Genomic DNA, 144,179 nt, shown 5'->3' on the forward strand with positions numbered 1-144,179 from the left:
ATTTATAGGAGTGGCTTATTAATACATATATATACTATATATAGTATTAGATATACAAGTAATGATAAAAACACTTATATATCACTCTGTGGAAACACTTATGTGAAGAAACCAATTAATATAATTTGGTTGTAGGTACACACAATGAACGTGGTTTAATTGCATGGACAGTTCTTTCTTATCTCTTTAACAAACTAAAACTAATTTGTTTCAATCTTCTAGAAGTTTTTAGATTTTTAAAAAAACAATAACATTTCACTGTAATATTTTAAATCCCAAAATATATATCCTATTATTTAGTGGCATATTATTTAAAAAATAATGATAATTTCTTGCAATCAGTTTTAATTGTAAATTTTTTTTTACTGTTAAAACATATATTTTAAAATACAATTTATTGAATAATTTTTATTTTATATAAAATGCATTATTAAAAAATGTATGAAAAATTTACAACATATTAAATAAATCTGTACAAAAGTTTTATTTTCAAATATAAAAACATTAGTTACAAAATACAAAAATATATTTAAAAAATAAGATAACTTATTACATATAATTACAGATAAAAAATATAAAAATAATTCACTACGCTTTATAATAGAATATATTATACTCTTTAATTTTATTTTACTTTTTTTTTCAATCGGTTTTTGGCAACAATTTCTATTGAAAATAATTTTTAGTAAAGGCCATGCAATTAATCACAACTCGTAACCAGATTTGTTTTATAATGTCGAGGAAAAACTTCCAGTAAAAGAGCAAGGTTTATATAAAGAGGAGGTGGAAATATACACCTCAAACTTTTGGCTGACTTCCAAAGTTCGATTCTGGTAGGGTGATAAATGAACGAAAGAGTTTAATAGTAATTTAGTAAGTTCTTTCTTTGACAATGTACAAAAGTTACCAAGCAATTGTCTGAGAAAAAGTATTTTTCATACATTCCAATTAAATTGATAAAATTTATTTTTATTTACCAAATGCGCAAAAATCTCTAGATAGTACTTTTTTGTTTTAAAAATATCTAATGAAATTTTCAATCAATATATCGGTTAGTAACAATAGATGACGTATTGCATATTTCCACTAGTTTTAGTCACGCAAATGGTGTTATATGTTTTTAACAACATAACAATATATTAATCAACATATTTAATTAATAGTTAACTATTTAAATAAAAGTTATATTAAAAAAATATATTCATTAATTTTTATAACCTCTTTTTAGGTTATTTTTCAAAAATACTTTATATTTGAGCATATAATTGTATATGATTTTTTTATTTACAAGTCATGGCACGCGACAACTGAATTATCCTATAAATGGATATCCACCATACGGTATGAAATTAGGGAATTGAGCTATCGTAGGTTGAACGGCAACAGACTGAGTCAAATATGAAGTTACCTGAGTGGGAAAAACAGAACTAGAGTACAATGTAGTATAAGCAGTTTTAGCACCAAATGTAAGCTTGAGTACTCTACTATCAGTTTGAGTGACCATTGATTCGGTAATAACTGGTGTGGACATTACGGTAAACGATGGCTGTTGTGGGAAAAGAGTAGGCTGTGGAGGAAATAGGGTTGGTTGTTGTGGAAATTGGGAAGGCTGAGGAAATAAAGAAGGTTGTGGTTGTAAAATTGATTGTTGGGGAAATAGAGCAGAAGGTTGAGGTATAGCTAGGGTGGTCGTGAAAAGTTCAAAATCTGTTCGTGTAACTGTTCCAATCGGCCTAGATAGAGTAGTATAATATGTACTACCACCATTCACTATAGGAAGGGCGTGTGTTTCATACAATGTTTCCAATTTTAAAACTGGTCTAGAAGTTGTAATAACTGGAGCAGGCACTGGAGCATTTGGATTAAGTAGTCTATAGAGAGCCAGTTGTTGAAGTTGTTCAGGACTCATAGTTGGAGGGGCTGAACTGGAGAAATTATTATTGTTATTAGTAGCATTGGGGAATTTATGTGCTTTCTTTAAACGTAAACCATTTGTTTTATCCATTTGTGAAACATCAAAATTTGATCCAACATTAGCTAGATCTAAACTGTCCAGAAACGCTTTTGCTGCATTTGGATGAGAATCATCTTCATTATTATTGTCACCATACTCAAGCTCCAAATGAAGTTCAGATCCAGCCTCATCTAATCTTGTATTAAACTCATTCAATGTTTTACTTGGAACAAATTGATATACCTCCATGGGAGGTAGAGTTTTCACTGCTGTTATTAATCTGGTAACCTTGTAAGATTGGATTAAAGTATAGCTGCTTGTATCACTACCTCGAACTACTGGTAAAATGTGAGTTTTTAACATAAGTTCAGTCGTGCTGAAACTTTCTGTCATAGTTTCTAATGGTGGTGTAGCTTGGTCAGGAGATAAAGCTATTGGGGGCAAGGTAGCTATACTAGAATCAATTGGGTGTTCGCGACCATATAAGTTATTGACAGTGCTTGCAAGTATGTTTTCGGATAGTGGTTCTACTCTAGATGGCTGAGGACTTTCAGTTTGCTCGACAAGACTCTTTTGGAACGTAGATGTGACAGTTATAAATCTAGTGTTTTTCACAGATCCAACCTAGAAAAATAAGTTGTATATTTTTTATCTATGTATTAAATATTGAGAACTAATTTTTAAATATCATTTATATTTATATTTTATACTATTAACATTAAATATATAAACATTTTATATCATTTTTATAAAAGTTATATTTATATAGAATATATTATCTCTCTTCTAGTTGTAATTATATTTTGGTTCATAAAATATAGTGTTTAAGAAATAAATTATGTTGTTTCTGAAATGGATGATTCCATAATGTTAGTAAACGTTATTATATTAATATGATTTTGACTTAAATAGATTATATTTCTAACTTGTAAAAATACTAGAATAGATGGTTTATTATTTTATTATAGGTATTTATAATTGTAAAAGTTTCTACTTTTTTTTTATAATTTAGTATTTATATAATCTCGTAGATAATAAATTATATAAAATAGTTCTATTATATTAAAATGTACGAAAATTGAAATATACAACTAAAAGCATTGAAAAATTAATTGTGTTTACTTGAAAAGAATACGGTGATTTGATAGTTGCAATTTCATAGTAAATATCTTTAAATTCAGCAGGTGTTGATATCTCTACTCTAATAGTTTCAGCGGTTGCTGTTGGAGTAGATTCTTGAATAAGAACATCATTATCATCGTCATGTTGTAAAGCTGGTAATAAACCAGATCCTGCCAACGCTTGATCATTATTATCTACTTGTACGTCAGGCAAATGCGGTGTGACTGGAGTTGTATTATTTTCTTGGCCATGTCGCAGGTCATCTATCCGGCGAATGGTTACACGAGGTTTAGGAGATGTTTTATACTCCCATCGACCAGATGGTCGAACTAGTTTAGATTTGAATGTTATTGGTGGAGTTGGTATGGATTGATGGTTTGACTGTGATTGTAAAGGTTGCTGTTGCTCTTGTTGTTGAAAATGTTTTTTGAAAACTCTACGAGACGTTGTAGTAGGAGTTACAACTGCATTGTTTTCATTGCGTTTAGAACTAGGGACAAATCTTCTATGAGTGATAGATCCTTCAGTGATATCTTCTTGAGCTTCAGTGGTTGGTCTAATAAATCTATTTTGTTTAAAGTTTGACGATTTTTGTGTAGTTGTTGTACCTTTTGTTGAATATTTAGAACCTTTTCTATAACTGGGTGTTGTTGGTTCATTTTGAGTTTGAGAGTACTCATTAATTTCTTCATCTACTGCTGCTGGATAATCGTCTGACTCTCGAGGTTTATTTTTTGGTGTAGGTGTGTATTTATTTTTGTTTGTACTAATATTAATAACTGGTTTTCTAGATTGTCTAACTAAATTTGAACTTGGTTGAGATCCAACTAAATATTCTAATGATTCATCTTCTAAGTTAGAGGTTGACGGAGTAGGTTCAATACTTGGTGGTCTACTAGCTGATTTAGGAGCAACTGTTTTTAATATACGAATTCCAGATGAAGAAGGTGAAATTTTGACTGTAACTTTTTTTGGTGTTTTATTAGTAACCGGTTCTTCATCTATATTAAAATTTGATACACTACTAAATGCACGTGGTTTGCCTTTTTGGTTAACCACTAATCTTGATGCGCTTGGCCTTAAATCAATCACTTTAAATGTTTCATCTACCACTTCAGATGGCTGCCGAGAGAGGAAATCGTATTCAGGTGTAGGTGCTAAATGATTTATAGCAACCTCTTGGACAGGCTCACCAGAAATTACTTCTACTTTACTCGAAATAACTTTTTCTGGGATATCACTAGAAGAATGAGAACTAATACCTTCAATAACGTCTTCTTTTGTTATTATGTCATTGACAACTTTAGTACCTGTTAAAACAACTACTTTGGAACTTATGAAATCCTTTTTATTTTTTTCAACGGCCTCAGGAGAAACTCCCTCCATTGGAGGAATTGGCGTTGTCGATTTTACGACTAATTTTTTTTGAGTTGAAAAAGTTCCAGATTTTTTTTCTTGGTTATTTTTTTTATCTTCATCAATTGATGTTGGTTCATTAGTTGTTATTGTTGTAGGTTCAGGAGTTGTATTAAGTTCTTTGATTGTTATGACAGCTTCTTCATTTGGTAGTTGATCGTCTGGTTGATATAATGGTTTACTTGGAGTTATATCCACAAATTCAGTTTCCAACTGTTCTTTGGACACTGGTTTTTCTTCGATTGTTGTGAATGATTCTTCAGTAGTTGTTTGATCTACAGCTGTAATGACTAAAGAAACAGAATTATTAAAAATAATTGTAATTTTAAGTGCAATTTAATTAGTTAAATTAAATTATTATTTAATTATGACATTTACCCGGCAAAGGAGAGGCACTTTGAGGCATGAACACCATTTTAGTGTTTCCAATAGTTGTTGTAAAATCTAAAAATCCATAAACAGTTTGAGTGATTTGACTATCTGGTAATACCACAGAAGAGGCAAATGGTTCAGGACTGTCATATTGAGAGTTTGCGTCCACATAAACTGGTCCAGATTCACACTTGGCATATACTATGAACAACGCTAAAAATAAAATAAATGTTAAATGATATTTAATTTTATTTAATATTACATAAATTGATACAAATTATACACTAATGTTGGTGTGTATTATATTATTACTGATTGAATCAGTGGCGTATGTAGAATCTTAAGTCAATCCTGCCAACCTAGTAGTTTTTAATATTTTTATCATGGATATGTTAAATATTTCAGGATTTTTTATTATTTAGGATATTTCTGTCATTTAATGATATAAAGTAGATAAATTAAGAAATTTAGGGAAGATGCACAATAATAATAATAAATGAGCTAAAATTGTAACTTAAATATGGTTTCATAAAAATAAATGATATTTTATTAAAAAAAAAAAGATTTTATATTAAAATATTTCATTCTTCAAAATTAATTAACAGGCAAGACTGAAAATATCAATATTTGTTATTAAAAATTCCATCGTTTAAAATATTGAAATACTTAATACACATTTTAAGTAATGAAACTTTACTGAGCAACGCTTCAAGATTTAAATTAATGAATATTTTACTGGCTAATTAAACGGTTAAAATATTCTACCGCTATTGTCTTCGTTATAAATGATTCACCATTGTATATATATATATATATATATATATGAAAATCACCTGTTTAATAGTATGAAAAAAGTCTCACTTTAAAACGCTAATTAGTTTAATTAGCCTTGTCGACATAATTGCTGAAATTAATAGCATAAAATTTGTCTGGCTGAAATCGAAATGATTTAGTACAACCCAAATGAATAATTTTTAAAACAGCATGATGAGATTAAAACGTTTTAAAATAGGAAATTTAGAATAGGTTAATATATTATATTAACTTTATATTCGTTAATAAAGAATTACTTACAAAACTTTGTAATATGGTTTTTATAAAATATAATACATACACACATTATAATATTATAATATATGTAATTAAAAATTTATAGTACATATTTTAACCTATTATGTAATATTAACCAAAACATTATTAAATACTATTTTTTAATACAATTTTTAGAATTAAAAGAACTGTCGGAGCGTAATTTGTGTTAAACATATTAAACGTATTTGTCGAATAAATCATTTTATATACATTATTGTGATTTTATTGGAGATCTCACAAATATCATAAAATACAAAAATTGTTTTTTAGTCGTGCGTATAACGAAATGTTATAGTTTGATGAAAGCTATCATACTATGATAAAACACGAAAGAAAGTCGACATAATGTTACTCGTTTGTATACATCCATAAAAACATGCGAAAGAATTTTAAAAAGAGATAAACAGTTTCAATTTTGTTTGTGAGTGAAACTTCTAACACATCTTAAGTGAATCAATTTTAGAAATAAAATTATGTTTTTAGAGTATTTGGTTGATATAATATCAACCGAATTTTTTAAAACATATTGTTATAAATGATGGATGTAATGTGGTTTTACAATATATTAGGTATAAACAAATTTTTATTTTATCAAATAGTTTTAATTATATTATTTAGCTGATATTAGAATTAGATAGATACTTCAAGTTCAGACAACTTAACTTGAAGTTAAGAAGATTTCTTCTTAATACTCTGGCGTAAATAATTTATTACGGAAAAAACTTAAGGAACAAGCAACGACCATGAACTAATTTACTTGGCCCAAATGATATACGACTATAATTAAAGAAAATATTTGTTTCATCCAAGGATGAATAAACTACATGAGAAATGGACTTGTTAACATAAAAAAAAATTGTTTAGTACAATAAGAATGATGATAATTATTTTAATGTAGACGTTTGACTGATAAAGGTTACATGAAAATAGACTTCGTCTTAAGATTCTCTAGGGCCTTCATTTCTTGTTTTTGTAATAGATATTATGAGAATTATATATAAATTAAAATACAAAAAGATTATAGTTATATTTTAAAATGTCATTTATATAATGTCAAAATATACTTTTTAAACTTTATTTCTAAGGATTAACAATTGATATATTGTGTAAAACGTCAAATATAAATTAGATGTTTGTATCTAAGTTTTACTTACTTTGTAAAAAAAAACACAATAGTAACAATTTCATTTTGAAGAATTTCATTTCAAACAATACCCTAGTTAGCTTTTTACAATCCGTGAGTTGTATGTGTCGTATCTCTGTCGCTGAACACTATGTAAGGGGATACAGTTTGGTTGTCGAGCAATACCCACTGGTACACTCAATTGTATTAGTGTGTACTTATTGTCAGTGCAGTTTTCGCCTGGAAGTCATTGCAATACGCCGGCCGGGTGACAAAACCGGGTGATACGAAAACAGCGCCTGTAAGAAAAATAATAATAATATAAAAATAGGCATAATAAAATCGCTAAGGAAAATAAGACAAATGTCATAGTAGACTTTTTCATATAAATGAGTTTTTCCGAGGGATACCTAATAGGGTTGCTTTATGAACAATCATAAACATAATATAGATCGAGGATGTACTATAGCAAACAGGAGAAGTTATGTGCCGAGGAATTTACTTTTTAAATAAAATATTTCAAAGTTATAAACGTCTGTGAATTTATTTTATATTTTTGATAGAATGTTGAAGGTTTTTATTTTTTTATTCTCTAGCAATGCCCCGTAAGTAAAATTTTTTTTTCGGTTTAACCAAACCGAAAAAAAACAACAACTGTTGTGCACGTGGCCGATGTACCGTAAACACTCGCATATGCTTACATTGTTAAATATAACATCCCTACTGCCCTGTACCCACTTGTGGTTCTACACGAAAGTAGTATTGCAAAAGCACTTTATTAGTTTTCAGTTACGTGGGTTTTGTTTGTGTCGATATGCCCGATCGTATTTTCTCTTCGAGGACAAAAAGCGAAAAAGAAATATCAAGGTGTCTAACTTGGTAGTTTTTACACTTTGCTAACTACCAAGTGTTTGTTGTGTGTGTTTATATATTTAAAGTCACCCTTTAAATTTACGGTAAAACGAATAGGTACCACATAATTTATCTAGAATCAACAAGAACGGTCAAAGCAAACACTGCACACGATCAACGGACTTGAATTCAACTAAAAAAAAAAAGTTTATAAGGTAAACACAATTATCCTATATGATAAAAATTTAATTTGTTTAAATCAAATTATCTGCAATTTATTTTCAAACGGATGAACGAAACGGTTTGGCGGGTTAACCATAAATGATAATGTGCTGCTGCAGCCAAGTAGTAATAACTCGCTGGCTCCACAAAGTCTACGAGGTGAATGAATAATATCACGTATGAATTTCGTACTGCAGTATATTACAAGCTCACACTTCCTAGCACGTGTATGAAAAGTCTGAGCTGATTTTTGTCATCGTTCAAAACAATATTCGCTTTATTATAATCCGCCTTCTTCTGCGCCTGTGAGATTTAATTAGTGTAAATTAATTAATGTTTGTCCGTAACTGCCATACTGCCTTGTGCATACTAATTGGATTAAATGTTATTATTATTTAAATTAATTTCATATAAACAAAAATTTGATTTTAAATTGATAAAATTTGAATTTAAACAACAGATGATTGATTGACAAACAACAGATAAAACAATTTCCCAGAAGAATGTTAGATGTGTAGCCATTTAAAAATAATCAGGATTATTAATTAACACGTTAAAGAAAACATTTTCAAAACACAATTACGCAGTTTAAAACGTCCCTCAAGACCAACGTAAATATTGAAAATTTTGGAGTTAAAAACGTAACTTTCCTGAGGATAATAGTTAATTGAAAATTGATTTTTATTTCAATCATGAGGGTCGGTATAAATTTTTTTTGTCGTACACCGTTACCGGACCACTTATCAACGTAATGGAAAATGCCTTATCAGTTTTTGTTTGCTGCTTTTTATAAATATATCTGGTATTTAATAGAAATAAAATAAATATTGGAACGGATGAACGTTGAACAGACGGCAAGGCACGACGAATAAAAAAAAAACGTATCTTTGTATTACACAAAATTTATCTTGGAGATAAAATCCACAATGAATATTATGAATTCCACGATTACCTATCTATACTAAATTCGTAAACAATATTGGAATCCGTTGTACAATACAAGAGGTAGAAAGAGAAAAACGGATCAATTTTCGCAGCCGGATTTCGATTGAAATTCCATTGTTTGCCAAAAGCTTTTATTAAAAGGTACAACGATGAGAAATGCATCCAATTGATATTTGAGAACACAAAAAAAACATTTCTGACTGAGGAGAAAAAAACAAATTCGATTTTTATGGGCCTATTGTGAAATATCGTATGATCACGTCTAGTCGAAGTAATGAAATTAATAGCGTTTCAAGCATTTGTCATCAAAGCGAAGAGAAAAAAATCCTTCGAGTCGCTCGACTAAATGAATTTCAATCGAAAAAATGTTTCTCATATTATTATTCAGAGGTGTGTTTTCGACGAACTTTCTTATTTTCGTCAATAAAAACATTTGACATCGAGACTTCTCTTACATCAAAGTAAAGACATTTGCTATTGGTACGATATTTTTTGTTGTGGTTATTAAATTAAAATTTCACAACACAAATGACATCTAAAATAATTTGACATCCTGAGGATAACACAAACAATTATTGCAATATTCGTCCGAAATTTCTGTTGATTAACAAAATTTATTGGACTGGTTCTTGTTGAATGGACCGTACAGTTGACTACCCGTTGACAATTGCGCCATTAATATGTAGAGTTGGTGTATTTGAACGACAAATCAGTTGAGGTGGCAAACATCAAACGATAAATTTTATATTGAAACCCGTGTAAACACTTGTAAAAACTACATAAATCGTAAATTAAGCAGACCGGTACGTAACAGGTGGTCTTGGGCTTTTATGTTTTTCATTAAATTGCCGAATAAAATCATTCCTTTTAAATGTTTATATTATGCGTTCGTACGGTTGTAATAACATTTATTATATGTATAAATAAACAACGGTATTATATGAGCATGCTACCGCATATTACAGCCGTTAGTCCTTCGAGAGAAAAAAATATACATACATGTGTAATATCAAAACGATTTTGCAGCCAGAAACTGTACTTTGCCGGTGTCGTAAAATTAAAAAACTCGGTACAAACTCGCAGTTTAACGACCGTGTTAACGAACAGTGACAAATAATTTATTGCTTGTTATTTTTTAACCATTATTATTTATTTTTATTGGCATTATCATTTTGGTCTCAACGTCGACGGCTGCACGCGATCACGCCAAATGGTGAAACCAACACATTGTGTTTTATCGGTCACGATGTCGTCGAGTCTCTAACGTCTCGGTGCGTCGGCCCGGAGGGTCACCGATGAGACAATCGATGTAACAAAGTGCCGTCGCAACATTGATATGGGAAATGATAAAAACAAAACCGTTTGTCCGACATTTACCGGATCGTTAAGTCCATCCGACGCCGATGAAACGGCAACGCACTCCCAAGTCAAATGCCACTTGATTAAACACGGTCGAAAACGACTTACCAAGTGCCGAGTTTCGCGTTAAAGTCAAGCCGCATGTATAAGAAAAACTGAAAGTGGAACTTGCATTGTACGCGCGGCCAACAAAATGTAAAACTCATCGAAAAACCGCTCGGTCGGCAACGTTTGAACAATACACGTGTATCGAAACCGAAAGTATTTTTTATCGTTGTTCGACCCGCATTAACATGTGTATTAGTAGTTGAATAAAACATTCATGTTATACATGCCAGAAAAGAGTAATTAAATAATGATTATTGAATAATTTTAATAACATCAATCTCTACGCGTGACGTTAACACAATTTTTAAACTTTCTTTGTTGTCCGTGAACTCGTTAGTGCAATAGTTGTGGGCTTCGCACCCACTAAAACACATACTCCAACAACAACGTCATGAATGTGAAGTCATCTCGATTCGTTAGGGTTCGGCGTTGGACATGATCTCTAACAGCAGTCTCTTAAACACGATTTTATTGCGCGGCTTAAATGTTATAATGTTCTAAAGTGTACTTAAATTTGGGCAGCTAATAGACATTTTAACTATTACACATTTTTACCGCAGAACGCTTCCCGAAATATCCACCAAAGCGCTCACTTTAATTTAGTGAAAGAAACACAAAATGTCATCAAAAAACCAAATCACTTGCACTCTGCAAGTTTTCAGAAGAAAATCGACTAGCGAACAGACATTCCGACTTTTACGACTTTACAAAGGAGTCGTTTACTAGTAATTAATACCGTGAGTTTTTGTTGACCAACAGTTTTAAAGTTTTCGCGGTGTGTGACCACAATAATTAAAAATGATATTCGCTCCGTCTCTATGCTATTCAAAATTGACGGCTCAAGATTAATTGACAAAATTAAACATTAATATTGTCGGGTTGACGGAGCCGAAAACGTACAGTGTGACCTGTGGAACGTGTTCGACACGCCGTCGAGTTTTATGTTTTTTTTTGGCGAGGCCCGAGACAAAACGCTTGTCGAGATCTGCGTGTCACACGAGCCATCGTGAACTGTTACCTCAGCGATTGGAGGTGATCCCGCGGTAGGAAAGTAATTTTCACTTTTTATTAATCTTCTCACGGAATCGTGTCGCTTTATTGCATTAATTGGCCGTGACGTAGGCAATTTCTGTCGGGCGAATCATCCGCACGTGCGAACAACGCGCGTACATCTCGCACGTACGTGTGTCATTCCCTCGATCAGCGTCGGTCGTTAGGCGCTGACAACAAAGTGCGACTAGGCCTATTCGTCGAACGCCATTGTCCATCGATTAATAGCTGCCGCGCAGTACACACACTTCGACGCGTACGTCTGCCGGCTCACGGCGGATTACGTGTCGTGCGAAAAATAAATCCATTAATTGCGATCACGATTACACAGATGTGTGGGAAACGGTCGAATGGGACCCGGGCAGCCCATCTGTGAATTCACAATTGGTTTTCCGTTAAAAGCAACTAGTCTTGAATTGTAAATCCTATACATATGTACGCCGTCTGGGCTGCTTTGACACTCGCAACCCATCCGGACACTGACCCCGGCCGGCCGTTTCCACTGCTGCTGCACTTGCGGTGCGAACGACGTTAGGTGCGTACCAATCGATTGGTGTTGTCAATGACCTACGCGATCGACATATTTTAGAATTTAGCCAAAATCTACGGAAATTCGACGTTTATCTTATTCTCGTTGTTGATGAAAAAAAAAACTCATAAATTGTACGCCAATCTATTTCTTACTTCGTGTTACAAATAGTAGTTTCCTCTTATTCCTCTTAATCAAGTTTACGATTGTGACTAAACGAAAACTTTTTATAAGTGCCGGGTGTACAACAACGTTATAAACATATCCGTACATTCTTAATTTACATTTTCAAGTAATCTTTGTATGTTTTCTCGGTGAATTATCTTTAACGTTAATCTTAAGTTTGACAATTAATGTTTATTGACTATAATAAGTCCGGAGAAAGAATAGCTCAACAGATCATTTTTAATTCCCAACCATTTAGAAATCTGTCTTTAAGTTTTAAGTTAAATATATTATACTACTACTGTATTGGATCAACTCAAAGAGGCTTTTTTTGTAACGTGTAAAGGTGTCGAGGTAGTAAATTTAAACATTGATATTGTTATATTTTATATTGTTTGTACTTTTTTAACACTACAATAATACAATTTCACTAATTAGATCAACGAGCATAGTTACATAGATAAATCACTGAAGAATTATTCTCCGAGATACTTATGAAATAATATTAATACGCGTAGATTAAACGAGTGAAATATATAATGCCAGACGAGTGACTTTAATAATAATTCTACTGTAAGTATGCACGCAAGTTTTTGGAAATTCATGAGACAGTTAAATTATTTTCATAAAATAAAATAATTTACTTTCTAACGCTCTGGGATGAAATATTTAATACACTATATGAAATAATAAAAAACACTTTAGAAAATAAATCGGTAACAATTAATTTTTATGGAAATATTTAATAGTTTACCTACAATGTGTACAAAGAGCACACAATGAGGCCAGTTAATTTAAACTACAATAAATGTTTTACTCGATTGTTAAAAATTATTCAACAGTGATCTTTAAAGAGGTTCGATTTTGAAATGAGAAATATTTCTTAAGATTCGTCGACATCTTTCATCATGTTGAATTAGTTTAAGTATTCTTCGTCGGGTTAATGGATGCCTTCATTTACTCACCAACAGGTCTAATTAAAGATTTCACACGTTGATATGGATCCACTTGGAAATCTAAAACCTCATCACTTAGAAGAATTTAAATAGATTATACAAAAACAGTCTATGGCTCAGTGAATAGTATTCATAATAAATGCACAGTAGATGATAATTTTAATGTCTTAAGGTTTAATGCACTTTGCTGGCGTTGATGTTAACACAATGTATTTACCCAGAGAATTCAACTATTTTTAGTGACACGCATGCACGTGGACCAACAGCAGTCTAAAAATATACACAGTCAGTGTAACGACTAAATAAACTATTGTGCTACTGTTGTGTAATTCTAATGTGTTCGTTATGTAACAAATAAGTGTTTTTTGCTAAAAATATCTGCACGAAGTGATTCATTGTCGAGGTAATATTTGCTTCAATTTAGCGAAATATGAAATCTAACAACAGTTTTTTTCCTTTCAGAAAAATGATAAAACACATACGCATTTCATAATCATGTGCTTCGCCGAAAACAATAAAAATAAATTACTTTGAATATACAATAATAAAACGTTGAGTTACAAAAAAAAAGTTCCATTTCAAAACAACAAAATCGGTGTAGAGTTGACAGTAAAGTAATATCATTTTGAATCTGACTCTGTTTGCTATTTACCAATTTTATTGAGTTCGACGTTTAAAGTAAAATTATCCTCGTCTGATGGTAAGCAAAGTAAATTCGACTGGGATTCGAAATTCGTAACGGATATAATTAAAAAGAAAATATTTGCACTGCAATCGATCGTAGCCGGTTGAAAAATTCTCATCGAAACTTAGGTTATTGACTTTGTGGAATCGTTATAATAATAATAATAATACGCCGTGTTACGAATAATTGTAAAACAGACGTGACCACACTGACAATTGTGAATCGTTGCGTGTAATTTAGCCATATGACAACTCCATGAGATTTTTCAGTTCCGGCGCCGCACGTACTTGCGTGTCTTTGGTTTTTCAAGTATCACATGATTTTGCCACGTCAACATACGAAGTTCAATTATTTGATAAAATTCAACAGGACGGTAAATTTTCGTTCCTTTAAAACGCTGCAACATAGCGGTAGTTTTGAAACACAAATATAGTTCAGCACTCGGTAGTTAAACCTCTGACGTATTTTATTTTTTTGCTATTTCGTTGTAACGGACTGCTCACATACGTTACGCGGCCATAGGCTTTTCATTGACTGGATTTGAATGCGGCGCGTTCAACGAAAAACCCGACGAGTTCTTTATGAAAAAAGTCATAAAATACAATAACGGCAATAGCAGACAGCAAACATAAATCAAGCAGAATTGCCGATTATGTGTATACATAAATTTGTTTTACAAAAAGTTTCAAATCTCATTATTCTTTTTCTCCGTCCTTCAACATTACATCTTTCATGGCACCGCTTTCCAGCCGCCTCCGAAAATCGGCACCTCCACCTAATCGGCAAGTCTGCGGCGGAGTCAAAGCAATAATTAACGTTGCCAAAAAGTTTGACCGTTTAATGAATTTATGTAAGTCGAAACTAGACCCGCTCCGCGTATTAATGTATTCGTTTTGAGAATTTATGGTTTTCCGCGACAGATAATAACAATTATTATTCCCGTTCTCGTTGTGTTTTAAGCTTTGAATTGATGGTGCCCATTAAAACGAGGAAAAAACAACGAAAACACCGTTCCTTAGTCGACGAAAAAAAGGAAGACGGCGAATGTGAATAAAAGCAAACGGTTTTAAAGGGGAGGATCGGAAAAAAACAATTTCAGTAAAACGAAACCACCTCGGCAATTAAAAATGACTGAGACTAATAAATTTTTGGTACCAAACTAAACATTGCCTTTGAATACATCTCCGATGCAGTTGTTCCATTCAATTGATGTAACCGCTATAAAAATAACTAGTTTTGTTCAATTGTAAATACAATGAACAATTAAAAGAAAAAGTTGTTCGCAAATGTCAAATCGTAGTGAAACTATTAAGTCGTTGATACATTCATACTGGATGGTTTAATATTAATAGCTTATAAATCTATTAACTGTTGTTTGATCAGAAATTAAAAATTCATTTAATGTTTTTAGATATATCTTAAATTTCAAGCTAAAAGTTTTACTTTTTCTAAATCTTTTTTCGTTGTCCAAAAACGTTTCGTTATTTATTCAAGAAAAAAAACGTTATTTATGGCGCTGTATTACTAACTTATTAACTTATTAATACATTATATACTTTTGGTTTTGAAAACTATTTTTTTTTAAATCATTTTAATGTTATTCGGGTTAAAAAAATCACAAAGATATCTCAATTAAATGTGCCTTGGCATAATTTTTTAGTGCATAGATCGAAAAAAGAATCAAAAGATTAAACGAAAAACCGAAATGCCAAATATATTTTCTTTAAATACTAGAAGCCTTTTTTGTGGTATAAACTTAAAAGATGTAATAAAAACGTGATTTGCGGTTATTACAAAAATGTATATGACCCCAAATAGAAAAGATGACATTTAATGGACCACGTTTCTTATAATTTAATCCTGTTTTTCAAAATTCAATGCAGAAATTTAATCGCACTTATGTTTAAAATTATATAATGTTTTTCAACAATAAATTACTAATATATGTTTATAAAAATTGAAATTACAAAAAATTAACACGTGAATATAAATATAATTAATTAAAAGAAAAATAAATGTTTTTTAAAAATAATTATTTTTTTAGTAAACTATTTAATGATAACTGTATTTGTATGATCCTCGTAATACATAGTTTCAAAAATAAACTTGGTGGACATTTAAATCGATTGTGAAGAAAACTAACAAGATTAGTTTCGGATACGCACTATTTGAAATGTATTTAAAAATGAGCTTCTTAAAGGTATTTTGAATCCTTTGAAAATTGTAAAAATAAATGGACCAAATACTCTAGAAAAGACCACACGTCTGAAAAACGTGAGGGTTCGAGTTTTTGTGTGCTTGGTCAACCCCGTAAAGATTTATAGGCAATTTTTTTATTCGCCATAAGCAAACGTGTTTCAAATGTAAAAACGTTTTCTTTAAAAATACTTTCAGACGATATGCACGGAAAATAGACAATTAATTTTGAAACCGATTTAAAATTCGCTCAAAACCAACATGTAATTTAATAGACCACTCATATAGAAAATGTCCACAGTATTCATTTTGCCCGTGAAATTCATTCGTACGACTCAATTAACGGATGCTCGAGGGAATATCGTAGAAAATAATATTTGTTTCTTCTTTTCAGTCTTTGTTCGATATTAAACATTAACTTTTACGCTCGGACAGGTTTTCGGGGTACTACTGCAACTACCACTACTGATATTAATGGTTCAAAATAAACCTTAACTCGGTCGAAACTAATGAAGATAAATTGCAGTCAAGTATCGCCATTCCAAGGATGTGTAAGAAGAGGTGAAAAAAATAAATAAAAAATGCGTGTTATTATGAAAAATTAAGTGAACACGATAATTGACGACTAGAGTTACGTTGTATTTTTTTGTTTGTTTTAATTTTACTGTCCATCGTTTACATTTGACGGTTATTCAGATTAGGTCCTATTGATTAACGACGGCAGACGTTAATGGCCAACTTTGCAATACGAACAGTAACCGGAACGTGCTCTGATAGAGTTCGGTAGCACTCCAGCAAAGTCACATTATCCGCGCGGTGTTATTGCACGTCGTTTATATTTATTTTGGACGATTCCGTTTCACGTGCAGCCAAACAATGGTGTGTGCCTTTGGACGACTTTGCGGATCGCGTTGATCGCAATACTCGTTACAAAGGCGTGACCTTTTATATACACAATTAGAAATTTCATTGTTCCGTCCTAGTCCGCTCGTAAATTCGATTCCGGATATTCCGTTTGTTCTAATACACTAACTCCGAACGACCGCGAGTTGTCACCGTAGCAATGGATTTCCCTTTGGGGTCTCTGGCCGGTGGTGCGGATTTTCACAGTGCAATAGCCATGCCGAATATAAACGACTTCATTAATTGTTACGATGATACCGGTCGGGTACACGAACGACGCATTCGAACCACAGCGTCTCGTCAAAAATCGAGATTCCCCAACAAAAAAAAAAAACTAATGTCGATAACTCAACCGGAATTCGACACGTTTTACTGGACTTTTCGGACGCGAACGGACTGCAGAGGTCAGATCACGCGTCGTGATATCATGGCCAGTTATCTTGCACCGCTTACACGCACTACATGACCTCAACACGTCAATGAGGTATTGGAAAGAAGTGATTGATGTCCGTATTGTTCTTTAAATATTTATGCGATTCACTTCAATATTCAAAACCCACACGTTGTTGTTCCGGAAATGTTTTCGGGTATGGTTACCGTACATTACTGTTTGAGCTATCGGATACGCCATAAAGTGTACGCCGCATTTCTTCGCTCGTAGAAAAGTAGGTTTCTTCAGCCGTGTGCAGCACTGACCGAGAGGAAATCCTCAGAGTTCACAGTGATAACGGCTTTAAGTAAAAATATTATCTTTGCGCGTTCAACCGATACTACCATATTATATGAATGCAGACCGTCAATGCGATCAATAGTGCCGCGGTGTCAGCTTTTAATACGTATTGGCATTACCATAATAATTCGTTTACCGATCTGTACAATAATACGAGCACAATGGAAACTGTATCGCATTAAAAGCGCCCGTGAGTAATTGTAATTAACGCATTTCAATGGGACTTCCATTAATAACAAATTCGGTGAAACTTGCCTCTAAGGGGTTGTTTTTAAAATATTACCAAAGGGTTAAAATTGTTTTTACCATAACAAGTTTGAATAATGTTTAAAATAAGCATGTTAGCCCAGGTGGTCAATTGTAAAAACCATACATTTATTTGCTATTAAAAAATTCATTATAAAGAAAAAAACAGACACGATATATTGGTTTATTTTTTGTGTCGTTGTAAAATGTTAATTCTCATTTACTTGAACGATTCAGCGATCTTTTAGATCAAAAATAACGTTTTTACTATAATATTAATATGACTAGTTTATAAATTTTAGTTGGAAAGTTTTCAAACTTTTCTATGTGCGCAAGTAAAAATCACTTTTCGACAAACTGTTCATTTCATTTACTAAGCTAGTGTATATAAACGTTGAATACTGAAAATATAAATAATTTTTCTATAGGTAAAATATATAACTAATACTAATACCCTTTAGCCAAGTACATTTTTTAAAGTTAATAAAGTAATGAACTAAACGTTTACCTTCAAATGAAAAATGTTTTTCAATAGATACGTCTTCAGAACTAAACAAAACATATATCCAACAAAAATTGTCGTTAGATATTTATTTAAAATTCTCTCAGAACTGTACATTAAGCTATCTCATTTGCATATTCTGTCTTCATTATTTAATCATAGTTGTCAATGTTAAATCATTGGAACATTGCAAGAAAGGGTTAGCTACTACAGTGTATATTCTATTGGGAAACGACCTCAGTTGATGTTTTACCAGCGCCCAGTCATAGAAACTTCATCGCATAATCATATTCGCATCATAAATTGAGCACGCGGTTCAAATCGAATTAGTATTGTTACCCAAACTTAACGATTCATTGTGCACCACCAACTCAAATAAGGCAGCTAGGCATTGAATACAAACGTGTATTTTCTTATTTCTTTTTCATCTGATACATAACGCTATTACATACGGAGAAGACGAGACCATATAATTAAGTTAATAAATCGAACAGCCATTTCAATATTGCGCAATAATACTAATTTTTTAATTCATGGAAATAATTAGTAGGGAACATTCCGTATAGTCGTAGTATCAAAATAATCAACGAAACAACAAATATAGACTTGGTATGAATGCGACCGTTAAAAATTATTTGTATGCATAAACGATTTCGCAGCAAATATTTTATTCATATTACATTGCTCGCATAAATATAACGGAAAATAATTAACTAAATGCAAATATGGCCACGGGTGTAATGGATATATTTACACATGCCAAATACAAAACTATTGTTCTGAGCTCATTAGCCATTACAAATTGACTTTGAAAACGCTGTGTCTCAAAAAGAAAAATAGAATTTTTTCGTCAATAGCTGCGAAAGTATTTATTTTGAGTATATTTTAGTATATCGGTGGTAAATTAAGATATTTATGTTAACATTTACAATTTGTTAGTGCTAGCAACTTAAACTAAACGCACACATAAGAAACTGTCATGTCACGTCATCCCGCAATTATTATGTTTTCCTTTATAAAGTTTTTATTTTTTTACATAATGTAATGCAAATGTTGGCGAGTAAGGCAATCTAGTATATTTATGCCCCTGTAACAAAGCAAGAATAGGGCGTGGACGATCCGATAAAAGTTCTACGTGAATAATGCAAAACGCTACCCTTAATTTTAATTACAGAAATTTTAACGCTGTTCATTACCATTCGCTGGACTTGGAGTAAAAAACATTTCCGTGTTTTTATTTTCAATTCCGTGATACTCGCCGTTATAATTCAACACAATTATTCATATTTTCTTACGTGTAAAATATGTAGTACTTAAGTGACAAACCATGAATGTTTTAATAAACCTCAAGTTGAATTATTCAAATCTCAGGTATAATACACGACTTTATACGTCGGCAGCTTCAAAAAACAACAAAAAAACTTTATGAATTGCTATTACATAAACAAAGATAACAAATATCCGATATAACAACGATTATACTTGCGAGTATAAAATAAAATAGAACATAACCACGAGGGTTTGTCTTCCGCAAGTTTTTTAATTATCTAACTATTTCGTAAAAGAGTTTGCAATATCTTCTTTATCTCACCCACGCTAATTATATACAACACCATGTACCGACAGAGGAAAAACATAAATTAATTGTAAGAGTATTATAACAACACCATTTTATAATTCGTTATATAATTGAAAGCACTTGACCATATACAAATTATGTTGCCGGCCTACTTGTCAAGCTCCATTTCAATACTAATTAATTCAATATAGTACACATGTACGATGTACTTTCAATTTGTATATACATTGATGGTAAAAAGGAGAATTTCATTTAATGAAAATATTATTCTCAGAACATTATGAATATTTCATAAATTAGTTTATGTTTTAATTACTTTAGTTTTTAGAAAAACCTACCAAAAAAATGATTTTACCATTTTCTTCTTGCTAATTCTATATTTTTATTAAATTATTTTTTATTTTTCTTAATTTTATCAAATTCATTCAGTATGAACGGGTAGCAGTGGCCTGATAACGGTATGGCGAGTTACTAATAAAATTATATTCCTTAACCAATCTAATTACGATGAATTTTCGTTGAGATCAGCTAGGGGATACAAAAATCATCTCAAGGCGTAATTCTTTATCGGGTCTGCGCATTCTTGACTGTTGAATAAGTATTTTTTAATATTGTATAATACGAATGAAATTAATTTAGTAATTCCATAAAATAACTGAATATTTCAAGCTATCAATTTTTAATTTAACGATGCGGATTAACGCCATCAAATTTTTATAATGACACTACAAGCATAGGCCAAACTAGAGAAGAACAACTTGTTTTTATGCATAATTCAAGGAACCCTGAAACTATTTATTATTGAATAATAGGTGAAACTGTGACATCAATAAATGACTAACATACATTTCCTCTTAGATTTGTTTTATTTATTATTATACAATTAGCCAACAAATAGAAATGCGTTCGTAGATATTTATCGTTTATGTTCGCATCATATATATTTACATAATTAAATTCACGCATCGGTAATATCATAATTACCTGATGTAATCTATCGATATAATAATTATCATGTTCGGTACTTAATAACATTGTATGATTGCACGAGTTAAACAATATGATTAATGTAATCACTGTAATAGTAATTTTAAACAGGGTGGTTGAAAATTACAGGTTTAATAAATTTTTTAACGAAAAACATTCAAAATATATTAACCTGACAATTCGTCATATTGAATCTAACAATATGATAACGATTATCATTTATTATATCGAATAAGTAAGTATTTTTTCATATTTATTTATTTTAAAACGCTATTTATTTATTAAGAATTTCTACGGTATTTCTTTTACATTAAAAAACTATTACGGGCTTTTTTTATTAAACATTTTTCGAGATATAATCTTCGAATTAAGTTCAAGTATTCGGCATTACTTGGAAAGTTTTACTTACAGCTGCGTTTTTTACACACGCTAGGTTTTTTACGTAAAGAAAATAAATTAAAATAAGTTGTCCGTTTGCAATGGAAGGAGTAAATCAAGTTTTACCTCAAAATATTATTAAACTTCACGTATACCCATTATGAACGTTTCAGAACACTTTATAACATTTATTTCTGATAAAAAAAATTGTCATGATAGCAGTAGCATATTATATCTTATCTTATCTCTCCTAAATACTACATGATGACAAATCACCAATGAACCTGAATTTCACCATATGGTATTTATACTGTACTTGATACTCGAGAGTAAGTGATTAAAGATTGCTAACGATAAATACTATGCGTGGATCTTATGGCAAACATTCCTAAAATAATAAAACATCTTTGAGGAGGTTAAAAGAATAAATGTAATGTATCATTTCAATTTTTTTCACTAAAGAGAATATGATAAAGTTATTATTATTATTTACTTATTCCTCTAAAAATATAAGATTTATCTTGATAAAATTCAACCCCACTTGTTTTTAAAAGCTATTAAAAATAATTAATTGAAACTTTAATCCTATAAAAAGGTAAATGTATTAAAAAAATTGTTATTTTTACGGTGAAAAATATTCAATCATTACTAATTTTATACTAAAACTAATTTATATTTTACGATAAAAAATTTATGAGAATAATTAATTAATTAGATCCAAGTGGCTGACGAATTAACCGTATTTATGATAAAATTTTAATTATAAACCTATGTTTTTATTACTAGAGCTCAATTAATAAATAAACAGAAAAAGGGTGGATACTTATACTAATTTAAAAATCATTAAATTAATACAAAAAAAAAAATGATTAAACTCCATTTTGATAAATTAATTTCACGGGTAATTTATTCTAATTGCATATTCATGAGTTTCAATGTAATTAACAAATGAATTAATTTATAATGGAAAAAAGTTTTATCTAAAAATAAAGGACATAATTTACTTTTAACTAACGAAAAGTTACATATCAAAATACAACGTGCATGAAGTTCAGCGTTATTGTAAAAGAAACTGTCACATAAACTAAGTGTTGAGGGCCCATTTTTAATATTTCGTAACTGCAATGTAACTAATAATTCACACTTTATTTTATTTTAAGGGGTTATTTCACTGCATTCTGTAATAAACAATACACAGTTCCTTAAAATCGTTATTATTTGCTGTTCATTTGAGTAAATAAATTAAAGAAATACACACTCTAAAACTTGAAACAGCAATAGAATTATCTTCAGCGAACAAACCAAAATCACATCTTTAACGTTTGCTGAGTGGAATGAACGAACGTGTCTAGTGGTTAAAACTAAAAGATAATTTCGAGTGCGAAAAGTATTGAAGTACAAATACATTAGTAAACTGACATTTCAAAGAAAAATATCATTAGCGACTTGTACACAGAAACCCACACGTCGCAATCCTCAGGGAAGATTTGGAGGATAACGAGAGACACCACTTCCCGAAGGGGCGGAAAATGGAGGAAAATACTCGCAATGCAGACATGTGATGACAAAACATTTAATCTACTTCTGGAAATTATACATTGCGTGAATAGCGAACGCTCGACAGTAGTAAACTCATCAAAAACCAATGGTCTTGATCGTTGTGCGTGCGTGTTGCTTTTTAAATTATTTTTTGTGCTATTACGACGACACTCTGTAGGATCCCATGAGGGATTCAATATCATATTATTCACCATTTGTCATTTCAGTACATTTGTATGTTTTGCTTAATACATCGTTATTATTTTTACATAAATGTAAAATTAATAATGACCTTCATTTTTAAAAAAATTTAATTAAAATGTTTTTCATGGACGACGCTCTCATCGTTATTCTTAAAGGACAAAACGCCAATATTTCTTCAAGATATTAATGTACCTTAAAAATTAATGAACTGTAATTCTAATAACTTCTCAGCTCTTGGAGTTATGTTGTTATAAAATATAAACATGAACAACTACAGAAATACAGAGATGTGTTATATTTTAATTATTACACACGAGATTATCAGCTTTGTTTTTCTTGACGTCAGTCTACTTATACAACAAAACATAAATACTAAAACTTTTTGTAAACAAACTATTTTATGTTTGCCCCTTGAAACAAAACTAAATTTACTAGTCATAATAATTAGTATGCTACTATCTTTGTTTTTCTTTTTTTTTTTATGGCCGTCAAAAAAGTATTAACTTTTGCCATAAATCTTTTTATGAGTATAATGGGACAGCGTACTCTTACAAGGTTTATTACATTTACCTTTGTTGTAATGGATTTTAAATTACACATGCATTTTTACTTATAAAGAAAGACGTTTAGAAAACTGTACCATACTATACAATGTGAAGACGAAGATTCAGTGAATGTAAGCCTTAGAAGTTCATTAGTAAATAGACTGTGTGAGCTATTAATTAACACGTCCAGGTGAGTTTAATTTTAAGAATACTACTGTTAATTTTAATCAACAAATGTTACAAACATGAAAAGTTAAAACCAGCAATAAATTGAAAAATATAGTCTCATTAGTCACACATAAAATTTTTGAGAAAACTTTCCTTTTGAGTTATTTTTGTTTTGTACAATTTTTGAACGATATTGTGTATTATTAGTTTAATAAGAATATAAACACTAACATTAAAGCAAATTTCAAATTTCAAATTTGTGATAGTAATGGTAAATTTACAATATCTTAAAAAACTATTAAAAACTATCTTTAAATAAAAAACATATTTTGTAAAATCTATTATTCATTAGATTATACTCAATAATTTTACTGTGGACAATCAAACAATATGCTGAAGTATTGGATAGAGTTCATCTGAGTATAATTTTAATATTACATCCATCGTGTATTTTTTAATCTTTTGTTTTATTGTGAACAGTCCTTCACTATGACAGCAGCAATCGTCTTAAAATTTGCTTTCGTCAGCATTGGACACACCGTCATAGAATAATTCATTGAATATACTAATTGTTAGGATCATTACTATATGCACTGCCAGTGGTAAACTCAAATGAGCCGTTCGATAGTTGATTCGAAGGACATTGTAAATAGTAATAAAAATAACTAAACTATTACAGATGTATTTTGTAATTTATATATAAAAATATTTATACATTTCAAAAAAGTTTTAATCTTTGGGATATGAATTTTTATTTATACATTAAATGTATTAATTGTACTTATTCGAAATGATCTATTTAAATTTTAATAATTATAAAAATATTTTTAATGTTTGAAGTTGTTATTTTTTTTTAATTTGTGTATTTTTTTACATAAAAAAACAGTATTTTTAGACAACTTATAATAGTTAAGATACTGTACGATATGTTTGTAAAATATTTCCTATATGTTTTAATGTGTTAGCACAAATAACTTTGAAAGTAATATTCAAAAGTAGTATTCAACACAAAATACTAAAACTTTTTTTGGCACATTGATTATTATTTTTCATAAATTTTAAATAAGCTACCAAAGAATTAAATAATTTATTTTTTACACTACCAAATTACGAGACGAAAATGTTGTCCGTTTTTTTGTTTTCCGACTAACGTGAAGCATTTTTATTTATTTCTTTAACCACAAAATTTCAATTGTTACAAAAGATTTTTTCAATATAGATATACTAATAAATATCTTGGTGAATCCCAATCTCTATTCTGAACAACGAAGTTATTCGGATAATCACGTGACGTTTTATACATCAAGACGCCTCTTAAGTTATCACCCCGTGTAGAATATTTCCAATTTTCAATTATAGTGTTTGAACTGATATCATGTCGCAAGTTACTGGATAATTCAACGTGCCTCTTTAGATTATTTAAATTCAGACTACTTCATGCATGACACAGCCATGGAAGACAAATAAGTTTTGAGCATCGAAATGTTCTTTTCTCCATAATCCTATTCGATACACTATACAATGAAGATACTTACAAGAATTAAGCAATAATTGCACCATAATATCATTCATTAACACTTCTCTATCAAATAACGAAAGGGGTCTGAAGGAAGTTTCTGGCAAATAACTTTTGACCCAAATAAATTCATTAATCATATGATATCTTCAAATCAATATTGATCAAATGACATATTTTCTAATATAGCCAGTCTTTTGGATTTGTAGACACCCATTTTTATTTTTATTAAAGAAACGAATTTCCATTGGATTCTTAGCAAACAGTATACTTAATAGAACTTAGCTATAAAATATAACAGAAGCCTATTAATAAAATCTGCGTTATTTTTTATGAGTTAGTCTTTTTTCAAATTATATTAAAAAAAAACATATCAAATATATAACAATATTGAAATAAGAAAATTATTCTGACCATTTACTCTTAGCTGAGCTGAAATGAGTTCGAATATTGTCTGTTTCATATAACATCTTTACACTTTTTTCTTTAACACAAATCATACAAGAAAAGTATTGGCCACGGCGTATAAATATATTTTATTTTAACCTGTTAGTAAGTATCTTCAAAATAAATTTTACCTATTCCTTTAACTTTTTTAACTTTGTCTACAAAACCTGTTAGATAGTAAAATATTCACAATTAAGAGTAGTTATGAAATTAGATATAATTTCGTGATTTCAGTAGTAAACACTATAAAATTTAAAAATATTTAAAGGAAAACTTAACAACCAATCAAATCGTAGTTCTTTTTCATTTTTTTTTTTTATCTTAAGTGCAATACAACTAGGAATATTAAAAAACTAATTCTTAAAAAAATTAACACTTTAAAAATGTACTGTTTTGGGGAAATTATTTTTTTTTTTTATAACGTAATAATTATATTATAATATAAATATAATTTTACATAACTTTTACAAAAAAAATTCTTATTTTTTTCTTATTTTTGGTTAAAATAACGTGTGTTTTGAAACTCAATCGTTTCATTTCTGGTATTATGTGTTTATAATTTTCCTTTGCAAATTTAACCATTATTTTATGATCATATAACCGCAATCGTCATTGTAATAAGTATCTGGTGAATAGGATTATAACTTAATAGGAAGTATTCATTTTGATAAATTGATCAAGTGCTTAGTTTTCATTCACAACTGAGACAGATTCTCAGATAAATTTTATGATTTCTCTTTAAAGTATAAAGGTATTTAAATTTGCATAATTTTATTTAAATAGGTAAAAGTCTTTATTAAATAGGCTTATATAATCTTATTTCCGTGTGAGGTACCCAAGTAAAATTATAAAACCTCTTTAATTTTGTTTGGTGGAAAAATATATTGTATACTATTGCCAGATGTTTTATTTTTGCGACTAGAGTATTTATCGATCTATCTCCTGACTGTAAAATACAAACCTGTAACAAATAAAAAATAAACAATATATAAATATTTTATTTTGAAAAAAATTAATTTCAGTTAAAAACATTCAAGTTCTTTTCTTCTTTACATTCTATATGATTTGTTATTATAAAAAATGTCATTAGAAGAATAACACTAATAGTAATGCATAGATATTTTTTGATACACATAAATTTTATATTAAAAAATTGACAAATAATTGAGTAAAACGACATTTTTTATGATGAGATATCAATTACATTCGATATTAAATGAAACTCAATACTAAATTTTTTGTAAAATAAATTCTATTTAAATTAGTCTGTTTATTTATGTATTATATTACAAGTGTTATATATGGTAATGAATGAATGGGTTTTACGCAAACGGCAAAAAGTCAAAAACATTAAAATAAAAAAAAACTTAAATTTACAAAATTAAAAGTTCCTAAAAAAGTGTATAAGTCCTACAAACAAATATTGAAGGATATAAACTTAAATGTAACAAACAAAATATACATTGTCAACACACTTTAAGAAAGGTTAAGTTATTAATTTTTATAATTCTCTTTTCATGTTCAAACAGAGTCGATATACGTTAAATGATATTTCAAGTTTTGTTTAATAAAATAAGCTTAGGAGATAATTGTATTGACGCTGAATCCGAAATAATATTTTTGAAATGAGCTGTTTACTGCATACTGCTTTCATTGCATATTAATCTATCAAACTTATTTTTATTAATCATTATGATTCAAAGTAATCCCCAATAATTAAAGGCATATTACACCTTGGAATAAACCATTACAGAACTCGAGTACAGTGAATTATATGAGCATTAATCCGTGCGAATGTTATGCTAATAGTAAAACAATTCTATTATGCGATTTCCTTTGCTTTAGATTTTGGAGTATTAGCTCACTCGATTTCCCAGCTGATACGGTTCTCTATTGGGGAAATTAATTAAAATACTACCGGTGTAGTAATTTCTGGTAAAAACAGTAATCAATCAACTATACGAATTCATTTAGTCGACTTATAGACGGTTTCTAATCATACCTGTTCCTCACAAAGAATACGTGCTACGGGTTTGCAGGCGACACGTGTGTGGTTTTGTTTGTTCATCCAAATCTAAGGAATTCAGAAAATTCGTATAAGTGTATATAACCATCCCTTGTATTTATCTATAAAACGAATGCATCCCAAAAGGTAAAATTGGCAAGCAGAGGTGGGATAGGTAACGAAATCGAATTTCGGGAGAGGTCATTAGCAATGCCGAACGAGTTTGTGTAGGATTCGGTCACGGATTGCTTTTGAAAGAATTTTCCTATTCTACTAAAACACTCAGTGCTCCTTAAAAATGTGCGTGAAGCTTCATAAATGTTTTGGTATTCCGGTGGCGAAACAACGAAGTGGAAAAAGGGTCACAAAACACACACACACACAATACTAGATCGAATTATGATGTACTATAAAAAATAAATAAATAAGACAAAGTGAACATTGTGTATAGCAAAACACACTTTTTGTAGACAATTGGCCGACAGTCGATTTTACGGTTGTTAGACAACCGTATTAACAATCGCTCTGGAGTTGTATACTAATCTGTGCTGCGTTCATATTTGTGCAAGTAGTATCCGTATTTTTTGGAAGAATAGCATAATTGGGTTGTGTAACGATTTTGTAAAGTGTGTAACCGAATAAGTTTGTTAATACCGACATAATTTTACAATAACTCACCTAATCAACAAACATTTACACATATAGTATTTTCATAGAAAAATAATATGAGATTTTTTGGAAAAAATTTAAAAACATGCGTTTAACATCGTCAGTACAAAGTTTGTGTGCATAGATAATAATTATTTATTTAGCGAAACTGTGTCATGAAATAAATAATTTGTTGATCAATCAATATTATCTAATAATATTTCCTTAGTCTATGCATACTCATTAAATATAAAACAAACAGCGAATCATTAATGTTATACAACTTCAAAATGGCGTCGTTGATTGGTCGATCAGTGATTAATAAAATTCATATCTCTACCAAAGGAAAAAGAATAAACTATGCTATTCTTAATTTCAGGTCAAAGAATATCACTATTTTGTAACATTTCAACAATATTCTTCATAACATGATTGAAAAAATAGCTATTGACCTGGTAAACTTTTTAAAATAATACCATTATACTTTTAGAACAACAAATGGTCATCGCTACATTATTTTTTTGTTTACTTAATGTCTACTACATAATATTATTTTTAGACTATAGGTAAATTTTTCATGCGATCCACTGTATTTACGCTCTTAACAGGCTGATGAAAAAAACTACCTTTACTCGATATTATGTCAACCTCTATGTACTATCTGAATTTAATACAATCATAACAATCAATATTCTTCCTAGAAAGGTTAAACCCTCTGACCAATTCCTTTTTTTTCATTATAATTTTGCACAAAGGAAAATTGAAAAGCAAACTATATACTGCGGTGGTCCTTAAATTCGACTCTGTTTTTATTTCTTGTGCTACCTTTTAAAATTATTTTAATAATCATAAAAATGAGTTGAGCAAAATTTGAGTATGATATGATAAAGTAACCTCTAACGTTAAGTAAAATAGCTATTTTTAAAAAGTAATAGCTGCAATTTGTTTGATATCAATCTTACAGCTAAGGTATAAGTTAAATTATGTAAGTTGAACAAATAAAAACTGGCGCAATTTTTATAAATAGTGAAAAATATGTGCATATCTCAACATTTCATAAAATTCATACTTAATATTTTTATTATAATTTTAGTACACTAATAAATGTTTTACACACATAACTAAATCGTAGAATATTATAGATATTTTGATACAGTTAAAATTAAAAAAAATATATTAATCTAAGAACATTTTTTTGGTGATTTCAAATGTGTCTTTGGATTTTTTCTAGCTTTTTGTTTATAGAAATAAGCTCCGAAAATGATACTGGAGTAAAGTCATGCCAAATATATTTACCATTTTATTAATTAGTGCTTATCTCAAGTAAAGATATATTTTTGAAGTCCTTATACTATTTTCTATTAATAGGTCCGATAACTATAAGTTTAATATAAAAAAGTTCAAGGGAAAAGTCTGACTTTTACTTTTCGAAAATAACTATTTTATTAACTGTTTTATTCAACATCAAAGGACGGAATTATCAGGTCGACTTTATCGAATCGATCTCAAATTCTGCACAACTCATTTTCATAATCATTTAAGTAAATTTAGTGAAATACCGTAAAAGAAGAAAACAAAGTCTATTTCAAGGGCCAACTGCATAAACTCGATCGACATTTTTAAAAGTATTTTAAAACTTAAACTATGAATCCAAATACAATTTTGTATTCTAATAGCATTGAAAAGCAAATAACGATACAGACAAAAACAATATTGTTTAAAATTTATTTTAGTTTTTATATTTTCAATAGTATTCAAAATAATTAAACAAAGAAAAATTATAAATAGTAAAAGCGAATGGAATACCGACAAGAATATTATAAAAATATTCCGCTGAAAATTATGACAAGTCTAAAGAAACATAATCACAAAAGCTTCAACCAACGCCGCAATATACTAGACTCTTCATTATAACACTACGAACTTCCACAACTGCAGTGACCCGAAAACTCATCGTATAAAACTATATCATTTCGCAACGAATTCGCTTAATGATCACACTAAAGAACAGCTTCCCTATCGCAGAAATATAATGATGGTTTCTATTTGCTCGAGAAGCACATTTCACTAATTATTAGAGATATATAATTCTGGGTTCTTTTTTGAATTCATTAATTTCCAGTGAAACTACTGTCGTTATATTTTGGAACATTTTATGTTTGTATCTAAACACGGTGTAGAGTAATAGTATATGCTCAGATTAAATGCGCCTCGAAAGAGTTGTTTATATTAAGTGATGGATTAAACGTAATAAAATACTCCCGTGTTCGGTTTTGTCGTTAGTGCATAAGCCAGAAATAAACTTTTGTTGGTAAATCGTAGGACACATGACTGCTTCGAGTATTTTAGTTAAACTAAAAGGATATTACTGATCCGGCAGGAGACCACAATAATCTAATATTGTCTAGCTTTATCGTCAACTCAGCAATTTATATTTGTCAATAGAAAGCCTGTCTCCCTTACCGCACAAACGAAATTAAATTAAAAATCAAGAGATATCACAGTAATTACGAAGCGGTCAGATATAAACTTGATCAATAATCGTAAAAATATTATTGTCAGAAAAATATGTTATGAAAGAAGAATTCCATAAAAATGGATAACTGGTTTTTAAATGACTATTTTGTAATTTTTATAGTATTCCGTTCGAATTAAAAACAAATAACAGAAAATTAATAACTCCACAGGATTCTTTTAATGCAACTCCACAAGTCATTACTTAAGTATTTATGACTCGTGTTGCGTACACGTGTTTATAAATTACACGCGTATTGTTTTCTAGTCGTTGAAATTAAATCTCGTCCGTCTCTTGCCCAAATGGCATTTCAATTCGCATTTATAATTATTTTCTCGCCATGTGTCAGCGACACATCTCGACTCGGTGGAATTTGCACACGAGATTACCCGTAGAATATGATAAATTTGCCGTCAAACAAATTGTTTTCCCGGAACTGTTCGAAATAAACTCTGTTGTATCGACAGAGTTTGCGATGCACCGTGCGAGTAAAAACTTTATTATTTAGTCAAAACTTTGTTTAGATTTTATTTTACCGTCCAAGTCGACGTAATGAATTTACTCTGTCGGTTATTACGCTGTTGTTTACAAAATGGAAACGGGTCATTATACCGATCGGGTATAGTAAATAAGGTCCGCTGCGAAGCAATTTTAGAAAAGTTTTGCCGTAAGCAATTGGTCAGCTGTCGAATACTTTTCCAGTTTTATGGCCGATTTCCGTCAGGAAGTTTTTTCTCTAATTGCCGCCGAGCTCGGACATTGGGGAAAACGACAGCCCCGATCGGCAGTTTGCTTAAATTATTATACGAAACTTCAAAAACACCCTGTACGCCGTTCTGGGGAGTTTATTAAAGGGTACAGCCCATTTATCGTGTCGTCTTTCGGGCCACTTTTCATTTGTTTTCCATTCTGCCATGTTTTCCAATGTCGTGATCGTAAAAGTTTTTAAGAAAACGAATGTGCCCGGAGGAGTTAATATTGTGGGCGCCAGATGTGAACTAATCCCTTTCGTCTTCCGCCCCCTACCTCAAACCCTTGCGATTCAAAATACCGACAACTAACCGCCGTCGCTCGATTCTTTTGTCAGGACAAAACTCTAAGGTTCTGCTTTTTTCCACCGTCTCACTCTCTATTTACCGAGGCCGCCTTCTCGGAACTTTAATATTGACCGTTTTCTCTTTTTCTAATAGACACATCTTTCGAAAAATAAAAATAAAACGACCGTCGCAATAGCTTTACCTTCTGGCTAACACTCCGTCTTTATAAAACTTGTAATGCTATTCAGTGAAACCTCATACCGACCGGGTGTCGCTGCAACTATTATTATCACGTGTTAGTCCTCAGCATCCAGAATACACCGTTACACAGTGACAAAAATCTCACTTCATCTGTATCTGTTGCCCTTATATTGAACGTTTAGTAAACTGTGTAATATCTTTTTTGACGCGAGACATTTTCGATTCTAATAAGAAAAAATGTCTACACCGACTTTGCCTGTGAAGTTTACAACAAACAATAAAACCAAATAAGGTAATGTGTATTACCACAGTCGTGTTAAGTTCAAAGTCTGTGAATTTCAACGATACTCATTAACATAGGAATGTGAACGAGTTTCTTGCATGTACAAGATTTTAAACATTATAGAATTGTCTATGATATTTTATTTTCTGTAGGAAACGAAAAGCTTTGATATTTCGTTTTCTAAAGATCGTTGGAATCACAACGAGTCCGTGCATGTAACATTTTTATTGTGAACTGTTTTATCTATTGAAAATCTAGAACGATATGCTATGCGCATAATAATTTTCTACGCGTTGTTAACTAGATCATAGAACTACCATTACTGTCTTCGAGTGAAGGTGAAATGTATCAAACAGACGGATATTGTCAATCATTAAATCCAGTCGTCAAGTCGAGTAGGCCACTAAAAGTCAAATTATCCAATTAAATACGAGTTATTGACGGTTTTATCGGTTCCAGGGAAATATTGTGGCAAATTATCAAGGCCCACCGTCAGTTAAGTGTCAGCTGATTACGAACCCGACCTGACAATATCAGAATATCGTGCGTCACTACTATAACATTTACTAATAAATCATATCCGAAGAAAATAAAGTTTCGCATGGTTCGACCTAACCGATGATTATCCAACCGACGCATAGCAAGTTCGGTACACGTGTAATGAACATTTGGACATATTTCGCGGATTCGTGACAAGTCAAAAGTTTTGTTATTAGAAATCTCTACATCAGTCTACTCATCAACCGTCGTGCATTGTGCTACTGGGCTTTTTCATTACATAATTTAAAAACTTTTCAAAGAGAACACAACTGAAAACTTGTTAGATGACAAACGATATGAAGTGCGCAAACAAACTTAGTTCTGTCATACTTCCATCAAACGGGATGCTGAATATTAAAACTCTGTTTTAAAATCATCTTTCACGCATAATCTACTCTACAAAGTGTTTTAAATACAACATCTATCCCGCCAACTTGTTATGGGCTAGATATTGTATTTAATTAGTGCGCATCGTTAAAAATTTAATGTACGGATAACCCTTTGTGGTACTTAAACAGAACGCAATATCACCTTTGGTGTACAGTTCGTTTCACACTAGAGCAGTACGAATAATTGTGGATAAACATTTCACAGGTGGTAATGTTAATTTGCTACATTTTATTGTACTTGACTAACTATCTCCTAGCAACTAAATGGACATTTCAGTAGACATTCAAATTATGTGCTAAAGTACATAGGGTTATAATGTTGCAATGTTACCACATAATCTTTTTAGCTTTATATTACACCGGAATGTGAAGTTTACATAAAAATTGTGCATATAAATACATTTTTATCAAAGTTTTAAAAATAAATGCAAATTTAAGCTAAAAATTCAGTAGGTAAGCAGATAGATTAGTACAGAAAAGAAAAATTACTATAATACTTACTGAATAATTTCAGCAAATATTTAAGTGACACAAAAAATAATACATAAATATATACATAATATTAGGTAAAATTTAGAGATACGTTTTAGTGTGCAATTCAATTTTCCTAAAAACGGTATTTCCACGTATTAAGTTTTAAAAATTAATCATCATTAAAGTGATGTTTTCATTGGTTTTTATACAAGTCTTGACGCCCACATATTGTGCAAATTTTACATACGGTAGTTACGAATTTTAATAAAAACCCGTGCCATTATAATAACTGGTTTCGAGATGGACGTATAGCCGTCTGTACTAGTACAATAAAAACTAACATGTAAAATTATGCAAAACAAATAAATTACGGCGAAAAAAAAAGCGACTGAAGGATACTATTGGGTTTAATTAAAACAATCAAAAACTGTGAAATTTATAATCAATAATATTTGCAGATAAGTATTAAAATTAGTCCGTAAACGTAGCAGGTGAAGAGGTTTTTAATTACGACTGCTTATTGAAAATGATTAATTGGAAAAAAATAATTTTGAGTAAACATATCCGACGATATTGGAGTACTTCGAAACCAAGTTCACTTTTGTTTACACCAACTTAAAGCGTACTTGGAAATACTTAAAGGAATACCCACTTGAGAGAAGCCTTTGTTTATATCTCGAGGTAAACTGAATATCGAATAAACATGTTCCAACATAAACAAAAACTAATTATTTCAAATCAAAACTGTCTGTTTGTTTTTATCGCTGGAGAAGATGTATATTTTTTCTAGCGATCAGAGCAATAAGTGAATACCGTGTCGCCGACCAAACGAACTGGGATATTAAATCGTTAATGTTCATAGGCGAGTGGGTGTTTATGCGGATCACGTTTTGCAGACGAACAATGTCAGCGACACTTAGGCGGACGAGCAGTTTGATTAAGTTTCGTCTACGCAGTCTGTGATAATAACAAAATAGTAGTAAAACTAAACGCCGCAGAGACGGTTTGCGCTTTAATTACAGCGGCTCCGATTTGTTCCGGTCGAGCGGTGCACTTAATTGACTAGTGCCCGGAAAACGACGGGTGCGGACGAATAATGAAATTTATGAACGTCTCAACCGGTGGACGCCGTCGAAAACCTCGGCCGGTATCGACATGTACTCGGCACACGACGCATTACTCGTACACGGCGGCGGCTTACGGAAAATCCGTTGTCACGAACCGCCGCCGGACGTTAAATCCTAAGCCGGAACGCAAAAGATTTAACGCGCGCCGGACAAAGGCGGCGTGTACTTACGCAAAGCGTCGCACGTGGTAAACGTCCACACGGTAATGTCTTCCGGCCTGGTGACGTGTATTATCCGCTGTGCGTGTACACCACACGGTATAGACACCGCGCGGTGCGGTGTGGCTGCGGACACCGCGCGCAATCATCCGGTCGCCACAATTAATCCCAACGTCGTTTTCTCGGCAAGAAAAATCTAAGACATGACGAAATCCTTTGCCTCCGGTTGAGCTGCGGCGATTAAATTATCGTGCGCCGTCGTCGTTTTGAATTCGGATAATGTAAAACCGTTGGCCCGGAAACATCAATTGCCGGCGTTCGTTTAAATCTTTATTAGTCAGACCTCTCGCCTCGCACATCTCCTACACGTACCGGGAGCTCAACTATTTTTACGCAAATATCCGCCAAAACTTTTTTAAGAAATCCCGACGAACAACTGCAGTTCGTTTTTTTATACGCGCGCGCGTGTGTGTGTGTAAACAGACCGGATTTCAATTTCTGAAATCCTCTTCGGATCATGACTATGCGCGCCCGTAATGTATTTCCACCCTCGTGACTTTTTGTTTTTTTTTTCCTCGCATTTTATTAAATTAACGGGCGACCGACTATTGTTCGATCTCAGATATAAATAAATCGCTATTAAAAAAAATAAATAAACAGAATAAATTGTTTTTTTTTTATTCCGGTAAGTCGGCGGAACGGTTTTCGTCTTGCGGTGCGCTCTCGAAACGATAAAGAAAATTAAACGATATTTTGTTGATTTTCCAAAATCTAATCGTGTGGGAGTTGACTTGTGCGCTTGTTTGTTAAGTCACTAAGAGTTATGCGTTGACACAATGTGCGACGCCGGGAAATACAACAATGTTCTAAATCAATGTGACTTAAATAGGTCAGTCATTTCAATTTTGCGCTTTTCATCACAACTACGACGCACTACTAATGTGACTGACGGCGGTTTTTACTATAATTGTTGTTTCTCGAGTCCTCCGAGGGAAACGAGACGGGAAAACGCTAGGAAAATTAAAAATGCATAATCCAAGACGGTAATAACGAATCGTTAGGCCTTTGTGTCTATTACCGTCACGTCCCGCACAAAGGTCGATCGTACAAAAGAGTGGGGGAGGGGGCGCAACAACTACACAACGCATCAGTGCATTAATATTGCATGCACAATACGCCGTGTGTCTGTCGACGGCGGCGGTTTATGAGAAAATCTGAATATTATTATGTACGAGGAATATATAACGACCGTGTAATTTTTCTTGTTTGTAAACATAATATATTAACGACATTTCAACGTCAACTCACAAAATAAATATCAGACATTTTTTGTAACAACAATTTTTTTCCGCTTCCGTCTATTTCGTTATGAACGCATTCGATCGATTGTTTCGCTACGGAAATCATACAGTTGCACATAATAAACCTAGGCCGGTCTCAAAAAACGGATAATTTATATGGGCAGTATAAAAATACTGGATTTAATCTCGTACTTGGCACAAGCGACACGTTTTTAACATATTGTGTAAGGCTTACGCGGTAAGCCATTCGCAGTTTTTACTCAAACATTCAATTCAAATAATCTTATTAAACCGGCATTATGTTTTTTTTTTGAAATTTTTATATATTTTAACAACGCCACGTGTTATTTTTTTCAAGGCTACAAACGACAAAGAAAACATTTTTTTAGAATAGCCGCGCGCTGTGTGTTTTTCGAGTAACCCATACGAAGAGGAATGAATATTTATTATCACTTAAACGGAACTAAAAGCGATTTTTGACATAACACAAAATTCTACTTCTCCGGTAAAATATCAAGTAACAACAATGAAAAAAAAATGAGACAAACCTGTCATCCCAACCATTAGTGCGACGTTGTTCATATTCGTCCTACACCATACACTGTCATAAAACCATTTGACGTGACCCATTATTGTTTTTATCGCAGAAAATGTTGGTCGAGTCTTACTTACTAGGGTTTTTCGTTTCACCAGGGAGCAAAAAATTTCTAATAGAAAATATTTTTTACTAAAAGTTACTTTGCTCAACAATAGAAATCGCTAAAATAAACCACCAAATTCGAGTATTTAAATAATAGTTATTTACTTTTAAATTGAAGTCGGTATTTACTTATTTTATTTTTAGCGAAAATATTTCTGAGAAGTTCTACGATTTATAATGGCAATCTATTGTATTCACATTATAACTGTGCACAAAGTGTAAATTGTAACCGGATAACACAAATGGCACGATTTTATCGATTTCAGTCTTTCGAGAAGTATTTAATTTGAAAAACATCATTTCCCGAATGTTTATTGTACAAAATACTTTACAGATTTATATAAAATTGCATCAAAATTTTTTTTTTTTAATAAATAATTGTTAGGCAAATGTAATAAACGTGGGATTATAGTATTTAGTTGTATTTTTTTTTTTTATTTTCATTGTAAAATAATATTCAAATACTGTTGTATTCTCAAAACACGTATATTTCAAAGAAATGTTGAACGTGTATCAATTAAATGGCTGTGAAAAACATTTTTAAGGTTAAATTTCAGTAAATAATTTTATAATAATTGTGTGCAAACAGAAAATAATCCCTCGAACCTTGGCCGCATAATCTCTATGGGAAATTATAAAATAAAATGTCAGCTTTCATAATGTGAGTGCAACTCGAAGACAAATTATATAATTAAGTTTTGTTGACTACTTTTTAACCTTAATTAATTGTAAAATTAAACCATCAGGACAGTAAAGTAAAAACTAGAATAATAAAAAATGTAACGCACAATTAGTTTGTCGTGGAAGTTTAACGGTGTTTCGTGTCCATAGCTGTATGACAACACATTACCACTAAATTAAAAAAAAAGATGTTTTTTATTGCGTGAACTAAAATGAAACGTAGTAGTTCGTAACCTTAGAACTGATCACTAGTACAATATGATTTACGACAAATGAAAAAATGTTTATTCATATTAAAATCAAACTTTTGATAAAAAGTTTCTTTTTATTTCTTTGTTATTATTATTTTTGGTAGAATAGTTTATAATACACTACAAAAATGCAAATTATTGTTTTCAACAAAACTTTTATAAGTCAGATGCTCTTTTATCAACATTTTAACTTTCCAAATAAACATGCAGGCAGCGTGGGCCTAGCCCATCTTGCACTCAACACTCAACGGGGACGCTTAGATATTTTTAAATAAAAGGACACTTATTTTATGGAATCCCAACTTCAACACTTGGTGTAGAGGGGTAATGATTCTTCTGATATGTGTTTGCAAATAATTAAACAAATCCTACCTCCCCATGATCGATTCTTCAACACCGTATTAAGAGATAAAGTTATATACTTGAAGGCTGAACATGAGCCAGACCGTTTCAGGACTTTATCTGCCGAGTTTCTTAAAATTGTTAGCTTATCGGTAAATATTTTTATGTAGCCACATGAAGTTGTAAAACTCAATTGTATTGTCATTTTATTTTATTTTCAAATTTTGACTGTAACGATTTAAAAAACTTCACAAACAATAAAAACGTTAATAGCATTTTCAATTATCATAAAAACAAAGCAGATTTAAAATTATATTTGCTTATGAATTGAACCACGTAAAATTTGATCTTAGTTTAAATATCATATTTTTTTTAATTTATAAGTCATTTAAATTCATCAAATATATGTTTGTTGCGATAAAAATATTAACTACAATGAATTATGATTATATAAATTAACATTTCTTTTCCTTAATTACACAAAAAAGTTGTTAAGATAAAATTAAAAACAATTATAATTAAAATATGATCGAATTTGATTAAGCCGATTTCCTAAGATATATTTTTTGGACGATATAGTTTTATATTTGGATCAACTTCGTTTTTGCTAAAATTACCGCTATTTTTATTTATTTTATATATTCTGTTAAATGAAAAAGCTGAACATTTGGCGTTTTTTAATTCTTTTGGCAATCTTCTGAGATCCGAAGATTGTACATATGAATAAAAAGTGTTATTGTATAGTCTACAAATGCATTTATACTAATTGAACCATTATTTTTATTTAACTAATACATTTTTTGGTTTTATACCGAAAAATTGATTTTTATTGTTCTACTAATAATATAAATGGGGTCAGTAGTTTTCAATAATTTAGCCAATATCCTATGAGATGACTAACTCAACACTTAATGGCTGATATTATTTTTCAAAATTAATCTTTATAAATTAATTATATTTATTATTAAGTACGTGTCAAAAATTTACTCATTCGGAAACGTACAAATGCAAAAACCTCCCACAATTTGTTAAACCTGATTTGGCATTGACACGATACGCCTATAACCGCAAGATGTACTCACTACTCTACTGTAGTATTATGCAACGTGAAGATTACGCATCGCAATTATTGTTTAGAATATTGCTATCTCACCTAACACACACTAACTATACAAGAATGTACGGTTCGATTACAGAGTCTGAACGACAATGAGATACAGTTTTGGATAGCTCTAAACAATAGTGTATAATTTAATTACTATTCTGTTAAAATAATCTAAAAAGTGTTGCGCTCGTCCATTGTTATTAAGATTTTATTTAAATACATTTTAGATTATCGACTAAGAGCATGTGATCGTTTTATTGCACGTGCCTTATAAGTACAGTGCATTCGTAGATAGAAAATATAATAAATTAAATTACAATAGCTTACAGTCGACGCCAAAGTTTCTCCTCGAGATAGACTTATATAAGTGTCGTATGATTTACTAGTTTTGGAATTGTTTTAAGTTACATTTGAACTATGTCTTTAGGAAATCTGTCGGTCAGATGTGATGGAAAAAATCGGGCGAGTTGATAAATCAACGTTTGTACATCGTACGGTAATGCATTTGTCGAATACTCGGCGGTACATTCACATCCGAAATTCGTTGGTTTAAGGGCAATGATGAATCGATGTCAGAACGGCACCGAGACTAGTTCACCCCATTAGACGAGTAATTTTACCCTAAAGTTTGCACCGCCATTATTAATAGATGTTTGTCAAACGACTATCAACCGTATCAGCACACGGTTTATCTCATATTATTTTGTTTTACAACGCGTAATCAATCATTCGGTCGGTGGCGAAAATGTTTTAGCGTTGAGTTTTTATTTACCCTGAACACGGGTACATACACACCGACAAAAAATGTGTATGCCTATGAACTCGCTTGCCTCTCGATTTCTCTAAGCAAATATTTTATTAGAATTGCCTTTGTTTTTACACGGTAAAGTTAAATATTAACTATTAACAAGCTTCTTCATTAACATTTCAATCGCGTTTAGCGCAAAATTACTTATGAAAAAGCGAACATTTTAAGATGGCCGCCGAAAATCGTGTCGCGTTCGCTCGAGCGCCTTGTATGTTATTTTACGAACCGTTTCACAAAATTAACGATATTATGAAAAATGTCGAACCACGAAAATCCATCACAGGTCGACACTCTGGCTGAGCTAAATACGAAAACATCATCTCTTTTCAAACTTTGTGTTGTATTTCTTTTTTTTATATTTCATCAATACAAATTTTTATTTTCGTGCAGTGCCTATAATTTATTTTAAACGTTAAAGAGTGTACATGTCGCGCTCAATAGAAAACTGGTAAATAACGTCGTGTGTCCTCGAAACACGAGAGACACGCTAAAAAAGAGACCCGAGAATTTTTCATACGATGATGCTCCACTTTACGAGAAGATATTTTTTTTGACGAGGAAAATAACCAAAGTAATAACTCTTGGCGCTTTCAAGGCTTTTCATTTGCCTCATTACCGTTTACTGCATACGCACAGTTCTGTTTGTAATACGTATACATATATGCGTAAACATAGTCTTTTATTAAAAAATGTATGCACACAAAAAATACGAACGAAGAGACAGAAACTTTATTTATAAAACACAAGCCCTTGGTAGTGTACACACTAACAGGCAACACAAATTTTTAATGACTCCTTACACCTAACAGTTAACAATATTGTCTGTGTATTTATTTTTTTTTTCGACAACAACATATACAAACAAACATTACGCAATTACAAAAATCAAACGACCGTAAAACTGTTTGACTGGGCGGCGCTGAGTGCGTTTTACTGATGCGTGTACTGATTTTCGTAATGCTTCCTATGTTCCTGTAATGTTGTCGCTGTAAAAAAATGTATTTTGCATCACGATAATTTGTTATAAAAAAAAAAAAAACGATTACAACATCTGCGCAGATTAAAGAAAACAAAACACTGATAAGTCTCAGTTGTTGCTCAGTAAAATCATTTGGGATTCCAGACGTGTTCTCATCGAACCGTGTGATAATGTTGTGTTGTTTCACAAGCAAATGTTTATAATTATCAAATAATGGGCGACCGGCGTTACAGCTGTGCCATTTAAATTGGAACAATTGACGATTTAAAAAACACTAAGCGACTAGCCGTTCACACAACTCCGGGCTGATAAATGAATTTATTGCCCTTTGTTTCTGCGAGACGGAACAATTGGACTCGGTCACGTCTCCACAAATGTCTGTGGCGACCAAAGTTCCCAACGGTCGTGCAGCTCTCGTGTTGTGTAAACGAAAAGGACGTTTCCTGCACACTGCAACGCTGATTGCCGGCCCTTGTCCGACAATTAATTAATGGTCGGCGAAAGCAATAGATTTTCGGGCGAGACTAATGAGACCGATATGCGCTCGCATGCCATCACAAGGGTTATGGTAATTGTAAAATGCAACGTGGACTGCCATGTATTATGATAATAGCTTTGCTAACAGGATATTCGCTGCGAACTGTTACGCAAAACAGATCACGTAGGCAACTGTAGCTCTGTAATTTGATTAGGTCGTCTCGCGAACCCTATAATGTAGTAATTGATTTTTATTCCCTGTGTACAACACAATGGCTGCACATGAATAACATCGGTAGCACCTCGGACAGCTAATAAAACACATTAAAATGAGTTATTCCAGCATATGTTTGAATGTGTTTCCTTTGCCACACATCTCATTTGTTCAATTTATTACGAGCAAACGTCGACATTTATTGATCCGGCCTGACGACTACTAAGTGTATTTTGATTTATTAAAGGTACTATTTTTTATTCCAGAAGAGCACCACTGTATTATTATGTTTTGTTATTCTTGCAGAATTATTATTTTAAGAGCTTTAAAATACGCAGCACAAAAGAATTCAATAAATACAATCACAAAGACGGTCGTCATTCATTTCTTTCGACACATATGGTAAACATATTGACGAAAAAATCAATAGAGATATAAAAATATAAACTATTTTTTTACTAATCGCACACATTTTTGTCATCGTCGCGGTCGTTTGACAGTATGTGTGTTTTGTTGTGTCCCCATTGTTCGGGAAACGGTCATAAAATCGAATTGACAAAGCTTTTTACATTGAGATCGTTTAAAGGGTGTAAGCTATCTCGATAGCAGCAACCGATCTCGCTCAGAATTTGACTAATGGCCTGTGCTCGAACAATCGGAATTGCGGTGTTACCACTTGTTTTGTAGGTCATGTCACACATATTCGTCATCCAAACACTGAGGCTATCGAACATTGAACAAGGACAATTATACGAATACGTTCCGGATTTCAGTTGGAACGCGCAAAAACCAAATTCTGGCGTCCGACAAATAGTAAGAACGATTAAATTCGCCAGCACACAAAAACCGCCAAAGTTTGTTCAGCCGTTAAACTTTCACCTTTGACAATTACAACTTGCTGCGGTGGCACATGAAGAACCCCTTGTGCTTAGCTACCGCTCCGCACAAAACGTGTTTGCTACTATTTTCAGGTGTATTGTTAAATTGAATAGGAAACGGTCACACGATGCTGTTGGGAACCCATCAAAGCGATCGCATCAATCGTGCTCACTGTTAATGTTCTCAGGGTCTAAGTTAACACTTAACAATTGCGTGAATCCTAATAATGTATTATTATTTTACTATTATAAAACATTTTCTCCAACTACTCCAAACCGGAATCGTAACTTTATTGGTCGGATAATCTTCTGCGCTAGTTGTAAGCGGAATAAAAAATCGAACATGGCTCGTTGGTGAAAGTGAAAATGTGTTCAGCAATATAAATGTATTATTTGATTGCGGGCCGGTACGAAAACACGAATTTTCGCACTGTGTTAACATTCGGTCAATGTTTCTGTGATGTAATAATCATAACAACAAAAACCAATGGCGGCGGCAATGAAGTATACAGAAAAATTTGCGAAACTCACGAAAAACTTTTACCGTCCACATCGCCACCCCTCGTCACAATTCGACCCCCAAATGCGTTTTGGTCGTTAAACGAAGCCCGATGGCGGTATAAAGGTTTATGTGTTTATAGCTCTTTTATACACTTAATTGGTTCGGTATGTACAGCGACCGATCATTCTGCCGTTCGCAAATAACATTTTTTTTTTTTTACAGCGATCGCTGTACTTTTCAATACATAACGTTGCCGTTGCTTCCTGACTGTACAGCCGTCGCTTACGAAAATAACTTTTTATTCCGAATTAGTCAATACCAGTTATCTCTCGGTTACCGGAATTACGTCGGTGTTTACGTTATTGTTACTGCTTTCGTTATTTTCCCATATCCACGAGCCTATTCGATTGCTTGTCAACAAACATAGCAATTAAAAAACGTTTACTATTTATCTTTGGCTGTTATTATTCTGTGATCTGCGTCAAAAATGTTCATGAAATATTTTACTATAAAACAATGTTTCGTGTAAACCGCAATCGAAGTAAGAACGATTTACACGGATATCTATTGAGGTAGCTCGTGACCTACACGCTATCGTATGTATTTACACGCAATAAGTATAAAAAACAATCCAGTATAGGATCGATAGTATTATTTTTGACACTTTACTGATTAATTACACTCTCTGTTTTCCATAACTAGTTCTCTAATTGCGTCATGCAAATCTGATTATAGTCATTACTTGATTTACTTTCTGCTACAGCCACCTGTGCGTGTCAGCCTTTATGCTTTTGTAATAACTAATGAACGTCTTGTCCAAAACTAAAACGTATTTTACGTTAATTGATCTCTGCAATTATTCAGTTATGATTCATATAAGACCGTTATTTATATTGTTTAATCAAATCGTTAGAGTCACGTGTACGAATTGTATTTGTTCATTATCGCGACGCTCTCAAGGGTTTTATTGCGCGCAAAAGACACGATGCAATTTCAAGACGGTCTCGGCCCTTTTCGGTATCGTTAAAATAAGCGATTGAATTTAAATAGTAGAACGTTGTTCGCCGACATTAACAATTCTACAGACTCGGCGTCTATTCAACGACCGCTCGAGTTCCGGTCTGATAAGGTGAAGTTGTGATCATATCATTGTTGTAGTTCAAAAGTTTCCATCATTACAGCCGAACAATTGAAAATCATACATCGGCCACTAGATATACCTGTACTTATTACATTGCACACATAGATATTGTATTCACGCAAATATTGTTGGTATGCGCTTTGTAGTATTTATACTGTGCCTGTGTGTGCAAATGCAAATTAATCGGGTCATTATTTAATATTATCGAGTATTGTTGTAGTACGCCTCCGTGCAACCAAGAAAAATGAAATATTTGTTATCATTACCGGTGTACATACTATATATATATACTTTGAATAGTTTACAAACAATTTCGGATTACAATAACAATAATTACCTATTAGCACAACAATAGGATCGTTAAATAAAGCATTCGGATACCACAGATCTTGGACATAACCTGAGGTGGTATTTTAATGTGATTGGCTGCTATTAGACTGTCGGGTTTCTCGAGCGAATTTCATAACTGACTCTGAACTAGTGTTCTTATTTGGTTACAATTTTCAAATAATTTTTCTCTTTCTCTGACAACCCGTACTACTTACATAGAAGATCCTTCGTGGGCATAACATTTGTCCTCATGAACGCCACTTGGGTATTAGGCGCGATTTATATTCCAGTTTGACTACAACAGTTGTCATCGACGAAAAACGTTGCAAAAGCGGTGCCATTAAGATGACAGCAACCCAAATCTCACACAAGCAGACGTACCTTATTGATCAAAAACCACCGATGCAATGTTATGTCACCGCCTTATGTGGTCAAGTGTCTTTGAATCGTGTTGTTCAGGAAGTGTCGGTGTATATTTGAATAAAAAAAAAATCTACTTTACTCGAGTTCTGTAATACTATAAAAATGATATGACGTTTTCATGTATAACTTTCACTTTTGGAAGATTCATCGGTTATTTGCGCAAACACGAAACATTTCGCAACTGAAGAAGTTATTGTTTTGGCATTTGGACCTTCTAATTCACTCGTATAACTCGATATTGTCATTCTTATCAGCTATTGCGTACTATCAGAACCTATTCTTTCAATACGACGACTGTGACATATCGCCGCTAAAAATCGTTTAAGCGAAACACGCCACGAGTTCAGCTGTTTACTCTGAGAAATTAAACGTACAACGAAAACATTATCTGTTTGAAATATAAAACGTTTAGCTGAATTGGTACACTACCATCGTTTAGGTACCATGTGCAGGCAAATATGAGCACTTCGACAATGTGATATACAAATCCAGCCGTTACAAGAGAAATTATGAGTTAAGTGATTTTGTGCGTATCTACAATCTATCGATACGTAATCAAGTACTTACCCTGATGACTATCGGTAACACGTGTCACGTTATTAACGGATGTCTTGTGGATATGATTGCGACCAAGTGACATTGATGGATTGCACTTAAACTTTTCTGAAAGGACCGTTCAACGACAACTAGCTTTGCCGTGCGGTTTGAATACCGGTACAATGTCACCCTTTGCGTTCCAGCACAGACGTACACTCAAGTGCATTCTTATTGGACTGGCTGATGATTTATGATTACTTTGGAACTTTTGTGTGAAACGTCTAAGCTTTAGTGTATTTGTACGAATATACATATAAGATGGCGTTATATTTTCAACAGCCATTCATCTACTAGTGTTCGCCCGCAGAAGCCATCAAGGCCCTACAAAATTTCGTCCGACAAATTTGTCATTCCACAGCATTTAGGCACACGCGTCTCACGATTGTCCGCCGTTGAAATTGACTTTTTGTTTTCAGCACGTGAATAAGACCATTTCGGCTCCACGCCCGTTTTGTAATTTTGCCCCCGGCATTTCTTTTGTGCTTTTACTCTAACCGAGTTGCATTTCAGAGCCTTTACTAGCTATCCCAGTACCGTATTCGAGTGCAATTTAACGAGCCATTCATTGGCGATGGAAATTATTCAGTCACGTTGCGGTTTTTCATTGAAAATCGACACAATGAACTGTTTGATTGAACATCCCGTTCATATGCGGCTGCGATGTTACAACGCGTGCGGTCGTAACAATGTCGACAAAGAAGTATACGTTGATGTATTACTGTAATCGTTTTTCAATTCCATAATGAAATACAATAGTCCAAAGCACATTACAACATTACCAACTAAAAATGTCTTACTATTGCAAAATCGTTTGGCCTTCGATTTTTCCATCCAAATTTGTTTCCAAAACCCCATTCAAAAATTGTTTAGTCGATACAATTCTCCTTTTATTCGCTTTGATAACATTTACGTAAGCCGATTTTCTTCTCGGCATAAGTTCGTCTTCAAAAGAAATGATTTTGCACTTGTTATGCCATAAATCAAACACGTCAGAAGACATTTGCTTATTATTATTTTATTGTCCGTGAAAAAATAACAGTTTGAAGACGTGAGTAATGATTCCTACATGACTCAATCAGTACAACGGCGACGTGCATTACGCGAAATTGTTTATTACTTATAGGCTAATTAATATATTTACGTTATTTGGTCATCAGCATTTTTTTTACCATTGAAACCAAAACCTTGAGTTAGATATTATTTATTGTTTAATCGCCTACAGGTTTGCGATGTGAATTATTTAAACTTAATGAGATACAATCTCGTAACTGGTTTGTACTTTCTTCCCGTTACCGATCTCATTTCTTTCACCGGAGCCACTCGAGCATCTCAATCGCACGAAATAAATATTCGTGGTACAAAACTATACTAACGTGATAACAATGAGAAAGTCTAGTTTTTAACTAAATATATTTCTTCATCTTCGATTGTAATTTTAAGAGTACAATAATCGCATTTAACTATTATTTCATATCGCCGAATAAACGGAATAATATTATGCGATTTATTTGTTTGTCTACGATAAACATGCCGTCCTACAGTTGAGAATAAACCGAAATATAAAAGATCAAAGTGCTATAATGTAAAAATAATATACATTCGAGTTGCTGGAACATCAAAAAGTCGGTTGAAGTTAACAAAACTTCTAGGAAAAGTGTGATTCTCTGCAAAACTGACCGGACCGACATTCGTAATGAATAACAATTCTCAGGACTCGTTAATATTTCAATAAGTTAAAAAGTACCCAAAGTCATGCCATTAAACGTATGAAAAAGGAAACGTTCGTGACAGACGGAAACTACAATGAACACGTCGTATTCGTTAAAAAACATTCTACGGACTTGTAAAATCGTCATTTTGTTTGCGTTTGGCATTTCCATTTCCTATCCCTATGCTTTGTGTCGACTCGGTAAGATATTTTCACCATACTAGTCTACCAGTCAAATTTATTTTGCTCTGGCATATCTTTCCGACTTTTAATATTCAAAGGCACAATCGCCAATCGGATAGTTAAATCTTTTACACGGATATACTATCCGATTAATTCGAATAATAATAACACAAACGCTTGAATGATAGTAAATTAACGAAAATCCCCAAAGGTTTTTCGTTTTTGAAGATTATCAATTTAAACGCAAAAGCGAAAATATGGAAAAGTTTCAAGGTAATCCACACTGTGAAAGTCAAAAATGTTATTCTTTCTCTAGACGTTGTTATTATTCAAAAATTAAAATTTATTTATTCCCGTAATATGAATATTGTGATTTATGGACGAATTCATTATAGACGCATAAAGCGAGCGCTTCGGGAAAACGTCTGAAAGTTATGTCGGGTCGTCGTCTTGACGGTACTCGGGAAACCGTTTTTTCGTTTTTTTTTTGCGAAATTTTTCCTCCGCGGCAAATGTGCGCACGGTAAATCTCATCGAAGGCACAACTGAGTAATTTAATAACGTCGGCTACCATATCCATTGTGCGTCGTCGACGGTCGTTTGGCATTTATTGTTTTGTCCGGTGCGCGAAAAGAGTTTAATATCGTCGACAACTATACACAAAGCCGATTGTGTATAATGTATACAAATAAAACTCGTTCGGATCGTTTATAACTTTAATTTAAACGACAAAAAGCATATAAAAAAAAAAAAAAACTCGGTTCGAGGGATTTATGATGACATTATTCGCTCGTCCCTGCCGCGCCATCAACGGTTATTGTTTTTCGCATATTTTTACAAACAAACCATCCTGTCTGCTTTTTTACCTTTTTGAATTAGGCGACTCGTCGTGTGCTTATATAAATTCGCCTTTCTCGCGTCCATGTCCTCGGGGCAAAGACGCGCATAAATCGTGTCATCGCATGCAGTCGCTTTTTTATTTCTTAGTGGAAAAAAAAACTCAAGTTTATTACAGTCAGCGGTAGGAAATAAACTACTCTTGCGTGTATGTGTGCTAGTGTCGCTATTTATTGCACGGACAACTCTTTAGTTATCCAAGGGACGCCCGAACGACCCTAGGCCCGTCCCCGGAGACTCACAAACGCTTATTTCGTCCCATTTGTCGGCCGTTATGAATTTTATGCGCAGTCACGCGTTAATTCCTCGGCCATCCGAATGCATCGTTTGGCTACGTCAACGGTCAAACGAGTGGACAACAGCCCTTCATAATTTTCATATTATGTAACCGCTTCGGGTGATGCCGTTTATTGTACATTGTGTGCGGTATGTGCATGTCGCACTACCAGTGTCGTTTAAAAACAATTACGACAGAGTTGATTTTTTTTATCGACTGGACGAAATTAAAACGCCATTTTCTCGACATGTTTTTAAATCACATATGGCCGCCGGCGTGACGAAAATATGCATGACATACGCCAAACCATACGAAGGAACGCTTTTAATTAGACCGGAAAAACTGATTCTCGGCGAAAAGTTCAAATTATCTTTTAGGGGGTTCATTTGGAATGCAGAGATTTCATAAAAGCGTCCTTGTAGTCTTTAAAGTTTGATGATTAATTTTCTGGGATGTTTTCAGTTTTTTTTTTTTTTAATTAAATATTTTCTTTTTCGACATCGGAAGTGCTACTGTATACCGTTGAAATATTGAATCAAATAAGTATTATTTACACGATCGGAAAACTGAAAGTTTTCCCAATGGACGGTCAAATTAACTCGGCCAACGTTATAATCTCTGTCTGCAAGATCAAATACATAGCAAAATGAAGCCCGTGGGCTAATGTATATTACGTTTTCCCGGGTCAAATTCAAGTCACATTTATGTCCGTCCGTTCAATAAAAAAATGATATCACGAAGGCCATAACTTGTAATTTTTAAATGAATTTACTGACAAAATAATTTATGTTAAAATATTACTTAATTAGCTGTCTGTCGAGAACGGGCGATTGAAGTTTGCTATTGAATACAAAGTAAAAATAACTATTTAACGAGCAACAAACATTTTAATAGAAAACATTTACATTATTTTCTCCGCAACCAACACAATAGTGTTTAAGATCAACAGAGTTATTAAAACATGAGTTTGCTTTCTTCTGGAGGCGAATAATTGATGTTACAATTTGTTACTTTTTCATTGGAATCATTAAAACTCTGTGTAGTCTGTAATTTGTTTTCACTCGATGCATTCAATTATCTAAAAGCAACAGTAAAATATTTTCATGGTTTAGTCGAGTATTAAACACACAGGTGTACACTCGTCTGGCAAAGACGGGAAATCTGTTTGTATACAATTATCTGTAGAAGTCGTGTTTTGCGAACTTGTCCAGTAGCTCGGAAGGCGTATCGCGGAATTCAATGATACGTACATGTATATCGAAATGGAAAGTATACTCAGACAGCGGTATAATGTACTAAACAACCGGTCGGCTTCGGGTTACCGACATTGACATTGCACGGCTGGGTGAGAGTGCTATCTATGGAAACCGCGAGTAAACGCGGTATGGGTGAAACCTGTTTAACATACTCGCGTGGAACGGCAAGAAAAACGTCGATAAAAAAACGTTTTCCCCCAATCTGTAAAACATTCATCGCATCCTCGTTTGTCGTCGTATCCATCGCCGATAATGTCGTTGTACCGCTATATTAGCCGAGCTGAATGGTTTTTTTAATGCGATGGGAACTTTCGGCGAGAATAAAATAACGCCGAAACTAAACTAAGAACGGGTAATTATTTATAAGTGCAAACGATTTTTCGGGTTTTTTGTGGTCGCGCAAACAACAAACTAGACGGTTACTGCGACATGGATCGTTTACTACCCGTGTAGCTAATATATTTTCCTACACGAGGACACTATCGGATGTGCCGACGGGTTAACTGCAAGTCAACGATGACCCCAGGGCGACTTGCTTTCTCTGCTTCTGAGCGCAACGGTTTCATCGATTACACACCAACTTTGAGCAAACACGAGATTCCTCTTAAACCGAAAATGTTTGTTACGCAGAGACATCGTGTCTAATTACGATTAGAAGTGCATGTATTCTTTTTTACAGTAATTCTACTCTAGACAATGATACGCTTAATTTTTCTATAATATGCTCATCCAAACCTTGGGCAACCGTTAGGAGTTATGCAAGCTCATAAAAAGTAATTAAACTGATGAAAAAAATATCTGTTATCGAGATAAATAACTTATACATCCCATTTCGATTGATTGATTTCGGTTTTTTTTCCAGATTAATACGCTGTACTATGTAATTATTTTCTAGCCACAATACGCGTTCCATTCAAAAATCAACACAATTAATCGGTGATTCGTGTGAATTTTTTTCACGAGTTATTAACAAGATGACGTAAACACAAATTAAAATACAATTATTGATTTTTAAATTTGTTGCTCGGTGTTAATTTACCCACGTCGATGATCTAAAGTACAACGACCGCGTTAGGTACAAGAACACGTATAGAATGGAACTAATGAAAATAAAATCAAAGTGAAAAAAAAAAGTAAAATACCTAAAATTCAAATGTACGGAAGCATTACAATACTAGAGGGGTTAATGTGCACGACGTCCTTGAATGCGTTTTTTAATGGGACACATCGAACCCGGAGAAGAAGACTAGCGATGATCGAAATTTACGAGCGCATTTACACGAGATTGAAAGTAAATTTCTAATTATTACACACGGCAAGTGTGGATCGTTTAATTGTGAGGCGGTCAGCACGTGCAGCATACCACTACACGTTAATTCCTATTTGTTTCACTCTTAACATGTAAATCCAATGAGCGAAAGTCAATAAATGCGTACCATTTATACCGCAGTAATTATTACACGCTTGCGATAAGATGTGATAAAAAATAAACATGTATAACAACAACACGGTCGAAAACAATGCGCTGTCGTACGAAACGTATTATTTGATAACATAATATAATAATATGTTTTACTTTCTTTTCCTCTTCTCTGCGCGTTTTACACTCCTTACTTGTGTACACACGCGGATCCGCACAAGTACAATATTTCACACAGTCCTCTGGTTTGTTTTAACCACCTAGGGCTATTCATATGTATGAATATCTAATATTGATTTTAAAGCTGACTCATACGAAACACTTTTTTTTAAATACTTGTGTATTTATGTATTTAAAAAATCTGTACACTTTTTTTAAATAACTAGTACTAGTGGTATAATTGAGTTGACAAAAAAAGGAGTAACATAACATTTTCAAATGGCTTAATAGTGTAATAAATTACAAAAAAAATTGTTATTTTTTTAAAACATCACAGCAAATAAGATTATTTAACCATTAAAAACCGATTATCCAGCGTGTTATACCTCGTTGACATTGTGTCATATCCTTATCATTAATAGTAATACTACTATTAATAGTAAAGAATATCAAACAGTTTACAAACATGAGTTATATAAAATGATACTCCACAGATATGTAGTGTATTACTTAAAAATACACGTTACACATTATGCCGTTTACACAACAACATTTTCGGTATTATTATGTTTTACTATTTAACTAGTTATAATGTAATATTATTGCATTTACTTCTGGGAAATTGACACTACTAATAAAAACAAATAAACGTCTTGTTAGAAATAATTAACTCGAGTGAAAAAAATACATTACTCAATTGTTGTATAATACACGATACATTTTTTGAACCTTCTAATAATAATGCATTAACTTAATACTAAGTAAAAACAATTTGCAGAAAATGTGTAGAGATTTAATAATAATATTAAAATAATAATAATAATGGTGTTCTTTGACATTTTCCTTATAGATAAATTTTATTCTTATGAATTAAAAAAAAAATTTAATTTTTGTTTTTATTTAAAAAAATTATTATGTTTTAAACATAAATAAGTAATCTGACACCACATTATGAGAATTTTAAATGTAAGATTTTCCTGGTACAGAAATAATTTTATGATGTATTGTGTGCATCTTTTTTTAAAACTCCATACCTAGTTTGTCTCAAACGGTTTTCATCCCACGTTAACAAAAACGTTACTGAAAACCTACGCCGTTTGAATATCATAATAATAATAAACAAAAAAAAAAAAATCGTAAGCCATATACGCAGATCTTTACAATCGCATTAAGGGAATATATAATGATGCTTTTAAAACTAAATTGCTGTTTTTTTAATACATCGGAGTATTAATAACCTTTCAAGAAAAACATTTACTACGGTCATGCCGACCGTTCAAGTCTCCGAGTGCATTACTCCGCGATCATCAAGGTGTCGGTAACCCGCGTGGGTCTCAGACGAAAAATAGAAACAATATCCTTAAATAAATATTTGATCAATTTATTCGAGCAAAATTGGTGTGTTTTATAGCAATATTTTTAATTCCGAGATTATAGAACTACAAATTATTATATTGTGCGTTTTTCACGATTTTTCTTTCGTGAAGAAAAATTTCTAAAAAAAAATCAATTGTCAGAAAAACCGAATAAATTTAAATCGACCCAACAAACTTTGCTCGATATTAAAAAAAAAAAAACCAATTATTTATAGTCCTTATATTTCAAGTGACTTAATAATACAGACATTTTTTGTATTATTTGTGAATAAAATTTTTTCAAAAGAAAAGAACTTAACTGAAATAGACTAGAAAATCAGTTTCTTACCTGTGTAATTAAAATCCTCAAGTTCTTCGATGACTGATTGATTGATACTATCGGCAGATAAATGTCGTACAATAATTACAACGAGTTAAAATAAATGAGGAGATATGAAATAAATTGTGCGATGAACGTGCGGATATGGAGAAGTGTACACGCGCGGTAATGTCTAAATGGTGACTGCACAAGAAATTAAACCGCCGTCGTTGTCAGTGTACCGCACACACGTTCGTGGCCCTCGCCGACGTTCGCCTTGTTGCCTGAACAAGAACGCTTACTCTGTCCTCAGTCTCCTTACCCGCAGAAACACTCCAACGGTGCTGAGAAGTAGACGTAGGCCTACGTAGCTAATAATCACACTATTCATTTATTATTAGATATGTAAACATTTAATAAATAAATAAAGCCGCTCAGAATAGCAATTCACGGTTTAACTATCATTATTTTTTAACACTAGCAATCGCGCGTTCATATTTGTAGTAATCGCGAAAATTGCATTTTGTATGAATTCTTATTTGATTTTTTTTTAATACGCCTGATGGAATACAATCGACGACCTCCATGCACATAAACTATTATGGATTAAGCATATTAACTACTAAAATGTAGGGTTTATGCAATTCGAGTTTTATGCTAAAGCTTCACAGTATTCACAACACCCGTATCTTTGAGTGTGAATACCGTTTATGGAAAATTAAACAAGTAGACATAAACATTTTACATAACACTTTAATATACTATCATTTGTAACTAACATATTGCAAAGCATAAATGTTGAACTTTTCAGTTTATTTACTTATTTTAATTACCAAATAGGTCGTTTTAAAAGCACTTTACGTTGCATTACCTACTTTGTAAAAGAATATCTTGTTAAAATCCAATAACGATGTCCATTTTTATTTATCGCGATTTTATAATTCATTTTTTTACTTTCATTTTTTTACAAGAGCATTCTTATTTCTTTTCTCATAATCAAACACCTTTGTTGACATTTTTATTTTCAGTATTTACAATAATTGTCCACTGATTAGATCGTTATAAATACATTTTCATGTGATAATACCGAGAAAATGTATTAGTCAACGAATTAGAGTCATCGATGACAACTGCAATAAAAACTAAATCCCATGAGTAGTTTTCGAGGTTAACAAAACATTTTTAATAAATTTATCANTAGAGTCATCGATGACAACTGCAATAAAAACTAAATCCCATGAGTAGTTTTCGAGGTTAACAAAACATTTTTAATAAATTTATTTATTTATGAATAACAAGATATATTCTTGAGTATATATTTTTTATAAAAAAATCTGTTAAATTTCATGCTTAGAGATTCTAACAACTGTATAAACTTTAAAAGATTATACTTAACGCCTTCCAGTGTATATTTACGCACTTAGAATTTTGCTTGTTGTTAAATTCTCCCTCGGTTAAGATGAATTCATTTTCCACAAGAAAAATAACAAATAAAAAAAATAACATGCGAGTAAAGTCGTTTATATTGAATTATGGCGTAATAAATTTAAAATATCGTTATCGCAATATAGCACACTAAAGACATTTATATCAATACAGGTAAACTCATTAACCACACCGCAATACACTGGTTATCTTGCGAAAAACAAGTGGCCATACTCACTATCTGTATCACGATCGAAGTATATTCCAGAATCACAAGTAAGCAATCGATCAGAAATGTTTTTCTTATTTTTTTTTTTTATTTACACTATTCAGTGTTTTATTGAGCCGAAATAATTGAAAAGTGTCCGACGTTAATGGAGGGGAAAACATAATCGAGTAACGGGTTTTGGCAAATACTGGCAGTTTAACTTTTGGATGGATTCCAAAAGACGCAATAGAAAATCAAATCAGAAGGCGTGATGAACAAAAAATGCAACGATTGGACCCAATGCATCGATGCACTGTTGAAAAATAATTAAAACTTACCGACAAATTATTGATTTTTTTCTAATCTAGCTGTACATTTTTTATATTACGTTCGCGTAATAAAATAAAATTACATTATTTAAAATATAAAAACGATAATAAGAAGTGATATTTACTTAGGTTATAAATAAACCCTTCACCAGTATTCCATGATTTAACGAACCTATATCATTATCGAAACGTACCATTGCGATACTTTTGAGTTTATCTTCACAAAAACGTTTATATTAAAAGTATATTTTTACAATAAATAATACCAACATTTAAAAGGAGCATTTAATATTGTGTAGATATACACTAATTGTTCAAAAACCAATATTCATCATAAATAAATAAATAATTGAAATGGTAAAAAAACCATAGTCTTGACATTTAAGATAATAATACAAGTAGTTAAACGTTTATTTAAAAGTATCGACAACATCAGTTATTATTGTAGTTGTTATAGAAAAAAACTGTCATTAAAATTTACTTAGAAAACTGTATGAATTAATTTTAAAAAAAACATAGTTGTTTTTCTTCATTATTCGTTTACATAAATTTCACTCGTCTCTCGTAAAGTAAAATTTAATTTAAAAAATCATAATTCCATTGCAGTATATTACATCATAATATTTTTATACTAATAATAAAAAATATATATAAAATACCTACCGGCTACCAACACATTACATTTATTCGAGTTAAAAAAATATATTTAGTACCCAAAGCGCAATACCAGGAAAGCAGTTTTCAATTTAAACATTTTAATTTATTTACAGAAAATAATCATAATTAAATCATTCTTATATATATATATGTATATATTTCAGTATAAATAATATTTAGTGTTTGAATTTATAATTAAATAAAATATATAATCACGATGTATAATTAACTGGCACAGCATTATTTGAATAATAATTTTCTAAATAAAAGTGAAAACAATAAATGTTGAAAAACTTAATAAAATTTTTTTATTAAATTATAGCACTAGTATTCTCTTTAACTTTAAAAATGTTGACTTTCTACTTATAGTAATCAATAAAAATCGACTAATAACAAGTCTTGACGTCAGTTTAGCAATAATTTATTTGAAGTTTCTTAAAATTAGGAATGCATATTTTATCATTTTAATTTAAAAATTTAAGCATATTCAAACATAAAATATTCACATTATTGTTCTAAAATCTATGGCTTCTTAAATTTTAGTATTTCTATGGCTTCTTTAAATATTAAGAATTTCTATGGCTTCTTTAAATGTTAAGCATTTTTGTGGCTTCTTAAATTTTAGTATTTCAATGGCTTCTTTAAATATTAAGAATTTCTATGGCTTCTTTAAATATTAAGAATTTCTATGGCTTCTATAAATGTTAAGCATTTCTATGGCTTCTTAAATTTTAGTATTTCTATGGGTTCTTTAAATATTAAGAATTTCTATGGCTTCTTAAATTTTGTTATTTTTATGGATTATTTAAATTTTAAGCATTTCTAAGGCTTTTTAAATTTTGAGTATTTTTATGTTTTTTTAAGTTTTGATAATTAAAAAAATACTAAATTATTTGGCTTCTTAAATTTTGCCATCGAAAGTGATAAAATACTATAAAAATGTAACAAAAAGGTCTTTATTTTAGTTATTAAGACTTTAGTTGAAGTATTTAATGTCCTGCATTATCAGAAGCTGTATATTATATGCTAAATATCATATTAATTGTCTTTTCTTAATTTTTAATGACTCTAGTAATATTGAGTGCATTTTCACTCACAATAGCACATATTTTGTTTTCTATCCTAGTTCTGTTGTATTGACTTTATGTTATTTAAGATATTATTTGAAGTATGAAATTCTGCAACTTTAACAGCTTACAACACCCTTTATTTTTAAGACTTTCTGCACTTAAAAATGTCATATAAGACCTAAATTATATTGTTTCTTATACTCTAAAATTCCATGATAAGACATACATTAGAAATATTTTAAAATTTATAACTAAGATTAGATCGTTAAATGTCTGCCATCTAAGTCACATAATCTAATTAGTATTTTTTCNAATTTATAACTAAGATTAGATCGTTAAATGTCTGCCATCTAAGTCACATAATCTAATTAGTAACATTATACAAAAAAAATGCTTTCTACAAAAAATCCTACAAACCATTTAACTTAGATGAATAAGTTAAACTATCATACATATTTGATAATAAAGTTTATAGACTTTGGGTTGATTCCATGAGTAATTACAATTTTTGTTTTATTTTAACTTTTGACAAGTGAAATAATTTTTTAATGATAAAGAGAGCAAGTGATTTGAGCCTCATTGCAATTGTGCAAATTTGCAGTAAGATTCGTTTTGTTTCATGTAAAAACAGATACTATAAATCAAAATTTTTTTTGAGAGTTGCAATAACAACAATTATTAAAATAATAAAGTGCCTTTATCTTTGTTTTAAAAATAAAACTTTATATTAATAAATTTACAATTTTCTTTGGTCTCTACTCAACATTTCATAATATTACGAAAAATTTCGTATGGATTATCACGTAATTGTTATTGCTCTAATACTATACTATGCACATTTCATCTAATTAAAAATGAATTGCCAGAAGTGGTAAAATTCATTATTTTTACGATATATCACGGAGATATTAATAGGTTAGTGGATATCTTAAAAAATTCGACGATATTGAAGGCATTGAGGAATCCTAATTTTTATCGATTAAACGTTTTTTTTTCTATTAACAACTTTTTTAAATTGATTATTTATGGAATATTAGTTAACATAGTTAAATAGTTTATTAATATACAAATATAATATTTTAAACAAATACGATTTCCAAAGAAATAAGTTGTAAAATTAACTTGTATTTATCGTTTACATTACAAAACATGACATTCGTAACTTAAACATAATATATCGGCTTCGATAAAGAAATACTTAAGGACTTGTGTACTCAGATATGGATGTCCAAGTTCAGCCATAAATAATATTAATATAAACGGAAAAACATGTTATATTTCAAAAATGATACTCGAATGCGGTTCATGAGTATAAGTAAATCGTACAATCTATAATGCTCAATGATTTAATAATATTGTTCAATGGAAGAGACACTATCTCCATGGGTGATACTAATGAAAAATGTGATTCTTGTGCACAACGGGTATCTGAATGTGGTGGTCTTCCGCCGCCCGATTCATATAGTCTGACGTCACTTAGCAAAGATGTGTTTGGTTAAATTAAGAGAGTAAATTGAATAGGTTAAAATCAAACGATTGTGTTACACTTGTGGAATGCACAGAATAGTGTATTAAAGATACTATTTTAAATCGTAATTTTTTTATTTAAAGTTTAAACTAAAAACGGTATACACATTTTGTTGTAATTTAATTTTAACGGCGAATTCTTCTGTATTAATAATACGGCGAACTACAAGTTGATAAGTAAAAATATGTAGTCCTATAAAGATAATTTAAAATGCTCGTAATAATGGAAAATACTTTTCCAAGTATTATAACTGAAATAAAACTGTAACCATTAAAAAAGTTTTTTGCCTGGAAACTTTTAAAAATGTTTAAAACAAAAAAGATTCAAATATACTTTATTTCGCGTTTTAAATTATTTGTTACTACCGGATGCTCCGAATGTAAAGTATAACGGCATCACACACTTTCTAGTACATAAAAGACTTTCAGCGTATAATATCATACACGAAGTAACATCTTTATAGAGATGAATTAACCATACAATAAAAACATTTCGATTAGTTTTCGTATATTGATTGTTGGTGGTAAAAGAGCTTTTAGCTATTTTTAGCTTTTATACATTATTTATTAGTCAATTTTTTTGTTTTTTGTAGATCATGGTAGAATATTAATTATATATGGCCACTCGAAACATTAATACATTAATTATCCATGATTAGTTTTCATATGTTTCGAAAAAGCTTTTCTTAATTAACATTTAATGAATGTTTTAATGCGAATGTTATAAATTTTCGACAAGGTTCATGTACATGACACGCTGTGCGTTAAAATAGTCACCTTCTCTACGTTCTATGTATGTAATGGTGTTGAATATTGAATAATAATAATTATACAGACGTCAATCCGTTTTAAAACCTATAGGGACGTTTATGACGTCTAAGGCGTTGGTGACACCGGAAGTGTAAATAATATAATGTATAATTGTATTAAAACATTAGGGCACAGATTGCTCCGCGAGTTTGCCTGTATTTTGTGAATGCAAACAGATCGTGTGATTGAAATTAAATATAAATGTATGCTTAGATCAGATACAATGAAATCCAAAGTATACGTTGTGACATATCGGCCGTGCGTGTGCTGAGTTTAGTATCTAATGCGGACGGATCGACAATCGCACGGCGTCACCGACCGGGTGGTAATTAATTTATATCCTTAAGACAAAACATGATTAATGCATTTGGAGTGTCAAGTGTAATAGAACAAAAATTGTAATACCCGAAAAAAAGGACCCCGTCATCACATGCGGCCGTAACAATATGAAATGAATGACGAAGCCGCCACGTTATGACAGTCGGAAATGTTATAATCTTCGCAGACTTTATTAAATGTTGATCCCATCGTCCAAGTTCCCACTGGCTTTATTCGCTGTTTCAATGGAAAGCTTAGAGTTATGTTTCCACTGAGAAAACATGTTCAAACGAGCAATAACTGTGCAGTAATAAGTCTAGAAACTTAATCCCGATATAATAATGGCACGAAAAGGATTTGTCATGTACTAAATTATAATTTTGAACATCACAAGCAAAGCATTCTCTGCAATTTCACATTTGCGTTATTAAGATTTTTGTAATAATTCAACGTTCAAATGATGACCTCGAATTTTCATTATTTTATTTTAATTAAGGTTTTTTTTTTTTATAGTAATAATGACTAGAATAATTATTTGTTATCTAGTTCAATATAAAAGCAATATGTAATTAAAAAAAAATTAACTACTACATATATCTAAAAAGTTTGACGATAATTTTTTTTCTTTAAAAAGTAGTTAAATTGGGTATACCCGCCTACAACAGACATTTATAAAACAGTGTCGAAATTTAAACTAGACACGATTTTTGGTATACCGAACTAGACATTATTTAAGTTATTTGAAGAAATCCTTGAAAATAATCTCCTTCGGGCAATAATATACAAAAGTGAATATTTAAAACACAATGAACAACTTTGTTCCTGATTATAGGAAAATCTTAATTAATGACTATCACTAATTCTATTCAGACCTTAAAATAAAGTTTAATAATTAATATTATTGTGTATATTTATCAAGAATTTCAGACTTTTCTAGCACAAATATTATTTCAAAATATATTAATACTCTCTCAACTACTAAAATACTAACATTTAAGTAAATTTTTTTTATATTTCGTGCATCATCATTAACTATATTAATTGACCGTCTTTTACTCTTATTTTAAAGGTCGAATAACAATTAACCTTTCTTGATATTACGTGAAATAAATATTAACTTTGTACAATTTTTTAAATATTACACATTTCTTAAGAACTATAAAGGTCAAAAGGATTTTATTTTATGATATTAATAGGCCGTTAAGTGTTAGCCACCAGAAGAATTATTAAAAAATAAACGAAAATTATTAAGCTCANGGACAGCGAATGATGAGTCCGGCTCACTTACGCGCACCTATAGTTTTTCGTATATAAAATGTAAAAGATATAAAATAAAAAATACAGTCCATATTATAGAATAAAAATAAAGTGTTTTTATTCAAAGTTTAAAATATCGTAAGCTACCGATCAACTAATATTATATGTATTTTATAATCTTGTTTAATAATAACTTTAATAATTTCATTCTAGGGGATCGAGAAAGAAAATTTTGAGCGCTTCTCCTGGAAATAACAATAATTTATTATCGTCAACTACAATTTATAATAATAAAAATAAAAATTATCAATAAGAATACAATAGTTAACTTGCCATTTGATTAACTTGTTTAATCATTAATTCTCTAATCAAGATCGCAAATCAACAATGTCATACTTTATGATGGTTTAGTATCGGTAAGAAGATTATACATAAAGTTATTATCCGTAACATATTGAGACACACCATCTGTTAAGACTTCTCTACGTTATGTAAGTTAAAAAGTATTGTTTCATCAAAATGTCGTATTGGACAACATAATTAAGAACGGGAAATCCAGTTAAAAAACACTAAGAGTACACAAACAATGATCATATTACGATCTTTGTGTTTAAAATATATCTCATAGGTTATTTTAGACATTATTAAATGAGCTAATAAACACATTAGAAACAACAGCTTCTACTATAGAATTTATACATACATATATTGGAAGTTTTTAATGTATATAATATAAGAAAAAATTTGGATAATTAGTAATAAAAATGTTATATTTGTGAATGAATATTCGATATTTTTTGTCAAAATTAGAGTACTCATATGTAAAATTAACATGTTCATTAAAAATATGCTAATTTTTTTAGACGAATTCTTACAGTGCAGCTTACTGATACCCTTGTGTAGAACCAGTACTGGTTCACATAACATGTAAATTTTCATAGTTAAGTTTTATTATACTTATTCTCATCTAAGTTCTTATTAATATATATATATATATATCATTGTTTGAGGATTTCCTTAAATGTTCATTTAAGTTCATTAAAACTTCAAGAAACTTTTCTAAAGTAAATACTTTTCGCGAGAAAAATCATCTTGTAAATGCTTGCAAGTAATTATTTTTTATTCGCTTAACATGCTAAACACCTTTGAAACATGTGTCTTAAAAACTTACGTTTTTATAGTATTTATTTTCTTCTGACTTTGAACCCATTTTAAGTCTGAACTATACTTTCCCAACATTATTTTTTTTCCTTTATACTAAGATAATTTTTCATCAAAGACATCAAAGCACTCGTGTAAAATGTTTTGTGAATAATGATATTTTATGAAAATCGTGTTTAAACACTTAATTAAATAAAGCGCAACCAAATGTTTATAAAAATATTGCAGTGCTGTGTATATCAGTGTGTAAATAGGTGAAGGTAAAGGGAAAAGACCTACAAAAGGAAATGAGAATATAAATCTTCATTGATCGTGAAATGTCGATAAAACTTGGATTGCTTAGAACATGACCACAACATGTTAGAGATCAATAAGTTTTAAAGACGACCGGGTCAATATACACGAGACCTTGCAAGTTCACAAATATCATTCGATCAAATACGAGCAAAGCAATCCATTTATGAACTTTTCCAGTTCGGAAGGCCAGGTGTTTAATTAAACACAATTGTCTCGGCAAATGTCGGTGGTAATCTGGAATCTCATCAAAATGGTAATTATTATTATAATATTCACGATTTACATATAAGCAAACGCGACAGTTTAACAAGTACTTATCAGAGTGATATACTTAGATGCGTTGAACTGATACTGCATCTTTGAATTGTTCCTTTATTCTCCAACATACTACAACTTGTCGAGATAAGTTCTGACATATCGTTACTAGAGCGCAAACAGCGAAATCGATTATGTGCACCTGCTATTTTATTATAATTAAATTATGCTATAAACTTGACCTCGGTAATACGACAAATTTTCCGGACCTTGAATACTTATATTACATTTATTATGTGTAAAAATATAAGAATTATTTTAAAAATTTTATATATTTGTCAGCAATAATAAATTTGATTATCACTATTTTTTACATACAATTTTTAAATTATAGGAAAATCATCTTGACAAAGAGAGAAAAAAGTTTGTTTAATTCAATTTAGTATTAATAATTAGTTAAATCGTAAAACATATTTAACGCTTAAAGGACTTTAAATGAATTGTTCGGAGACATGAACCTATTTATTTATTGGTCAAATATTAAATGTCAAAAATGAATTCAAAGATAATTTTATCATTTAATTTATCAGCTGCTATTTCTTTATCGTTAAGTTAATAAATTAGTTGGCGACGTTCACTAATTCCTAATTTTTCTTTTTTGAAATTTTATACTACAGAGTTACAATTCAATTAAAACTAGTTTGACGTCTTTCTTCTGTATATGATATTTGATAGCTGTATATGGTCTATAAAAAGCTATGACAACTAGAAATTTATTATTTTATTTTATCAGCCAATTTAATAAATTGTACTATAAAATATACATGTAATGCAACTGCGTATAGAAATCGATTACTACAATTGAGCTACGGCAATTTTTCTAAATAATTCTCGAATAAAATGATAACAACATGCTGAGAATTGAGTATTTAAATAATATTTAATTAAATATTGTAATTAAAGTGATACTATGTTGTGTACTAAAAAATAATCAATTACAAAATAAATTATTTATTAAAATTCGTAAATTGTAAAAAATGTGTGTGTACGTGTAAAATGACAAGTTAGTTATATTTTTAACACTCAAAAAATGTTTAATTATTATTTTTATACAATTTTATTATTTATGTAATGTAAACATTTTCAATAATAATAAAATTCGCATATTTAAAATTCGGCTATCCGAGAGTTAAGTAACACATAAGCATATTTATAAATGAGAAAACTCAAAAATCAACTTAATCGATAAGTTTTTATTGTAACTCATATACACGTATCCATGACATCATAGATATTTATCGAGAGTACTTAAGTATTCATAGATCGAGCATTCTATTTATTGTATGTAGTTTTACAATTATTTCAGATGCCAAGGGTCATATATTTCACACATGTTCGACGGTTATCACTTAAACTTAACATGCTGCATGCGTATAAATATCAAGTCTAGTCTATAATTTGCTATTAAAATGAACCTCAACACTTATATCCTGTTGCTACTAGAAGACTTTTTATGGCCATAGATCACGATGAATAGGTAATTTAAAAGAAAACTGAATGTTATTTATGCGCTCAACACTTGTGAAGTTGAAGCACTTTTTATTTTCCTTGATTCAATTGACACGCACAAGAATCAACACACTTGTAGTGTTTAATCTATCAATAAAATTACACTGTTACAGAAGGTAAGTATAAAATTTCTGGAGGCCACAACAAATTTTTATACCATTTGTTGGTAAGAAATAAAACTAATTTTAATAGTTTTCTATTATTACATTATCATTACTTATCTTAGTAAAACAAAATTAACTTTCAGTACAAAAATAAAAATGAAATTTTCTTTTTTTTAAATAATTTTGGAGTAGGCCAACAAATTATTAGTAATTTTTATCGAACGTTTTAACAATTTATATATTTTGTTGTAAACGATTGAATCTGAATTTTAGACAAATAAATTTAGCAAACTTCATTTCGAAATTTAATAAGTAAACCCTTTATAAAATTATACTAATTTGCAAAAACCTAAATGAACTAAAATATAGATGTAGATTCGAAACAAAATTCAAAAAACCCTTAGTATTGTTAAGACAAAAAAATTTCCTTAGGTAAAAGGTAAAAATAAGATTTCCTACCTTCATAACATTATATTACCTATTGGCCGTAAAAAAGGGGGTTTTGTTTGTAGGCGATGCAAAAGAATAAACGTAAAAATAAATTTAAAGGTAGTAGACACGTACCAATAGATATGTGATTTATTTTTATTACTCACCGATCAAATAATCAAAAACTCCTGAGTCAAGAGAATTTTAGAGGAGCGTTTTTCTCACTTGTTACAAAGAGAATAACGTGAGAAAAAAGTAACGCTGATTCAGGATAAAAATATGTAAACTTCTCATAAAACTTCAAGATTCTATAGTATTAAATAAATTATGAAAATCGTTTAATTTATAAACATTATAATTCGGGCATTATTTAAAAAAGTAAAGTTTACTAAAAGCTTGGTTACATTTAAAAAAAATTTTCTATTACAATTCCAATAATCGCGTTAATGTTAAATTAATTATTATATTTTGTATTGATTATATTGTATTTTTTAATTATGATTAGACATAAAATAAAATTTCACTAAAATTCTGGATATTGTTAAAAAATCTACCTTTAATAAAATTGTAACTGAATTTCAAAACACACACACAATGTTGCATAATTGCCAAAATTTAATTTCCCATTTTAATCATAAACTTTAATGCTAAAACACTGTAATTTGTATTAATAGTACTTTATGAGGTGTTGCAATACAATAAAAATATTTATATGACACCTTAATTACTGTAAACAGGTTTTTAGTAGGCAAAAAATTATATTTTTATAGTTATCACTATGATATTTATCCATAATTGTGTTACTTAATAATAAAAAAATCAAAATGACAAGTTATAGTTTTGCAATAGCAGTTTTGCTTTCAATTTTTATTAAATATTTTGATGGGTACTTGTAAATTAAAAATGTAATTATTGATTTTTGAAATGTTAATTAATGACAGTAATTTTAAATTTTATTATTATTTTAAAAGGTAATTGTAATCATACACGTAAATATAAATATATGGAATTATCATTAAATTGATAATTAGCTACTATATTAATACTGTACAAATATTTATGCTTTTATACCAATATAACATAAAAAAATTGTTTTTTCAAGACAAGGAAAAAAAAATTAAATAATAGTCAATAACTAAAGATTAATGAAAATAAATTTTAGTCATTATCATACAAAAATGCAAACATAATAGCAAAACACAGGATTGTGTAATACATCATTCGATCAACAATGAATAACGAATACATTTTATGATTTATAACATTCTATATACAAGTTAAATTGTAATAATAGCTGCCTCAGTAAAAAAAAATTAATGATTAGTATTGTTCCAAAGAATAAATGTTTACTCGATTTTTCTAATTTATGTTTATACAACCACTCCAACTTGGTGTACTGGAGTGAATGGATGTTGAAGTACTATCCATTACGATTGTTTAATACTTATTTAAATTTTTGACAAGCTTTTACAATTAAAAAAAAAGATAGAGCGTATTGATACTTTTAAAACGTAACAGGCTGCACCATGGGGGTTCTCACGAAGGTTGGGATGGGGGCTAGAACCTGCTATGATGAAAATAAATATATGGTAAAGATGTATTTTGGAGGGAATAGTAAAAAATTGTTTATCTCCTCCCTTTATGAAACACTGAGAACGTCACTGCGCTGCACGAATATAAATTGTTTTAAGGTTCTATACTATTTTCATTGCCAAAAATCTTAACGCGTTTGGATATAAATTGTTTGCAATTGCTAAAAATGTGTTAGTAGGATAAGTAAATTAGAGCAGCAGTGTTAATAACTTAGTACTTCATACCGTAACGTAATCCACTAAATAATTTAAGTACAAGTTTTTTTTTATGTTACCTCCTACATTTTTGATAAAAAAAATTTAATGACCAAATTAAAACAGTTTCATATTTTATATTTCACAAAATTTTTTCGTACCATTTGATCATTTAGTTTTTTTTTTTTGTAAACTAAACAAGTCCAAAAAAATAGAATTGAACAGCTCAGTATCCTTGGACTTTGAATTGAATTAGTACTTCTAATGGAATCATTAAAGGCATTTTTACAATTACTAGTGTGTTCGTGCGCTCCTAATTTATAAATACAACATTAAATATCTAACCTTAATCGCAGTTACTTACGCAAAAAGGATTTACATTGTCATAAATGGCTATGAATACAATTGTCCATACATTTTTCGCGTGTCGGATTAGCGTGAAAAAACTCTTTGAGTAAAATATTATGCAAATAAAATACAAAATATATCTTTTATTTTCAACCAGCCATATAGTTTACTTTCATATAGATTTTTATTTTATTACTATTACTTAATTATTTGAAAACGAGTTGTCCTTTTCAATCGATGAAACCTGCAACAGGAAAATTATCCGAACGGCAACATGTTTTATGTTTAATCGGTTGGTTGTTGTGATTATTTTTTAATTTCTTTTGGACATTAGCCAAAGCTTCGTGCGAACTGTGCAAGAATATTTAGGAACACTATATAAGTCTCCGTGATTATTATCCCAAAATTTTATTCGGCCGCCTTCAAATAATGGGATTCCAATATTGTTACATTAAAACTAAAATGTTTTCTAATTATATAAATTATTTTAGGATGTAATTGCCAAACAGTATCTCTGAATAAATATAAAAAGAATATAATCAAAAAACAGAAAGTTGCATAATTTGATTATAAAAAAAGTTTTATATTAATTTTTTACTGTCATTTGAGTAATTTACAAAAAAATAATATTACCCAAATATTTGTTTAGTAAATATTTAAACATGTACATAATTTTTTTTAATACTTTTAAGTCTTAACCAAGACCCCATGTCGACTTGGTAACATTTATTTCGTTTCATAATAATAGACATTACATAGAATATTCTGGTTTTTACACATGTTTGTGGTCATTATTTTTATTTATTAAAGATTTGACACTGTCTTCTAAATTAAATAGCACAAAAATCCAATAAGTTACTTGGCTTATAAATTTCTTTTCAAAGATAGGTGTAATACACTGTTTACAGACCGATATTTAATATTATCTAAAACGAAAATTATACAAAGTATTAATTTACAATTATAACATTTTCTATGGTTAATTTCACACCTACAAACGTCAATAAAAATATTTATGTTCTATCTTATCGTACAAACAAATTTGTACTCAAAACGTAATTTTGAATACGTAATTTATATGTAACAATAAAACTATATTGTTATATTGAATAATAGATGTAATTACAGGCTAATTACAATATTTTTTTAAGCCTACAATAAATTAGACCTTCTTATTTACTCAAATAGACCCAATCATAAACGGTGACCTACTTTTATCATTTATTTATTTTTGGTGTCGAAGTTACTATTTAAGGATTATTGTTGGATTTTTCAAGGAAGTAAATACTTTTAATGAATTCAAGAATAGATATCAAGGTGAACAAAAAACTTAAAATAAATTTATAAGACGAAAATTCGATATGGTTTAACTAATTTGTACGATCTACGGACACTAATTAATTTAGATATTGAAAAAATTATAAAATAAAATAAATTCGTGATATATATTAAAAACGAATAAAGTGTTAATTAAATAATAGTTCAAAATAACTATTAAATTTTCAAAAATTCTTTTTTCAAAGCAAACTAGGATTATTCCTAATTTAAATTTTAATGTATGATTATTGAGAAATTATTCAAGCTATTTATTTTGGAGTACTAAAATTTCAAATGGTATTGCTTTATAGACATGTATGATTTGAAAAATTGAATTTTATTAGATTTGAATTTTAAAATTCAAAACCAAAATATTATATTTTGGTAATATTAAATACCATAAGTATTTAATTTTTAACAGTCAAAATAAACACTTGCCCTAGTTAACCATTATCAAGTTAAATACCATGAGTTGAATCGGTATTCTCCGTTACAAAGAGTTACTTAGGAGATATTAAAATATAAATAAAAAAATCTACAGCTTAAATAAAGTGCTCATAGCTAACATTTACAATGTGTCATAAGTAGAAAGAATTTTTTTATGTTGTTAAACATTAACAACAACGAATAAATGAAAAAAAAAATTAATATATCAATTCCAACAATATAATTAATATAAAAAACATACAAGTTTAACAGTAGACACGTTATCTAGATAATATGTCGACACTAATAATTTATAACTAGTAACTTTCATAGTAAGTTACTAGTTATGCTTACTATGCTTTTGTAAGTTGATACACAAGAACGAAATTAAATATTATTGCAATTAAATTTCTAATGCAATTAAAAAGTTCAATAATTTATTCATACTTTGTACACAAATTTTATTTTTACGTTCGTGTACAATTTTTTTTTTAATTTTTCTAAGTATAAATAAAAACTTTTAATGTAATTCATTGTTAACTTGAGTTAAAAATAAATTATTAAACGCGATGTAGATAAATATAAATATAGTTATATATAACAATAACAATACTCAAAGTGATTCTTTAATTATGACTCATGTTACATACTTAAAAATATAAAACATGTAATTTTTCATGTCAGACATTAATAGTATCCTACGTTTATAATTTTCCCGTTAAAACGTTGTTATCAACTTGTAATTTTTAATTGAAAACATATATGTTTTACCAACTTATAAACTAAAAATGATTTATCTATGAAAACTACTGGTCGATGACAACTTTTAAACTAGTATTTTAAAAGATATCAGTATTTTTATAACAAGACGGAAGAAGTAGTCCTTAGAGTAAAGTTATCGCTCTTATAACGTATTGATATATACTACATATATATATATTATAAATACTATATACTATATAATATTATAGTGTAATATAATGCAAGAATACTACTTCCAATTTTTCGTTAAATGATGATTTTTTCATAAAAATGTACTGATTAAATATCTACTTATTTTCATAAAGCATGGAACCAAGTTGATTGTTAGAAAAAATTATTTCTAACGATAGATTTTTATGGGTACTTTTAAAAACTAAACAGAAAGCTATTATTGCTCGTATTTTAGTACAACTAAATGAAGAATTGTCTAAATAAAACTATGACTGGTAAATAACTAATTTTGTATTATTACATTTGTTATAATATATAATATATATATTATAACCATATAATATACGAGTTATCATAATTTTTAGTTATAGGCGAGCGGATTCATAATGTTGAAGAATCTTTATCGGTGTATCGTGGTAAAAAATTAAACACTCCACCGCTCCTTGACTTTTCTAAATCATACTAATATCTCGCAAAGTAATATTACAGAAATTCTTATCGATCAATCAAAGTTTTATTTAGACTTTTCACTATTTATTAGCAAAAATAAATAGGTTCTCATTTAACTCTGAAAGTTACACCAAAAATATACCTTTTAGGAAGAATTATTTTTACAATAAACTAAATTCCTACAATGGTTTATACAAATAAGTAAACTTTAAATCAGTTTTTATGAAAATGTATTATTTATCAAAAATATAGGAATAGTATTCTTAATAAATCACACTGTATATCGTCGTTGCCACGTAAAAACCTCACACATACTACAACCTGATTTTTCACGAAACACAAAATACGTTTAAAAATCACATATTGTCAATGGTTAACGAAAATAAATTTAAAAACTGTAAAATCATATAACAAATTGTTTTTAAAAAACTTAATACGTATAGATTTATTGTATAAATTTTAAATATTTTGTGACAGGTTTTATTAGTTAAGATGTTTTGCTAAAATTACATAAGAGGTTTTTCAGTATTACATAGAAGGTTCTTAATAATATTAATATTAATACAATATTAAACACAATTATTATAAACGTTTAAAATTCTACTATGAACGAGATATCATAAAAAACTACAGCTACAGTTGTACACAATACCTCTTGAATAATTTTGTATTACATAGGATGTATTTTACAAACGATTCATATAGGAGATATAACTTTTATTTTTCATTAATTATTGAAGGTATCACAATGTATATATTATCATAATATTCTTATATTTTTTCTGAATTCAGAATTATATTTAAAAGGAAATGTCTAAGATAATTTTCTAATAATTTACCTCTGTAAAATATTTATAATAATTTACATTAAATTATAAAGTATATTATATTTAGTCTATTTATACTAATATTCAATCGTTAGGGAAAATAAGCATTTAAAAAAAAAACAATTATAACAAAGTAAATTAAAAATTTTTATTTTATTATTTACAATATAAACTTAAAGGAAACATGATTTTTTTGAGAGCACTTTGAAAAATTATTTATTTCAACTGAATAAAATTAAAATTGTTTGATCATTCAAAAAACTTTATTATGACGGGCCTTCTAAACTCTTGTTAAAAGTAATTTGTACAGTTAAAATAAATTAAATGTATAAAATAACCAAGCTACAACTTCTGTCTTAAAAAAAAGAACAAAAGCAAAAAAAATCAGAATTTAGTTTCAACTGGAAATGTAGTTCGTCATTTTGAGATTCCTGACGAAAGAACAAAAGTATTATTAAAAAACGTTTAAACAATTATCAAGTAACATCTTGAACTCAGCTCACAAAATGAATAATATACAGTTTCACTAAGAAATTTAAATAAAAACTGACATACGAATTTTTTTGGTGAATGTATTTTTAAAAATGAGTTCAAAAACTTACTTTTTATTATTTGAAATTTTCAAAAATTGCCACTATAAACTATTTTGATATTAATTCACTATTGTAAAATAAAATGAAGTATAATGAATTATTAAAATAAGAGTTTATACTATTTTCTCAAGAATTTTTAGATTTTTTTAAATTTATGTAAACGTATATAATTTTATATTAAATAATTTTAAAATCTGTACTTAATTTTTTTTTGTGAAGAATGAACAAAAAATTACCTTATGATAAATAAAAAATATTAAAATTAACAAATTATTTATATTTATACATATATTATATTGAATAATTACAACACACCCCACGCGATAATTATTTTTATAATATTATATTATTTTTATAAATTATCTATTGAAACTATTAATTAGTTTTTATTAAATAATATATTATTCAATCCAAAAGAGAAAGTATATTCTTTAGTATAGGGAAAATAATTAATTGATTAGATTAATAATTTGTATAAATAAAAATTGGTTAAAAATGAATTATTATTATTTATACTCTGAAAACAGTAAAATATAACTTAAATAGAAAAAATTTAATTTTTCAATTAAGTTTGCTATGAGTAAATTAATTTTGCGTTTACGTCTGAATTTATCTTGTATAATTGCATATTAAGATTAATTAAGTTTACATATTGTTTCATCTAATATATATAACAGAAAATCTAACTTCGAACGTAACAAGTATGAATCGTTCAAACTAAACAAACCAAAAAATACATCTGGTGGACAGCTTGTAGTAAAACCAAGCTCTATTTATTCAAAAAGCAAAGAAAAAGCAAGCGTTGAGTATAAAACCACTGCATTAAACTCACTAACAAATAAATGAGTGGCTGGGCAAAATTCAGTTAAATCGAATACAGATCATTCTAATGGAAAAAGAAACATTAGTGATGATGACAATGAATATCAAAGTGCTAAAAAAAACACGATAATTATAAATATCAATTTGTTAAATTATTTAGTTTTACAAAAAAAAAGAAAATTAAAAGTCAGCCAAAATTTTAATTTTAATTTTCAGCCAAATTAATTTTAATATTCATACTTCTTCTTTTTCCTTGTCTTCGTCCCAACTACTTAGGGTCGGCCATCCTTATCCTAAACTTCCACTTGACGTGATCATTTTTATAATCTACACACACATTAGCAGTTCTCATATGGTATTCAATAACATGCCTTCATCATTTTTTTAGTCTTCTTCTACCTCTTCTTCCTTCAACATTCATTTCTATGTTGATTATTATGTGATCCATTTCAAGATACTTTTTTATAAAGTTGACATAATTAATCGTCAATGACTCATCACGTTGTAAGAAACGCTCGACACTTAAAAATTGTGAAGTAGCTATTGTTAATGAGTTCTTAGATTTTCAAACAGTTTTTAAGTCATCCAAATGAATTAATCTATTGAATATATCTATACCATTTAAATTCATGACATCTTTGTTTAATTGAAAATTTTATTTATTAAAGATAGAAAATGATATTAGTTACAACTATTAGAATGTACAGGGTTTTAAAAAAAATATAGAAACAGTTCAATTGTCAATTACAGTCAACTAAACAGTAATACATCTAATGGAATAATTTAGACTGATGAACATCAAAGTAATTTAAAATAAAAGCTCAAAACATAGTTAGCTCTTCATCACTGTCAGAGTCTTGTACATAACGCTGATATGAATATCTCTCTTCACATTTTTTCTCGAACGCGCAGTAAACCAAAGTTGGCAAAACAAAAAAAAAAGCTAAAAAAAACTTTTCGTAAAGTTTTTTTTATAAATTACAAATGAGATGTATTACATATCTCACTGGTACAACTTTCAAAACCCTTTTATTTTAGTGACAGGATTACGTCTGGGTCAATTATAAAGTTACTTTGAGACATAGTTTACATAATAAATTTATTATGACGATGATTACACTTATTCTAAATTATTCAACTTATTTTAAAAAATTCAAATAAAAGTTTTGTCATTAAAAATGCACTATATTTTTAATTCCGTTTAAGTATAGTAGAAACCTTATCCTCATACAAAATTTACTAAAGTTTGAAATACATAATTAAACAATCAATTAAACAGTACAGTGTTCAATAATTGATTATGATTTAATCTATAGTGTACGATAGTTTATATTGATTACTAATTATATTATTTGTGTTTTGGTAAAAATTTGTTAAGATATTATAATTTACAACTAAAACAGTATGTTTTTGTTTCTTTAAAAAATGATTTCTATAATATAATCTATAATTATATTTATATATATTTTTTACATATAATTTATGTTAATTATGTCATTCGACGCAAAAAAATGCTTATATTACATTGATCTAACAACAATACGTCATCTTTACTCACGTATATTCAATTTAGCTTATATTTAATTAAACTTTGAAGTATGTCAACAGATGATGAGGAGGTAGTTAAACCAAATAGACATTAATTCAATACAATATCAATGCATCTATTGTTATGAATAATACTTTAGCATTAAACTAGATTACAGATTAGTTATACTTATTGCTCATCTATTATTTATTAAACCTCCATTCCTGTAATAAAATCTAATTAATGATTTGGTTTACTCAATGAATTTTAAATAAAACCGTTACTTGTTCTATAACCATAATGAAAATTAATAGTTTTGTATTCTTTAAATTATATTTATTTATTGATTTTTTTTTTCTAATTGATTGACCTTTTACCAAATTTAAAAGAATAGTTGTTATGTGTATAATTTACACAGAGTGATAAATGAAAGCAAAATAAATTATATGAACATATGATACATATTTTGTAATAATATTTAACATAAAGCCTTGAAACAATAATTTTGAAGCATTTCATTTCTAATCTAAACAATAACGCATGGTGCATAGTAATTATTGTTTTAAAACCCGACCATTACCTCTTGTGTTATTCGTTCGAAATTAATTGTTTGCAGTTATACGTTTACAATCCGTCAACCTTACGATCCCAAGAATTGGAATTGTCTTAAGATACGCCTAAAAGTGTGATGTGAATGTCTAAGGCGCAGGGCTAATGTTAAAAAACAAAGTACCTGTGTAAGTTAAATGTCTATGGTGTAATCGCCCCGAACGAGGATAAGTGTAGGTGGATAATTTTTGATAGCCTCGAGACTATAATGCAGCTCAGGAGGGCCACTCGACTGGAAAAACTCATTGGATTTGGTTTTATTTCGTTATTTGTTTCGCTCGTAAACCTAAATGCGTTTAGATTATATTATGGAGGTACATTTTTAAAACGATATCCATACTGAACAAGTATCTCGATAATGACTTCTATTAAAGCTTTTATCACGATTTTCTTCCGTTTAATTTTTTTGAATGATTACTGCTGAATCCGCTGCAAGGTCGCACTGTAACATTATAATAACAATCGATGTAATAACGTAGAAAATGAAAATCCATCCTTCGAATACGATGACTTTTTACCTTAACGGTTTTTCTTGACTCCAATTTACATACTCGACAGTTGGCATTGAGTCTAGTAAATAAACACCCGCATGAATTATTGCTTGCCCATTAGCCAGTTATTATTATTTTTATTATATTGACCTGCCCGTAATCGAATATAGTTTGACATCCACTCAAAATAATAGCACAAATGGTGTTATTATCATTAACAACACGCGTATTGAAAACGTGCATTTAGTCAGCACGAGGGTTGTTCAAATTAAAATTCGTCCAACAATAATGCAATGAAAAAAAAAAAAAGATTCATTGTTATATAATAAAAAATGTTTTAAGTGTGCAAATATGCGATACATTTATCGATGCCGCCGATTATCCGGTCGAGTGCATTATTACTCATACAAATCGTATTTGCCCATAACACTATACAATATGACTAATGCAATTTCAATTATCCCACGGCAATAGAACTAGTTCGAATTGTTGCACTCCAATAGTATTTACACGGTTGTTTACGTTCCCATAAATCTATTGGAAAATCGTGTTTGCAGTCGTTCCGATGAAATATTTGGATACAATACCTCAATTGCTTCAGCGGAATCGCCATAAATTTTAATACGAATAAGATAGAATTTTTTTGCTTTCGACATAAAACGTTTATCTTGTAGCCACGACTTCTTAATAATACTTGTATAAGACGGAAGAATTGTGTACAATACAAATGATTTATTATAAACTATTTTTTAAATATAATTAAATATGATAGATGAACTAATGTATACATAATATGTAAATAATTTTAAAATATTCTCTATAATTGACTAACACAAATTATTTGTGTTTATTTATCAATCAGTAATACAATTGAAAAAAGTGTTTTTGTTAAAGAAAATAGCTAAAAATAGTAATTTTCAAATTTTGACCAAATTTAAAATGAAAATAAAAATTATTTTTCTCAATAAAATACTTTTAACGTATTCCAAATCAGTAAAAACTACTCACAAAAAAATATAACAAAGTATTCAATAGATCTAAAGTGATTAAAACATCGTGGACCACTCTGAATACCTACATGAAAAATTTTTTTAAAAATTACAATACATTTTTCAGTGAACCATTATATATACAATATACTTGCAAGTTCAATTAACTATTTAATCTTTAGTGTTTGTTAAACTTTATTTTTAACTGTTTCAAAAATGTTATTATTGATTCATTTTATATTATTACTCTGGTAAAATGTTCAAAAATATTTAAAATTAAATATTAAAAGTTAAACATTTCATGAAACATTACAATTTAAATATATCAATTTTCTTAACAAAAAAAATGTTTACCCATATATTTTCTATTACAAATGCTGCGTGGGAGTATTGAAATTAGATCGCATTATTACTTAAATAATAGTTTGACAAATATTTCTAGACACATAAAAATAAATCCAAAAACTATTACGCAGGCGTATTTTGTTTTTCCAATAGTAAACTCGTGACAGCTCAATAAACTATAAGTATATTTAAAAAAAACAAAGCATCTCCATTATCAAAATGAAAACTTTGCGTTGAATAGAAATGCGTGTTTCAATGAATTACTTTTTATAAAATTCAATGTTTTTTTAGCACAAATATATTTGTTCATGGTGAACTGAAAAAACTTTGTCAGTAGTTTTACAATTATGTCATCTAACAATCAGTATTGATAAAAGCTTTTCATAATATGTGCGCAGTATTAAGCATAGGGCAATTTTATTCCACCAACTTGAAAAAAGTCTAACAAAGAAAACTATAATAATAAAATAATGCCCGCAAAACCTTCTTTTTAAATTAGCATTGCTACAATGTTCTTTTAAAATCAAACGAATAAAACTTTATGATTTTTCAAAATCTTTTTTTCAGACTAATTTAAATTTTATTTGTAAAAACAGCATCGTTTTAATAATAAAAATGAAATATAGTTGAAGTTAAAAAAAAATGGATTGTCCAAAACAAAAATCACTTTACAATACTTGCGCACTGATAATAAATTGTAAATTTTCCTTAAAATAAATTAAACAAACGATAAGTATAATAATTACTAAAAATAAATTAATACAGTCACACAAATATTAAAAATTAGTAAGATAAAAAATGTTTGAAATCGATACTTATTATAATTGAAACTATAAAATATATTGAATGGCAATATTCTGAACATCATATATATATATATATTTTTTTTTTTTGTGAGAAATTGAAAATTAATTTTATTTGCAACCGTTCAATTTTAAGTATAATTTCGTTAACAACTTATAATGACTGAATAATTTGATTTTTTTAACATATTTGCACATAAAAATCTTTTGAAAGGATATTGTAAATAGCTGCAAAAAAACAGATTTCATTGACAAACCAAAAAAAGTATAATTGAAATATTTGAGAAAAGAACTAGTATAATAAAATATTTTCACAGGAAATGTATTTACTGTGATAAAATCAAAATATGTTTTTATTTACAAGTGTTTTTCACTATAACAATCAGTTTTCTAATATATAAGAAGTCTAAAACGGAAGTTAATTTCAAAATAAATGTTGATCGATGAAAAGAAATAAACGAACATACAGGAAATTAAAACATAAAAATATAATACAAACATTTTACTTTAAAATTATTCATTTATTGACTACCGGTCGTTTTGTGTAACTGAATGTGCTTTTTGTGGAGGTATTTGAAGCTCGTTGGCTTATTTATTATTCGGTAACACGCCTCTTCAAGTCTAAACACAAATGTACATAGGCATAATCTTAAGAGTGGTCAACTGCCCCTCCAGATATTTGATCGAGGGGCAATAGTATAATTTTGCTTCCCTTTATTAAGTTATAATTAAATTTCATACTTTACCATACAAAGCAACAACACATTGTAAGATAACTAATAATAGATTTATCGTTTTGATAGCGCTAGTTTATTATTTATTAATAAAGTCATTACAAATCGAGAGCCCGTATCGTAATACAAGGATTTGCTGAGCGATGGTCAGTGATAGAGAGGTGTTACCACAATGGTTTTAAACAAAAGGGTCACTTTCATTGTAAACAACAACATTCAACCATGTTTGTTTTTTTGTGAAATGTATTATTATCTTAGGTTATATACGAGCCAGCAATATTATCATGTTAATTTTTACTAGTGTCATTGCAATATGTTGTGGGCATAATATTTTTTCTTTATTGCCTTCATCGTACTACCACCACCATAGTCCACGATAATAGAATTAATTATCGACTACAATCAAATTATATATTGATATACATAGCATAATTACGTCTAAGAATAATTCAATAAACCCCCCCAATAATTGACTACAAGTTACGCCATTGAAAATGTTAATGGTACGAATTTAGTTATAAAAATATAATTTTCATTTGAACAATTTTCCATCTCTTTGTAGACCTATTGTTTATGCGAAATTTGATTTTAAGAGTGTTTTGTTGCATTGCAATGGATTTCATTCAGTTAAGCTTTAGATTTTATGGAACAATTGAAGAGCTCGCTCGTAAAACAACTACAGTACAATTCAAGTCATAAATAAAACATTGTTTTGCACATGGCGTGAAATACTATAAATATTGTAGCTTGTTGAAAGCGCGAGTATTACACCATCAATATATATTTAACAGTTTGGGAATAACTCATCAGCTGTTTTGTATATTTCAATTCAAATACATGATATCGTTTCATTTGTTGACATTTCATATTTGATAACAATAACAAAAAATCATATTGAACGTCATTTTCAAGTACTTGACTTAATTAAATTAATTTAACTGTCATATTTCTATGTATATTTTTTTTTTTTTGTAATATAATATTTATGCATAAAAATATTTTACTTATATAGGCTTTGAATACAACAGTTGTCGGATAAGTTACCACATGTATTGACATGCGGTAACTTAATTTCAGCAACGGCAAACGACTCCTCGACAGACGGCAAATGGGAAGTACTTGTTACTATCTTAAGTTATACCAGTCCAGTCTTCAGAGTTAGCTAATGTTGACCAAGCAAACGGTTGAAAAAAAACGTTTAATTAATGTTAAATCATCAAAAACGACGAAAATGTACAAAATTAACAAGAATTACGAAATGTTCAAACCAAAATTATTGTATTTATTTATTTGACTTATGAAACAAAAAACAAGAAAATCATCATTTTTAAGGCATAAGAGATTGTGATGTGTTTTTAAGTTTCTATTATTTAAAAATAATATAATGTATTCAATAGCTTAGACTATTTAAATACTTTTACTGTAAGTATTAAGAAACATGTTGACAAAATTTTATGTCCAAATACTAAAACCCGTTTATAATTTAAATGAAAATATGTGTCTGTCATTTATATTAGTCATGGGGTACTTGACAGTACTAATTTGAAATCATTTGTCAAAATTGAAATTGCATAAATCAGAAGTAGAGCAAAGTTATTAAATGGTTATAACGATGCAATTAAAAACATATTACAAGTTTTCAAGGTGCTTATATGACCTGATCCTTTAAAGTTTCAATTTATGGTACAATTTTTTAATCAATTTATGTTAATGCTGTATTATGTATGCATAATATATTACTACCAGTTTCCACTACTATATTGAAAAGTTTCACTCTTCGATTTGTTTCTTTTTATTTTTATTATTTCGATTTTGCCTAACCTTTTATAAAAATTTCTTGAAGTCGTACCAAATGTTGTGGACACGGTAAGGAAAAATATCGAATGCTAAAAATTCTAAACATCTAAATGCCAAGTAAGGACGGTAACAAAAATTATTCTTACGTGCATTGGACAATTTATTACTTTTACCAACAATAACATAAGTTATCGCTCTAAGTACCGTTTGAATCGCGATGCATATATTCAATTTGAATAGATAAAACAGACGGCCGAACATGGCAAAAAACAGTCGGAATTAGCTACGTTTACATAATATTAGACGGACATTTATAGAATAATAATATGTGGTTCTTTTTTATTCAAACCTGTTTAAATAATATCTGCTAGCATAATCTATAGTAATTAGTATGTTACAAGCAAATTATAAATCAATCAACTACTGATAAACATCTTATTATTTTTTAATTTATCAGTTACTAGCAGGTTAAATTCAGTAGCGTACTAAGAAATTCTGTATGAGAGAATTTTATGTAAAATGTTGCCAACAGCTGAATATATGTTAGAAAATCTTTTTAATTTTGTGATCATCCCAAAAATTGTCACAATGAAAAAAAAATGATACTCTAAAGAGTGCATATCTTCTATCCTACTCCACGTAAAAAGTTTTGACACGAAGCATTTTTGAATATTTCTTCAACTGGCTCGACATAATTTCCAGTAGGATTTATACAATGATATGATAACGAAGTGTCGGTAACTGCTGTGTATTACAAGAGGTGCTCGTAATGAGTGTATTGTGTGCACTGAACACACACGATATAATAAAAAGTAATAACCGTATTCAGCTCGTGTAGCAATACCCATCGTTGGTACGATGGGACGACTTGGGGATAACGACGCGCAAAGTAAGATAATTACGATAGGCGAGTAAACGGATAATAATTAACAATAAAGTTGTTATGTTATTACAGTTGTAGGAGGTGCGTGCCCGAGTTTATACGGTGTCGTTGCGCAAAACTTGTCGGCGGAGGACGAGGCGCCTAACGTGGGGAGGTCAAAAAGTTTAGCCCGACTACCCGCCAGTGTTCCTTCAAGTTCGATGCGGGGAGTCCACACACGATAAATCCATTTGGCATAATTCCGCCCCCCCCCCCCCGGCCGACGACGACAGAAACGACAGCGGTGACGAAATGACGTCGGACGTATTTATTTGCGCGTGTTGTTGGGTTCAATAGTTCAACGGAATACCGGATCAAGGTCTCGGCGAGGGGAGGTTAACGATCTAAGCGCGTTTACGAAACTCTAATAATTTATAAATCGATCCAAATAGTCCAACTATGCACAGCGTAACCCCACGACTGTATAATAATAACCGTAGAAAGTGTGTGTGCCCGGTGTGCTATGTATAGCACTATATTTTTTATACTATTCCCATATAGGTACGCCGGGGGCCAACATCCGATTTTGTTTCAACTCAAAAATCCGGTTGTTACTCATTCTACTGCATCCAGTCCGCTTTCGTTGGCTCGTACGTATTATCCGATCTTATTTGTGCAATACGCTTTTTAGATTTTTTCATTCATTTTGTGCAATGTTATCGCGGTTCAAGGTCGTAAATAGGCACAATAACAATAATAACATGGTCCGATTATCGAAAGTCTTACTAGATAAAAATATAATAGTAATAATCGTGATTTGTTACCCACCTCTTTCTGCTTGTCTCCGTCGCTCTCAATCAACGACCGTACGCGCGTGTGAGTGAGAGTAAATGCGTACCAACGTTGTATTGTTGTATTAGTGTACTATGTTACACATTTGACAGGTTATTAGGAAAGAGAAATAATCATTGCACAGAAGGTATGTGATATTTGCGCGGGTGGCTGTGCATTGACAGTGCCCGAACACCTTGAAACACATACCTGGATCCCTCGGGTCCTGGTTAAATTGTATCGAGAGCATCGCCACCGGCCATCTTATACCCTGTCGCCATGTGTTATTAACTATAACGAGAAAATAAACGGCCCGTACAATATCACGTTGTCTTCAAGTCAAAGTAATTAGCGTGTTTACCAAAAGATTTTAGCAGTTCACGCAGAATTCGTACGAGGACGTTTAGAAAGATAACACGATTTTGTTCTTGAAAAATAAAAATTAGCGTTTCATACCTTTAATTATTGAAAACTAATAATAATGTTCAAAATGATACCACGCCCTCGGCCCTAAAACTCAGACCTCGACATTTTCGTGTTTGTGGTAAAAATTAACTATATCTTACCCATATAGTTTTTAAGCGAGACTTATTGTTTTGTTCAGTCGTTATCTTGTGAACTATTAAAAATTGATATTTAAAATTTTTGTTTTTTTAAACTGTAGCAATTTATTATCTAAGCTGATTAAAAAAAAATAAGATATAATTGCATAAAACAGTATCAATTTATAAAATCTAATTATTTTCGCAAAAGTTCATTATTCGAAAAATGTATTTTAAAAAACGTAATGTCCTGTAAAAATGTCAAAAAAACTTTTGTACGTATTACTTAAAATAAATACAATAATAATTTCAAAAATATTTTAAATGTCAAGTGTTTACTGGCTAGTACTTTGATTTGTACTTATAAAGAAAGTAATGTTCGTAAAACATTGTGTACAATTTTTTCTCGAAGTACAACTCTTGTTAATAAATTATTTTTTTAACGAAGCAAAACTCAAGCTTCTTTATAACCTATTAAATATTAATTGTTGCAAATGTTCTATTGTAATCAATTCAATAGATTCTGTCGATCAGTGAATAATAATGTACAGAATATTCGCTATTATACTCAATTACGATTGATTATATGAACAAGCTCAGAAAAAAAAATAATAGTATTTGTAAGAGTATTACTACAGATATATTAGTTAACAGTTCATATTAATTGCAGCGAAATAAAAAGTTACTATTATTGAAATTCACCATTAAAAATAACATTGCGCGGTGTTTCCACGCATATTTCTTAATGTTGAGCTCTAGTTGTGCAATTAAACAAATCATAATGAACAATAAAACGTAATAAATTATCGAGAATGTTTTAGATGTTTGACGAAATTTATCATACTTGAAATTCATCAGCTTATGAACTATAACCGTTTAGGCGAATTTAACCGGTGATATGTCATTAAAAAAAAACTGATACCGGAAAATAACTTTATTTCAAAACAAAGTGGTTTCTGGTGACCACAAGTGATAAATAATATAACATTCAAATAAACTAAAAAACACGATAGAAATTAGAATCAAATTAAGTTTTGAGTTAAAAGAAATAATAATAACAAGAAAAATATTATTCATAAAGATGGATGATATTGTACTAAAAATAAATTTAAATATATCCTTTTAAAATATTTATTTTTATAATTTATTATTATACATATAAGGTGTCCCATAAGTTTCTGACAAATCGTCATAAGAAAAATATATGGATTTGCCTGAACCTCGTGAAAGATTCTGTATATATATATTTTACCAGCGTTAAATTTAAAGTTATTTTTTAAACTCAGCAATAAAACGTTTTCTAGAAAGAACATTTTTTATTAGATACTATTATGTGGGAGTTTTCTCCCTTATTCTGATATCGTATAGGTCATTTGATCTTTTATGAGAATACTACAATTTTCAAGTAATAAAATACGACTTGTGATGTATTGAATGAACTTAAATTATATTATACCTACTCAAATAAAAGTTATTGGTCAATTAAAAGACCAATCTCGTTTTTTCCACATCGTAATAATAAAATTGTTTAGTGTAACACTTAACATGCACCGGAAATTAAAATAAGTAAATTATTTCTTATTCACAAGCCAAGTTGCACCAATTGTAAATCAAAGAGACCACATGTGTTCCTAGGCGTGAGTCTACACAAAATTAAATATTTTCTATCCAAAAAGAGATTGAACGTGCGATATTATTGAAATGGTTACCTATTATAAATTTACATGAGAGCTTAATACGATTGCAGCTTATGGCAATAATACAATCGTATTATCAAATATTATCAAAAGAAAAACACCATAAATCTCTTCCTACGATTAAGCGTCGCGGAGTGCGCGTAACAGATTACAAAATCATAATCGGCTCATATGGCACACGCGCCTATTGGATTTTGAAGAAATTTTTTTAAGAAAATCCAAAACCGCTTACGCAAATTCTAGACCACACACCTTTTTTACATTCACACGAAAAGGTAATCGGTCCAATACGCGGACACTGCTCGTATGAGGTGTCAAAACGTGAACCTATTACTTATGCAACACGGCCGGCACGCAGCTGTAAACAATGTCATGTACTAACCACGACAATATTGTGCATCATTACTTTTATTTTCATACGCGCTCATAAACAGCAAGCCACAACATAATACAATACACGAGCACCAGTATACGTTCCTTTATTCGTTTTTTATTGCATACAGTTCTACGGTACACACTATACCTAGGTAACATTAAAACCTGACTAATACATAAGATAATTATCGTGTAGTGGTTTCAAGATTTAGCTGTAGATTCAAACCGCCATTAGAACATTAAAAGGGCAACTATTCAAAGATGAAGACCTATAAAAAAGAAGTTGTATTATCATTAAATTCCCGTGAAGGTGTCATACACTTTTTAAGAATTTATTAGTTTTACTTGGAATTAAAATGTTTGGAGGCAACGACAAACTGGAATTGAACCTATTCTTAGGACAAATGATAAATACTTTTAATTTACTTTTTGTATAACTTTTCACCGGTTTATAAAACGAGCACAATTTTGTCGTAGCACAGATCAAAACAATACTTCGAATTTCAAATATTTTTAATCTTAATTACAGCTTTTACAAACGAAATTATTTCCAAGATCTTTTCGTGGTAAATGAAATCATACAATAGAATTCCGCGTACTCAGCACAACTCTTTCGAACGATTTTTCCGTGACTGTGTTGCAACTTTTAAAGATTCCGATAAAATTGAGAATAGCATAACTCTTAGTTTCCGACTTGAAGTTAAATAGAGTCGCTATTATGTCGGATAAGCGACGCAGTTGTTTCAAATAAGTACGATACAAACTTTTTAAAAAACTTTTAAAAGAAAGTGAATTCAGAAAATAACCAATTTTCTACACATTGACAATTCTATCTTGCTTATATACTAAATGTACCATGAACATCTCCAGCGTTTAAGTTGATTAAAATGATGATTATATTGACTGAACTCAAACATAAATTATATGAAATTAATGTTATTAATTCATTAAAATTACGAAACAGTGCACAAGTAAATAAATATAATTTGCTAATGGGCCCGTGTAACATATTAATGGACAAAATAAATCAAAGTTTGGTCAAAATGGTTAACCTTTTTACAGTTACAAAATAAATAATTATCACATAGATTTGTTCCATTAACACATAATATTTCTTTTAAAACCCAATTTGTTACACTAAACATTTAAAACGTACATCGATTATAATTATAATATTCTCATGCATTAACATTTCACTTAAATTTTCACAATTTCCAGTTTAAAAATGATTACAACACAAAGCTAAATTTATTGAAAAAAAAATATTACAATTTTTGATAATCCCGTGTAGCAAATAGTTAAGTTCTGAATTTTGTTATACTTAATATTATATTCCAGCAAAAAACATTTAAAAGGATAATATTCGATAAATTATTTATTTGTTTTAAGAACTTTAGTACTTGATAAATAATGAATGTAAAAGTGATAACTAAGATAAGAGTCACATTTGCATTGACAAAAATGTTCGTAATATAAATTAATTTCATCTAGAGTTATTTGTTTAGGTTTTGATATGATTAAAAATGCTGAATTTTGTTATATTTTACGGCACAGTTTTTGTCTGACCTACAAAGCTTCAAAACAAAAGATTTTACCATCATTGTAATAATTTCACAAATTTAACTAATTTTTTACACTGTCAATGGCAAAAATATTAATTATTCGAACGAGACTTGTAACCAGTTTTCTAAGATATTTTAATCGTTTTAAACCTGTCTCGTAATATTTGCCTTGACATTGATATAATAAATCTATGTTATCGCCCAACATCATTAAAACTCTTTTAAAGCCAGTCTGATATATAAACCAAAGTCGTGTTTCTCTGCGGCAAATTTAGGGTAAACGCTAAGTCCCCTGTGTAAAATAAAAACTATTGCAGCACGTGGGTCACGCCGGTCAAACCAATAATTTCCAACAGTAATGAACTATGCGCTTGTCACAAATTACAAATCATACACATAAATAAACTGTTATCAATTTTATGAAATTCGAAAATGCTACAGTGGCATAACTTTACAATTCACCAAACTAATGATCAAAAGTAGAAAGTACACACTAATACTTTTCAATACTCGTTTCTTTTTTTAAGAATATATATATTTTTAATGAACTGTTATATAATTTAAGGTATTATAAGGTAAGGTCATAAATTGAAAATCAGGTAAAAATTTTTATGATACGTACTACTTTTGTCAATTTCAATTTTCAACTAAGTTTTAAGATAGCTATTTAAAAGTTAAAAAAAACTTTTTCTTTTTGTTCAATTGCACAATTCTTTCGGTCATACTATAGTCGTTAACTTCCACTCAAAATAATTTTCTGTGACTTTTGCTGTAACGTTAACCACTCACGCGTGTCTTGTTTCCTACTTTTAAGGAGTACCTTCTAGTAAGGCAGCCTACTTAGATCAATTGCCAAAGCGTCGAGTTTTGGTGCACAGGTACTGAGGTTCGAATCCGTAATACTGGGCTATGTAGATTCCCCTTCCTCTAGTGCACAAGTAATATCTTTTGATAGAACACGTTAAACATAAATAGATAAATAAATAAATAAAACTTTTACTATAATTTAATTGAATCAAACATTTTTTTTACGAATGTCCTTGATCGATATTTTCACAAGTTGTTCATATTTAATTACCAATATACTAAGCTTAAGAATTGTCTTCTTAAGCTTAGTACACAATAGTTGATTAAACACTTCTGTTTAAATTAGAATCTTAATTAGATTCTAATTTAAATTTAGATTCGAAATCCCAATTTATATATATATAAATTGAAAATTATGGATGACCCCAAGTAATTGAGATTATGGCTAGGAAAAAAAGGAAAATTAAAAATTTTATACATGGAATTTTAATTTGTTGTTGAAATATTATATTGAATAAAATATTGAAATATTTTTCATAAAATAATAGTATTTTACGATTGATACTGAAAATGTATCTAATTTTAAAAGAATAAATATATAAAAAAAACAGTAGCACAAAACAGACGAGAATAGTTGAGACTAGTATAGATGATATTACTAATTGTTAAGGCCAAGAGTTAAACATCAATCAAATTAGGATTTAATTAAGATTTAAAATGTAGGGCAAAGAGAGTTACCTAATATCCTCAGTATTACAAAGTATGTAAAAATTAACAATTAAAAAAAAAACAGTCAGTGGAAAGATTAATGAAACAAGAATCGGATAAAAGAATTTTAAGAATGAATCTATTAGCTTAAACAACTGGTGATTTAAATACCAGATATAAACACTTTAAATTATTTACAAAAAATTAACTGATGTAAAATTTTTCTAATGCAGAAAAATAATTAAATACATGGTGAACTATCATAAAATAGACGGCTAATTTCATTTTAGTTACCTGTAAAAAATATTTGATAAATTAACAATAAAATTTTACTGTTAAAAATTAGATGATTTAGAGTACTTCAATGCTTCATACCAATTAGAGGTCTAGGAAAATAATTCAATTGAAACTGTAAAATAATATTATCTAATAATTGTTTATATCTTAGTTACAATCTATATCTAATAATTAACAATTAAGTGTGAAGTAATCATGATAACGAGTTATTTTTAATTTGTATCTTCATTATCATTACGACTATCTAATAATCTATAACATAACAATTATGTATAACTATTGCAAGGTATGAAATTACAAAATCTACAAAGAATGAACTATTATTATTTTTTTTTTTTTTTAATTGCAACAAATTTTTTTTTCCTTGTGTTTATAACAGACTTGTATCCAGTATTTAGTATTTTTAAAAATACATTTTGTCCAAGTTGGCAAAATGAACTATTCTAATTTTTAGAATCTCATAAAAATGTTCTCATTATTCAACAATGAGTCCAATATGATTTGCATACTATAGATGCTTACCCAACAGGTTATTTAATGTACATGTCTTGCTTTCAATAACAAAAAATTAGTATTAAATAAAACAAGAGTTATATAAAAAAATGAGAAGTATTTTATTATCACTATACTATTTTTATAAGATTTTACCCATTGAAGTAATATGTTTATAGTAGTGTACATTCAATCGAATTAATTTTATCGTAACTAAGTTAACGGTAAATGTTTTCCATAAAATATTTTATAGAAAATATCATCAATTTAACTGAACTATTTCCAAATGACCTTGCGATTTGTTTTCTCTATCATTTGCATTTCATTCAGGTCTCGGGTCATCTTCATCGTTATTATGCACATTATCCGTGTACACATTAGCATTGGATATGGTTGCAACACAAGATATATTTTATAGATTCCGGACAACGATCGATTGGTCATAGGTTTGAAAAGGTCGTACTGAGACAAATTTATCCTTTCAAACATATCTCAACAAAAATGACAATTATATGTTCGTCGTGATTATCACTCTGTTACAGTAAAAAATGACGTCGCATTGATAGTTTTGAAGTTCTTCGACAATAACAATAGATAACATGTGTTTAACTTATATCCACGCGATTATTTAATAAACATGCGGAGGGTTCTTTTGCTTTCTTTAACTCCTCCTAAACAGTAATAAATTTTGTGTGAAGGTATTTGCATTTTTAAGGGTTGCATTTTTTTCCTTCTGATACTATACTCGCATATTAATTCTATTTCTTACGTACAAACTCTAAAAAAAAAATGAAATATTCATTTTAACCATTTCAATTAGACTTTGTACATTGTTTTTATTTGGAAACAGCTTAATTATAAACATTCTGAAACCTATCAAATTTTTAAAATCAACAAAAGGTGGGAGACTTCAACAAATACATTTAACATCGACGGCGTTGTTGATTACGAAAGTGCGAAATAATGACTGAAGTTTTTTCGGACCAATTTTGATAATACCCAAACTAATAAAGATAATTGGGTCATAACGCCAGCAATTTTTTATCTAGTAGTGATCAATATGATAAAATACAACATATTCATGTTTTTTTCATGTTATATGAACTGATAAAACAATTATTACAATAGAAATATTGCATTTCGTACATGGAAAAGTACATAATTGTTTTGTATACAATCTTTTTACAGAAGCAGTTTTTTAAAACTTGACTTGCATATTTTAACAGTTATTTGGATTTTTTATTATTTATTGTATATAATAGTTAAATGTACTAATTAACATAGCAATTAAGTATATTAAGAGTGTCGACAGAGGTTGTAGTTAATTTGCATCAATTAAAGTCATGTAAGAAATGTGTTAATTATATAATTATCATTATTTATATATAAATTTCAAGCTTTCACTAAAATACCTATTAAAAGCTTAAGTTATTTATGGGAGTCTTCTTGAAAACTCCTAATGCTCTCTACATACATTTGAAAGTGAATTTAAAGGGTAGTAGGTGCCAGACCAAATAACAAAAATAGTACTTTTAATTTTTATGAAATTTACTAAGACCTTTATACCAATAAAAAATACAATATATTTTGACTGAGTCCATTTATACAACTTTTGTTAAGAATTCTTTGTCGTATCAAAAAAGTTTAAATATTTAAAATTACTTTAATAGTTATATATTGAATGAATAATTTCAATGCAAAAATATACGATAACAGATGTAAAAATACAATTTTAAGACTTACAGTTTTTTTTAATTTTTTTATGTTTTTAGCTTTCAGTATTAATTTCAGCAAAAAATTAAAGAATATTTCTCAAAGAAAGTATAATTACTTAATTATTTTCCTCCGACATATTTTTTGAATTAAAAAATGTATTAAAAATAATAAGAGATTTTCCTAGAAAGATAATTTAATTCGAAAATTAACCTCAAGTTATCGAGTTTAATGAGTTAATAAAACATTTTTCTCGAATCATTTTTAGTTAAATTAGAATATATAAAAGATTATCCCTCTGGCCAGTTATAAAATTTGTAAAATTCGTGAAACTATTATTTAATTAAACGCATTTAAATCTAAATAACTCTAGGCGATTCTATAATAATAATTAAAATAAAAAATGTCTGAATAACAGTCTATTAAATATCATTTATTGGCGATAAATTTAATAAAAAGTTTTTAAATATACACGTTTCTCTAACAACTAAACAACACACCGAGAAAATATTAATTTGCCTTTTTCAATTTAGTTTGGTGTGAATAAGAGAATATTTGGTTTTTTATTTGCTATTTTCGTATGTCATTTTTTTAATTTCAAGTAAATTTAACATACTAACTCGAAGTCAAAATTACGTTTAAACCGCAATTTCAGTATGGATAGATGTGTTATTAAACACTCACTAAGCGATGATGATGAAACGGTTTCATTAAAATCATCGCCAAAAAAGTTGTCTACTGAACAACACGCGGTTGATCCAGGCCCTAGTTGCTCAAATGCTAATAAAAATGCTGTCACCAAAAGAGACAGTGAATGTCAAATAGCTAAAAAAATGTAATTATTCTATTTTATTAGTTATAATTAGACAATGAAGTTTTATAAAAATAGTCAATTATAAGAGCTATTATTTTATTTTAGCACTCCAAAATATAAAAGTATTTGATTGTTTTTTTTTAGTTACTTTCACGTATTATTTCTAAAAAACAAAAATCTAGCATTTCTAATTTTTATAAACTCCATCCAAAATTAATTTTTTATATAGTTTAATATTTTTAATACTAACATTATTTTTATTATAGTTTTAATTTTAAATAATATTAGCCACAAGTGATTAATTTGTATTATATTAGGTGTACAAACTGGAATTATTCTTATTGCGCCAATTCAATATCTATAGATTACCATTCCACTGAAAATTTGTCTCCTGCACATGATAAGTCGGAAAATATTGATGAATTTCAAGTGAATGTGCAAAATATGTTCAATAATAAAAGTGACAAATTGTATAGTTCGTATAATTTAAATTGAACGAATAAAAATAAGTAAAATTGTATTGATAGGTTTAATAATTACTTTTACAGAAAAACATAAAATCACTGACGATTTTAATGAGTTTCAGTCTGCTGAAAAAAAATAGTAAATATAATTATTTATTTAGTAAACCTAATAGTAAAATTAAGTTAATATAAAATATTTCTAAATTTTAATGATTATTAAAATGAATTATGTACTCAATTTTCCATAGTATTTATTTTTTGTTTTAATCATTCTCGTCAGAAGTTTTACTTAACCCATATACACCCAGAGAAAAACATCGATCTATATAATAAATTCATTGTTCAATTTGATAAATATATCATTACTATTGAATCAATGATATTTTTATCAATATGAATTTTTTTTTCTTGTCTTGAACAATAATTATTTATAAGAATAGTTATTTTGTTCGTATTAATAAAACATTATCATAAACCCTTGATAAAATTTCTCTTTCAATTTTGATTGAGGTTTTTCTTTGGGTGTAATTGAATAAATTGCATCTGAGCATTTTAAAATACATACTGTTTAAAAAAAATTCAAAGTTCTTTTTAAGTATGTACACTATTCAAAAATTGTTTTTAAGTTTTATGATTAAAATATTAGTTGCACAAGATGGGAAAGTTCTGTGAACAACATTTCAACATCTCTGGACATTCTCAATATTGAGAACTCTTCATGTATAGTCGATAAAATAGAAAATACTGAAGATGTAAACGCACAAAAAAAGTTCAATGTCAAAAATGATCATTTGTGTAGTTCGTATAATATATAGATTTATTAATAATGATTGCAGCGAAAAAGGGATGGAATAGCCTATTCGATAAGGTGACAGTACTAAAACACACAGTCACTGATTCGAAAATCATGAATAAGTTGCTCTATTTGCTAGATGAATAAAATTTTTGTCTAGTACTTTAAGTCACCACCATACCTCTTTCTAATAATGGAATTTATTATGCATTACAGATAATAGAAGTTTAAGATACTTCTATTTGATAAACCTAATCTAATAAATATCACAATTTAAAATTGTTGAATCATGCAGTTTTAGTCTCAGACACAGAAAAAAATTGTCTTTGCCGTAATTCATGTCTTGATAAAGTATATTATTAAATACATATGTATTTAAAATACAAAAAAGTTATTAACAAAAAATAAACAGCTACATTTTTCTCGTATCTAATATGTCTAATATCATCATTTTAAAAACTAAATTTTCTCTTTAATAATTTATTAAGAAAAAAATAAAATTTCAACAAAACTCATACATATTATTTTAATAACTTATTTAACTCGCATAAAATCTTACTGACTAATATTTTAATTGTAGATACTATGATAGAAAATGATCCAAACAAAGCAGATAGAGTTGATAACTCTATTAATAAAGTATGTCATTCGTTATCTGAAAATTTTAGCGTCTCGGAAGACAAAAAACAGAATGATTCTCTTTTGTCTGAAAAAATTCAAAATGCCTGTAATTCTTCAAGTTCCGATAGTTTGGGTTCGAATAATACTTTGGATAGTAAAAAACAAATAACGGGGGAAACTACATGCTTGACAACTGAACCTAATTTTATACCACTTTACATTCAAGGAAGTAACAACGAATCAGATTTGTACGATTCACATGCTATTCATAATCGAATGAACACGCAAAAATATCGTGAAACTCAAGAACATTCTTTGGATGAGGACTCAAACTCTGATATTTGTGATGACAGCTTTTTCGATGAAAACGAAACTATGAGTTATCAAGAAGACATAGATGATATTTATATAGGTGACTTGACAATCAACAATATTTATGATGATACGTATAACGCATCAGAATCAGATTCCACAACTTTTAGTGATTCTGATAACATGGAAATTAACTGGTCTAATGAGATAAATAATAACAACCAAACACGTCAATTGACGAATTGGGATATTAATAGTTCTGAGACGGTAGAATCTGATAACGTCTTTAGCAAAATTCCACAGGTAGAAGATTTAATGGGTATTGAGGATGACCCCATTAAAGACACGATTGAAGTTATTGAGTCGTCTGACAAGGACTATTAAAAATCATAGAGACATTATGACTAAAGATTAATCTAATATTATTTCAAATATTTCTGAGTGTTAACTCAAAATGTTCAATTATAATTTTAAGCAATATTACTTATTGTGTTTTTATAATTAATATTTTGTTTTATCACTAAAAAGATTTCTATGTTAAATTTTGTATTTTTTATTTTTATAGTACGTTTGTATTATCACAAGTCTTTTTCTGTCATCATGAGTTATATTAAATTAAGTACACATATGTTTACATTTATTTTTAATAAATATAAATTTAATGTAAATATATTTCTAATAATTATACATATATACGTATGTATCGTATATATGTATTTTTTTAATTTTTTTAATACTAACTCTTTGTTATTCGTCATACGATTATAGTACTATTTTTTATGCTATAATTAGTAAATGATATCATTGACTTTTAGCTAAAATATAAGTCTTTCAGTTTAGTAATAATATCATGATTATTATTTTGTATAATATTACATTATTCATGTGTATTATATAAAACAATAAAATACAAATAGTATTTTATAAAAAAAAAAATACAACTATTTATTATGATAAGAAAAAAATAACTTGCACAAAAATATTAAAAATCGTATCCATTTTAATTATAAATCGAAAACATTAAACATATGTTTTTAACATTATAAATTTTTAATTTGTCGCTTCAGTTATTATGTTATTATAGGATTCCTAATATTTTTTTTATAAAATACACATAGAACTGTAAAAAATAAAATACGCTATATTTACGTCACTAACGTTAAGTATTACATTATTTTGTTAGATACTAATAAGTTTAATCAAACAAATGTTTATAATTATTTTAGAATATTTTTATTTTCAAGTAGACAAAGTTAAAAATCGAAAATTGCATTAATTGATCAATGCAAAGCTATTACTTTGTATACGAGTGATAAGTTGTATTTTAAGCCTATAAATTATAATCTTTAATATAACACAAATGTTGAATATATTGTGTTGTAAATACAACCGGTATGCCAAATAATGAATAAAATATAATCGTTGTCCCGAATTCTTGTTGTGGTCACGCTGTTTCAGGTACTTGGTATACTTTACAAGTATGTGTTATTTAAACGATTTGAACTATTTACCGATCCGACTGACTCATAAATTACCTAACGCACCAAAGAACCGTAAATTTTCTGATCTGTTAAAATGATCCAACCCAGTTTTATAATTTGAAATCGAATCCAAAATCCAGTCTTCAAAGTCGATCGAAACATTTCATGATTTTAATTTTGCTTAATTGATATTGAAATAATTTTTACGATATCGTCGGGATTATCAGCTGTTCGCATAATTTACAGCGTATCTAAATAACTGGAGCTAAGTTCGTAATAAAAATACGATAAATATGAAAAACTAGTTAATAAAACATAGTATCCATTAACATGTAATACTGTTTATCGAAATTTTAATATCGTGAAATAAAGTTCATTTTATTATGTATGCAAACTCGATCAATTTTCATGGCGTTCAGTTGTGTTAAGCTTTTATAATTGGCACATTTAACGGGGCTGATAAGTATTCATAAAACGTTTGTAACGAGTCTACGCAAGGAGAAAAATAGCATAAACTACACCTACGCAATATGCAATAACTATTTGCAAATTTAAATTACACCGGCATGTTTGTGTGCTACTGTACGGGGCATATAAATCACCAAATTAAGTCTGGTCCCGACCGGGCAAAACATACTCGAGCTCGTCTAACATTTTACCGGTGTGGGCACCTAAACATGACGTGAGACAGACATGCCGACGACAACGATTACAATAATAAATAATTGTTACTAGGTCAAGTGCCCGACAGATTGTCGTTGGTTTTTACCATCTCTGCATGCAATTAATGTCGTTTGGGTCGTGATGTGCGACACAGGCCATGCCATTTCTGCCGTCGTGTTTGCATTAATATTATTAAAGTATTCTTTTATAAAATAATAATAATAATAGAAAACTATGTTGAGTTACGAAACCGTTACGATGGCACAACATTTGTGTTATTATTTTATTTCCTAGACGGTTTCAGCTCGTGCGCTTACTCCCAAAACCGCACGGGTTTCAACGGTTCGGCTGTGGTATACTTTTTAGGTATATTAATCAAAAAACGTTTTCACTTATTCTTTCATTTACCTTGCGTAACGTTTGTGACTGTCCGGTGTCAGCATTAGGTCCCTGCTAGTGTTTCAAGACGAAGGAGTCATGTACATGTTACTCCGTCATTCACTTGCCAACAATAATTACACATTTTAGTTTCCAATCACTGATACGACCTTGATTTATGGAGCTCTTCAATTTCGCTAGATCTAATGTGGGCATAAAAATAGTAAAATATGCAATGGAGAAAAGTCGTGGGTGTCCACTTCATACCTACCAAACGTTCTAGTCACGGATGCGCCTCTTCTTAAATAAAAATTGAATGGAAATAATTATAGGTTTCGAGTGATTTTCTTTATATGGTAACGATTCATTAATAGAATTAAGTCGATAAAAAATTAGATTCGTCTGTATACTTTCAATTAAAATTACTATTCAGAATTTTTTTTATTTAAATTTGTTTCTTATGTTCTCACATTAGGATAAGATTGTTAAGATAATTTTAAAGCCGAATATACGGTAGAAACGAGCTACAAAAAGCACATTTTAACCAGTTAATTAGGTTAATAAAAACACTAAACATATTTTTAAAAAGAGTATAAAATTAACAATATGGCTAAAATAATGGTATCTTTATTGTTACAAGAACAAAAAAAACATCTTTTGTGTACCCTTTAGTTTTTATTTTACGAGTTACAAATTCAAGTACATTTTAATTCAATTAAACAAGACCAATTTCAGAAATGTTTAAAGCTATTATGAACAAGATCATAAAAGTGTACTTTTTAAATGGAAATGGTTTTTATACTTTTATAGACTATACGTCTATTTTAAACTCGATTAACTTTTTTGTTTTGGTTTCTTTTAATTCTTTCACTATTTATGACGCACTTCATCTCTTAGAATATCTAATGCGACTCAAAGCATTTTATTTATTTAAGTGTTTACTGTGTCATAACGTTAAACCGAATGTTAATAGATTTAAATAATCGTTTAAAAAGAGTAAATGTGTTTCAGTTAAACAGATAAATGATCACTTGTTTATGTACTACTAATAGTAAGGTCTAATTATATGTGGTAAAATAATTACATGTAAGCTATTACTTGTTAAAAATAATGATACACAGTAGATATGAACACATTACTTGTGATTCACATTATTTCAGTATATTCGCACGTCTCATTTCAAATTGACTTTATATTTAATTTAACGCCTTTAAATATTTTATACCTAATTGTCAAAAATTAACTCATTTTTTTACCTACTATATAGTTTATGTATGACATACTTTCTATTTAATTGAAAGAAAAACGATTTTTAAATATACGTAATATATTTAATAGGATGTACAAAATATAATTATTTAGTGTGACGAGAATTGTTACATAGTTGTAATTTGATATTTTATAAAGAACACCTTATTTTCAACTGTTATTTCTATTAATCAAATTGTTCATAATATTTTGACATAATTAATATTGAGTTAATTCAGTTTAATGTATTTATAACACAGAAACATACATGTATGAGTTGTAGAGAAACTTGTTTTATGCACAAGCAACTATTACGCAAACCAATAATTGAAAAAAAACTATGTACAGAATAACAAAGCAAAATATTACAAAATTTAACATTTAAAAAATTTTAAAAACTTTTATAATAAAGCTATTTTACTATAAAATATAAAAAAAGTGAATTATAGTCTTCAATTGCTGAAATACTTGTTTTCCTAACTTAACCAATAAAATTGTTTATATTTTTTCCTTTTTTATGAACCTACTCAATGAGCTATTTATACTTTAATAGATCTATGTAAAAAATAAGAAAACACCTCTACTTTAATAAAATAATAGCGTACTAATAATTTTGGTTTTTATTTATTGTTTCATACTATAAAAATAAAATTAAAGGTTAATTTCAATCATCATTAAGGTTAAGTTAACCGAAAGCTGCAGTATTCCAATTGTGTTTGATTTTGTGTCTGTATTTTACTATCATCATTATAAATTTAATTTATAATTAAGCTAGAATACAAATGTACTTTTCCATTATTAAAATAACATTTTTTAATTATATTTATTATTTTAAGTAGCCATATTATTTCTATTTTCCTAAAGACGTTAGTATTTTCAAAATAATTAAGAGGTCATTTTCATTCAAAAATCTTAACAATGCGCAAGTATATATCATGTTTAATATTTTATTAAAATTCTATAAAAACCTACTTACGAAATACATTTTTTAAGTGACCTTAATTGCCAAAGCGAAAAAATATCGTTATTAGTACAACCTATTAGTTATAATAAGAAAACTTATAAGCCAAAACAATAAAAAATTTACGTGCTTGTATTACAACTGGGCTACGTTGTCGGACTAATAGCCCTGAGATGTAAAGTAGTGTTTTAAGGTACAATCGTATTCTACAATTAAAGCATAACGAAATCATTTTTATTCACCCAGCCATTCAAGGCTAGACTGAAAAATTGCTCTTATTAGTCATAAGATATTAATCTCAGCGTACGGTATAAACACGTCTTTTGAGCGCACGTTAATATTAAAAATCACTTTGGACGATTTTCCGATTTAGGCAGCCACCGAGGGATAAATCACATTGTTTACGGTCTTTCCATAAAGTTTCCAGTATCGCACAGCAATTGGAAAACCGCTCAGATTCAGCGGTAATTAAACAATCGTGACTGTGCGAAAGTCACGAGTTTCTGATAACAATATGCTGCTATCCCAACTGTTATTAAATCTTGTGAAACTCCCAGTTATCGTGATATAAAAGAAGACAATGCGGCTGTTTTCTTTTTCACATATTTCTGGCACCTTTTATGATATGATAGACTATCGTAATTTGGTACAATAAAAACAGGAGTCCCAAGGAAACGTTTGCAATAATTTCAATTAAACCATAAAATGTGTTGCTCTATTGTAATAAGAATCACATTATTTTTAACGATCATGAGACGAATTAATATTTACCAATGTTTGACAAAATGGCAAGTGGCTACCGTGATGAGTGTCACCTGTACGATAATATAAATTTGTGTCTTATTGCAATCTATTTATGTTTGTACGCTTACACATGATTATTTCATATATTACCTACAAATTAAAACGTAAAAAAAAACATTTTGAAAACATAATAAATACTTACTTTTATGATCGTCACATACGAAGCGTTACAATAATAAAAATCAATATAAACTTAAAAAAAATTACCTGTTATTCGACCCGTTCTTAATAAGTAAAAATATGTAGTAACAAAAATATTAATCCATTTTAAATAAATATTTTTAAGAACAAACAAACCATATGGGCAATTAAAAAGCTAAAAACATAATTATCGATTTAAATATTGGGTGCCAGTAAATTCATTTAGGTGGTGAACGACTTTTCAATTAAATAGAACTTTATATGACTTCTCTTTTGGTGAAATAGTAACCCAATTAAACTATACATACTTGGGTAACAAATCTTATCTTTTGAGAATGCGATAAAACGACCAAACGAAATTTTCAAAAACTACCTAGATAGCATTTAAAAAAAATAATCTTATAAAACATTTATTTAAAAAAAATTATTATTATATTACCTGTTATAATAACGTTGAAAAACATAATAATAATAATACATTTTTTTAAATGCTATCTCGATAAAACATTATCTATGTCAATTTTGTTTATATTATAGTGAGTACATTATATTTTTAAGATTAATTATTATCTTGCGTTAAATAATATCACAATCCATTTTAATTAAGTTTTTAAACTTGTCGACATCAATTATATTTATTTCTGATTAAAATCATTATCTATGACATTATTATGTATAATTTTTTCTTGGTATATTTAATAATATTTTAAGGGAATTTTAAAACAACGGTTACATTAATTATCATGTCTAATTAGAAATAAAGATTTACTGGATAAAATATAGATTGGATAAAATTAGTGATATTTAAATATCACCAAGAATACTTTTGCAATCAATAGTAATATAATGACACTTAATTAGAAAATATATACATTTTAAAGCACTAGTGGAAACAACACTTGACATAATACATTAATTAAAAATTAGGCGTTTTAGTTATTTCATGTGAAACGACTTATTTATTCTTTGATGTTCACTCAAACTACTCGAAACAATTCATATTATAATTAACACGTAGTGCAATTGAAAACTAAGTATTTAATTTAGTTCTTAATTAAAAAATAAGAGGGTGACGCTGCGACTCGTTTACTTTTAGAATACTTATTTAAATTGATGCTTTCACCGAACTAATTAATTTTAGTGTAAGTTTTATGTATCAACAAGTTATAGTTAGCAAACTAGAAACATGATTTTATTTTTTAATTCTTCTGCGTTTAACAAAAAATGCTTTTTAAAGATTTTGGAAAATATAAGACACAACCTGTCTTACTAGATATACTGAAATTGTGTAAATGTTAAAACATTATAGTTATGTTAGCATTTAACAATAAGTTCAAAATTAAAAATTATTCTTTACTTAAAATGTTAGTTTTGTACAATAACTGACAATATAAATTAAGTGAATAAACAATATACTAATGTAACAAAATTTAATATTTTTATTATTATTATTATTATTAGGCAACTTTTATATAAATTTGATGCATTATAAACTTTTACCCAATAAAGCTTTAATATTATTAAAATCGGTACTCCCTAGTATATTTAACTGTACCTAGGCAACAATTATGACATTTACATTTTTTACATAGGATAATTAAATTCATAAAGAGCTCTTATTCAAATAAGTAAAATTTACAAAAACCTCAAGCTAAATTTTATTTTAATTTAAGTTTAAAATTATAATCTTGTGAATCATGTGAAATCTTTTTGGATACACCTATTTTTCATTCATTGATTTGCTGACTGTTATATTGTTTTATTTTCAACTCTCGGCTATCGTACATATTTTAATTGTTAAAATATTGAAATATAATATTAAAAATATTTTTAAGGTTTACTTTGTGTTTGATTTAGATTTAATTATAATACAAATTTGTTAACTTATATTTTAAGATAAACTCACATAACCTGTGTACAAACTAAAATCTATCTACTTGTCAGTCAATATTCTGCATTACTTGCCATCAATATAACAATAATAATAGGTACATTGAAGACAAACCCCGCAAGGTAATGTAATCACCTCCTACGTCTCCACTGCCGTAAGTATAACTCGGGACTTCAAATGTAAATACAAACAAATAAAACCTCGTTCCACATATCACGATCGTATTACATACATATTTAATTAATAAGGAAAAGTGAATATAAGTTTATTAATAAAATAATAGTTTCTAAAGTAATCGACAAGGGCCTGGATTTATTGGAGTTGATTATAATACACATGTCGAAGAATGCCCGAGTACATGATTTTTTTGCTACAGGAACACTCTTTACATTAATATTCGAGAAGAATTATCAGAGACAATGAAAATAGGTCATGGTTTAGATTGTTGAGATTGAAGAATTCAACAGCTTGACTTTAATCTCGTCACTACACAATGCATACCGTAGCACTAAAATCTTCATACATTAACCATTTTATAGCCATAAAACTTATAAATCATTCAATGTTCACAGTTCAAGTTAATTAACTTCACATTGATATCGCTGTAAATATAATTCAAAAACCATTTTAAAAGTATACACCAATAACTCTTCTTAAGTTATGTATTGAAAATATAGTTCAATTAGTTTTAAAGTAGACCAATACTTAAAAAGGACATTTTTAAATACAATGAAATACTTAAATTTTATTTATAACTTATAGGTGAAGTACCATTAGTGTATTTAAGTTCATAAACGTTAACAAAGAAAAACTAATTTGGTTGTAATTCTAATACCCCTACAAAAATAGCATACCTATATTATGAATATTTAATTGTTATATTTTAGCTTCGATGCGAAGCTGAGAAGGTATTAATTTTACCATAATTTGTATATATATTTTTTGTGTCTGTTACTACTTTTTCTCAGCTCTCACTGGATCTCAACAATACGTCAAAAAATCACAAATAGTATCTAGTTGAAGACATTGCCCTCAAAAATTGAAAATTTTGTCCACATTCCCCGTAAGTAATAAAAATCACCCAAAACATTACGATTTTTACAATTGATAAATTTCGACATTTTTTTTTTTCTAAAAATTGTAATAACTTATTGAAAAATTGACAAATCAAAAAAAATATTTTTTATAATGAAACTTTAGATATTTTCCTTTCATTTGATATAAATTTTTTGAAAATCTTATCAATTCTATTTGAATTTTATTAATTCTTTTTGAGTTACAATTTTGCTTTTGAAAAATCCACCAATTTCTTAAAATTAAACACTATCTACAGATTTGCATCGAAGCGTTTCTTATGATAGTGATTTCAATCACTGTTAGATATTATCTATACTAGTCCCAACTATGCCACGCTCACACTGTGCCGCGACCCCACTATGCTACTGTTTTTTACTTATTGGCTAATTATTTCGACAGATTGGTGAATTGTTATCAACAAAATTAAAATTGAATTGAGTTTTAAAAATTCTCAAACAGTTTTCCCAAGACGAAATTTATAAAAGTTTCATATAAATTTTATATTCAAAAAGTCGTTTTTATTTTTTAGGGTACTTTTAGGTATTCAGTCTTTCAATGAGTTTTACACTAGAATTCTATAAATAAACATTTTAAATACAAATTTTTTTATGTTACAGGATATATATGATTTATTAATCATACACTTACATAACATAATTTATTCAATATTAAGTTTTCACGTTTACTTCTACAAAGATACGCCCAAGATATTGAACGTTTTAAAAAATAACATATTATATTTAAATTATTATAAATTGAATTTATATTCTAAGGAAAAGAATAATGTTTTCTTAATGTTTCAACAATTACTAAGCAGATTAAAATCACATAAGTCACCCGGAAACTGTAATAGCAATAAATCTAACACGCTGTAGATAAAAGCCTAGAATATTTGTTATATGAAAAATATACGTGTAAACAATCTACAATGTCATTAGATTTTCAACTAGAACTTAGCTTAAGATAAATATTACAGACTGTTTTGATTAAGAAAACTGTACCTTTGGCTATGTAAGCTGCATAATTTAGAATGGATGCTATTGTTTATGACAATTATGACGACTGTAATGCAATACTAACAAATACCTGTTTATTGTACTTTAGTGATTGGGCAAGTCGAGCTCACAACCTTCGAATATTTTCATCCTTTATGTTATAGTTACAATAATATACTTCCTGGATATTAAACCAAATGGTACACCTAAGTATTAATAATGCAAAATAAAATCAAGGTAAGTCATTTGTCCTAATTCACAGCATTGTCAAGTTATTAGAAATTATCCCTTAATTAAAATACACAACATTTCTCCCTTTCCATTTTTGCCCATATTTCCCAGGATTGGGTTGAAAGGTATTCGGCCTACTATATTATAAAATTTTCGGCCCAGGAAATGACTTTTATTTTTTTTTTTTTTTTTGCTCATCAATTTTATTTAGTTATAATGATATAAACTCTTATTGAATTAACTTAAATTAAATCACAATTGTTCTTTTTAAAATTTTTTCTGTATGTAAAAATATTTAAATTTTTAACATTCAATTTTGTGAATCTTTGTATTTACTAAATTTGATGATTTTCTTACGGTGGCGTCATTTTAGATTTTACTAGAATAGGCATGGGCTTCAATGAGAGGGCCACGTCCTCCCTAAACAATGGTTCTTTTAAAAAGTTTAGTTTATTTATTATTTTTATCTAGATTAAAATTTGATAGTAAATACTCACGTCCTACACACGATATTATCGTATTACAATCAATACTAGACAGTGTTCATAAAATTAAAATTATAAATTAAAAACGTCATCATTAATTTTTTATTTAAGTCATAGACCAATTCAGGTTTAAAAACAAATTTACAAATTTTATTTTATGATTGAAATGAGATATAGATACTTGTTTTAATTTAATATGTTACATATGATAATTATAAATTTGAGTTTACGGGGTCTAAAAACCTACATTTTTTTGAGATCTATTAAATGTCACAAAAAGAAACAAATTGTTTTTAACTACAATAGATTCAAATTGTAAATTTTAAATTGAATATTTTATAGTTATTTAGGTTTTTTTTAGCTTTGATGAGAAGCTGAGAAGGTATTAATTTTACTATGACATTATACTAAAAAATTGAAAAAAATTCTCTCGTTCCCCGTAAATGAGGAAACTTCTAAAAAAATTACAAATTTAAAAATCGCTAATTTTCGAAATCTTTTCAATTTTTAGCTTCGATGCGAAGCTGAGAAGGTATTAATTTTACTATGATGTGTTTTTTTTTTTTTTTTATGTCTGTTGCCACTTTTTCTCAGCTCTCACTGGACCGATTTCTTTCAACAATACGTCAAAAGATCACAAATCGTATCTAGTTGAAGACATTACCCTTAAAAATTGAAAAAATTTTCCTCGTACCCCGAAAATGGGGGAAATATTCAAAAAAAATTACAAATTTAAAAATCGGTAAATTTTGTCATTTTTTTCACTTTTTTTTCTTAAAACTTCCATAACTTTTTCAAAAATAAACAAATCAACATATTCTTACTTAAAACTGCCATAACTTTTTTAAAAATGAACAAATTAATATAATTTTTTTGTTATAGATGTTTGATGTCTTTACTTATCATTTGGTATATTTTTTTATAAATCTGACCCTTTACCTGCCCACAGGGGAGATTAAAAATGACAACTTTTTTTACAAAAAATTAACTTTTTCAACTTAACTTTTGAAAGTGTTTCGGAAACTCTGACATTTTTATATATATCTTTGATTAAAGCTAATGTAATATACTTAATTATGAAAAAAAAAAATTTTGGACTTTATTTTGGCTTCGTGGTGAAAATGGCTATTTTTGTGTGAAAATCCTCGATTTTATTTTTTACATTTTTAACTTTTTAATGCTATAACTGATTGAAAAGTTTATGGATCAATATAATTTTTTTATGAGAAATAATATTTATAGCCCTTTTTTATTCAACATACTTTATCTTCATCAGGATATTAATAAAGAAGTAGCAGATCATGTAGCTTTTGAAATAATCCACCAATTTTTTAAAATTGAACACTATCTAAAGATTTACAAGTGTTTTTTTTTTTGATAGTGATTTTAGTCACTGTCAGATATCATTATACTTGATCCAACTATGCCACGTCACCACTGTGCCACGACCCCCCTGTGCTGGGTTTTCTATTTCTGGTTTCATAATTTATGAGTAGGAGATAATGTATGAATTGCTGCTACTTTAGCAAATACTTAAATTTCTGGCAAATAGATAGTAAAAACCGATAGCACAGTAGGGTCGCGGCACAGTGTGGGTGTGGCATTGTTAGAACTAGTATAGATGATATATGACAATAATTAAAATCACTATCATAAGAAACGCTTCTGTATGCAAATCTATAGATAGTGTTTAATTTTAAGAAATTGGTGGATTATTCAAAAGCATAATTCTAATTCAAAAAGAATTAAGGAAAAATTGCAAAAAAATGATAGCCACGGGCAATGATTTTGTACTAGATAATAAAGTATAATTTTGAATACACCTATGTATTTTGTAGCCTTATTATTATGTTTTTAATTATTATTTAATTTTCAAGTGGGACTAAGTGGTAAACTGTTTTTGGAGTGATACTATTTATATTTTACATATATCGTACCCGCCGTAGTCTGGAGCCTTACGCGCTGTATCATATCATCTAGTTACATTATCACTTAGAGATGTTACTACCTAGTCGATTGTCACATCATTTTACCAGTTTACATATGCTTGACACACATCATTATGCTGTCACGAAATAGTGGTGTGATTATTTATGCTATTGTTGTGCTACACCGAGTTTTGTGGGTCTTCTTTCTATGTCTGCATTGTCGCCGCCATCTTAGCGTTTTTTAGCTTTATAGGCGTTTGCGAGTCAGTAGTTTTGTATTCGTTTTGTTGAAAAAGTAAAATTTCACCTTTGCGATTGTCGTACCCTGTGCGCTAAGTATATCGCCGTTGGGTCTACATATTTTCTGATATACATAAAAATACCGTTCACAACATATTGTACACGTTGGTCAACTACCTGTATTTGATTTCAATTGATCCTTTCAATATACAAAATTATCATCAGCCGTTTCAACTAGCCGATAAGTATAATACTTGTTCATCTATCTTTCTAAGACTTACTCACTTGTTTAATTTATTATTTGTTTATATCAGCGCCTTTGTGGCATTAGTATTAAGTGTCTCCCCTATTCACATTAGTGTATAAACGATTTTATGATTTATGTATAATACATTTAATTGTTATAATTATGTATTGTAAAATTCCTTCTACATTCATTGATACAGTCCACTCACATTATTCCTTATCCACGACATAGCCAAAGACTTAAGACAAAATAAATCCACGAACGTTAACGAACCCGCGTGAATACCACCAGGCTGCGTTCACAGAACATAAATTTAACAATGTCGTAAGAAGAGATAAAGACTATGATGTATTATTGGTAGTAACAACGTGCTTGGATGATACTCTGGTTCTTTGGAGGGTGTCGAAGAGCCTTTGTTATAAGGAAGTAACATCAAGGTATAAGATGCAGAATACAAATACCTTGTGTACAAGAATAGAGCCCGAAATTTAGGTGCAGACGAAGTGTAACACACAAATATAAAGCCTATCAGAACAAAAATGTAACTATGTACAAGATGCAGAAGAGGTGCAAGATGCAAGTACTTGAGCTAATTGGGAGAGGAACCAAAATAGATAAAGGCGTCAAGTATAAACAAACTAACTCTAAGGTTGAAAGTCGTACAGCGACAAACCAGTATTGAGACTGACGTTTTGACAATAAATCTTGATGTGTGTATTGGAGTCGATCTGACCATGGCCAGATTAGGTTTGAAATAGTGCATAAATGAATTCGTATTTGCATATTAGCTTCGATGCGAAGCACACAAGGTATTAATTTTACTATGATGTGTTTTTTGATTTGATTGTTATCAGTCACCAACAGCGAAAGTGTTGCCTTAATTTTTTATTATATTTTCTGAAATTATTAAACATATTGATGACATGATACCATGACTATAATGTAGTTTGCTAAGATCCCAATTAATTAAATTATTCTTATTTTTAAATATATTTCTATTGCCTCACTTATATAAAGCTCTTTGTAATTATTTACGTTTTTAATAAGTCTTATAGATTTTATGCAGTGATTATGTGTTAATAAATGTTCAGCCACAGGAGATTTATCAACTTCTTGATTTTTAATATTCCTTTAATGTTCTTTAAACCTAACTTCTATGTTTTTTTTTTGTTTATCCTACGTAACATTTATTATATTTTATAAATGCTCGATTTCCTCTCTTCTACATTATAGGATGACCTAATAAATCTCTAAAATTATTACTCTTAGACATTACTAAAGTAATACCAAAATTCTTAAAAATTCTAGCTAACCCACTCAGAATTCCCGGATTTTATAAAATAGGCAACCAATTCACTTTTTTTCCCCGCGCTAGTGAGTGTATTAGCTTCTCTCCTTTTTTTATTCCACTTTTGTGTTTGGACTGATTTGTAAAATACTTTTTCATTATACCCATTTAATTTAGCTATTTATTTTACAACCCGCAGTTCAAAATCTATTTTATACATCTAAAAAATTAACTAATCTGTAAACCATACTATTAATAGCTGCCATTTTGTGTTCTGTGGTTCGTAATGTATCTGAACGTATATGTGATTTTCTGATAAATTTCAAAATTTATCCCCTCACTACTTTTTTAATTAATATATTCAAAAAAACCAATTCCTCCAATTACTGTGCATATGTAAATTAATTAATGGATTAAAATAATTTAAATATTATATGAAGTCCACCATATTAAAATATTTGCTTATTACTCAAAAATATGATCTACATACCTAATCCAATTTCTCCGAAAACCGTAATAAAATATTTTTAATTTGTTTCGAACCTACTCATAAAAAGTTCTCCTAAAAATTTTGATAAAGGATTTTCTATTGCTGTGTCCTCAATTTGTCTATAAAATCGGTGTGTCGGGCGTACACAGCGTTGAAGATGGTAACATTGTTCCAGAGAATTACGTACACTCGATATTTTATACATTTTTTTAGCTTTTTTCAGTTAAATATTTTTTGTTTTTAAATTAACTTTTTAAATAAATTTTAAATGATATTAGCCAATTAAGTGATCAATTCTTATTATATTTCTTGTACAAGACTAAACTTCTATCTTAATATTTATATGAAAAATCATTAATATGTATCTGTAATGCGCAATAATTTTTTTTAAAACGACATTGTAATAATATTCTTTTATTTCAAAATTTTAATTGTAATATTTTTGAAACAAATGAAAAATAATTCATTTATTTTTTTCAAAAATTTACCTTAAAGATATAGATTTATTTTAAGTTATGTGTTAATATAATACATCATACATCGTGGAAATTCGGTTCTAAAACAGTTTTGAAGGGTATTAATTTTAGTATACTAAAGCTGTCAAAAAAAACTTGTGTTAATATAATAATATAATAATTATAGATATTTTTTTCTAAAAATATTTCTTATTAATAAACTTTTAAGCTAAAAATAACTATATTCTCATTTACATGATAATTTTTTGATAAAACTATGTAATTATATTTTAAATCAAATTTTAGAGTTCAAAATTTCAGTGATAAAAAAACGATCACATTATATAAAATTTATTATTTTACATTCTTCTTCGTTATTTTCTTCGGCATTAAGCTCTATTTTATATTCTTCTACTATGTTAGTAATAAGAATTTCGATTACTTCCTTTAAATTCTCAACTACAAGTTCTATTTTTGTTGGAGGATAATAATTACTGTCTAATAAGTTTTTACTTGTTACAGATTCGTACGTTTCCCAAATGTCTTTTCCGTAGGTTATAAGCTTAGATTTATTATTTTTATATTGTAACATTTGACCTTTGAAATAATCATTTATGATTTTTATAATTTCATTAAAAACGTCGGATATGATTACAAAATGTGGAACAGAATTTGGGTTTTTAGGTAAATGTTTGAAATTTTCTAAAATATTTATGATGTTTTCTAATTTTTTATTTTCTAAATGGATAAACTTAAAAAAACTACTTATAGTGTAAACCGTGGTAATAAATTTTGCAACATTTTTATCATAATTCTTTTGTCCAACTGCCATATTAACATAATAGGCCAATACATACACATATTTCAGTGATCGGTACACCATGGCGTCTTTATATTGAGGGTACAGCCATCTCCTCTTTGTATCTTCATCTGCCGTTTGAATTAAATTAACCAATTTACGAAATTCCTTAAATGTAATACCGATGGAATAGTCATCACTTCTGAATCCTCTCCAGATTCCTTTTATTATTTCATTCTCCACGTATTTTTCGTTTTCGAACATTAATTCATCTAATTGAATTGGATCAATGTAGAAACATAATAAAAAAATTGATGACAAAAATAAAGTTGAAATATTCAACATTGTATCGATATGTGTGTATCGAAGTTATAATGTTTTTTATTTCTTTGATTTGATTAAACAATTTGTAAAATATTTTGAATTTAATATTTTTATGCTTTTCTTGTATTGTCTTATGTATTATCAAATGTAGATCTATTTACTCAACTGAATGAGTATTTTTGTATTTAAATAAGCCATTAAATAATTAAATATACGAGTATATTATATTTTTTTTATCAAATAACAATTTCTAGAGTTGCCATTTTATGTTCCAATAATTTATACTGTGTATAAATTATAAATGTGTGATCTTTTTTAATGGGCCATTTTACGATTATACTATTTTTAACCCTTAAGCAGGCGCGTACCTATTTTTAACGTTCATAGTCGCGTGGGGGTCTATTAGACCCCATTTCTAAAAAAGTATAAAATATGTATAAATAATTTCATTTTTTTTAATTCAAAGACATTATTTGTTACCATATGATATATAAATATGGATAACAATTAAAAAATTAAAATTAAAAATAAATAAATGACAAAATTATGTGCATTACTAAAAATTATATTCAAAAAAAAAAAAAACTTAATTTTCAAAATTTCATTAAAAAATTTTGGTTTGTAAAAAAATTATTTTAACTGCAAAATCTTATTTTTAAGACGGTAAATAAAAGTTTTACTATTACAAAATGTATTTTTATTGTATTTCTTTGAGCTCAAACATGGCTTATATTTACTAGTTTTATGTGTATTTACATTTACATAATCATTTTTCTGAATTGAATTTTTTTATTATTAATATTACAATACAATTTAATTATTATAATACGAGTAGTGTCAGGAGGGGTAAACGTGAATAGTGGTAATTGTAAATGAGGCACCGATAATCAATGTGTCCACATTGCGACGGGATGTATTTATTACATGTTTTGTTCGTATTTGTTCCGTATCATCGAGTAGTGGAAATTCTCAATAGATTATTTATTTTTAAAACTTAATTGCACAGTCGGTGGCAGATACACATAATCCCAATTCCACAATATTATATCGATTATAACATTGCATTTACGATAAAACAATATTTTGAAAAAAATACAAGTCCAAAAAAAAATTATAACGTTCATAGTCGCATGAGGGTCAATATAACCCATTTCAACTTTGATGGATATTTTAAGTCATACATTTTTTTTTCGAAGGTATTTATTTATGAAAATCTATTCAATATTACTATAAAAACCATATTCTAAATTTAAATCTATGTACGCCTTTTATTGCAATATAATACATCCGTTTTTATTTATGTGGGGGGTATGCTAGACCCCCACGCGACTGTTTAAGGGTTAAACAAAAAATAAATGTCGTTACAATTTTTTTCTACTTTCATATTGCATGAAGAAAATTTAAATGAAACAAATAGAGTTTATTATTATTTTTATTTATCTTATTTTCACAAACAGTTTTGTTGAATATTCATAGTAAATTTTGTAATAAAAAAAAGTTGTCATTAATTCTTATGCGTAACATACGATGGTAAATAAATGATTATGAGTCATAAAGTCTTATGCCAAACGACATCATTGAATTACTAAAATCATTCCTTATTGATAAAGTAAATATAACATTTTTTGGTAGAGCCTGATAATAATTTTTTACACATAAATCAATAATCCCAAATCGCATTTTTGTGACAAACTTTTGACTACAGACCACAAAATTATTTAATAGAAACAATTAAATAATGAATTATTGGACCTTAATAATTTAGTAAGTGATAATTTTAATTTTTTTGATATCCTATTCTTTCTATTAAACAATTTTTGTTGAAACGTTAACTCTGTGGTAACATTTTTTCATCAATTGAAAAAAAAGTATCCCTTCAATACATCAACATTTTTTATTGTAAATTTCAATTAAGTTATATTCTTTTGCACTTTAGTATTCAGTAATAGTTTTGAATCTTTGTGATTTATTTGTACATTTTTATTTTATTGATTTTTTTAACAATCAGCGTTTATCTCCTAAATTTTTGATTTGCACATAATTATTACCATAATTTAATATTATGAGTAACGAAAACACAAATGTTTATCAGGAAATATACGATGCGATAGTCTTTTCTTCGTAAGGATAATCGCCTCTCAATAACACTTTATTATTGGTTTCCTTGTTATGATAATACTGTGAAATCGTCATTCAACTTTAAAGTATTAGAACTAAATGGAAATTTTTGTAATCATTCAAAGATACAGAAGGAAAAATTCAAAAATATGTGAGAAAAATCGAAAGAGTTTTCATATGCAAACCAACACTTATATTTTGATTTAAATATAATATAATTCAGTTAAAATATAATATTAATAAACGTTATTCGAATTTTAATGTAATATAAATGATATAAGTATCAGCATAAAAAATGAAGAAAAATAATATTATTTTTAGATACGGATAAGCAAGTTTATGTAACACTGTATAATGGGTAGTTCTTAAAAATGAAGTTTTTAAATTCATTCAATACGCTCATTAGGATTGTTTAATTATATAAAAAAACTATTTGTACCAAATTTGATTGTAATTGAGTGACGTTAATATCTGCTGCAAAAGGGTTGAAAATTGTAAAGGTAGTAATATTAATATATATATTTTTTTTTTTACTTTATTTTAATTTGAACTACGTACAAGTAAAAATATAAGGGATTGTAAATAGAGGAATTAATTCTTCATAAATAGCCCTAATTTTGACAAGGTAATCTTTGTTAATAACTTTTATGCATGTAAAGACATAAAGCATTATTAGTTAAAAATAAAAAATTCTTGCATTATTTATGAATTTTAATAACATAATTAATGTATATTTCAAAGATTTTTTATCAATAAACATATAATTTTTTATTTTTTATATGCACATAAATCCGGACTCTAATTATATCTGTCAAAAAAATATTATTATTATTGAACTATTTTGCAATTAAAAATTTTTTAGCGCTTATATTTTCCTGGAATTAGGTATGTCAAAGATGAATGTAAAATATATAGCTATTAATCGATCCTGAAATAGCTATTCTAATACTACAAGATTTGCTATCGCAACAGTATTATTACATGCGATATTGTATTATTTCATTGTAGCTAAATAAACGGAAATTTACCTTTATCTATAAGTCTAATGATTTTTCAGTTTGAAAAAAGTGAAATAATGAAAGAATTACCCAAATATATATATATATTTTTGTACGCGAATATACATATTTAAGTTTACTTATTTCGTTTTGCTAAATAACGAAAGGAAAAATAAGGCTCATTTAATAGTATTTGGAAAATATTTGTTTTTAAATAAAAATACTTTGTAAAAGTATTTAAAATACTTAAAGGTTTAAAATACAGTATTTAAATGCTTAAAAGTATTTGAAAATTTTTACTCGAGTACTTTGCAAATCTGTTATTCGGGTAAAGTGAATAATTTTTAATTTTTCTGGAAAGTTGTATTAGTTTATTACAGTTTAATACAAAATTAATTCCAAGAGCAAATTTAAAATTTTAGATAATTTTAAAACGTTATTACTTATAAAAAGATGTTTAATAACAATACTTCGGATTTATTTTTGATCCTAAACCAGACATATCTGCTTTACCAGGGGTTCCCCTTTTAACCGTTTCTACAAGGTAATTCTTTCAACACTTGATTTCTTTTAAAATAATAATTATGTTAAAAAAATTATTTTTGATAAATTTTAAATTTAGTATATTTCATGATTTATAAATTATTATTACATATTTAACAATCTTATAAAATAAAAAAGTATCTAATAAAAATAAGAAAATGACTGATCGATAATAACTTTTGACCCATTATTTCAGAAATTATTACCAATTTAAAATATAGATTGGCGGTGAGGCGCGGGTATGATATTATTTATCATACATTTCTCAGACGCACCGGTCATCCCGTCTAGTTATACAAATTTTTAAATTGTACTTGAATAATAAAAAACATCTGTGATGATCTGGGGCTCTACATTACGCGGACACGGCTGTATTATTTTTTGGATAATTATTCTACCAGATACACTATTTACAAGGCCTACGAACTTATTTTTATAGACTACCTTTGCTCATCACTCATGATAAAATTGTTAAAAATAAAATATTTTTTTCAATAAGTATCCTAAATCATAACATTTACAACGTATATATGCTATGAATAGCTTAATCTGGATCTGCACACGAACCAATTGCATAAGAAAAGAGACAAAATATAAATGTATTATAGTTATCACTAATGGTATCCTACTAGTAGGTATATCTACAAATGAAATTCTATTATAAAGGAGCTTCATTTTACATTGTAACAAATATCATTATAAAGTTATTATAAATAAATATTAATCTATACTTAGCGTTTATGAACACAATACTTATTTTCCAGTCAATAAAAATAATAATTAGAAATTACTAAAAAGAAACACACAATACAAGGTTTACTTTTAGTAGATCATTTTTTTTTTTTTTTGCGAGAAATATTATTTTAAATATTATTCCTTCAGAAAAAAAACAAAATTTATATATTGTAAACATTTTTATAATGTGATTTTAGAAAATCCATATAAAATATTAGTCTAGTTATAAAAATGTTCAAAAGCCTCAGCCATATCGTGGATACTATAACTTCACATGTTTTAACAATTAGTAAACACACAAGTAATTACTGAATACTTTTTGCTTGCCATGGACAGTAGAATATGAAGATTTTGTCCCCACTACTTACTATCAACTGTAATAGCATTACATCTTCTGTTAAAGTACCCTGATGAGATGTCATAGTATGGTTACAATAGGTCAAGGTTTATTTTAGACAATTATTTCTGCTATCATTTGTAGTTCACTAATCGGTTATTATCATTATAATAATATAATTTTTATTTTCTTATTTTAACTATGCAAAAATATAAATATCTTATTCGACATATTTTGTATTTATAATAAATGTATTTATTTTTTTTTGTTATTGAATTTTGGGAAAATTTTTAATTATAAATATTGCGATATTAGTGAAAATTATATCTAAATTATGAATTAATTTTGTTAAAACCACTTAAAATATACAAAGAATTAATACATGATGGCTAAAAAAAATGCAGATCCAGTTACTCAAAGAATTTTTTGTTTTTTTTTGCGATGAAAGTATAGAATATTGTAACTATATATTATTAGATTGTCTACATGTTTTGTGTGAAACGTGCTTAAAAAATAACATTAACGATGGTATAAATTATTTTAATTTATTTTTTAACATTTACCGATTTAGAATCTAGTAATTATTATTTATCCAAAGAGGACAGAATAACATACAAGCCCATTGCAACAAAATAAAACCCTGGCACCTATCACTGAGGCATAGTGGTCAAATAATTTCTTTTCTTTTAAATTAAGCTGCAATACGCCTTTATTTATTTACGATATATATGTTTTATAACCCTTTTTTAAATCTTCATTGATTAAAACTTAAGAAAACGAAAAATATTTAATTAAATTTAATAATTGATAATTACACAGCACCTTAAGTTATATACACCTAAAAATTAATCATACCATACTTGTATCACTCCATGCTAATATTTTATAATGAATTACATTTAATAACTTCAAGTTTTTAATGTATATATTTAAATTTTAACTGACTTAAATAATTAATAATCTTGATTTTTTTAGAATCATATGAAAGATTCAAATACAACTCATAATGTTAGTAATATATCTCACTCTTTGCTTGAACATTTATGTCCTACTCACAACTCTGTAAGTAAATAAATATTAATTCTTTACAAAATTTTATTTATAAAACCAAAAATATATATTATAAGATTGCTACTACTCAATTATAGAGGGAAAAAATTTTATTTTTAAAGATATTTTTAGTAATTATTAATATTATTCAAATTTGTTTTATTAAAATTAAATTAAAGTGTTGTTTTTCATGGATTTTTATATAGGAGAACTTGAATTTTTATTGTAACTATTGTGAAATAGAAATATGTTCACTTTGTCAATTGTAGGAGCACAAAACACATTCATACAGTGGTTTAAATGAAGTCGAGGAAAGAATCAAATCTGAATTATTAGACAGGAAAAATGAATTGACATAAGGCTATAATAAATATACAAAGTATATATATATAGGGTGTTTAGTAAGTAAGGAAACTGGTTTCTATTGTTCTCATTGTTTGTAATAATTGACCTGTTTCCTTACTTTTTGAACTTCTTAGGTTTTTTTTCGGCTATTATTCTGTCACACATACAATCCTCCAGTCTTCCCTATCCTCTGCTCTTACTCTCTAATCCTGTCCTTCATTCAGTGCTTCCTTAATTTTTTATACATATTTTTTTTCAATCCTTAAGTTAGTTAATATCAGTCAGTTAGTTATGGTGATTAGATTGATGTATCCTAGGAAAATTTTAAGTGCAGTGATTTCCCATTTCCTTCTGTATTAGAGCCATAGTGTTTGCTGCCATCATAATTGACATGTTTTAAACCATCTGACAACCAAGAGAGGCAGACAGAGCTTAACTTCAAAGCTTGTTAGCACCTGAAGTATCTACTGTGTCACACTATGTCCTTAAATTATATGTTTATTTAATAATAACTACTTCTTTGGTAACAAAATCAATTACCATAGAAAATAAGAATGTAGTGTTCATCAAATTATAGGTTATTAATTGATTTGAAATTTAATAAAATTAATAAACTATTTTCTTTTACTAAATTATTTATAATAATCAAACTTCCTTCTTATTTTTTATTTTACTTAAATTTAAGAACATGAAACTACTTTAGTTGAAAATAATTTTTATTTGTGTTTTACTCTTATTAAATTTTTATATTTAACAATACATACTGCAGTTAATTTGGGTAAAAAATTATCTTGTCTATATTTAAATAAACTATCACATCATTATAGTACAAAAATTCTAATAGCAGAATCCCAAATCTTATAAAAATTAAATAATTTCAATTTCCAATGTGTTGTGTAATTATTAATTATTTATGTTTCTAAAGTAAGTGTATGTTATTTTAAGGTTTTAAAACAATTGAGACAATAACGGGGGAAGAAGTAATGTCACAAAAAAATATATATATTACTGGAGAAAGAAAAAACCACTTATGTAAAAAACTTAGACTTATGACAAGTGTCATTTTATTTTCAACATGGTTTTTATTTCATTTAGAAATTTGGTTGAATTTTTAACCAGATTTTAGGATATGTATTTATATTTATTGCCTCAACAAATTAAATTTACTTTAACACACTTAGTATTTTCAATTTTATCTATATATATATTTTTTTTTGCACAGAAAAAATATGACTAATATAACAAGAGACTTGAATGTAATTGAAGAACAAAAAAAAAATTATAGATTTAAAAAAAAAGAAATAGTTTGTAATATTAATAAGACTATATCAGTGTATGTATATTTATAAAAAACTAACATAATTTTCGAAAAATAATGCAATGTAATTGTATACTTTAAAAAAAATATTTCTGTCTTTCATTGTGCAAAATAATTTTCTCATCAAAGATAAAAATGTGGTTCCACGAGTAATTTTTCTAACATATTGTTAGTATTTTAAAAAAAAAATATTACATTTTTATGAAAATGGGTTAAAAGTGGGAAACTAAGTTCTTTCTTGAATACGAAGAATAACTATTTATTATAATATTTTAGAATTCTATTATTTAATAATATTTAAAAATTTACAGTTAACATTTACTGTTATGGTGAAAAAATTTTCAAAAGGAGCTCCTGAAAAATTCTTAAAAGTGTACATATATGTTTTAGTGTGCTAGAACATCAATAATTATTTTATTTATTTATCTTAGGATTATTCAAGAAATTAATTGACAAAGTAACCTATTAAAAAATATGGTAGAGAAACTATATAAAAGTAATATTAACCAATAAAATTAAATAAAAAACAAACTATTAAAGAAACAAAATGGTATGAACTATTATGTTGATTTTATAGATATTGTTATTAATAATAAGAATAATAAAGACATAATTAAACAACAACAGTATGTAAATTTGAATTAATTTTTCTAACTAAAAACATTTACAGATGTATTAAAATACAGTTAATTTCAGGAAAATTAAAAACCGGTTAGATCACATTTCTGTAAGTATATCTAAACATTTGGAAGATCCTGTTCAGTTTAACATGTTTTCATATGCATTAAAAAAAAAACTCAAACAAAATTTAGTAAAAGCTTTAAAATGTAAGTATTAATATATATTTTAATATTTTATTATAATTTATCAGACTTTTAACATTTAAAAAATTAGTATTACAATTATCTTCTTATATAAAATAATTTTTACAACATTATAAATTTTACTTGTGATTTATGTCATTTGTAGTTTTTAAATAGCATACAATTTAATTATTAGAATTTGTTATTATAATTTTTGGCTCAATATTAAAAAAAAAACTATTTTTATCCTCTATAATTAGACAAAGGTTTGTATTTTCTAAAAAAAAAGCAAATGTCCAAAGCCGAAACTATATACAAGGGTGTACATAACAGGCAAATAGAGGTCAAAACCTCTCATGGTAAAAATAATCACATACCAAAAGTTCATTTATAATTTGATTGGATTGAATGATAAAAGTTATTCTTGTATAAAACTCCACCTTCATTATAAAACTCTAAACACTTCACTAAAATATATAAATTAAGGTATATATCAATAAAATACCTTATTTTGCCTATGTAAACATCTAGTAGAAAAAATACAAAACACTAATGGTAAAATTAAAATTTTCAACTTTATATGGAACCTAAAAACTGACCAATATATTTCATAAGTTATAATAGTTAATCATAATTATTTTTATGTTATAGCAATAAAAGATTATACACATTTTGAAATTGATAATATTAATACAAAATTGCCTAAAGAAAAACAAAAAAAAAAATTATCAATTACACCATTAAAAGTAATTAACATTTTACTATAAAATCTATTATATTATTTATCTGTAACTACAATATTTAATGTATTTAAATTTATATTTCTACAAATTTTAATGTTATTAACTACTATTAGAAGTCTAATCTAACTTTTAAGAAAAATACTTAAAGTGGAACCATTTATGTTAAAACAATAAAAATTAAAACACAATATAATATTGTACTCTAGAAATTAAAAAAAATTTGTCCTAATTTAGTCAATATTAATATAATAATGTAGTATTTGACAAATACTTACTTTATTTTGTGTTTTTATTTAATAGCTTCCAAAAGAAATATCTATTTCACTTTATCAAAAACAAAAATTAAATACTACTACATATTCAAAAAAAGTGGTCAATGACATGCAGACATTTCAAGCTTTGGTAATTCATTGTATTAAAATTGATAAATAATTTTCTCAAATTATGTTAAGAAGGACTTAAGTCATATTCAGAAACTTTTTCTTAATTACAAAAATAAAATTAGTAAAATTCGTAATATGATCAAACAATTTCAACTATAGCAATAAAACGATAGACTCAATGAAATTTTTACTTATTACTTTTATTTTGTAAAATTTAATTTTAAACAATTTTTGTATTAAACATTAGGTCATAACATATATGGTTCATCAGATATGATGAAATATTCGTAATTATGCCAATTTTGACAAAATATTATTTATTTTGACATCCTTCTGAAATACTAATGGATTTAAAAGGAAAACTGTTGAATTTATTTTATACAAAACGATTAGATCTACAATTTAGTTTCAATTATTTTTTTTGTGCTAATTTACAAGTTAATTGCTGAAAACTAAAAAACTGTATCTTTTTGCTGATTTTCAACCTCAAATCAGCACGGGTTAAACTTATGTAATCGGCCTAATATTTTTTGAATACACACAATTTTGAAGGATGATCCCAAAGAATTTTCAAACTTTTAAAAATTAAGGGACTCCCTAATAAGTATAGATGATATAATATATAATATATTATGATCATGATTAAGTATCACTATCATAAATGACGCTTCGATGAAAATCCATTAAATTTCATAATAGTTTGTAAATTTTTAATTTCGCAATTTCTATATTTTAAAATGTCATTCAAATATTAAATATTTTTTACAGAAATTTACGGTTTTTGGTTTTAAAGTCAAATAACTATTGAACAAATAGTGGAAACTTTTTTTTTTTTCATCATAATGTATTCTTAAAAAGACTTAATTTAATATATTAAATTTATTTATTTAATATACTGAATTTCCAAGAACATTTTTAAAAATTAAGTTGAAAAATGAATTTTTACATGTTTGAATAGTGTCTTTCAAACCTTTCCTGTATTTTAGTTATTCTTTATAATTTTATAAAACATATACTAAAAGAAAGCATATTGCCTCTAGATTACTGTGATAAAATTTCATTAAGATCAGGGTTTTAAAAAAAGTTCATAACAATTTTAAAATGCAGAAAATACCATTTGAAAGGTTTTTTTTTCTTCAAATTTTTTAATCTAATTGGTTTAGCTACATTAAAATCGGTCCAGTGAGAACTAAATATTTTTTTTTTTAGTTGAGAATAATTTTTACTAATGTCCATTTTAAACATTAATTACTGCCAAATGGCCCAACTCAAAGCAATTAAATATCTATTATCATTTAAACCATATCAATCTACTAGTAAGATATTTACTAGTATTGTTAAAAAACACAAAATATTTGTTGTCAAAAATTAAGTGTTGACATCTGTAAAATATTTAACTATCCCAAGTTGACACCATTAAATAAATCAACTATTGTCATTCGTTTTTGTATAATTAAATAAATTATTTATAATGTACAACCAATATTATTTTCAGGTATCAGAAACACCTCAGGTTACAAATATAAAACACAGTGGTATATATGAAACAAAAAAAAATATTTCAAGTATATTTTCAAAACTTTTTTAAACTTATGATCTATTTTTTATCATTACAGCTTTACTTTTTATTTATTTATTATATAAAAAACATGGTGTATAGTTTTTACTAAATCATAAATAGATCTTAATTCTTAAACTAATTTTTGAAATTATTGATATCACTGTTAATGATAAAAAAATGTTTAAAAATGGGTTAAATTTAAAATTAAGTTTTAATTCAAATTTTCAAGTCAATCACTATTTTTTTGTTATAATTTTTTATTTGTAATAATTTTGTGATTATAGTTCTATCAAGAGTGATTTTTTTTTTTGTACAAGAAATCAATGCTATAAGTATATCCCCCTTTTACTATAAATCTAAATTTTATGAAAAATAACTGAAAAATTTTAAGAATGGCCACATTATTGAATGACATGTCTATCTTCCTTTTAAAAGGCTATAGTAACAGATAAACGCTCTATCGGATAAAAATTAATTGTTAAAACAAAATTGTTTATAATTTTTTTTTTTTCATATTATAAAGTTAAAAATAGGTTTCCATTTAAGTAAATTTAATATAGTTTTTAACCACAAAAAGATGAAAATAAAGTTATTTAACTACATATTATTACACATTTTATTTAATTTAATCATTTTTCTTTATACAAAAATTTTAAATTCTCATGAATTTCTGAGAAAATGAGGATCTTACTAAATTTAGATCACTTTGTATACAGTTGAGTCACAGACATATGACAAATTCAATAACTTTTAATTTAATAATTATTTTATTGTAATTTTTTATTAACAGTTTTTGCATTTTTATACAATGTTAAAAGCATTTTTGTTTATTATATGTCTATCACAAAAAAAATCGGTAGCACAGTGGGGTTGTGGCATAGTTGGGACAAGTATAGATGATATCTGACAGTGATTAAAATCACTATCATAAGAAACATTTCAATGCAAATCTGTAGATAATGTTTAATTTTAAGAAATTGGTGGATTATTCTAAAAGCAAAATAAACTTCTATTTCCTTATTAATATCCTGATTACAAGTTTTATGATATTAGTATAATATATGAATAAATATTTAATAAATTTAAATTTATTACTAAATATATAATAAATTTGTTTGACTCTGATGGCCATTTGTACTTAAAAGATAAATTGTCCGGACAAATTTTTTTTTTACTTATAGTACGTAACATAAGCTTTAATTTAACATATGTTTAAAGGATGCAGTATTTCCATACCATTTTCTAAAATTAAGTTGAAAAAATTGACTGTTGTAAAAAAGTTGCTGTTTTGAATCTACCTCTGTAGGTATGTAAATAACGATGTTGTCAAAAAATTTATATCAAATAAAAGAGAAATACCTTAAATTTCTATATAACAAAAATTATTTTGATTTGTTCATTTTCGAAAAAAGTCATGGCATTTTTAAGACAAAAAAATGTTAAATATGATTTTAATAGTCTAAAAATAGATAAATTATATAAAATATATACCATGAAATGTTAATTGTATTATAAGTTATAAGATTTGTCAATTAGATCTGTTCTACTCTGTATATAAATATATAATATATATTATAACATTTTTGGATATACAAGTCATTTTTAACTCGTTTACCTATTTGAGTATAATTAGTTTTTTTTACATTTTGTTGATTGTAGAATTATGTTATGTTTTTTATTTTTGAATGTTTAATAAAGACATTTTTTAAAGTCAATCCTTGCATCTGTAAGGGTAAAAAATAACTTATTAAAAGTTAATATATAGAGGTAGATTAAGTAAAATAATGAATACAGATTTTTTCAAAAGAAATCACTAATAGCAACACGTCCTTAATAACATAAAAACCTCTTACGGTAAACTCAGTTACTTATTAATCGCATGTGCACACGTCAAGTTTAATTGTCGAAAAATTGAGAAATTCATATTTTGTGTGTTATGATGAATTTTTAAAAATCAAAACTAGGTATTAGTATACTTGAGAAATTGTTATTAATTATTCTCTTAAATATCATAAAAATATTACTTAATACCTAATAATTCATGCGTCAATAGAATTTAATTTCTTTACACTAGTTTTGGTTACTAAGTTTAACTATCATTTTCGCAATCTTATGCCATAGCTGGAAAAAGATGACAAAAATGACAATATTCAAGAAATCTCATATTTTGCTATTATAAGATAAAAATTATAAAAATTTGTAATGTTAGGTTAGATATTGAAATAATTCTCAGGCAAATTTCAATTTTTAAATCCACACACAAAAGTCAGGAAAAGTCATAGGAGCTTAATCTAGCAATTTTACCCCACTTTATCTAAATCTAAAGCTTATGTTAATAGATAATCTTATTAAGAAAATAATTGGCATGGGCGCATTTTAAGAAAAATATTTTGTTTCGAGTCTAATTCAATTTTTATTCTCCCTATAAAGATTTATTTATAAAAGTACAAATAATTTTTATAAAGCTATAACAAAATTTAAGCTTAGACGTAAATTTTCTAAAAATGTGGCTTTAACTCCATTGACTCTTATGAATTTAAGAAGCTAAATTCCCTCTATATTTTATTTTTGAGAAGTTATTTAAACTATAATATATAAACTGAAGGCATTGGCATAATTTTACAATAAATTTAGGGGGCTAAATGGATTTTTCTCTTACTCAAAAATTATTTTAATATAACTATTAAAATAATTTCATATAATTTTGGAGAACTGCAAAAATGTTTAGGAGTACTTAGTTTTTTGTCTAATTATAAGCTTATGACTGGAAATAAACAATCTTGGTAAAAAATGTAATATAATTTTTAATGAAATATTCTTCTATTCTTCGAACGTTCTAAAATATATCTTCATATCACAATAAATATATATTTAGAGCCCTCAATTTTTTCCGTTTATTTAATCGATAGTTATAATTATGATTCTAACGAGAATGTGATTTAATGTATTTATACAATTAATTAATGTTGTATGTTTAAGTATTATAATTAATGTATATAAACATAATATATGGTACATAATAAATTTTAATAAAACTAACACATTTAATGCTTCAGAACTGAAACCTGTTGACCGACGTTAACCACTCAAAAGAGCGGGAAGCACATCATATTATCAATTTTTGTGAGTTGATAACATGAACATTTCTAAGAAATTCCTATATAAATTTTGTTTACAACCCACTTTATAATTATTTGTGTAATTTTCTGTATGTTACAGTAATATAATTACTCAACAATATAATTTAAGTTACTTTTGACTTACTTTTATTGGATTAATTAATAATTGTAAATCATTTTATTTTATGTATAATATTCAATGTTGACTTATGTATACATACAAAGATTTCATATTATAATATAATTTAATTAATTAAATTATAACTCGGCCACACAGTTCCTCAAGATTTCATATTATAGCTAAATAAAACGAATTATTATAAGTAAGTGTCTCTTTAAGTCTTAGTTCTATAATTTATATAATTATTTAAAGTAATGTATACAGTAAAATAATTGCCTTAATATTTGTATGACTTTTTTTTAATTGATGTAGATCATAGGTAACATAATCATTAACTTATGTAAAAGTATACTTATTTAAATTTAAGTACTTTTTTTTATGTATTTATTATCAATAAAACATATGTTAGTGGAATTTAATGAATATATATAAATAATTTTGTTATTGTAAGAAAGTACATATGATTAAAGACACATGTTTATCCAAATACACATATTATCTATATATGGATTTATTATAAATGTGTTTGTGTAACTATTTATTGTATTATTATAGTAAAAATACATTTTTTTTCAAATAAATAAAATATAAAAATAATGAAAAAAAAAAATAATAATAAATTATTGATAATCGTACCAGGTTAATTTTTTCAGTATTTACTTCCTAGCCGTCCATTTTTTAGCTGTAAATATGATGATTAATGATTCACTGTGCTGCAGTATAGTTGCACTGTGAATAAGCCTGTTCTTGATTCTTATACAACAGGAATAATTTCAACAAAATTTTTGGAGTAGCATTCTACTTACATCCTTCCTAATATTTTTTTTATCTTATTTAATAATATATTTAAGGTGATTCTTTAACTATAACTATATTCTTTTTTTTTAGAAGTTAATAGTGTCATATTTATTATAATTTTAAAAAAATCATCCTTCCTATCTTCTTAATAATTATCAACATAAATTTTTTTATTGGACACATATATCATCAGTGGCATATTTATATATTTTCTGCGTGTAGGCAATTAAAAAAATGAAACCCTAGAGAGCTGTGGAAAGCCCCATGACATCAATTTTTTGTGTTATAATTAAAAAATGTATCGCCAAATACGAAATAATGATGGTCAAAATTTGCCGCTGTAAAATATATATGTATAATAATGCTTCTATATATTTATTGTCATTTCAATACCATGTATCTCTAAAATGGGATTTTTTAATGTCTAAAAACACATGATATTGTATTGAAAATAACAATATTATCTTTGATAATGGAGTGTCATATATGTTAAAAACAAAAACAAAAATTAATAGTGAGATATTGCCATTTACAATGCAATATCCATGTGTTTCCACGACATTAACAATTAAATATCATCATAAAAGAGATGTTGCAAAAAAAATTCTATTTTGAAAATAGTTAGTACTGCATTTAAAATAAAAATATGTTTAGCTTGCTTAAAAATAAGAAAATGACAAAAGATTAATAACCATTAATCTAGTATTTTGAAAATTGTTAACACATTAATATAAAGACTGCAGTTAATGTATAGGTCTGTTTATATTTATCTCTAGAGACTTGTGAACTGAATTACTCCTTCTGCCCTGATATAAAAACCTAATAACTTTAATAAAGCTGTTATAAACCGGTTATTTTTTTTATTTTTAAACTGCTTAAACAAATAAGTTGATACATTTTTAAAGAAGAAATAAGAGAGTTAGGAATTATTTTCCAATAGCAACTTCATTAACTTTTGAAAAGAAAAAATTATATTGTAATTCATAATTTTTAAATTTTACATAATTGATAGTTAAAAAATCACTATTGTTTTTATTGAATATTTTTATTTACTAATTAAATAATTAAAAAATTATAAGCAATATTTTAACTATGCTCAAAAGTTTAACCTTAATAAAATTAATTATTTTTATTTTAGGTCATATTTTTCTAGTATAATTTAATTGGAGGAGTCAATATTATCTTTTGTCTTCTCATATAAATAAAATATGTTTGACTATTAAGAAGAATTTTATATGATTTTATTTGTGCTCAATATTAACTATAGTTATATTTATACTTCAATTATTAACATAACTCTTTAATCACTTACAGTTTCAAAAATTCTTTCCTTTTCAATTACTTTATATAAAGTAATAAACCCAATGTTTTGAAATTAATCAAACACTTAAAATTATTTTGCTTTTATCAGATTAATTTTTATAGCTAAAGATCTTTTATTTAAAAAATTTTCTTTATTAGCTTTTCGTAATAAAGAAATTCATGAATTTAATTTAATTATTTGTGAAACTTCTTTGAATTTAATTAATTTATTAAATATATTTTGAATATTATAGATGAATTTTATTTTCAGATTATGTCTTCAGATTCCAAAACATATGAAAAGCCTAAACTGGACTATCAATTTAATTTAAATTGTGTTTTCTGCAATAAAGAATCCGATAATTCAAATGATTTAAAATTATTAAAATGTTTGCATGTTATATGTGAGAAATGCTATGAAAAAAACAAGACTCCGACTGAAAACAGTTCAGATTTTGGTATTGTAAAAAAAAATTTTTATTTGCATAAAATGATTTATTTAATATTAAATTAAAAATATTTATAAATTATGAGTAAGTAATCATTAAGAAAGAATAGTCATTAATGGAATAACTTTCTTTTATTTATGGTTTTTATTGTTTACTAATATAAATAGATTTCCTCGTAATATTTATTTGGGGGACAAAAATTTGAAAAAAGCTAATTTTATTATATAATTATTACTTATAGCTACCACTAATTTTACTGTATAACCAAATTGATCTTTCAATACTAACATCTAAGATACTTTCTGATATACTTTTAATTAATATCCCTAACTTTTCTTATTTTTGAACTAAGACGATTTTATTTAATAAATTAATGCGATAATGATATTAAATTTATTAGTAAATTTTTTAATTTTAAACATGTAATCTTTTTTATAAATAAATAATAATATATAATGTAAATATCATAATTTAATTATTTTGTAGCATATGTATAAGTAAGTGAAATTATCAGTAAAATTTTAGAATTTTAATTTTGAAATATTGATTCAATTTATAGTCTATAAAGAGTATAATTTTTAATATTTTTTAATTGTTGCCATGCCATGTTTATACATTATTCATGTAATATTAATATATAATAAAATAATAATCATTAACTTATTTAGATATACAGTGTAAATGTCTAAAAAAAAGTGCAAATAAAGAATTAGCTGAATATCCTTTTTTGAGTTCATCTAGTTTAAAAATAAATAATGTTTGTCAAATAAATAGTTGCAATAAACAAGCACAATTAAATTGTACCACGTGTAAGCAAATAATTTGTTATGAATGTGTTTCAGTAAGTACTAATATTATAAAGTATGAATGTTAATGAATATATCTCGGTCAAACGTCCAATTTCTCTTTTTTTCAAGTATTTGTTAAATTTAATCTTATTCAGTATCCTTTATCTACAATAATTCAATTAAACTTTAAAAATGTTGGTTTATTTATTATTATAAACCAGTTAATTTTTAAATCATAAGTTAATGGGTGATAATAGATCCCTCCCTCTTTTTTTATTAAGATGTTAATAGGATTCTTAGGGGTTTTTCTTTTAACTTAAAAAACTACTATTATATTTGCATAATTGAGTAATGCAAAAATTTTAAATATTTTATAAGGAAAATAAATCATTTTTCAGAAACACTTCTCTGATCAGTCAATATCTCATTCATTTTCAGTTCTTTCAGAGAATGCATTATTTTGTTCTAATCACACTGGAGTAAGTTGTTTATTATTTTAATTATAACATTTTAAAACTTGTTTATTTCAATATACTTAGTATTTAATTTATTCAATGTAAAAAATAAAATATTATATAAATAAAATTATGATATATTTATACTTTTTAATTAATATATTCTTTGAAATTTCATAGGAAATTATGAATTTATATTGTGAGAATTGTAGTACAATAATTTGTACTGATTGTTTTTCAACAGATCATAATACACATACAACTAAAAAATTGGAAGATGCAACTCGAATAACAAAAACTAACATATCAACAATGTTGATAGATATTGAGTGAGTTAAGTTATCTTCATTATTGAGAGTGTCTGAAATTTTTTAATTAAAAAATGCAATAATATTTATTTTTTTACTTTTTTAATCATATTCTTTCTTTTATAACATTTATGCATGCAAAATAACAGATAGATTGGAATAGAATAATTTACATTTACATGTGTAGTTGAGTGAAGTAGAGAGAAGGGTCTGGTGTGTTATATAATTCCAATGAGACTGAAAGATAAGTTCTATAAGACTATAGTGAGTTCAGCTATAATGTATAATTCAGAGTGTTGGGTGGTTGACAAGAGAATAGAGCAGAGAATAAGTGTTGTAGCAGAGGTGAAAATAGATGAATGTGTAGAGTGACTAGAGAAGGTAGGATAAGTTACGAACATATAAGAGGAAGTATAGGTTTAGCGTCAAATGTAGATAAGATGAGAGAAAATAGACTTAGTTGATTTGGTCATGTTATGAGGAGAGAGGAATCATAAGCTATAAGAACAGTTATGGAAATTAATGTTGAAGAAAGTAGAGGTAGAAGAAGACCAAAAAGGGATGTTATTGAATGTGATATGAGAACAAAACAAATGTGAGTAGATGATGTGGGAGATCGTGTCAAGTGGAAGTGTAGGATAAGGGTGGCCAACCTCAAGTAGTTGAGATAAAGACAAGAAAAGAGTCTTCCTCTACACTTTCTTCCTTCAACATTAATTTCTATAATTTTTCTTACAGCTTCCGATTCTTCTTTCCTCATAATATGACAAAAACATCTAAGTTTATTTTCTCTCATCTTATCCACAATTGACGCTACACCTATTCTCCCTTTTATATGTTTGTTCCTTATCCTATTTTCTCTAATCACTACTTCACTCATTTATCTAAGTATTCTGATCTGTTACACTCATTCTCTCACCATAATACTATTTCTCCATTCTTTTATTATTTTCTCTTCTAAAAGGATTTTATTAAAAAGATCCTTCAACCACCTTATACCATCACTGCGTAATATTTTTCATACTTCTGCTGGCACTTCATCTGGTTCTACTGCATTATTCTTTTTCATTAATACCATAGCCTCCCATACTTGTAAAAAATCATGTCTGTTCTAACCTAATTTTTTGTGAGTGTAAGTCTTATTTTTATACTATTGTAAATGTTACAAAGTGTATTAAAAAGTAAAGAATTAAAATTTTTTAAATTTATTCTAATTTAGTACTATATTAGACACTATAATTGATATGTTTCAAATCAAACATTTTCTTAATAGTAATTTCTTATAATTAAAAAAAAAATTTATAGATCTATTATTATTTTAGGAAGAACATAAAATATATGAAATACTGTCTCAAAGTAATTGAAGATGACTTGCCTAATTTAGACCGAAAGAAAGATGATGTTAAAAGAAAGATAGATGATTTAGTGTCTAAGTAATTAATTTTAAATTTAGTTAATAACTTTAAAATATAATATATGTTGTATGTTATGTGTTTAATTTTAGCATTATTACTGTTGTTAATGACCGTGCTCAGATTTTAAAGACCAATGTGGATGCTTGCTACACAGATAGTGTAAAAAAAGCACAAGAAAATAAACAACGTATTTCAGAATTAATAAATCAGAATATATATTATACAAAGTTTTCAAACTCAATTTTAGACCATAAAAATGTGATAAATATTCTTAAACACCGAAAGTAACTACTTTTAAAGTATTATCAATAAATATATTGTTGTTTATACTGCAATAGCACATATCTCAGTAGGTTTTCATGATGAACATAAAACAAATTTTAACGCCCTAATGTTTATACATTATATTATGATATATTATATTATATTATACATTTATACCTTATGGTGATGTTATTTTGATAATTATCAATAGAATTATGAGACTCGCCAAAAAAAAAATATGCAGAAAAAATAATCAGGAAAACTTTTTATCATTATTGATAAAAATTTTATTTTGTCAAATTTTGAGATACGTTCTGTTGTAGTATGAGTCATAATATTATATATAATTAATTATGTTAATTTTTATTTATGTAGTCTTATTTTAAGCCAACTTCACTCCATTAAACAAATAGATATTATTCCTGAAGTATCAGATTTGAATTCAAAAATTGTATTTCAGTATGAAAATCATTTACAAAATGTTATAGCAGGTAGATGTTTTATATTCGCTTAATGTTTTACTGATATTTCTCTGATTTTAAGACATTTGAGCCTTAATGTAAAAATAAAAAATATTTAAATTACAATAATAATTTTGAAATTATTTGTAGATATAAAAAAAATTGGATTTATTACAACAAATGCAAAAGATACTATTGTGATTCAAGAAAAATTGAAACAAGTAAATATTTCAATAAAATTAATTGAAATATAGATTAAAAAAAATTTGAAAGTTTTATTTAAATCAATTTTAATATTCAGAGTAGTTCTTTTATCATGAGACACTTATTTAATTGAAAAATAAAAATAAGATTGATTTTTTTTAGCTACATACTTTTCTAAATTTATTTATCATAAAATAATTTTTATATTTATCCCTTATACTTTATAAGAGTGTCAATTTAATTTTTAAGTGCCAAAATATATAGCTAAATAGTTTATTTATCAACTAATGATCTAATTACAAAAATTACTGGTCAAAAATAACTTTTGAATCCGTATTTCAGAAGTTATTAACAATTTAAAGTAATGACTAAAGGTGAGGTATTGTTGCTACTATTTTTAACACTAGAAATTTTTTCGGCCTACTCTTTCCTCCTTTTTGGTAAAAAAATGTTAATTAATTTTGAAAAATTGGATCAAAAGTTATTTTCTTTCTGCCATTTCCTTAATTAGATCATTATCTAGTAAAAAGTTAATTGATGTTGTATGTTATCATTTGAAAAAATTTAATTAACACATAAGGTTGTCCTATAATTATCATTTCTTTATAGTTCATTAATTTAAACATCCTCCACCATTTTAATATAAAATAAAATTATAAAAGAATATGTATTTTTAAAAACTAGTGATTTCATTGTAATATTTTACTCTAATTTTAATTGTATTATAGTGATTTGTGTTGCTTTATTAATAAAGTAGTTTATTTTCAATTAATAATTTTATTGTTTTTGTAATTTATTTTTCTGAAGTTTTTATTGTAAAAATTATTTATGAAATAAAAAATTTTTCTTTAAAAATAATTATTTTTTAGTAGTTATTAAGTATTGAATATTTTCTAAAAAAGAAAAAATATTAATTCAATATAATAATTATTTTACAGGCTTTGGAGAATGATATTTCTAGAAAAAATATCAGTATAACTGACAAGACACCTCCTTCTTCTTCATGTCCAATGTTTCCAAAAAGTAAATAAACTACTAATATGAGATCATAATAGTGTAAAAAGTAATTATTAAACCACACAGAAATTTATAAATGGTTTAAGATGGTCTTTTACAATTTATAAAATTATTTTTTGTTTTTAAATTAAATTAAAATTTTTAATTTGCTAAGTATAGGGTAATTTTTTTTATATTATTCACTTAATTTCTTTTAAATGAATAATAAAATTAGTTATTATTTTTTTTAGTTAAATATGAAAAAATGTATTAATAGATGCAATTTTTTTTCTTAAATAAAACAAATTTAAATTGAATAAATTAGCATAAAATATTAAACAAAATATTTCAACCTCAGAGATGTATTTGAACATTTTACATCTAATGTAAAAAAATAAAGCAGCTCCTTTAAAACCCAATATCTCTATCATAGTGAGACTAATATATTTTTTGTTTCTCTAAAAATCTAAAAGCTTAAGAAGTACATTTGCTGATAGATTATAATTTAATAATATTAAAAATTATACATGTTAATGTTACAATAGTTTTAAAAAAAAATTTATATGTACACACCGAACACACATTAAATACACTTTGATATGACTCGATGTTTGGCTTAATAATTTCAAAGTTGAATTAATCTTCTTTACTTATATTTAATCTTTTTAAAAACAAGTTAATATTGAATAATATGATTTTGGTTTTATTTTAGCTGATGACCAAGTTGAAGTACATAACCTTTATTCTAAAACTAATCAAGTAAGATACCTCAAAAATATATAACTTAGCAATAGATCAATTTAATGATAAATTAAAATAACTGGATCTATGAAATTATAAATTATATATCTAAAGAATTATTATTAATCATTATTTTATCAAAGTTAACTATTACAATGAAATGTAAATAAAACAATTATAATATTTCTCTATATAATGTTTTAATTTAAAATAATACATTGATTATTAATGTAAAGTAGATTAATAAACTATATAAAATTGCCTTATTGTTAAAAAATAAATAAAATTATTAGATTGTATTATATCATCATAATTATGATTTAATTATTAACCAAGAGAAATAAATTTACTTTCTATTTTATTTCTTGTAACATGTCATTTTGAATCGTTTTATCTTAGGGTTTTAATATTATTTTTTATAACATTAATGGATTTAATATCAAGTATTACTAGCTAATAATTGTATCATGTGTTAAATTACAGATTTTTCATTCCAAGAACAACAATAATAAAAGTGTTGGTGAATATTCAGGTATTTATAAGCTATAATTAATAACATATACTGATAATTATTAAAATAACAAATTTTATTAAACTTAAGAAATTTATTTAAAAATTAACTATTAAATTTAATTGTATAATATCACCACCTAGATATTAATTTTTAGAAAAATACTCTTATCAGAAACTAGTTATCAGTATAGATACACTTATTTACATTTAGCAGCACAAATTTAAATATTACTTAAAAATTTTTTAAGTTGAAAACATCAGAAAATTGTAGGTTAAACTCATGCAAATACTGACTCACCATATTTAGTAAAAAAAAAAGTTAACTTTTTTTTCTTTTATGTTTAAAAATTGGGGTCCCTGATGATGAAAAATATATTTAAAAAAAACCATTTAAACGTGTTATTTTTATTTTATAAAGTTTTTAACATTTAAAACTTTCTTTAAAAACATTTAAAATTTTTTTTTTGTTTTATTGCTCTATTTTCAATTGATAATGATTGACAACTAAATAATTTACACATTTTACGCTGTGAAAGTTTTGTATATATTTTAGCTTCGATGCGAAGCTGAGAAGGTATTGGTTTTACTATGATGTGTTTTTTTTTTTTGTGTCTGTTACCACTTTTTCTCTTACTGAACCGTTTTCTATCAATGATACGTCATAAGATCACAAATTGTATCTAATTGAAGACATTACCCTCAAAAATCAAAAAAAATTCCCTCGTTCCCCGTAAATGGGGGAAATCTCCAAAATAATTACAAATTTTAAAATGGCTAATTTTCAACATTTTTTTACTTAAAATTACCATAACTTTTTTAAAAATGACCGAATCAATATAATTTTTTTTATAGATACCTTAGGTATATTTAAAAAATTTTTATAGATGCATGATGTCTATACCTATCATTTGGTAATTTTTTTTATAAATCTGACCCTTTCTGATCCTAAATCTGCCCACAGGGGGGATTTAAAATGACAACTTTTCCACAAAAATTCACTTTTTCTACTTAACTTTTGATAATGTTCCCGAAAATCTAACACTTTTATATATATCTTAAATTAAAGCTAATGTAATATACTTTATTATGGAAAAAAAAATTAGGACTTTATTTTGTTTTCGTGGTGAAAATGGCTACCAAATGCTATTTTTGTGTGAAAATTCTCGATTTTATATTTTACATTTTTTACTTTAAAATGTTATAACTTTTTAAAAAATGTATGGACCAATACAATTCTTTCATGAGAAGTAGTAATTATATACATCTTTCATTCAACATACTTTTTTTTAAATAAAACAATTTCCCTTTATATATTAATTCATATATTACATTTATAAGTGATAAAACTTCCAATGAGAATTTAAATAAGGAAATATGAGATCATGTTGCTTTTGGAATAATCCACCAATTTTTCAAAATTAAACACTATCTACATATTTGCATCGAAGTGTTTTTTATGNATTTTTTAAAATTAAACACTATCTAAAGATTTGCATCGAAGCGTTTTTTTTTGATAGTGATTTTAATCACTGTCAGATATCATTATACTTGATCCAACTATGCCACGTCACCACTGTGCCGCGACCCCCCTGTGCTGGTTTTCTATTTCTGGTTTCATAATTTATGAGTAGGAGATAATGTATGAATTGCTGCTACTTTAGCAAATACTTAAATTTCTGGCAAATAGATAGTAAAAACCGATAGCACAGTAGAGTCGCGGCACAGTGTGAGTGTGGCATTGTTAGGATTAGTATAGATGATATATGACAATGATTAAAATCACTATCATAAGAAACGCTTCGTTGCAAAGCTGTAGATAGTGTTTAATTTTAAGAAATTGGTGGATTATTCAAAAGCAAAATTCTAATTCAAATAGAATTAAGGAAAAATTGCAAAAAAATGATAGCCACGGGCAATGATTTTGTACTAGATAATAAAGTATAATTTTGAATACACCTATGTATTTTGTAGCCTTATTATTATGTTTAAATAAGGAAATATGAAATATGAGTAGCTTTTGGAATAATCCACCAATTTTTCAAAATTAAACACTATCTACATATTTGCATCGAAGTGTTTTTTATGATAATGATTTTAATCACTGTTATATATCATTATACTTGACCCAACTATGTCACTTCTTCACTGTCCACAACCCCACTCTGCTGGGTTTTTTTTTTAAATTAAGTGAAGAATGGTCGTAAAAATTTTTGCTGGTCAATAACCAGTGTTTTAATATTACTTTTAAAGATTTAGAAAAGGTGAACAGCAGGGTAGTATTTACCAACGCTTTAATTTTACCTTAACATATAATTAAGAATTCTTTTATGTTGCGTACTCCGTCTGTCTATTACTAAAAATTATAAAAAAATTTCTAAAAAAATTCTAACACCTAAAATCTACTATTATGTATAGAGATTATATTAAATTTTAAGTCACAGTATTACATGACAATAATTGATTTTTTGAATGTATTTTACACCTAGCGATACACTTTGTAATTAAAACATAGTGAGTATGTATATTTATAATAACACATATTACACAATACTCACTAACAAAAATAAATACTGATATATTAATATGAGCGTAAAAAAAAGCAAGAGGAGAAGATAATTCATTTGATGAAATTATCAATTCAAGTTTTGAAAATAATGATTTAGTTTTATATTTAAGTATATTAAGTGTATAAACTAGTTTTCTAAATGAAAGATGTATGAAAAACATGAATAATAAAATCTCAGCGTGAGATTTACATAATACATAAGACGTGTTTACATATATCTACGTGTATGTATCTAAAAAATTGTTGCCCTTCACTCTGTAGAAAGTTTCTCCGCCTCAATTTTTTTTACATTGTTTTAAAAAAAAGTGTCTAATACGTAATTATTATAATCAATAAAAATAAATATCACCCCTTAAAATTATAGCTGTAAAAAGGTCACTATAATGCTCATGTGTAAATTCAGCCCTACTTATTTATTTTTTTGTTATGTGACAAGAGATAAAAATAAGTGATATCGAAGGTCCTTTTAACAGAAAAGATAAAATATAAAAAGTGATGCTAATTTTGAACTTAACTCAAAAGACATAAATTGATATATGATAGTAAAGACTAACTAAATAAGAAAATCAAATCCACTAAGTTCCCTTGAATGGGGGATCAAAAAAACTAATTCCGAATTTAAACTTGACGACTTCAAAATCATAAGGTACAACTTTATTTATAATTTAAATTTAAAATTTTAATCTATATTAATTTTAGGGTGCTAAAGTTGATTTCATAATGTCATAACGTTAAATAGTCTAATGAAAATCACCAGGAATGGTCTGAACACTTCTCATTATCCTTATAAATAGTTAATTGTAAAATTTATTTTATTGCGCGGGTATCTTATGTACTAGGTTATATTTGATTCCATTTTCCAGTATTAAAACCAGGTAATCAATCTCAGAGTAACAATAATAATAAAACACTTTTCGAAAATTGAGGCGATGTTTCGTTTAATATAGAGTTGAAACCATTTTTTCCAAAAAAAAAAAAAAATGGGAAAAAAAATTTGTTTCTTGCACCAATGTCCCCTTAAAGACACGGAATATAGTATATTTTACACGACAACGACGTTCAATTTCAATTATCTTATATATAGTTAATAAACATACCCGTATGTTACCAATAAGATACCCGTACAGGAATAATAGAACTCTACCATTACATTTCCAGATCTCCCATTGCTATTTGATAGTTTATTAACACTCATTAATATAATGCAAAATAAGCCTGCATAAATTGTGACGCGTTTAAAATTTGAATGACATTAATTATTTTAAGGTATTATTAGATACAAAAATATGAGAAAATAATTTTAATTGTACACACTTAAATTAATGCAAAAAAATATAATTCAATCTCTTTTTGTTTCTCCTTAGAAATTGTATCAACTTGTAATATTCTCCTCTGGAATATTACAAAATCAATACTTTTTTTATTTCACAGACCACAGAAAAGAATACGCTAACACTATTACGCATATAATTCTGACCTTGGCCACTATAAAGTAGCCATGAATCATTATTATTCTCAGCGTCTTGGAGGCATCACAAAAGCATTAAATAAGGGAAGTTAATAAAAATAACTATCTTGCCTTGATATTCCCCTCTATATAAAGTCTCCTTTTTTAACCTTCACTGCTCCCCCTTTTTTATGTCTTTCTTTTGGTTATTACAAACTTTAATGGAAACATAATGAATGAAAATTATCTAAGAAAATGACTGGTCAATAACAACTCTTAAGCCATTATATTAAAAGATAAGTATTTATACATTATGGCAGTAGGAAAATTGCAGTTCAGGAATGTTTATGGATAAAAATAAAGGGATCCATTCTTAAAATCTTTCCTATTGCCTTTGGTTTTTGAGTTTGAAGTTAAAATTTAAATTTTTTACACTTTTTGGTCATTTGAATCGAACATTTTTTTAATAATCACTTAAAAATAATCTTTGAAACATTTTGAAGAAACAACCAAAAAATTATTAATGATTTTCATTTTATTACAAAACTTTTAAGTGTCGGTAAAAATTAACTTCAGTTGTTCAGTATATATGTATGCTATTATATATTGCTGAAGAAATTATACATCATAAATAATAATTATGATTTTACAGATATATCTGATGATAATGCAATGAAAGAATGTGACATATGTTGCAAAAGTTTTGTAGACTCAGAAAAGTTTGTTGAATGCTCAAAATGTCTTAGAATTTATCACCTCAATTGTCATTTGCCGCTACCTTTAGAAAAAGACATACAATGGTACAATTAAACAGTTAATATTATTAATGATGAATTTTCCTTTTTTTTCTTCTACTATCAATATTGATATATTTGTTTATTTGTTAAATAGTTTAACAAACTTGCTCTAGATTACAAAATTATACTTTTTTATATATATTAATCAATATTTTAGTTCTATCTCTAAAAAGTGGACTTGCACTCTTTGTATTGATATTGAACCACTTGCCTCATCTTATATAGATGATGATAGAAACAAAAGTATTTTTAGCAAGATTATAAGGCGTATTTTATTGGAGCTATATTGCCAAAGTGACGATAGTTTACATTTTATGGAATGTCCTAATATTGATGCTGTAAGTAATTTATATCAAAAAACATTTTTAAAATAATTTTAATTCATCATATTTTTCAGAATTCTAGATATTATGATAAAATTAAAAATCCGACATCATTAAACAAAATTAAGGACTGCTTACAGTCAGATATTCCATTGAGCATTATTAATGATATAAAATGTATATTTGAAAATGCAATATCATACTATCATGTATGTAATTAAAATTAGTATTTAAACTTTTTTATGATAGATTAATTTTATATTATTTTTTAGACCTCAGATCCACTATATAACTCTGCCATTAATTTACTTGAATATTTTAATTCTATGACTTCAAAGTGGCTGCCCAATTACCAACATATAAAGCCTAATTAATTTTTAATTATTATTTTACATTAATATGATTTTTATATATGTATACATATTTATGAACACGACCAATATTATAAATAAAATTGTATATTATTTATAAAACTGAATATTAACATTTTTTCAATATTTGTTCATAATTTTTTTATATTAATAGAAAAAATTTTAATTATTTTCATTTAATCGTTTATTCATTTACATCTAATTGCTATTTTTATACATTTTAATTCCTCAAAACAGTTAGTTCTAAAAATTAATGATAACAAATTTTAGTCTACTTAATTTTTAATAATGTTAGTTTTCGATGAAAATATGATTGAACTGTCAGTGGTAATTAATGTGATGAACGTTATTTAAATTTATCTACAACAAAATACAATAATTTCTTAAATTTAAATTTTAGAAAATATTCAATTTTAACATGTAAGCTTGTTAAATATGCATATTGCCCATAAAAAAAAAAATAAATTTTTACCCTTATATGATCATTATGAAATAATAATAACTCATAATTTAAAATTTATGTATAAGTCTTGATTTATGTTATATATATATTTAACAAAATACTGTAAAAAAAAAAAGTTATATTATTTTAGGAAACATCCAGTGATCAACGATAAATCAATCATCTGTATAATTACTGCTTAACCTCGGTATTTGATAAGCAGTATAACTTTAATTTCGATTTAATAATTTATATTCTTATTCTTTTACATAACTTAGAGTGTCCCATTTAAATAAAACAATAAGGCAAACATTAAGTTTTAAATTAATATGTATCAACTTTTATTTATTTCATTAACCATATTTTGGTTTTACATTTTATTATTATTTTGCGATACTTTATGATACCTCGTTCTTCTACTCCATAGTTAAATAACAATACAATTTATTGTTTCTAATATGTATAAATTACGTCAATATTTAACCAATAAACTGTCAATGGTTTTGTGAAGCATTTTGTAACCTTCTCTTTATCAATGGAAAAAGTTAAGTTAAATTGTCCGGATCAATGATTTGGAAAAATGAGGTGGCTATTTATTAGTTTTTTTCTACCTTATAAAACAAACACCCATGAAAAATATTTCAATATTACATTATACTTTGGTAAGTGCACATTATAGATAGTTCGTTCAGAATACAATAAGGAAACGTGGTAAGTAGATTCATATTTACAGCTATATCAACTTAAACAATTATTTTATTTTGAAGTTTTGACGTTGTTTGCAGTTTCAATTAGTAGATGTCAATACTACAATTAAAAAAATATATTCAAACAAAATAGATATAATGAAATTTTTTATTAGATTGTCTATGCTCTGCTTGTTAGCTGTAATATTTTTTGTAGGATTTCAATCGCATATAATAAATCAATGTGCTAGGGCCGTTTTGAAATTATTCATCATGCAGGTAAAACACGCAGTTTTTCGAATTATTATTAGTTTCTATTTTAAATTTAGACCAAATAAGAAGAATGTCTAAATAATATTGTTTTAATATAATAATGTAATAAAGTTATGATTTAAAATACTATAGTATAAGTTTTGAAATTAAAATGCCTTGACTGTTATAAAAAATTTTTTTATTGGTAAATTAAGACTGAAAATAGACCAGTTTATAAGATATAATACCTGAAAATTTTATGGTTTTTGAATTTCAGTAGTGAACAAGACAGAATATTTTTTATTATAACATTAAAATGAAAATTTTTGCTTAAACATAACGTATGAAATATCAGTAAACGTACCATTCCATTAGGAAAAATATATTTTTTTATAAGTATACCCATTAAAATATTAATGTTATCTTTCAAGTTTGTTTTAATAATTCAATATATAGAGAGAGAAGCTACTTGTACCATACCTATACTAATGAAAATATATCCTAAATATATAAGGTGCTCAGTAAGTAAGGAAACGGGTCAGTTGTTACAAACAATGAGAACAATAGAAATCCATTTCTTTATTTACTGAACCCTATATATTTGAACTTAAAAATAGCAAAACAAATAAAAAACATGGACATCACAATTTCTGTAAAATTATTATACAAATTGAAGGGTCATTCAATTTTTTGTAAATTTTGCTTCTCCTCAACTTGACACTTAATGTTGAAAAAATGTTTCACTGTAGTGTCAAATTTTATTGATATTCCCTAATATAGTTAATTTTTATTTCATCACATTATTTTTTCAAAATTATTATCACCATTAAAATTGTAATTGACTTTTGTATTATTTAAGTTAACTATTATATTTTATGTAATGAGACATAAAATTTATATTATAGTAATAATTTTTCTTATTGAACTAATACTTTTTTCTTTATAATAAAGCGATTTTATGAAGGGCTCATAAATAAAGGTTATAAAAATGTATTGTTGTCTATCTTTGCGTGAATATATAAAAAAATATTATTATTAAAAAATATTTATCATTAATTTGTATTTTTTATAATTTTTAAAAGCGATATTCACAAAAATTATGTCTTGCACAAAATAAATAGATGTTGAAAAGAGATAACATAAGGCATTCCACAACAAGCTTACTTCAAACGCTGTTTGTGTCAAAAAAAAAAAATTCTATTAAGCAAATAAAGGCGTATTTGGAAATTTTGTATGGGTTCCAGATAGATTTAAAACGTTAAGTAGTGGGGAGCTACAATTCTCCATTACTATGATTTAATGTCCATAGTACGGATCTCATAGATTTTCCCTGCAAATATGTCACTGAGTAAACAAATTTAATTAATAAATAATACTAGTAAAAATTATTTATTGAAGAGTCATTCGATTTTTTGTAAATTTTTCCCCTTCTCTTTTATTTATTTTTAAAATTAATTTAATTAGTTAAGTTTATATATATTTTTTAGCTAATTGACTTAAACTATTACAAAAACTTGCTTCGTGATTCATGTTTGATATATATAAAGATCCAAAATCCGAAACTTGTATTATCTGACTGTTATGTAAGTATAGCTATAGTTTATTTAAGCAAGTTTTAAATTATAATGTACAATCGTTATCTAATTATTGTTTGGAACTTGTAACTAAAGATGTTTTAGAATTACACCTTTGAACAAACATTTCAACAAATAGTTTATTTTTTATCAAACAACCAAAAATAAATGTTGACAATTTTAATATTGAAAAGAATTTTGATTGTTTCATTTTACTAGCCCAGTTACTCGATACCTCCCAATGGAATGTAATGATATTAGTCAAAATTTTAACTCTAGCACTCCATTTAAAATTCCATTACACCAATGTAGTTATCCAATGAAAACGTAGAAATAATTTATATTTAGTATAAAATATGTTCAAAAAGTACAAGGGCTCCTAAAAACATCTGCAATATCATATATTTTAAGTTAAACATTCATGTATTATTTTTATAACTAGGCCCTTTATAATGAGAAATATGTTATCGTTATACGTGGTCGCTAAACAAATTTATGGAAGGACATCTAGGTAATATCACTCGACCTATTGGAAAGGGTTCTCTTTGTTTATCTCATACTCTTACTAAATCGTATACTGTTAATAGTTTTTATTGGTTAAAAGCAGTGCTCGAATTGGGGGGGTGCGCAGGGGGACGTAGCTCCTCTACTTTTTTTAAAATTTTTTTGCGCACCCCAACTACTTTTTTTTATTGTGACGGCAGGACGGTGGAAAATACCACCTCTTTTTTTATTTTTTTAAATATTAGTATGATAATGAAATATGATTTATTAATAAATACTAAATAAAGTAATGAGTAAAAAAAAAAAAAGGGTCTTCAAAATGCTAGGGACGCAGTTTTCAAATTGTTAAGTTGAGCTCCCCTACTTCTTTTTGGCCAATTCGAGCACTGGTTAAAAGGGTAGTTATAGCTCTTTTAGTACCCCTTGTTTACGTCATTGATACAAGTGTAAAAAGTCTAACTGACAACTCTTATAACTTTTGATACAATTAATAATTCGTTGTATTTTTTTTTTAATCATTTATCCATTCATAGACTACATTACGATCATATTTTTTATTATTAGTTTTTAATATAAATAATTTTTTTCAATTTTAATTTGTAGTTTTAAGAAATGTTCTTACAAAAATAATTAATGATTCGGGATTAATGGGAATACCTTTTAATGTATTCTAAGAATGCATTATATTTTTAAAAAAAATACAATTTTATAACTTTTGATTGTATCAAAAGTTATCGGTTAGATCTTTTCCTCTTTGCAAATATATTGTTATAATTATGTAATAATTTATTATATAGCTTTAATAATAATGTAAACAGTTTAGGGACACTTTCATTCCTCAATATATGCCAATGATTGTAATATTTTTTTAATTTAGTTTAAACTTTTTTAGAGTTGTGAAAGTATAGACTATGTAAACGTTATCGAAAATTATTTGTTAGCTTTGGATTCATATAGAGATCTTGAGTGGCCTGTGATGTTTACCAACAGCTATGACACACAAACGAACGTGCATAATGTAACTCATGTGAGATTTTATTTCTAACACTTAATCTTATCATATCAGTTAAACAATTTTGACATTAGATAAATGTTATAATAATTTTGCTAGTAATTAATGACGGATTTACGGGTGTCTAGGGATTTGAAAAAAAGGATATATTTGTTTAGTTACTGATATAAATATTTTATATATTTATATATGTATAGATTCACGATTTTTTGATAAGTCTAATAACTTTTAATGTACGAAAGATTTTGCATTCTTTATTTTTAATAATTGGTGCATTCTTATAATACGTTAAAATCATATTTTTTATTATTTATTTTTAATTATAAAAAAAATTATTTAACATTTTTTTTATATAATTTCTTTTTTTAACATTTTAAAATATTCGTTTTTTAGAACTTTTCTTGCAAAAATAATATTTAGTTGAACAAAAGTTATTAGATTTATTTAAATACCATAAAACACTATGTATAAGATCAATCTCAAATGTTTATTTAAATATCTCTATTTCAAATTATATTTTAAAAAGCCCTTCAGTAAACTATGAAAAATCCGTCACTGCTACTATTTATAGCTTTGATGCTAAGCTGAGAAGTTATTAATTTTACTATGATGTTTGTTTTTTGTCTGTGAACGCTTAATCTCAGCTCTCTTTGGACCGATTTTGATGAACAATTCCTCAAAAGATCACAAATCGTATTTAGTCGAAAACATTACCCTCAAAAATTGAAAAAAATTCCCTAGTTCCCCGTAAACGGAGGAAATCCTCCAAAAAATTACAAATTTAAAAATCGCTAATTTTTTCAATTTTGTTTACTTAAAACTGCGATAACTTTTTTAAAAATGACCGAATCAATATAATTTTTTTTATAGATATCTTAGGTATTTACCTATCATTTGATATATTTTTGTGAACATTTGACCTTTTACCAGCCCACAGAATTGGATTCAAAATGGCAACTTTTTAACAAAAAATTAACTTTTGAAAATGTTTCAAAAAGACTGACACTTTTATATATACCTTAAACTAAAGCTAAATATACTTTAATTTGAAAAAACCTCTGGATTTGTCTTCATGGTGAAAACGGACATGAAAGTTAAAGAAAAACGTACGATTTCCGTGAAAAAATTCTCGATTTTATAAAAAAATATATATTTTTTTCCTTTATTAATATATACACAATCTGTTCCCTATAGGTACAATCAGAGTATTAGCTAAAATAATTATAACATTGAATACTTGATAAAAGAAGCCACCCATTGATGACACTTTTAAGTGATTATTTTTTATTTTTTAACTAAAGTTAAGTTAATAGATCTCTACACCAGTTGCGCTTTAAGCGTCTTGGAGGATTGCCAGGAATAACATTAGTTGAAAGACCTTTTATTAGTGGATTGGAGTGGGAGGATAGTCGAGTGTGGAATCTTTTATAATAAGTTATTGCTTCTTCTTTAACAGTTTTAATTTTTAGATCAGAATGGAGGGTATAATTTGATACGTATAGAGGGGAGTTAGTTAATTTTCTTAAAGAAATATTTTGAAATGCTTGAATACGATTTATATTATATTTTTTAGAATTTCCCATAGTTGTAGACCATAGGTCCAAATGGGTTTAATAAGGGATTTATACACTAGAAGTTTCATATTTAAGTTAGTATGTTTGTTATTAATTAGTAAAGTTCTAAGCATACGGATTCTAAGGTTTAATTGGAGTCTTTTTGTACGACTATGATGGGCTCAGGTAAGTCGGCAATCTAGGGTTAAACCAAGATATTTTACAGACGAGGAAGATGGAATTTGAATACCATAAAGAGTAACACTTGGACACTGTCCAAGCTTAAGAGTAAAAGTTGTGTGAATTGATTTTGCTTGATTGACCTTAAACCTCCAATTCTTATACCATATTTCCATTAACAAAAGGTGATTTTGTAAGTTAAACGATGCAATAATAAGATCTGCATTGGTTGATAAAATTACTTTATCGTCTGCATAGTCTGCCACTAATGTGTTAGTCGTGGTTGGTTGATCTGAAGTGTATATGTTATACAGTAATGGGGAAAGGATATTTTTAAATTTATATTGCTATAACTTGGAAATATGTATGGATCAATATTATTATTTTTTTATAAATAATTGTTATACACCTCTTTCATCCGACACACTTTTTTTAAAATAGGATCATATCCCTTTATACAAAAGGGTCAAAACTTTAAATATGCGTATTGAAACTAGGACATTTACAATTTAATTTTTGAAAGTGTTCCGGAAATACTGACACTTTTATATATATCTTAAATTAAAGCTAATGTTAAAGCTAATTTTATGTTCTTAATTATTTTTTTTTTTTATATGTAAATACTTATTTTTTAATAATACGTAATAATATTAAAACTTAGAAGGGATAGAAAAAGTCTAATTGCACATTTAAAACATCACGAAAAGTAGATTTAGAAAAGTATATTTTTGTTTCTGATGAAAGTTCATTATGGTCCAGTGTACAAAACTTATAACTTTGTTAAAAGTAAAAAACATTTTTTA

The 144,179-nt window shown here is 27.7% G+C and overlaps 4 protein-coding genes and 1 long non-coding RNA gene across 6 annotated transcripts in view; 3 read left to right on the forward strand and 2 right to left on the reverse strand.

The window, feature by feature from the left end:
• Nucleotides 1–460: 460 nt before the first annotated feature.
• Nucleotides 461–53,822, reverse strand: LOC126899104 (uncharacterized). Its single transcript, XM_050673660.1, has 5 exons — nt 53,601–53,822; nt 7,111–7,378; nt 4,871–5,077; nt 3,077–4,782; nt 461–2,578 (listed from the first exon to the last, which is right to left on the reverse strand). Exons 2-5 carry the CDS (start codon nt 7,157–7,159, stop codon nt 1,313–1,315), a joined length of 3,228 nt encoding a protein of 1,075 aa, XP_050529617.1. The 5' UTR covers nt 7,160–7,378; nt 53,601–53,822; the 3' UTR covers nt 461–1,312.
• Nucleotides 53,823–74,448: 20,626 nt separating this feature from the next.
• LOC126899450 (uncharacterized) lies at nt 74,449–75,668 on the reverse strand. The gene is made up of 3 exons (XR_007702599.1): nt 75,145–75,668; nt 74,751–75,068; nt 74,449–74,694 (listed from the first exon to the last, which is right to left on the reverse strand). It is a non-coding gene; the product is annotated as an uncharacterized LOC126899450 (long non-coding RNA).
• Nucleotides 75,669–113,781: 38,113 nt separating this feature from the next.
• Nucleotides 113,782–121,037, forward strand: LOC126899398 (uncharacterized). The gene is made up of 11 exons (XM_050674318.1): nt 113,782–114,060; nt 114,508–114,594; nt 114,789–114,983; nt 116,150–116,260; nt 116,557–116,618; nt 116,677–116,871; nt 116,942–117,072; nt 117,700–117,794; nt 118,092–118,193; nt 119,670–119,739; nt 120,954–121,037. Exons 6-11 carry the CDS (start codon nt 116,798–116,800, stop codon nt 121,025–121,027), a joined length of 546 nt encoding a protein of 181 aa, XP_050530275.1. The 5' UTR covers nt 113,782–114,060; nt 114,508–114,594; nt 114,789–114,983; nt 116,150–116,260; nt 116,557–116,618; nt 116,677–116,797; the 3' UTR covers nt 121,028–121,037.
• LOC126899139 (transcription intermediary factor 1-alpha) lies at nt 120,860–137,348 on the forward strand. Of its 2 annotated transcripts, XM_050673714.1 has the most exons (17): nt 120,860–121,041; nt 122,792–123,177; nt 125,347–125,533; nt 126,193–126,365; nt 126,711–126,791; nt 126,948–127,096; nt 128,398–128,508; nt 128,580–128,774; nt 129,130–129,245; nt 129,366–129,436; nt 130,358–130,442; nt 131,128–131,174; nt 131,640–131,688; nt 136,335–136,482; nt 136,637–136,817; nt 136,877–137,011; nt 137,075–137,348. In XM_050673714.1, the coding sequence occupies exons 3-17, from the start codon at nt 125,350–125,352 to the stop codon at nt 137,174–137,176; spliced, it is 1,827 nt and encodes a 608-aa protein (XP_050529671.1). In that variant the 5' UTR covers nt 120,860–121,041; nt 122,792–123,177; nt 125,347–125,349; the 3' UTR covers nt 137,177–137,348. The 2 variants fall into 2 exon arrangements, with proteins under 2 accessions (XP_050529671.1, XP_050529682.1); XM_050673725.1 differs by lacking the exons at nt 120,860–121,041; nt 122,792–123,177; nt 126,193–126,365 and having other exon boundaries at nt 125,402–125,533.
• A 134-nt stretch (nt 137,349–137,482) lies between these two features.
• Nucleotides 137,483–144,179, forward strand: part of LOC126893739 (uncharacterized) — a 7,933-nt gene continuing 1,236 nt past the window's right edge. The window contains exons 1-5 of the mRNA XM_050664201.1: nt 137,483–137,500; nt 138,299–138,326; nt 138,519–138,580; nt 140,041–140,136; nt 141,524–141,658. Coding sequence (XP_050520158.1) covers nt 137,483–137,500; nt 138,299–138,326; nt 138,519–138,580; nt 140,041–140,136; nt 141,524–141,658 — 339 coding nt within the window. The remainder of the gene's footprint in view (nt 137,501–138,298; nt 138,327–138,518; nt 138,581–140,040; nt 140,137–141,523; nt 141,659–144,179) is intronic.

This window comes from Daktulosphaira vitifoliae, unplaced genomic scaffold (assembly GCF_025091365.1).
Source record: "Daktulosphaira vitifoliae isolate Bord-2020 unplaced genomic scaffold, ASM2509136v1 Scaffold_1, whole genome shotgun sequence".
Classification (NCBI taxonomy): Eukaryota; Metazoa; Arthropoda; class Insecta; order Hemiptera; family Phylloxeridae; genus Daktulosphaira; species Daktulosphaira vitifoliae.

Bases quoted from the DNA above. Each gene is read 5' to 3' on its own strand.
- LOC126899104 (XM_050673660.1), bottom strand. From the start codon at position 7,159: ATGAAATTCTTCAAAATGAAATTGTTACTATTGTGTTTTTTTTTACAA. The intron at 5,078-7,110 runs GTAAGTAAAACT...TTTTATTTTTAG, and splicing joins ATTGTGTTTTTTTTTACAAA to CGTTGTTCATAGTATATGCC. The intron at 2,579-3,076 runs GTAAACACAATT...TTATTTTTCTAG, and splicing joins AATCACCGTATTCTTTTCAA to GTTGGATCTGTGAAAAACAC.
- LOC126899398 (XM_050674318.1), top strand. From the start codon at position 116,798: ATGAACTATTATGTTGATTTTATAGATATTGTTATTAATAATAAGAAT. The intron at 116,872-116,941 runs GTATGTAAATTT...AGTTAATTTCAG, and splicing joins GACATAATTAAACAACAACA to GAAAATTAAAAACCGGTTAG. The intron at 117,073-117,699 runs GTAAGTATTAAT...TTTATGTTATAG, and splicing joins TTTAGTAAAAGCTTTAAAAT to CAATAAAAGATTATACACAT.
- LOC126899139 (XM_050673714.1), top strand. From the start codon at position 125,350: ATGTCTTCAGATTCCAAAACATATGAAAAGCCTAAACTGGACTATCAA. The intron at 127,097-128,397 runs GTGAGTTAAGTT...TTATTATTTTAG, and splicing joins ACAATGTTGATAGATATTGA to GAAGAACATAAAATATATGA. The intron at 136,818-136,876 runs GTAAGTAATTTA...CATATTTTTCAG, and splicing joins AATGTCCTAATATTGATGCT to AATTCTAGATATTATGATAA.